Raw genomic sequence first — 144179 nt, 5'->3', positions numbered from 1 at the left:
AGGGTTAGGTGTGGGGGCTCCACGGCCGTAATTAGCTTGCCATCCAGAGGAAAGTTAATATTTCTCAAGTTGAAGTGAAGCTTATTGGTTTCCTGGACAGGCTGTAATGGATAACCCAGCCTGTTTGTGAGGCCAGTATACACAAACACACATTCACACAGCAGCACACAAATGAAAACACACGTCCACTCCCCAGGAGGCCTACTGTCAGACAGACAGTGACACACAAATCTATCCCAGTTCCCCACACGGCAGCGCCGGCCGGCCGGCTGAGCAGCTGCCTGATCAATAGTCATCAGTGACCTCGTCTACGTGGTCATCACTTAAAACCAAAACTGTAAGACACAAACTCAGCAAACAGTCTTTGAATGTGTGTTCAGTACACAATACACATTGTTATGCATTTACATGTTTCAAAATCTGGAGTTGCATGTGTTCTTCGTCAAGTATAAATAGTTTTTACAGGAAAACTAACCGGGTGTCAAAATACAGTAATCAGTGGTTTTCTTGGGTCACTGATCAATTGTCACATATGCCAATCAAAATGTAATTATTCATATTTTACATTTTTGCATGGACAGTCAGGCACACATGTACAGCACCAACTGCTCAGTCAACCAGATATTCCATATGATTTACTTCACATTGAGACTCTTGGATTTTTGGAGGCAATCCTATATGTAAAATTTCTGAATCCAGACTTAAGATAATACTTGTTAGTCTGAAATAAACATTAATCTGATATAATAAATTAATATTATCAATAAATTTGTTATACTGTTATGGATTTATTTATTGTACATATTCCTTAGTTGACCAAATAAAAATTTAAATGAACCAAAATGCTGCTATGTGTATGTTTATGTCAGTATGTATGTTATTCAAATATGTATCAAGCGAACTGTTGAATATCTACATGCGAATATATTTATGGAAAAAATAAGAAATAAATACTCAGAATTTAATTTCCAAACCAAACATGTATTTGATCGAAAGCAACAGGCAGCTGGGACCTAGGGAGTTAGCAGTGCCACCACAACAACAACAAACAAATGTTTGCTAATAAATAAAACATATTCAATCAAAGCATAAATGCTAATGGAACGAGAACCTGCAATCGCGTGAGCCGAGAGTGTGAGCTCTGGCACACACAAAGTGTGAGAGAGAGGTGTTAATTGCTGTGCTAATTAGGTCCTGATTGCATTGCTCTTGTTTTGCACTTGCAGGTGATTAAAATTTCAACAGAGCACATTATTTGGCACCGTTAACAGGTGCCAAGCTCAGCACACAACACAAACACAGAAACACACTGTCACACAAATACACACGTGGTCACACACATATAGCTGCACTGATACAGTCACAAGCATGTGCACACACGCACATAGACACAAATGGAGCTGTGAAGGGTCATTAATAGTTCTGTTCCTTGTTTCTCTAAGCTGCTATCTCCAAACAGCTAAATATAGATTCATTTATTTGTTTTTTTTGTTTAGGATCAGACACACTTATAACAGACACATGGATTTGATGTGGAAAAAAATCTCTTACAAAACACATCAAAGGCAAGTAAGAAAGCACATGCAGGAAATGCTACACATGCTCTCCCTCTGGGCGGAATTACAGTTGTGATAATATTGTTGTTTCCGTGCATTTATAGCATTTTTTATTTGTAGCTGACCATACGTTTCACATTTAATTTGTCACAAATACTAATGGGCCACATTGTCCACTTTTATCCTTTAAGAAAGTTGCTCATATCCTTTATGCATTTCTCCTCTGATTTTTAATGGATTCGACCCTGGATATGATGCTTTTATTACAGATTCCCCATTTTTTTTTAAATCACTAATGTCACAAACCGGACCTCACGGTCATGACAAAAGAGGGAGAGCCACACAGTCAAGCCAATTAACAAATTATTTATTAACTTAAAGGCAACATAAAAGGGAAGCTTAAACTAACAGTGACGTGTGGAGTCAGTACGGTCAACACTGTAGGTGAGTGCATGAGTGGAAAAGTGTGTATTCAATGTTCAATGTTGTATTGACAAAACTTAATGTCAACCAAAAACAAAATAGGTGTCTCATGGAGGAGAAAGAACCAGCCGCTGAGCTCAAAGAAGGTTTTTAAAAGAGTGCAGAGGCACACAGGGCCCATGTGTTGCCAGTGTTTCTGATGAGCTCAGGTGTTTCCACTCTGCTGACGACCCTCTGCAACACCCACCTGCAATACCTGCAAGGAAAGCAGCCACACAAACAAAGATACCTCACAAATATAGCCACATTGTAGAAGTTACCAATCTAGCTGTATTATTTATTGCAGCTATTTTCTACACTATGTCTAATACCTCTACAGTTAAATGTGTCAATAACCTATGGCCATCATAAGAGCCAGGTTGGAAAAGATGGCATTTTTCTTCAACACGCAATTTTCAATGTGCATAGTTATTATAAATTCCAGTTACTGTTGTGCTTAAGTGCATCATATTCCCATGCAAAGTTGCATTTAATCAAATAACTACGATCCAATTTACACATGTGTGAACCCGTGGCCTTTGAGGACCTGAAGAAAAATGCAAAAAGCAAAAACAGTCCAACGTGAATATGTTGCATGTTGGGAACTGGGATGCACCGTTCACTCTCACCACAGTGGGTAGCAGGAGGGAGTCGATCAGCGACTGGCTGGCTGGCAGGCTGGCTGGCTGGCTGGTTGACAAGTATGGGGAGGAACTGCAGTTGGGACTACTGTTAGTGAAATGACAGCGAGCGGAGAGCGTGTGATGTGTTCTGTTCCAGAACAGTTGAGCGGCTGTCCCCATTGAGGCATCAGTGTGCTTGTCCGTGTGTGTGTGTGTGTGTGTGTGTGTGTGTGTGTGTGTGTGTGTGTGTGTGTGTGTGTGTGTGTGTGTGTGTGTGTGTGTGTGTGTGTGTGTGTGTGTGTGTGTGTGTGTGTGTGTGTGTCTATATTGACGCAGGGCCTGGGAAAATCTGCATCTGTTACTTGAATGGGATTGCAGGCAGATCTGAGCTGTCAGAGTGACAGGCTAGTGTCTCCGTAATCCCAATGATGCGTCATCCATCCATCCATCCATCTATCCATCTATCCATCCATCTATCTATCTATCTATCTATCTATCTATCTATCTATCTATCTATCTATCTATCTATCTATCTATCTATCTATCTATCTATCTATCTATCTATCTATCTATCTATCTATCTATCTACACAGACATAAAGGCAGCAGCGTGAGCAGATAGACAGACAGACAATATGACTTAATGAATGACATTTGTTTGTTTTAAAGGACTTGGCCTAAAGCAGCGACCTTCATCACTGGTGACAGAGGCGTTACTCACACATCAAACCTACCAGGAGGCACAAATCCCCAAACTTCAGAGGCATTTTGTTTTAGTCATCATATGTCATTGTATGTAACATCCTCCGTAACTCAACCCTTAAGAGTGAAACCATGTCAAAGAAACTTATGAATATTGATTATGAAATAAGCCAATACATTAGACAAACGTTTAATAGCCACACATTGTGGAGCTGGAGCAAGGACATGAAATGATGGCACTGAGAGCATTACAGTAAATATACCATTTTACTAATCAGTCCTAATTACTTAATGTGCAGCCTTTTATTGGGGAATCAATGAAGAAGACAGCTCTAAGTATATCGATTTCACTCAGTCACGCAACTCTATTATGCAGAGTAATGTTAAGGGATCAATCTCCTTTCCCTTTGTCGCATAACATCTTTGACTGTAAATTATAGTAGATGTTTTGGTCATGTGAATGCATTTTGTATATTACCATAACAGACGAAGAAATATGCTTTTTTTGGTTTGTTTTTTTCATTATGTCATACTAATGCTATGTTATGACTTATGCCTCAAATTGATCATTAGCTTGAGGCTAGCAATACCCTTTGCTTTTAATGAGCAATGCTAGCAGTAGTAACAACACTGAGCTTATTGAGAACCTTTTCCCCTTACAGTAAAGTGTGGTAAAAAACATTAATGGCAAGACTAAATACATGCAAAGCCAATGGAAAGGCACAATTGAACATAATACTCAACATTACATTAAAATGGCAAGTCTAAGCACCATAGTATTGTATCGACACATTTAAAAAAATAAATAATAATAAAGTAGATATATCCTGAATGAATACTGGCTAATTCTCGAGTGCTACTTTACTGGCTACTGGATATTCTGGATACTGGATATTCTGAAATATGTTGACAATGAAAAGGAATGTCTGAAGCATGGGATTACTCAGACTAAATTCGTGGCAGGCGAAGACCGAATAGATCAAGCTACATCCAACTGCTAATCCAAAACCAGCCTCTGTCATTGTTTCATAGTCCCATATTTACCCATCCACATAACTAAGCCATATGCTTATGGCTGGATGGATCACCCATCCCCAGACCTTCCCACCTTCACCGTCACTGCCACCAAGTCATGACATACAACATCTGAGTCTCAGGGTTTAAACTAGTTGTTGTAGAGCGGAAAGCCTCCTATATCTTTTTGTACAATATTTAACCCCCAAGTCTCTCTGTCTCTCCCTCACAAACTCCCCCCCCACACACACACACACACACACACACACACGAACACACACACACACACACACTGCCCGAGGTCCTAACCAGCTGCCTTGTCTTCCAGAGGGGCCATAGTACAGACCGGGACACCTGTCATTCTCCCACGACTGAGAGAGGCAGAGGGAAAGAGTGTGAGAGAGAGATTTGTGTTGCCTTGGCAACAAACACTGTTGTGTTTCATGCCAATAAAGAACGGATCGACCCAAACTGAACTGTGCATAAATGCACACATGCAGTTAAAACAAACAAGTCTTACTTAAGGGATGTGATGTCATGTATGTATGCTGCAGTGATGCTACGTATCGAGGGTTTCCTTTCAGTTTATTCTTAAAGACTGTTAAATGAAACTGAAGAGCCACTTTGAAATGTTGCTTAAACCAAAATCTTATGTTGCAGAAATCAAACCAAGCCAAGTGCACCAGGCCATTTCTATGGCTGTCTGAGGCCCACCAAAAGCTCACAACAGCACAAAAATCCCACCATGAAATGTGGTATAAAGTAGCGGAAGCTGCTTTGGAATAGCATTCCAGAAGTATCAGTATAGGAGTCTAAATTTATTTTGCAAGAACTTGACAGCTAGATTAACAGATAGATATGCAATGTACATATTTTACTATATGAAAAATTTTAATCTGTGAATTACTGAGGTATACAACAAACTCAAGAATGCATTCCATATGCAAGTCAATTTCCTCCATAACATCATTTTCAAAGGCACACACCTAAAAGTGCATCAAACAGTGAACATAACACGACTGTACACAATATCGAGGCAGAATGGGTATGCTTCAGCTACTAACAAAAGCAAATATTATATCTGGTTTTACACAAAGCAACATGTTGGCAGATAAAATAAAGTTTTGCTACCAAATAGAACACTGTGATGCAGATAGTTTCTGTTCCTGATCGTTCATTATATGTCTGTGTATTGCTTGTGTTTTTCCAAGAAATGGAAGAAGCTATGGGAAATAGCTGCCCTGTTTTTGCCCCAGAAACTTTTAACTGCTGATAGAGATCAATGGCACTGGTGATGGTATAAATTCTGAACTGCCAGTTTGTATTGATCTGTCTGTAATGCTTTTGGCTCTCAGGATGGCAGATGGAGCCAACAAAGAACTTCAGCAAAAAAAAAGAAGTAAGTAAATAAATAAATAAAGATTGATATTGTAGGCCTGCATATCTATAGTTTTGATAAATAACTCTCCAAGCTGAATGTACATGGCTTCAGGAAATATGGGCACCAGAGGTGTGTGACCCTTTATAGAGAAAGAAATGATAAGATGGTCTGTTCCAAATATGTTAACATTAGCTGCATTTTTAGGATTTTGGGGTTTGTTCTTGAAAATTGTTCAAACCTAGCGCAGGCAGATGTGCCAGAAACAGGAAAAAGAAAAATGTCAATTTGTTGGGCTACTGCTGATTATATGTGTGTTATTTCAGAGGGAGGGGACACGATGGGAAAACACAACAAACACAGTACTTTTATCCAGGAGACCTCTGTTCGTGTCCCGTGCCAAACTAAAAGTAAGCCTTAACATTTCGTAATGTAACCACTAGTCACTGACTGGATTTTTACTTACTAGTCACTTGATCTATGGCAGTCAAGTTAACTACTGTCTTTTCCTGAACCTAACTAAGTGCTTCTGTTGCTTTAACCTAACTAACTGTGAAGACGGAAGTTTTTTTGGGAAAGAAACTATGCATGTAGCGAGTATAAACTGACCCTGACAGTTCAAAACTGGTGCTACAGGGGTACCTAGATATAGTTGGATAGATAATGGTTTGAAGCTTAGGGCCACTGACCAAGCGTCGGTATTTGAGGAGTTAGAAAGTGTTGTCCTCCTTTCATAAGTCAACCTCCACTAGGCACTAAGCTACTGGAACGGTGTTTTGGGGTCATCATGTTGGACACAGTCAAAATCGGTAGGGAGACATTTAGCTAGAGGGAGTTTTGGGCCCTCAGACTGGACTGCTATCCCCATACTCCAAATTAGCATTGTATAATTTAGGAACATTACCCCCCTCACACAAACTGTTACATCCCACCCATGTGTCAATATTTATAGAGTTGTAGTTTTGAATGGCCAGGTAATGGGAACCTATCACCAGCTAAAATGGTACACAGCATTGTCTAATTATGACTCCTCAGCAGAACACAGGGCTTTTATCTGCCATCGGATAAGTTAATTGGTGGCAATTACCCAACCATTTCCTCACAATGCAGATGTAGAAACTGTAGAACAGAGCCTGCACCTGGATATGCTCAAGAGTTGAGGATGTCAACTTCCCAGCACGCACACACACACACCTGAAAACACACCTGAACAGTCAGCGTTGAGGTAATCATCGCTGTCACAACCCCCTCCCTCCAGCTCTCTCGTCTTCTGTTCGACTTCTAAAACTCATCCAGTCATTATCCAGCATTTGATATTCACTGTCTTCTATTCGACGTAACAGGTTGAGTTTCCCCTAATTGGGGCTGAATAATACCAAGGCGATTTACGAGCGCTTTTTTTCCCCCCTTGTGTCACGGCCGCTGCAGCACAGATTCTGGTTTCATCCCGCCAGTGGTTTTTGAAGGTATCATTTCTCTCGACTGGAAAAGGCCCCTGTTGAGTTGTCAGGCTCATTGCTCAAGGTGCGCCCTGGGTTTCACTAGGGCCCGTGCTGACACATTCATAAATATGACACCTTGTTTTGTCCTTCTGGCGTCTTTTTGGTTGGCGATGGCCTTTGAATTGGAAACAGGTAAGCTAATAGGGCTGCGTCTGATGCATGGGAACCGTGGGCTTTGGGAGAAGGCAGGGTGGCCCTGGGCGACACATGACAGGCAGATAATGACTGTATAGCTGTCAAGTCAAGGATACCTGTCTGCCGGTAAATACAGATTTGCCTTTTTGACATCATTCTTCCACCTCCTGGAAGATCAACTGAATGCAGCTTTCAGACTATTTCAGACTAGACTATCAGAGACGTTCACACACATGCAGACACGCGACACACACACACACACTCGTATGCACATGCATGTTCCTGCACATAAACACAAGCAAACGCACATATATTCGTGCTGACAAACACTCACACTCACAAATGCAAGCAGAAACTGGAACAAAGGCACTTTAAATGTATGCGCTCATAATTGTGATTTTCTGCACCGTCCGACGTTCCAACGTAATGCTGTATGTTTGGGAATGCATGGAGCGAGTTAATATGATTCTATTGTAGTCGGGCATGGAAGATAGAGAGAATGTGTGTGTCTCTGCGTATATATGTAGGTGTGTATGTGTGTGTGTGTCCATGCATGAGTGTGTGTGACTGGCAGGCCGGCTGAGGCCTGTGTTTTGCGCGTCGCCCCGGGGAATGCAGGTGAAAGCAATCTTGGTCCGTGAAAGCCGACGAGATGCGCCTTTCTGCACCCAGAGAGCTGGCGAGCTGATTTCTTTTTGATAGGCTAAAGCCCTGACACCAGCCCCCCCCTCCCCCACCTCAACCCCCCACCCAACCCCTACATCACCATCAAGCAAGGCCACGGCCCTGGTCGTTCACATTTCAGCTATCTATCCGTTAGCTGTAATATATTCTATAGCGCACGTGTAACGCTATTCACTCCCATAAACTGAACGTACTATATGCTGTTTATTTCTGTCTTTCCCATAAACCACACCGGTTTGTGTGAGCGCTTTACTGCACACACACAAGATAATCTCTTTCACTCTCCGTCTCTCTCCACAGCTGCCCAGAAGTCAGAACAGCCAAACCGTTTGGTGCATGGCTGAAATGACGAAACAGAGCCTAAATATACCCTACTTATTTACTATTCACATTCCCTGCATGCAGAATGATTAGGGACAAATCTAGTTTGGTTTTAATCAAGGGGTATTTATGGCTTGATGTGTTTTCTGGGATGGAGTGTACATTGGGCCTAATCCCATAATAGACCAATTGTATTATTCTGCATATGGATCCAGCACTGGCTGTAATACAAAACACACGTCTCTCCAGTGAGCAGTGGGCAGCTCTCCATGATAATGTGAATGGAACTTATCATGTGGGGTTTGGTCTTATGGGATTTATGATTAAGAATTAATGCTGATCTGTATAGTATTTAGTACCGTAAGCAGGGCTTTGGATAAATTATTATTGTTGTAATCCAGTTGGGGATATCATGTCTGAACGTGTGGTCTGTGGGTACTGCACATTCAAACTGCCAATTTGGTAATCCAGTGTGGTCTGAATGTTTTGTGAGCTGTGTGTGTTGTTGTGTACAAACACATGCAAACAGATATGGGCAGTTTTGGTCACACACAAACACAAATACAGAGAAAGGCCCTGAAATGCACACACACACACACACACACACACACACACACACACACACACACACACACACACACACACACACACACACACACACACACACACACACACACACATATATATACTGAGTGCATCCCTAGGGGTGAAGAACACTGACACTCATGACAGTTTATTATACAGTGACACGGCCAGTGAGCTGGGCTAAACAGATTACAATCTGTCTGAATACTGCCAGTATTCACACAGCTGCTAAAGGCCCACTCTTGAATCCAAAGAATCCAAAAGTGAAGGATAAAGGGTTGCCCAACCACTGACAACATGTGTTTTCTAGATTCAACCCCTAATTTATATAAATTTAAAAACCCAAACTTGATATAGTATTTAATGTGTAAATGCATTATGACTTGGGGGTGTTAAAGCTGTAGACCTGCATTTTTGCGATATTAGTTTAAAAAAAATGATTTCTTAGGCAAATAAAAAAATGGAAATGCAAATTTTACTTCAAACAGAGACTTTAATACAGTTTATAAAGAGCGACAACCTTGCCCTCTGCTTTCTTGCAGCCATGGCAGGCAGTCAGTCATTCTGCTGGCCAGCCAGTCATACGATATCAACCTATCTAGCCGGCCCGCTAGCTAAAATGGAAATGCATGTTGGAGCCAGCAGTTGGAGACTGCAGAGGGACTTAGCCCTCACAACGTTGAGATAAAGTAGCAGGCCTGAGCCTCGCCTGGTGAAATGACACATCCCCCCCACCTTCCTTTTCCTGTACAATCGCCATAATATTGTGTTTCTATGCCGGGCCTGTAACCTTTGATTAAATTAGTCCAGTATTGCCTGGGTCCTTTTCTAAACTGTAGGCACTGGAGAGCTACTTAACGGACCCTGTCCCTCGGAGGGAAGAAACTGCTTGAGCTTACAAGTGTACGGCCACAGAAATATCAAACCCCTCTCACTCAAATCTCTCCCTCTCTCTTTCCATCCCTCCCTCTTTCCTTTCTACCCCTTTCTCTCTACATTTACACCCTTTCGCGCTCTCTCCTCGAGTTTCCTGAGGTGTCTTTCCTCTGTGTGTGTGTATATGTTTGTATGAGTGTGCGTCTGTAAGTCAATCCATCAGGCTCTGTCACTCTCCAGGTGAGCCAGGTATTATGGGATGTCAAAGAATGAGCCGCAAAATGACATTTTGCTGTTGTTATTTTTCAAATCTATGAACTATTGGGGCTGCACAGTGAATGACAGCATAAATGAACGGATCAGAATTGCATTTTGTTCAAGGAAGTGGGATTAATGTGGGGAAAAGGCGAAAGAGACATGGCATTGGTCAAACGTCAATCAGTTGTTGGCCTCGGTTAAATGAAATGGCACTTCTGGTCCACATTCAGGGTGTTATTTACTGTACAGAGGCAGCAAACCTTTGCTCGGGGGCCCCATATTTCCACCCCTGATGTGTATGACTTCATAAATTATACAATGTTTTTTCCATCATTCTTTTACAAATCATATCACATAGTTTCGAAGGAATTTTGAAAACTTTTTACTGATTTGTTCTGCCCTCTTTTTGGTTTGTGCCATAACCCTCTCTTTGTGCTGTAAAGCAAATCATGTACAAACCGAAACCATGCAGCACCAGCTTAAATATCTGATGTTTAGACAAAATCAGTGAAAAAAAGTAAGGGGAATTGTAATTTAAATTAAATTTAAAACACTATCTTACTTGATACAGCTAAAGAGGGGACTTTACAGGAAACATTTGCATTGCAAAAGAATCACAAGGAACATCAGTTCACCACTTTGATGCATTATTTAAAATACCGTTGAGGTGTTGTGGTAATCTGTATACAGTATCAGTCAAATGTTACTCATCTAAATGGTTGACAAAGTTGTCAATTGGGCAAATTTCCCATTCATGAGTTGAAAACTAATACAGACACAAAATCAAACATCCTGCATCAACCTGCAATACGGCTCCCAGTTATCCTCTCCTGATTGACTGACTTTGAGCTTTTTCTCTCTTTCCTGACCAGCAATGAAAAGCTCCCTCATATCTGTCATCGTGGTTACCTTCCCACAGTTATCTATCTGCTTATTCCTTTCCGGAGGCCAGTTGATACAGGAAGCAATCACTTGTCAAAAACCCTCCGATCAAATGTGCTTTGTGTGAAAAGGGTGTGTGCGTGCACAGAAAATGTATTTGTGCATCTCTAATTGGTGTTTGTATGTATCTGTGTGATTAAGGGTGGTGTGTGAAATCTAAAACTCAAACAGGATGCTCAAACAAATGACTTGCAGCCAGTGCTGTTGTCTCAAAGTGTAATGAATCACCCTGTCAAACTGTGGTGAGTGGTGAGAGGATTCACTCATTTGAAATGTGAGAATGGAGCGGAAACATACAGAGGTGAATTACAAGTTGATCAGAAACTGCAATGCAGGTTATCTCGGGTTGCCGTATATTCCACAGTAAGGTCTTCTCCATCTGAAAAAATGTGACATCCACTCTTGCAAAATGATTGAATACACCAATGTCTTCAGTTGACACATTCAGAGATAATAATTTTATAGGCTGCATATCCTGTTGAATGATAGACTTCAAGAAATGATCACCTGCAACCTTGTATCTGGATTTTTCAGATAACTCTAATAAACTTGGTAAACTATTGAATGTGTATTCTGATACATCAAACATGCAGAAAAAGTTATTTTTTTCTAAAAGTTTTAAGGATTTCAGTAACGTATCCTCATACAACGCATATATGATATCCTATGAAAAGTTACTGCTCATTTTTTGTGCTTTTCCTACGAAAGGCTTTAACACGTATGAATTTCTGCTCGTTACATGCAAACGGTCTTTTCAAAATAAACTTCTGTTTACACAGGAAATTCAGTTAGTTTTAGGCAACAAAACCACTTGGTTAGGTTTAGGAACAGATCATCATTTGGGTTAAAATAAGCACGAAAGTGCAGTCACTGAAGTACGTAAGTTAAGTGACAAAAACATCAACGTTGCTTTCTGGTTTAACGTGGGGAAAGAACTGCAGTCACCTGGCTGAAAGATCACTGTTTGTTGGACCCATCCACCTCCGCTACCGCCCAGTGTTTGATTTAGGGGTCTTTATACTTCTTCATTAAAGATTACATGGCTAACATACAAAACATATTTATGCCTTTTTTGGGGGGTATTGCTACGACTGCTGAATAAGACCAGCCTGCTTACCTCCAGCTACTGCTTGTCCTACGCAGGTGTGTGCATGTGTGTGTATACACACCAGGGACTGGGTAGAGTGAGATGGAGCACCACCCGCCTTCAGATCCCTAATGGGAGGTCTATGCACCTGGGTCCACACAGACATACACACACACACACACACACACACACACACACACACACACACACACACACACACACACACACACACACACACACACACACACACACACACACACACACACACACACACACACACACACACAATCACACTGCTCCCATGTCATATTTCATGTCAGTGGGCATTTGATTGTAGACATGGGATACCACAACATGACAAGGTGGAGCGGGCTTTTTCTACAAGGTGACATCGCAGCGCATAAGGAGATCTGCTGTGTGAGTGTGTGTCCGTGTGCATCTGCGTCTGTCTCCATGCCCACACTTTTCACACATGTCAACACACAAAAGCCACATGGGAGGCCATTGAGAGCTGCAGCAGCTGTGGAATATGTTATTCAAATGGTGTGTGGCTGTTTGTGTGTGTAGGTGTGTGTGTGTGTGTGTGTGTGTGTGTGTGTGTGTGCATTAATATTAATATGTGTGTGTGCGTGTGTTATCATCTCTGCTTGTAGGAATAAACGGCACTGATGTGTCTCTGCGGGGAGCTTATAGAGAATCACTTACCTCGCTGCTCTTGCTGTAGCGTAGCACTGAGTGACTCAGTTCTTGGCTCTGTATAGTATTAGGACAGGACAGGAAACATTAAATGGAATCACGTAGCTAAAAGAAAAATAATGCCGGTTATGCTTCAGATAGTAAATACAGGGGAGCGATGTGACAAGTAGAGGTGGTGAGGATGGCCAAGACCTTATTTCCAATTTGCCCCTACAGGACACCGTACGTAAATGAAGCCTTCAAGGGATAGTTCGGATTATTTGAAGTTGGGTTTATTATGTAGTTATCCATAGTCAGTGTATTACCGACAGTACATGGCAGAGAGTGAAACTTATCTATGTTCTCATCGAAGCCACAAGACTCTGTTGAGTATGGATATGTTCCAATTTCAGCTTTGTACAGTTCAGAAAATATTTTAAAATAAAGTGTACACTGAAACTGATACAGATTTAATAGTTGAGTCTTTCTTTTGCCCTCGTCCACAGCAGTACATTTCTTTGCTCCCAATGTCGGTACTCCTGCCTGTTTCTCCAAACTGGGGGCGTGCCTACCATCATGTACGATTGGTAATACTGTGACTATGGGTAAGTACCTCATACAACCCCGCTTCAAATAATCTGAATTAGCCCTTTAAATTGCTGTAAACACTGAACCATCATTGACCTTTAACAGATATTGCATAAACACCAGCCCTGAAAAAAGTAAGGTGGCATACTTTTCATTAGTTTTGCCCTTAAAAAGGCTTTAGCTTGCACCGGCCTGGTTTGCTTGCTGCTCAAATGGGATGTGTGTGTGTATGTGTGTGTGTTAATGTCTGTGTGTGCATGGTTGGCTCCCTAGCCTGTGTCTAGCCTTTGCGGCACGGGCCAGGGCTCTGCAGTTGCCCCGGGGCCACCATTGTCCCCGGTCTCCACAGCCCAGTGGCCACAGATGTTCCCCGTTTGATACCGTGCTCCTCGCACATACTCCCCACTCCCCTAGATGTGTGGGTGGCCATGCGGGGCGCCCTGTTGCGTGCCACACTCGCACACCATTGGACGCCTGGTGCCTGCACGTGACACAGAAGGGGGGAAGCCATCGCGTCTACAGTTTTAATCCCGCCACCATGCATAATGGAACAGAAGTAGCCCCAAGTGGAGAAGGAAGCTTTGCATGAGGAGGTGTTCATAAAAGGATCATGGGAAAACGGGGTGCGAGAGGATAGAAGGAGAGCAGAAGCACACTGAGATGTTGTTCAAAGCACCTCGAGGAAATGAAAAAAGACTTTGGAAGACAACTGACATCTCTCCCCAGTTCGTGCGTCCGTATCGTGTGTATGTGTGTGTGTGTGTGTGTGTGTGTGTGTGTGTGTGTGTGTGTGTGTGTGTGTGTGTGTGTGTGCGCATTGCATGTAATGCATGACGAGGGATTGATCTGGTGGCTCAGTGCGACAAACAGGCCGTTCAAATTAACCACAGATGCAACGATGAATGTCAAGAGACCTTGGCATCACAGCTAAAGAAAAAACTGTTACGCCTGCTTTCTAAGCACACACATGCATGTAGACGTATTTTCCACTTCCTCTGTACCAGCATCTAAAGATCAGTGAGCCTCTGTTCTGGGTGTATGCTCAGATGACAACTTTATATTTTTTAATCATCCAGGGAAGATTTACCAAATATATATGTGAATGTTTTGGCAATGCCTTATATTCTACTGTTGGCCACGATCCGTTTTGGTTTAGGGAGGAGTGGGCATTATTTGGTTATTTCCTCCTAGACAGTGTTTCTTGGCAGAGTTACAAATTCTAACATGTTTTCTTGTCACAATCTTATAACCGTGACAAAACTAATAACTTTCAGCACTGCTCAAATAAAAGTAGCACTTTGTTTGAGTTGTGTTGTGCTGCAAAGGAAAACACAGATAAGACATGTAATGTTAATCATACAGTTCCTCCGGAAGCCTGTTGTTTAAGTTTGACCTTATCTCTGCAACAGTCTTTCATCAGCCTGCTTGCTTACAAACTGAACTGTTTGTCTTGGAGTTTCAGTTTTCCAGTTAAACAACTGACACACATTATTTGCTGATGTACCATTTAAGTACAGGCTGGTGTCGAAACATCATATAAAAAGACAAGTGACTTTAGTTCAGGGTTATTGGCACGCAATACACCCATCACTGGTCATTGCTTTGTCTGATTGTGACAGACGTGAAACATGCCACACCAGTTTGGTTCTGCAACAGTGTTCAATTAACCTGTCACTTCAAAATTAAGATGCATACCAGAAAGAACTGACAAATGGAGTGTAAATTGATGAGAGGCCTAATAACGAGTGACACTGCCCATGATTTAAAAGGTTCAAGAACGACCACAAAAATCTGCAGAGATGTCTCTGATGATGCCATTATTATAGTCTATGTCTCTTAGTAACAGCATTGGCAAAAAAATGCTGGGGAACACACAGTAAACGAAAAGGTGACAGGTGAAAGTGAGTGAGGGAGACGAGTGAGATGGCCGTTTTCACAACCAGTTTGCAATCTGCGGGAAATGAGAACTAGTAATGCACAGAGATGAGCGCAGACAGAAACACAAGAAAGAACAGGTTAGATAGAGAGGAAAGAGCCGCCATTTTCTCCTGCTCCAAGACACAGCTCAGTCTTAATCAAAATCCCACACAGGAAGAACACTTGAGTAGCTTAATCAAAGATCAGCCTGCTCGGTATTAATAATAGAGCAGAGTGCTGAAATGGAGTTTTACTTATTCAAGACTGCACTTATTCGCCTCATATACCTTTAGAGTATATTAGGCTCTGGGTGTGGCAGGAGGGGGGGCTGAAGCTAATAGAGCCAGAGGCCTGTACAGTAGGCAGCCTCCCAGCAATACGAACTGTAATGTACAGTTTGGCATGCTGCGTGTATTAATCTTAGCCTAAGTGTTTTTATTGCTTAACCCTAACCACACTCACTGGACTGAATGTTAAAGCTCTGTGCACTTGCAGTGTGAGATGCATGTCGTACTGAAAAAAGCACTTCCTACTGGACCCAAAGTTGCCTGTGAACATATTCCAGGCAGCATGTTTCTCCGCCTACATCAGAAATAAACAAATGAGTTGGTTAAACAAATAAGTAAATTGTCTATGAGACAGAATTTAAAGTCGGGGCCCTTATGTCAAAAACTCTGTCCCGACAGCAAAGCAAACACAAGGCCGAACCATTGCCATTATATAAATACTGTATAGTAGACGGTGATGTAAGCATGTCCAGGTCATTCCTCTTTCATGACATGATAGTATATAGGAGGATTTGGCAGTATAAGGCACCCTGCTCCTATGTGGGTACATCCTCCTGCAGGCAAGCCCAGTATGAAGTATTTCTGGCAATAAAAAACGCAAGCCGCAATTAGCTTTCTTAGTGATTGACAGGTGTGTTTGTCACCTGTTCAGGTACTGTAGCTGGCAAAAAAAGCAGCTGTTTTCACACACTCTCCCTTATTCATAACTCATGCTATCAGGTTATCTGTATATCTCCAGGTTAACCCCCACCTCCACCCCTCTCCTAATACCCTCTCAAATGCTCCTGGAGAAAACAGAGGACACCTTGCAACATCACACCTGCCTTCCCTTAGGGGAACATGGCTTGGGAAAATAACTTAGGTAGGCTTGACTTTCTCTTCTTTGACTCTCTCTTTCTCTCCCTCTCATTTTGCTGCTCTAGAGGTGGTATGTGGTTTTGGAATGCAACTCGTACAGAGGTCAACCCCTGCGTCCTGGAAACTACTGTGTTTTAAAGATCTCACGACTAATTTTCCCATCCAACAGTCTGACGCAAAGTATTGGATGTTGAAAATAACAGACTTGCCCTCCAAATTGACGCTATTTTTAAGAGGGTGACCTACATCTTGTCTGGGTCAAATAGGAACACTTTGTATATATAGCTCGCTGTTTCAAATCAAAACAGGGTTTTACTGGTGCGTTTTTTAAGATAATCTTTCAGACGTGGCTTTAAGATATGCCGCCGTCTTATTTTAAATCACAATTCTGCATTTTCCTTGAAGGTTATTTTCAATGACTTGAAGTTGTGAACATGAGGCTTTACCTCTTAAAGCCTATTATTCCTTCGAGACAAAAGACAAAACTGAGGAATTTGGAAGCAATCAAATATGGTCTATAAAGCCATGTCTGGTCATGTCACTTCAGGACTCAGAACTAGCAAGCTAAAGACAAAACATGCAGGCGTTACATAGGATTATTGAAGAGAACCTGAGCAGACAAAAGCCTGTACAGATACAGTGAGACGGAGATCCTTGCAGTGACAGCAACAATGGACATGTGTGGCGTGGAGATAGGCAGGCGTCAGCTAATTAGCTCAGTGGGAAGCCCCTATTGTCTTGGGTTCGGGGCGACAGCACTTCAATGGCACCTCACTTGTAGATTGGTGCGCTGCAGACCGGGTTCCATGTGGCTGGGCTATTGTTGAGCTAAATGCTATTAACTTTTAAGCCGAGCGACACATAAAAGTGAAGCCGGTGTAAATTACAATTCCCCTGCACATAATCCACTTGCTGATGGTAACATTACAGCGGCCTTGTGTCTTGACAACAGATTACAGCAACGGCTTTACCCTGCACCGCTCGCAAACAGGAGAAGCCACAGGATTTCAGTTTTTTATCCGCCCCATCCCTTCTTCATCGTCTTTCTCTCCCTCCCCTTTCGTAACTCCCTCCTTTTCTGTCCTCCCGTTCTCCCATTGATCTCTCGGTGGTATTCAGTATCTGCCAATGGTGCATGCCTGCAGGGGGGGCACCAAATCCATTATCAGGTAGGACAACAGTTTCCACACTGTTTCACTCACACTGTATACTATATGGAGGGAGGGCAGGAGGGAGAAAAGACAGGGAGGAGATATGGGGGGAGCTGAGGTCTGCAATATCTTTTCAAACCAGATTATAAGCCAATGGAAATATAAATTAAACCACTGTTAAAAAAGACGAGTTTATTTTACACCATTTGTGCTACAGTGTGATTCTGCATAAAGGGCACAAAGCTTAAATACTCACAAATACCAAGAAGGGATTTACATACATCCTCTCTCTTTACCTCAATGTTCTCACCACTTTTTCATGTGGAGGTTAATTACATGTGTGGTGAAGAGTAATATATTAGAAACATGTCTGCACAAAGCGTTGAATAAGGTCAAATTACTTCAAAGGTGCATGATTTATTTTGACACCTGAGAAACTCAAAGGATTACCTGCATGACTACAGACAGATGAAGATCAGATGAAGCATAAGCATAAGGTATGTCAAGTGAGTCACTTTTTTTTTTTTGGTTCCAATAAAAACATGTTATAAGACATATTTCAAGAATCTTTGATGATAAGACAAGGTAAATCATACAAATAATTACTGGCTTAATTACTCTAGTCTACTCCGTCCAGGTGTGTGTGTGTGTGTGTGTGTGTGTGTGTGTGTGTGTGTGTGTGTGTGTGTGTGTGTGTGTGTGTGTGTGTGTGTGTGTGTGTGTGTGTGTGTGTGTGTGTGTGTCTAAGGAAGACAAACCAGACTGCTAATCTCAAGAAATATCTCTTCAACCAGGTGGAAAGCTACATCACGGTTGATGCTGTGGTTTTGGTGCGTCAGTGGGGTTGCGCTTGTTGAGACTGGCCAGATACTGGGGACACTGAAACACCACTGGCAACTGGCAGCATTTACTAGATCTCACACACACACCCACACACGGCTACACTGTGGACTAACTAAGGGGCCATTGCAGCAGTAGTGATGGCCAGTGTGCCAGTTTGAGCGTGAGTGTGTCTAATTCCCGGCTAATGCCGTCTACCCCCCAGGTCCACTGTCCTTGGCTGCCTGCCACTCTCTCAGTACTCACTGTGCTCCTTTAAAAGCCTTTCAAGGAAAAGGACAGGGGCATAAATCAAGTAAAAAAAATAAATGAAAAAACAGATGGAAAGAGAAACTACGAAAGTCCACTTTTTTTAATATATAGATATCAGACAGGTATACTATAGTGATGTTTGAGTCAATGGGCAACATTGCTTTAGGAGGTGCAGAAAGTAGAGAATGTGGCAGTTGGATTTTTATAATATGATATTAAACTTTAAGGAATAAAAATAACATGAAAGTTACTTAGTCATAGCTGTTAGCCAAATTAGAAATGACTTTGCTTGAGGATATTGTCCGCTGACCGGTGAGAGCAGTGAACTAATAATAATCAAGTATTTCAAACTCTATGAGAAGCAGAATTCTCAGCTGATATGCAATATATGTGTGTTGTTGCAGTCTAAGCAGGAAACGTGCTGCACATCTCTGTCATAAAAAAAGAAAGACAGGTTCGCCCCCTTGTATGTAGCCAGTCGGGACATTTCAACTTTCAAGCATGAGGTCTAACCTGAATTTTACCACCTCTAACCCTAACCTTTGACCTCCTTTTCCACTTACCTCCACCCACTCTCTTTCATGACCAACACACCACATCAAATTATTACAGAAATCCTGTCCGCTTCATATTGCAAGTAAAATTTGGCTCCTGAGTGAATACATGCACACATTTGTATGAATGGCCTTCAGGGCCTACGGCTTAGTGACATTGTGCTGGAGGCTGTCCCTTTTGAAACCTGATGCCTGGAGCAGAAGCTTACAGATAGTCGGGTTGAGTCAGCCTGGGGACGTATTGCCGGCTACAGCGGGGTGAACCAACCAGTCAGGCCTGTGTGTCTTGTTGCTGTGTTGTGTTTTGCTGTGTGAGTGCTTGTCTTCTTGACTCCTAACTCTCTTATAGCCACCCATCTGTCCTGAAGGAACATGCACTTAAATGAGCTTGCACACACAAGCATATGCACAGGATATTTCTGTACACATACAATGTACAGATGATGTATTATTTTACTTGCATCTGGCCCGGTGTTAACAAGACCTGTCCAGGAGCACACCTATCAAAGTGTGTCATCTAAGGCACCCAAGGCCTTTCAAATGCCTCGCTCTCCTCCCTCTTTTTCTCTGGTTTTGTTCTCTCGAGGAATCCAGAGTAAATATGCCCTCCACACTATTTGAAACATATTGTCATCACATTCACCCCCCAGATATGCATTAGAAGCAAAGAACCACAGGCATTTTTTTAAGGAGATGCCAAAACATAAATGCTGCGCTTCAGGTAATGGAATAAGAGGGATATATTTAGAGCAGCGAGATCCTCGGTGGAATTTCTACACCTGACTCATTCATTTTTTCTTCTTTTTTCATCTAATTTGAAAGTTTATTATTTACTATTTGTATCTCGGGTCGCCTAAACACAATGGCCACCTACAAAGACTGCAGTACTTTGTTTTGTTCTCAAAGTGACAAGCTAATTAATCCTTATTAATATTGTCAGGAAAAAAGCAGAGAAAAGCAAATGCATTCTTTTTCAGACTTAAGGTCAGATTCACACTCATCATTGTTTGACATTTATTTAAGGAACTTTAAAAAGCAGTGTCAACATTTGAGACACCTCCAACAACCCCTTATAATGTATTGTGTGATTTTGAGCTGGTAATATCATGTTGTATGTCACAGCCTATTGTTACAGTGTGGTAGGAAAAACTAACACACTGTAATAATATTATATTGTTATTGTTTTTATTGTTACTGTCTTTACCATGTAAATTGCTTTTGAATACCTTTTAACGTTCTATACAAATAAAATGTATAATTGTTATTATTAAAACTACAAAATATGTTGCTGATTTTATATTTTTAATACAATTTTCAATGTTTTTTTTTTACTGATTTCTGTAAACTTATTCTGACAGGGGTGTTGACAGATTGAAACTATTATGTTTTAACAAAATTAGCCACACTTACGATGTTGATACTGTCCAAGGGACAGGAGGAATTATGATGAATCTAGAGAAAAATTGAATGATATCAAAATGAATTCACAATCATTATATTAACATCCCTGACCATAAGTCATGTCTTGAAGATAAAATACTAGAGTGGTATATTAAAAGGTTAATGGCCATGGGTGTGCATGTGCATGTGCATGTGCCATGTGCATGTGCATGCACGCCCTTGTGTGTGTATATATGAATTAAGTGAATATGTGCAAATGTCTGCTGACATGCACATATCAGGCAAGACAGATGAGGTTGACAGATGTGAGTGTATTCGTGCATGGTTGTGTGTGGGAGCAGGAGGAGGAGGAGGAGGAGGAGGAGGAGAGGGATTCATGTGTGCATGATGGAAAAATGTCGAATAGACATGGGAGCACAATGACTGCTCTTTGAGTTTCATCCTTCTCCCCATCACTGCCTTCATCCCTCCTTCCCCCCACTTTTCCTAAAGGCACAAACTCTGCCAGTTGTCACCTTAGAGTATTGCAGGCCCTGTTGAAGCACTCCACTCCTCGGGAGGAGAATGTCAGCCCAGGCTCGGGGCAGTTTTGACAAACAGAGTATATATTGATACATGATAAAGTATGCTAGAAATCACCCGACTGCTGAGGGCTACTATAGTTTTAATATCATCATTTGAATTAACAAGCATTCTGTGGAGAAATAATGAGCTTTCATTATTCAGAACATCATCCTTACCCCGGCGGAGACTCGCAGGGCTATTAGTGCTTGAGAACTTAATGAAAAGAAGATAAAGAAGGTTTGAGATAAAAGTTTGAATGGCCACACTCGGTAACCAGAGTTAAAATTTAATGCGGCCACAGTGGATGACGGATGAGCTTCTTATCTGGGGCCTGGGGAACGGGTAGACAGGGGATCTGCATTGGAAGGTGCCATTCTGGGGAAGGTGAAGAATGTTCACCCCTCCCGCTTTTTCTTACAGGCCCAGTGTGGTGTGTCGACCTGGGTAGACCCCCCACCTCTCACTCCCTACCCTAATGCTCAGTGATTCATGATAGATAGTTGTATGTCCCCTACACTGAAAGAGCACTTTTAGATTTAGGACCCAAAACATTGTTCCTTTGCCAAAATAATATCCCATTAAATTAACTTTGGATTTGATTGCAAAATATGTCTGACTATCATTGTGCCCAAAGTTAAGTCTGCTTCACTTCCCTTCTATACGCTACGGCTACAGTATATTACATAATTAATGATTAGTTATCAACAAAAAAAGATAATTGATGCCCACAGGAGTTGGTAGTTTAAGTGAAGACACATCAGCAAAGACTAGAAAAAGTAAAATATTTCAACAAATGAAAAAATCTTCTCATCTGTTCTATTTCATTTTTCACAACTAAATCTCATTAATACATGCAAAACTGCCTTAGGATAAAATCTCTCCATTCAGCCAACCCTGTGGTGACGCCTTTTCTCCAAAACAAGTGGAGAGTGCTTCATTCCTTCAGTGTATTTTGGCTGCAGTATATTACATAACTGCCCCAAAAATATTTTTATTTAATCCAAAGCCAAGTTAATTACAGTAAAAAAATAGCTGTAAAGTGTATTATTACAAATTTGACTACTATCTGGATGATGATGTGTTGATAGAGAAACACACAGGTGCAACAGTACAGTAACCCACTTGTAAACACAAAATACACAATGAAAAATACACACACACACACACACAAGGAAAAAAAAAGACAGCAGCAACCACTCCTGGAGTCCCTCCGCTTGATGCTGTGTTTGTCCCAAGGGCCTTAAGGGAAGTATGTTTGCTTGCTGAACCATTGTGGAGTCTCCAACAGACATGTCTAGCTTGCTGCTGAGCTGGGCTGTGCTGTGCTGCTCACTGCTGGAGGAGATCTCTGTGAATGGGAGGGGAATGCATTGATTTGATGAATGAGTGCATATTTGTGGGAGTACTGGTGGCCAATGTGCAGTCTGGTGCGAGGAGTTGTTTTTGTGGCTAGAACTTGACAACAAAGCCTTTAGCTCTAAACGCAGACTGCAAGAATTACAGTTCAGTGAAATGCTTGCACAGATGTGATTTTCTCACATTGTCTTTATCTTGAGGATAAGAGTCACTTATTGTTGCATTTCTAACATTTTGGCATGCATTAAATATTTAACATATTATGTGTTTTCATGCTTCTGTACTTCCAAATCCTTGAAATAATGATCTAGCTTTTGATTAAACATTATGACATCATCTGCATAAAGATTCACTTTTTACATTTTTGGTTTACCAAGTCTCCGCTCTGAAATGCCGAAGCTTAAAGAGCTGACACAGCCCTTGAACATGGAAGAGAACGTAAAACCAGTGTCTAACTCAGACACAGTTTGGATTTTACAGCATCTTCTCTTAAGCTCAAGTGACTGAACCCGAAGCATTTCAAGCTTTGTTTCCATTTAGCAATGGATTGCACCTTGTGCCATTCCCATACATCAAAACACTTACATATGCTGCCAATGTGCTTTTCAGTTTATAAAACTCTTAACTTGGCCAATATAATCTTTTTAAAATAACCAGTTAATACTTCTACTAGGACAATAAAGTTTGACATAAAACCCAGGTGTTTTAATGGAAAAAAAGTATAATATTATTTGAATGTGTCTTACACCACAACTTTTACAATTCCTAGCCATGATGTGGTTCCCACTTCAAAGAAACTGCTTAATTTTTTAAGTTCCCATAAAGGTTCTTTATCCATAATGGCAACCCCATTTATGGTGGCCATATAACTTTAATTAAACACACCCATGTGTCTGCTGGTACAAGTACTTAACATGGAACAGCAACAATATGACCTGGTAAAAGACATGTGAGGGGAAAAGCAGAAGGCTGAGACTTCTCTAGGGTTTCATGGCTGAGGCTGGGACCTTTCTAGGGTTTCATGGCTGAGGCTGGGACCTTTCTAGGGTTTCATGCTGGTTTCCCAAAAACCATGGAGCAGTTAGAGTAGTTAAAGGTTAATCCCAGTCAAACTTGGAATCCAAGGTTATTGTATGTGTTTTTTTGGCTTCCCTGAACTATAGATAAAACAATATATTGTTCCAAATATCAAAAGTATTACAAATCCATATATTATTCAAATGACTATGGCTGTTTTTAGCATTAAGAGCATAAACAGTGGTGTTCTTTAAGGAAAATAGTGTTCTGATGCCAGATCTTCATTAATACATGTCTAGCCTCCTGCTATAAAAAACAGTTTCCCAAGGGTTAAATGTGACACAAAACATCAGACCTGTATTAAACGTATTTAGGAATCTCAAGGAATTTATAGGGGGCACAATACTGCTAAATTTACAGATTATCTCAGCCTCTTTAATTTAGTTCTATTGCATCATTTTTATGGGACGGGGCAGGGATAGCTGGAGGGTAAGGCTGGGGGATTGAGAGGAGCGTTGTGCAAGTATTCACGTGCCCAGAAAACAGGCAAGCATCATAAAAAATGGCTCGCTAATCATTTCAATACAGCACCAAGGCTTGGCAGGAGGGTGGCTTTATGCACTCAATGCATGACAACAGGTGATTTTCACGCAACCTGAAGGGACACTGGGACATGAAGTAGGATAAAAGAGAGGAGTGAGGTGGACGGAAGCAAACGAGCAAGAAAGAGAATAAGTTTGGACAGTTTGCGTTCTGATCCACCAGGGAGGGAAAGACAAAGGGGAGTCTGAGAGATGGCGTGATGTAACAGCATCAGAGACCATAGAGAAGATGGCAGTGTGTTTTTACAAGGTGAGCGTGCCTGAGACGTCGAGACACCTCATTTAGATAACTGGAGTAGTGAGTCACTGTCATCTCAAGGGGAATCTTGCTCCTAATTTCCCCTGGAATCACAAACAGCTGTTGTTTAAACTAGATCACATCACTGTCACATGGCTGCGGGGGCCTGGAGTAGTAGCTCTGCCGCTACTCCCGACTGTCACCACCCGATAGCCATTTTTAACGCTGATCCCTTTCAGGTACTTTAATGTTCTCGCCGCCTCGTGAGACAGTGGGGGTGGAGAGCGTTTTCTCTATTTCTTTAATAAGCTCTGACCTGATCCCAAAAGGACACGTAAGCCTGCAGTCCGGGTCCTGCTAATAAAGATGGGATCTGTTTTGTCGTCTTTATCCTTTTTCCTTTTTCCTTTTCCTTCCCGACCCAGGATGCATGGGCCCCGTCTCTCTCCTTTCTTTCCCAGGATCCCACGCTCGTGCCATGTGTTGTTGCTGATCGCAAACATATGGTTTAATTTCTGCAGACGGCAAGCAGACATAACAGCAAAACACAGTCAGACAAACCGTGATGGATTTTTTTTTTCTACGTTCCTTTTTTTTAAGAATGTGACCTAAAACAACTATTTTATTACATAAAACATGAAATACGATACTATTGTTTGTACTTGTACACGTAGCTCTGCAGCATTTTAACTCAGCAATAACAACACTGACTCTGGAAAGTCATGACTCAAGATACCAGGCATGTTTTACCCCCACAAAGAATTTTATAGGGATTCCATTTTGCTATCTTTAAACATTGCCTTTGCTGAAGTTGGATGATTATAGTGAACCACTAGGACCATAGTCAGTAACTGCTCTCTGCAGATGTTCACCAAGTAGTCAAACTGGTATTGAGAGTGATATTCAGCCCTGTGCTCTACTTGACCACGACATGGTCTATCTCAGTGCTTTATATTGTACAGATTGTAAACATTTTTATATTGGGCCATATAAATAGAATTTGCATCACTTTACTTTTTCGGCAAACTGTATAGAGAGGTCATGTCTGATGTAATTTAACCACAAATAGCTGATTATAATGATAGTGCTCATACAGATTGAGCATTAGTTTCTAATGGTTACTTTTCTTTTTTTCTTTTTATTATCTCTAAAAGGGCACATTTTGGTTCCAAATCTGTTTTTTTGGTATGATCTGAAGTTGAAAGGCTAATTTCCCAGGACTACCATAGGTTGAAACTTAAAATGTCAATTGAAACAAAAGCAACCAAGTGTCCTTAACTTCCATGCATATCGAAAATGTTGTCCCCGTGGAGATCTGTCTACCTTACCTCAGCCAAGTAACATTAACCGTTCTAAAGACTGTGTCCTCTAAATAATACTCCACATAATTAGGGTGTACTCTAGCTAGCCTAAAGGCTTTACTGGAAGCATGGCTTGTATTTACACATCAGACAGTTGAGAGAGAGCAAGACGGATGCAGAAAGAAAGACAAAATGTAAGTGTGTGTGTGTTAGAGAGAGAGAGAGAGAGAGAGAGGGGGGAATGGCAGCTTGCAGGATAGACCATGCTTCAGAAGACTGACACGAGTGTAAAAAGCAGAAATGTAAATGAGCGCTTCCATCCATCCAAAGCACAAAGCTTTTATAAATGTGAACTTTAAATACCACCCACCCAGCTCTCTCCCATTGCCCGTCTGTCTTAAAAAAGGGCAGCGGACTGAACTCTTTGTTCATTGATTATATGATTAAACTGGTTTAGCGCCTAACTACGTCGTCCTCCAGCGAGTCTCATGAGGAGTTCTTTTTCAGGACTCTGATGGACTGTGCGTGGGTTAGTGCGAGGGGGTGTGTTGTCTCACATGTTTGTATGTTTGACCGGTTTCTGTCAGTTTCACACATGTAGTAACTCATCAGTATTGTGTGTAACGGGATAATCTACTTTTATCCACTTTATACGAAGCTACCATGTTGTGTTTTGTTCTGGCGGCACTCTAGCTGATATCTTAAACCTTATATTATTCAGTGGACAATATCCATCTTGAATTTCACCCCTGAACTGAGAAACATTGCTGTTGTTCGTGTCTCATCGCCTCCCTATTTTGTGGGACTGTGCTGTTCAAAAAGTAAGAGACAAATCACCAGGTGAGTCAGAGGGAGCAGCATTCCTTCATCAACAGTTCCATCGTGAGCCTGAAAGTTACCACACACTTAGACCCACAGATATGAACACACACACACACACACACACACACACACACACACACACACACACACACACACACACACACACACACACACACACACACACACACACACACACACACACACACACACACTCTCTCTCTGCAGGTGTGCCATAAATTAAGTGCATGAGTAACTGTCTAGAGGAGGGAGAGAAAAAAAGTGGACCAGAGACATAAAATGCCAGCACTCACTCATAAACAGATGTCTGAAGGTCTCCCTCACACATACACTCCTACATATGCAGCAGGGATACGTTTTTATGGGCAAAAGTGTGCGTGTTTGTGTTTGTGTGTGTGTGTGTGTGTGTGTGTGTGTGTGTGTGTGTGTGTGTGTGTGTGTGTGTGTGTGTGTGTGTGTGTGTGTGTACTATACAGTAAAATAAGTATGAGCATTATGCAGGTTTATACAAATACATTGTTTTCCCAGCCACTGTTGTTCAGAAAGCAAGTAAGTACAAACTATGGTAAATAAGCGTATTCAGTTCTATTTTAAGATCACCTAGAACTGCATAAAGGTTATGGCCTGTATATATACATATCTAGGCCACTATGTATCATGACACTACACATTTGGGAGTTCAGTATATTGCTAAAAGCATAACAAAAATAGGTTTTTCATTCAGTTTCCCCATCTTAGTTTTATCATTTTGTTTTTTGAACCAGTGGCCTTACTCACCTGTTCTTTTCTCTTTCCCTAAGTCCATTTCTACCCATCTGCATGGAAGGCTATTTGTGCATCTTTATGTAAGAGGGTCCATGCACGCTCCAGCGCGTGGCTTTGTTCTGAGAAAGGCCTGTCTATGCCAGTGACACAGAAATAATACAGAAAATAGCTTCCCGGCTGCAGTCACTGCGGAATGTGGCAGAAGGCAGTGGCAACTTGACAGTCCGGTTCTACATCGGCGTGTGACGAGCTAGACCAAAAGGTCAGAGACTTCAAAGCCTGGAAGCAGCTTCCAAACAGAACTCTGCACCTCTGACAGCTACATAATATTTGTGTAAGAGTATACCTGGGTGTGTGTGTTTGTGAGTCATGAAGGGGGAACTTTAATTTGTGGGTTTTAATGAAAGCCTGCCAAAAAGAACAGTTGCTTTATGTTGATGGGTCAACAGTAAAAATGCTCAAGTGTTACTGTAAGGGTGGTGGTTAGTGAAACAGATTTGAGGACAGGATACTGTGATAAGAATAGTATTCAGTAGTGAGACTTTCCTTCATGTGAGCAATCATTTTGTCAAAGCTGCTGTCCCAATTTTTGCATTTGCATATTTGATTTTGGTTCGAAACTGAGAGGGAGGAAGAATGAGGGCTTTGGTGCACTTGACATTCTGTGACCTACTGCAGGTTTGGCATGCACTTGCTCTTGGGAAACTTGATTGAAAGACTCAAAGGAATGTGAATCTGTGAATGTGTGTGGGTTTGTGTACGTAAATACTCATGGCTGCAGCCAAGGAAGCTATTCTTTGCTGGCGGACGCAATCGATACCCAGACATCAGCACTGACTCGCTTTGTCTCAAAAGTCTGCAAAGTCACATTTAACTTGGGCGCACACTTTATTTTTTGGAGGACTCTGGGAAATTAATTTGTAAGCCCGACACAAATAAACAGCTCATGCATAAATATGCCCATAACTTTAAGACAAAAGGAGAACAGCTCTATCTTCGTTGCAAGGGGGGGATTTCTTTCCTTATCAAAGCAACACAGGGCAAGATTAAAGAGTCAAAATCCTCCCCACGTGTGTGTGTGTGTAGTGTGTGTGTGTGTGTGTGTGTATTCGCTGCTGCATGCCTGCCCCCGGACGTTCTCTCTCCTTCTCCCCCCCTCCCTCTCGTCACTCTCCCTGTAGCATTAGGAGTTAGCTGCCAGGCTCTCCTCTTTAGCATCCATCCATCCCTCCATCCTTCCCCCCTGGAGGAGTCTGCATTAATCAGTCCTTTTTTCGAAGGAGGTCCTGCTACAGTAGCTGTTGTGTTTCCTCCCATTTGTTACAATGCAGATGTGGCCTACAGTGAAGTCACATCAATCCTTATACAGTGGAATTACACGGCCAATCAATAACATTCAATAACAACAGGCCATTTGGCCATCGGGCTGTCCACTCTTTCATCCCACCCACTGACAATGGCCTCTAGTTTCTGTGTGTACTGCATAGGTTACAGATTACACTTACAAAATAACCCTAAATACAAACAAAACAAAGCAACGCACTTTTTCTGTCACTATTTTGCAAAAAGCATAAGAAGCCTTAGATCTATCTATATGGAAGCTGCTGCCCAAATGAAGTGGAGAGATGTCATCTAAAAATGGAAAAAACATGTACAATGCCTTACCTATGATAAGTAATTTAAATGAAATATCAGCAAGGGAAATTATGACATTATAAAAGGGAAATGTTGAAATTTCAATATAGAGAAAATTGATAAATTTTACATGCCACAGCTTTTGAAAAACTTTTCAATCCATTCTGCAATGATAAGAAGACAAACAAAGATCTTATGGATTTTTCAAGTTCTGAGTTGTTTGAAAAGCCAACTTTAGAAGACATGCAGGAGCTTTAAACCGTAAGTTAATCAAAACACTTTTGGGTCATGCTGTTTATGTTGTTTCCCATAGCAACAGGTGCAAGCCAGATGTAGCAACATCATGCTTCAGTGCAGCCGTGATAGTGTTAGGTCTAAAGATCAGATTTTTATTTTAATGGTAGTTTTGTTTTATAGCAGTCAAGGTACTGGAATATGCCTAATGTTGCCTTCAGCACATTAAGCTGAATATGAATGACAAATTATACAAAATCGGGAAATTTAAATAGCAGCCTTAGAATAGACAGCAAACAAAATAGTAAAGACACACATAAAATCAACCTCTTTTATAAAATGATCAAAGTGTTGATTTACCTCAACTGTATTTGAAAAAAACATAAACACAACAGTTTTACATGATTTCATCATACAGCATCTTTTAATATATTATTATTATATTCCTTTATTGATCCCCATGGGGGAAATTCAAGTGTTGCAGCAGCTCAACTACACAGACAATAAATACACATACTATACAACAAAATAAAAAATAGAACAGGAATAAAAATGTACAGTATATCCACATGGGGGGGGGCTGGTCAGCATGTTGACAGACTGTGGTCTCCGCTGTTGTTATACAGTCTATATCACTTTCACTTTGAACTCAACTCTTCAAAATGAACATATAAAATAGTATTAATATTGCACTGATATGTAGATTTACAAGCTTTCTAATACTAGCCTGCTACTCTCTGCTACACTGGGTCCAAATCAAGCTGTCAGCGAGCGCGCCAGCGTGTCCAGAGGGCGTCACCACACATACGGTACTGGGCTACGAACAGACACCGCTTCATGCAGCGGGTTGACGGTGGCTGCCAAAGGCCAGAGAGGAGAGGAGCATGGAGGGTAGGTGGAGGGGAAAATGTGGGACAGAGAGATGCAAAGAGAAGGTGAGGAAAAGAGAAAAATGAAAAGTAAAAGTGGGAATGGGTGTACAGGGTAGAAGGAGTAAGAGAGGGGATGAGAGAGTAGGTGGAAGATGGCAGGAGGGCAGCATGCAGATTGCCCAGGACCTGACTGGCATATTCTTGGACGGCTAACAGACGGAGAAAGAGAGCGGGGAGGGAGGGGTTGGGGAGCCGGGGAAAGTTAGGGCCCTCAGGATGTTCTGTCCCACTGCCAGCCCCAGAAGTGTGGCTGGGAGATAGCAGGCCCACGTGTAGTGGTGCACCATGCACACAAACATACACACACATGCACTGACAGTGAAAATGAGGGGATGGAGCAATGCATGTATCAAGATGGAAAAGAGAAATTCTGCTGAAGAGATAGGATATACTATAAGAAAGAAACAACAGCGGATACTGGAAAATAAATTAAAAAGAGAAAGAAAGTCAGAGAAACAATGTTCATATATATTGGAAGAGTTTTCAAGGCCTGCTGGGTAGCTGATTGACTGCATGAGAACAAAAAAAACACAGTGTAGTCAGGTGAGCAGCTTCATTACTTAGAATTTAGTAAATCCAAACCACATCCTTTCACAGAGACCAATATGTAGCTGCATCTTCAGTCAGGTCAGCTCTCTTTCTCGGCTTTACTTTCTCCATCTGTATCCTCCACTCTCATTGGCAATGTAGAGTGGAGGAGCTCGAGGCCATGTGTGCAGGTTTGGGCCAATTATAGGGATTCTCATCAGTGCCGGGTTGCCTCTTTGCTGCAGGCTCAGAGCACACAGACCAGCCGAGGGTCCACACGGGTCAGCCCTGTACCCCTCACATCTCCACACAATGAGCATACCTGGGAGATGCAGTACTGCTGGTTTTGGCAGATCTGATATAAAAAAGACCAAAAAATGAAGAAAAAATATGATGCTCTTTGGTCTTGGATGTAAAAAAAAAAAAAGAAATGTTACTACTTTGCAACATAGGACAAAATGCTGTTTTAGAATTTAACCATTGACAAAGACTTTGCTAACAGAAGTAGCATTAAATAAATCTAGAAATTAAGCTGATACAAATAAGGAAATGCAGTAACCTTTTGGTATGTCCAGTCATATGATATCACAATCATCACAAGCTTTGTGAAACTGTTACTTAAACAAATCTGAGTAAAATGTATAAATTGTAACAACAGTGGCAGGGATCGCTCAAAAACCAAAATTCAGGAATCATAACCCTAAATTCAACATGCACCTGTAGAAACACGGGAAAAAAGAGGCTGACTGAAACACAGTGGTAGTTTGAAACCTGTGAATCTTAAGCAGAAAACTATGTTAAGGCTGATTACCAGCAACACATTACAGCTCTACCGCAACGTCATCCAACAGAAGCAAAGTTGCCCAAGCTTCAATAGAACGTAATGCTATTCTGAAAAGATTTCTTGAAATGAAGCCTGCAATTTCTACACTCCTCCTTTTAGCTTTGAAGGGGAATAATGGATGCCCAGGTGAGTGAGGCATAACATCTGCAGAAGGAGTGGTCAAAGCTCCGACGCCAGGCCACAGTCAAGTTATGTAAGAACTGCTTGTTGTTGGACTCCTTACCCCACTAATAAGATATACTGACTGTCACTGCTGCAACGGTATTACCCCATCCACAAAAAAGATGCTGTACGTAATCCCAAAAGCACACACTGATTTCCCTCTGCTATCGTGCCCAGATTGAAAACAATGTCTGAAAGGGGGAATGCCACATGAACATACAGCCATATTAAATTTTTAAATGGTTAGATAATGTAGTATACAAACTTTTGTATGTGTTTGGTTGCTTGTACATCATAGTCTTTGCCATACAACAGTGGGGACAAACTAAGACCAGTGACTATGCTAGTGATGATGAACTGTGTTGCATTTGCAAGGTGAGAACAGTTCTCAAAATTTAAAATTAGTGAGTGGGTTACGGCTTCTTTTCTAGCTTTTAAAAATTAGTTGTGACCAGTTGCCAGGTAGAAGGAGTAACGCAAATGTTAATAAATTGCCTCAAAGCTAAACTGATATTAGTTTTCACTATCTGTATGAGTAAATAATGTACAGAACTATAACAATATAATATTGATTTCTTCATGGAACTGACAAACTTAATGTACCTAAAGTACGTTCCCTTAATCCACGTCACTCAGGTTGGGTGATAACTTCCTCAATTAACCTGCGGGTTAACAAGGGGGGTTACTACACGAGATCTATATAACAACAGCAACAACAGCAGCACTTGAAATATACACTTTATTCAGCCATAATTACCAGCTTGGAGGGAAATTTGGCTGAGAAACTGGATTAAGCATGACTGAATCTTCTTAAGTGGTTATAAAATCAAAGCGCACTGAATGTTTGCCCCATACACATTGGCTTCGGGATGAAAGGCTTGGCGGAGGTTGGTGAACTAGCACCGACACCAGGAAGGTTTTTTTTTTGTCAAATTATCTGCTTTATACTACTAGAACTTTGAACAGTGCTGGCCTGTGTGTATGTTGCTGAAACAGAATCTCAAACATGGCCTGGAACTGTGTGTCTTGGAGACGGGAACCAAACTTGTGGCCTGTTTGGCGCGGTTGCAGCAGCGCAGCCCTGAAAGTGGATTGCGCTGGTGCTGTGGATTAGCAGAAGGCAGCAGCAGGCAGCGTGCGTGTGTTTGTATGTATGTGTGTGGAACAAGTATGTGTGCATGTCTGTGTGTTGGCCCTGGAGGCTAGCGTGTGGTGAGGAGGGAGATTTGCACCTCCATGCATGCTGCTGAAAACCTGCTAACCGTTGCATTTACAACTCTCAGTATGGTGAGGTAAACACATTTTTAGTGAACCCCCTCCGCCCCCTCCTCCTAGAGATTTTTAAAGGAAAAGCAGCAAAGACATATCCAAAATAGCAATGCTACAGAGGAGGGATTGTCTTTGCCCCTAAAACAAACATTTTGGATTGCCAAACGAAGCTTGTCATCCAAATGCAAACATTGCCTGATACCATCGCATGGACCTAAGCCTTTTGACAAAATGGAAAGCAAATCCTGTGAGGTCACCGTCCCCACAGAAAACCTGCACTGAAATAAAATTTACCTACTGAGATCATGCTAATCCCTTAAACGCTAATTTAAGTGCTCTCGGTTTTATTAAAACCATAATATAAATACTCATGGGTATTTTCTTTTTCTCCTAAGAGGAGAAAAATTAATATCAGACCCAGATTTCTATCCCACAATGCATTTGGGGTTGTAAGTTAAAGAGGAGGAAAGGCAGACAGAGGAAGCTTTAAATCTGTGTCAAAAAGAAAGACATTAGGCCTCTGCAAGATGTTCATTTAGGAAACCTGGTGTGAAGGTAGGTACGTCGGTGGCCCATTAATTACAATAATCACATCGTAGGTGTTAGAATAATTCATTAACTCAGATTTAGTTAAGGCTTCATTTAATAAGTCCTTGTTGGTCAGGAGAAAAGAGACAGGAGAGAGGAAGGTGGGAGGGAGACAGAGATAGAAAGAAAGAAAGGGGGAGAAGAGAGAGAGAGAGATACAGGGTGCCTATTAAACCACAAGGCCTGGATTGTCAATTTGTGTTTGAGCGTTCCACTGGGGGAACTGTTCCATCCTTTTTAAGAGATATATCATTTTATAAAAGACCAAAGGGAGGGAAAAGGAGACAAAAACTATGGGGGGGGGTTGGAAGGTGGTGGTGGTGGTGGTGGTACAAGGGAGGGTTGGATGGAGGGAGTTACGGAGGAGGGGTGGTTGGTTAGGGAATCAGTTTTGCCTACTATATTTAACTGACCCATAAATCTGTTTTTAAATTCCCCTCCATTTAAAAACGCCGAGGCGAACAGCAGAAAAGACAAGGCGAGTGAAGGGAGGGTTTTTCTTTTTCGCGCCGGCTGTTAAGTACCACAATCCATGCATAGCCGACGCTACATTTATCCTAACAATGTAATTGGTCCAGCTCCCTTGGCTGGTGGCTCAGTTACTGGCCCTCCCTCAGGCCCCCAAATGTGTGTGTGTGTGTGTGGGTGTGCGTGCGTGTGTGTGTATGCGTGCGCAACAAGGCCCTCCCTTTAGCCCTCAAATGAAACAAAATCCCTGGCTTCCATTGAGACAGAGACTCACTGGGGGGCATGGCGGCTAGGCTAACATGGCTAATGCTAACATAAACTAAACACACCTGCTAACAACCTCACTGCAGGGCTATGAGTGTGTGTGTGTGTGTGTGTGTGTGTGTGTGTGTGTGTGTGTGTGTGTGTGGGCAGCCGGTAGGGAGTGGGGTTGGGATTGCACCATAGGCAACAGATGAAAAGCAAAGGAGGCGGACTCACGCACACACAAGTGCACACACAAACACACACACAAACAACCTAGCGCCCCCCAACCACACCAGACCCTCCATCCTCTCTTTTTTGGTCTTTCTCTCTGACACACGTAGATACAGTACACACACACACCAACACACACACACACACACACACACACACACACACACACACACACACACACACACATTCACACATTCACAGACAACCGCACACACTCTCTGCATTGAGCCTCGGTGCAATTACAAGGAAGAGGACAAAAGCTTCACAGACAGAAGCAACATAAGGGTCGGCTTGCTGTTTCACCTGGAGCTAAATATCCAAAGCGGAGGGGAGTCAGAGACGAGAGGGAGGTGTGGGATATGAGGGAGGGCAGGGGTGGGAGGAGAGAAAGAAAGATTGGGGAGGACAGGGTAGGGGGACAAGCGGGGAAGAGCAGAGGAGAAGGCTGAAGAGAGGGGAGAGCAGGTGCTTATTGGCAACTATTGCTGGATAGAACATTTTAACAGTTTTGTCGATCATTGTCTGATCATCATTTTCGATAATTATTAATAATTATTCTTTTATTTGGGTTTTAACTTGAGATTGCTCAAGAGGATTATTTTTAAGAGATCACAGACACGGCTGAATTGGGGAGGTTACATATTATATGAGGGGAGCTAGATAAAAGTAGGAAAGAAAAAAGAAAAATTAGATGATGAGAAAGGAGATTGGAGCAAGGTTCAGCAAGGAGTATAAGGATAGCTGTTGGGGTAGGGGGCTGAGGAAGAAGAGGGAGGTGAGAATGTGGAAGAAGGGAGTGTTGAGGGGGTGGGGCGGGGGTGAGGGTGAGGGAAGAGGAGGAGACAGGAGTCGCATAATGAAGCGCTGGGCTAATTTGGAGAACTCCAGCTGGCTGAAGCCAGAGGGCCTGAGCTTCCAGAACATCTGAAGCACCTTAATGCTGCACACACACACACACACACACACACACACACACACACACACACACACACACACACACACACACACACACACACACACACACACACACACACACACACACACACACACAAATACTACTACTCATACACAAACAGGCACGTAACATCATTGGAGTTGCACAAACATGCACACTTTATACACTGAACATCACACACTCTCTTTGACCTGAACCTATTTTGCAAACTAACCTCAGCCACACAAACACACACACGCACACACACACACTTATACACTACAAACACAACATAACATCAATGCGCTGGTGTGGTGTGGCTCTGTGTATGTGTATGCCTGTGGTGATGTTTGGGTTGGGGATTAATAAGGTTGGAGATTCGGTTGATTCTCTTTTGTGTTAGTTGGCATATCATGGAGTTTTTAGAAGGAAGATGTGGTACCCATGGCTTATTTCCATACAGGATTCTTCACCCCACAGTTGGTTATATGACTTCCAATGCAACTTGTGCATCATGCAGATTTGGGAAGTAGAGAGGTACAATGCAATACCATATTTCACATGCAGATCCCTATTTTTGATTAGCTCCCTGTCAGATTAATTCCACACGCTTTGTCAAACTGTGGTTGTATTTGTGATCTCGCCGAGCTTTGTAGAACCAAAGAAAAAACTTAAATTCCACGTAATTCCATACAAACAGTCGGACACATAAAGAATCATTGTTTTATCTGTATGTGTAAGTAACGTGTCAAGTAAAGGCCAGTGATGTCTAGTAAGACAGCATATTAGATCCACTGGATACATGCTAAATACTTTATGTTTATATCACAGGAAGGTGATGCCTTCTATGTCAATATTGATGCCAATTATGTTTTTATGGGAACACCTTAAAAACAGCGTCCCACTCCACATGCCATTGGTCCCCTGATGAAGAGAGTTGCCAACTGCCACTGTTTGCCTTCATCATATGATCAACCACATTGTGAATCTTTGAGCAGAACATGATTGGCTGAAATGCCGGAGTAAAATTCCTTTTCTCTGAGGCTACATCACGTTAATGGCTTAAAACACAGCTGGATTAGAGCCTCTCCGGTTTACAACCATAAGGTTCCCCATCTGCAAACAATGCCCAACTATGTTTTGTTGCCCTCCTCCATTTGGTTAACCTCAAGCCTTTATGGTTACCTACGGGTGGCTCGGGGTGATGGCATTTGACTTAAGACTAGAGCCAAAGTGAAATGCTGACTAATCTGTAACATCTGGCACATTTTATGAGAGACGAGAGTGAGAAAATGATGCCAGGTTGGCAGGTGGAGGAGTGAGGAGCACTCATAATCCATTTATATAGCCCCACACACACACACATGTACACACAAAACTTTCCATTGCCAGGGTGTGGTGGATACTAATGCCAAGCAGTTGTCTCTGTAGTTCCATGGATTTTTATGACCCAGAAAGTTAACCAACACACAATCAAGCGCTTGCCTCCATTATCACTTTGAAATACACCTCCAAACATACTCATTCTCGGGCACGGTCCTTGTCTATGTCTCATGCACACACGCACACAAATACACACAACAAAAATATGTGAGGCGTTGATTAGTGAGAGCGCGGCCCTGGCCATTATTGAATCATCAGCAAGGCTTTCACTACTCAACGCCCCATGAGTCTCAGACCTGGGAGCTGTAGGCAACTCCTATACTCTAATAAATGCTACTAAGGGTAGGCCTACAGCACAGAGGCCATTAAAAAAAGTACAAACCCACAAATGAATGCACAACAGTAATAACTATTGAATATGCACACAATAACTCATTCACTGTCATACTAGGACCATCTCTCCCGGGCACGAGACTATTTAAAATGTTGTGAAAGACTAAATCACTATTATACAAAGTTGTTTAGCAATGTTAAAGTTGCCTGTGAGTGAAAGTGCTCAGGGATTATTTGGAGATGCTCATATAGCTCAAACAGCAAATTCCAGGTCTGAAAAATGAAGCCAGTGTGAAAGTGTATTAATCTTGCATTCTTTCTAAAGGACAGCAGGGGGTGACTCTGATGGCAAACAAAAATATAAAAGTATAGGAGAAATTGACCCTTCTTCTCACTTGTTTTATTCCCTCAGTAAACATTGTCAAGATGATTTTATGGTCTCAATCGCTAGTTTCAAGTCTTCCTCAATACAGCATGGTGTTCATTCAGTAGATTATGGTCCCATTTAGAATAAAACAGATGGTTAAAGCTGGGTATGCTTCAACCCTTTCACAGTGTGTTTTCAGTTCATGAGAGTTCAATTCCTCATTCAGCGTTCTGTTGCACTTAGCTGCAGCCTCTTGTGTCACTTCTGGTTGCAAAAAGACAAGATGGCAAGGGTCAAAAAAATAAGATGGAAACCAAAATGGCGAACTTTAGGCTCGAAAACGGCAGTCCATGAACCTGTGGGTGGGATGGGGTGGGTGCCATGGTGATATATCCACCTCTTAATTACAGTCAATGGTACAGCCCTTTCTTTTTCAAGATAACATTAACATGCTTTTTCATTTATGTTTTCAATTGGGAGCTGTGAACCACAATTCCAGGATGATCATTCAGCATAAGAAAACAAAATTGGGAATTGATCATGAGACTTGATGAATTGTTTACTGTGGCAATGTAGATTTGCATGTCTTCAATTCTGATATTCCTTTTCTAACATCTTGTTGTCAGAAGAAAATAGTTTTCCTCCTTAGTTGTGCTGTAAAGCATCCATCCTATATGTTGCAAAGTAACAAAGCAGACTTCCTGTGAAATCAGATGACACACAATGAGAATAAGAAAGTGTTACATGATTTAGATGAACAAGTTTGAGTGTGCAGTTGGAGTTTATGCTCTCAGTTTAGGGTTGCATCGAGGTTCCCACACACACATGCAGTCAGGTATATTCTCTTCTTCAGCAGAGACCCTCTACCTCCCCAACACACTGAATTACTCTGATAATCACCAGAAAAATGAAACCGTTATGACACACAATAGAACATAAAAGGGAGAGAAACACATGCAACACACATTAACACAGAGTTTACTCCATGTTCTAAGCTGTGCCATGTAGCAATCACACGTGTGGTGCGCACCGGGGCGAGAGGAACAGCAACAAATTGGATTTCCCAAGGATGATGGTGTGATGAAAGATTGTGTGTTTTTCTCATCTACCGCCAGTGCTGTTAGAGCGCAGCATGATTAAATAAAACCTTGCCCAAGTTTCAATAAACGCATTATAACAATTGCATTTCCTTGACAAAGATTTAGGGACTGGTGTGATGCGATTGGATTACTGGGGAACATTGAGCTTTTTTAATGCTGTTTTTGCCCTGCCTTAAGTTGAACGTACACCTCCACTTGAGCAAGTTTACGGGATTTCTCTCCTCTCAACATGTGGTTAGGGACACTTTGATGAAGATGATGGAGGTGGCTTTTGCTCAACCCTCCCTCTTTCCAGTCTTTATGCAATGGAGAAAATAAATGGCCAAGCATCTGCCTTTCACAGCAGTGGTAGATATTTAAGTTCCTTCATCTATTGTCAGTGGTTGGTGCATGGTTTTTAAGATAATTCCTCTTCGGAACTTTTTCAGCATTGTTGTTCATGATGGTGTACAATTGTATATGTCCCAAATGCAGAGAAACAAGGGTCACTCAGTGCTTTGGATTTTGTTTTTTGAATTCCTATACTGTGTGATACTGGACACAAATGGTTGCAAGCCCATCCTCACATACTATATACTGCCAAAAATGAATTATTCTTCCAAATAGTAAATACAAATCTGAGTCATAGCAAACCTAATGCAGCAGAAGTCTGATACACTGATGACTAACAAGTGAAGTTGACGCATGACTGGAACATGAGAGCAAATAAAATCAAAGGCAGATACTAGTTTGTGTGTGTGTGTGTGTGTGTGTGTGTGTGTGTGTGTGTGTGTGTGTGTGTGTGTGTGTGTGTGTGTGTGTGTGTGTGTGTGTGTGTGTGTGTGTGTGTGGTGTGTGTGTGTGTGTGTGTTTGTGTGTGCATATATGTCATCTGTCACAGTGGGAAGATTGCACAAATGCTCATTTTGATTTAAGTTCAACTGTCAAGTCTTTTAATTGATTTAACCTTCAGTGTCAAGTGACACATATAAGCATACTCAGGTATGGCCCAACACTACCCCTCTGTGATTCTGGCAGGTGGCAACAAGCCGGTTAATAACGCCACACCTTTTTTTTCTCTTTCACCCTGCTTTACTCACACCCTCCACACACACTCCCACCCACACACACACACACGCACAGATTACACACTTATGCAAAGGGTACGTTGGAACACAGTATGAAAAGTGTCATGCTCAGCTGCATATGTGTTACTCCCTGCAGATATTAATTCCTGTATCACTGACTGTGCATGTGTGTATGGAAGAACTCTAGTACTTCTATAAATACTGCATGTTTATTTAACTGTTCACACTGAGTTTACTTACAACAGAGTCATAGAAGAAGAAGAGATTTTTCATTCCTGAAACAAACCCTGGCTTTTTAATGAAAACTGTTAGCTAGCAGTCAAGGGTAATTCAATCAAGCAACAAATTGTTCATGCAAACTTTGGGATTTGACAATGTTCCTTCACAGGCTGGTTAGCTATCTTCATAATGTTACCCAGAGGCAGGCTGTTAAAGAAACCCGGTCATAAAATGATTGAAACAAAAAACACAGAGTTTACAGTAGATGAATGTTAATATGTTGAGCTTCTGTCGTTTAAAGTACCAATAAATCACCCAAAATCACTATCACGCACTCTAACATATTGACTTTATAAGTGCAAATATAATGTTGGGCAAAATGCCCATACTGTTGACTCTCTGCCAAACATAGGTACTGTAAAGTTATCTTAAGTTCATTTGCCTTTTTTGACATGTAAAGTGCAATTAGAATGATTAGATAAATGCAAATAGTACGTTTGAATTATATTTCTTACATCCATAGCCAACTCATCATCTCCCCTCATTGTGATGACTGTGTCTGTGAAACAGACTTGAATTCAGAGTGTCAAACTAACCCCAAGGTTCCATATTAATATCCATCAACTGCCTGGTGCAAGTTGGCACCTCTCCTTGATCACCAAAGCCTTGTCAGCACACTCGCATCTCGCTCTTTACTCATTCAATCAAGGGGAACTGTTGGACGCCAACTGACGGAGTGATGTGGCATTGACAGCCAGGCAGACGGAAAAAAAGAGGGATGATAACACGAAGGATGGAGGGATGAGGCGAAGAAATGGATGGATGACGAGTGGACAGTTTCTTAGCCAAAAACACAGCCAAGTTAATGGTGCAATATACAGACTGATGGGCAGTTGACCAGCCAAATACAGCAGATGCTGAAAGACCAATAAAGGGTTCAACAAAAGACCAGATGACGGTGCTCAAAGAAACACTTCGCTGTTACCCAATCCCCAAGGAATTCTTTGGAAACATGCCCGCCAAGCTGACAGGAGCACAGTTAATAATCTGAATAAAACGGTGTGCTTTTACGTTTGAAACTGACTTGATAAAAAAAAAAAAACAGAGAGATATGCAACTGTTATTATGATTATTTCAACAGGCAAATATATGTCATTATAGAATGTCATAAAAAAGTGACATTGAGTAATGACAAAAACACGCAACAATATGCCACTGTGTTCTATGTCAAATTCATTCCCAACTAAAGTGACATGCAGGTTCCCCGACGCAAAATAAAAATAGAAAGCCGAACAGCATTATAATGAGAAGAAATTGTTTTATTAATGTTTCCCCCTCTTCTCTTCTTTTGAGTTTCCGTTGGAGGCATCCAGCATTCTCCACAGCATAGCTCACAGTTTCTCCCTGCTTGCACTCTCTCCTTGGAGGGAAAGTCAAAAGGTTTTTCATTTATCTCAGACCGAAGACGAAGCACAAAACATGACTCCCCTGAGAGACCCACGAGGAAACTGTGAACACCTTGCCCCAAATATCTGATCTTGGAGGAGTAGAAAATAGCATGCACGTATTTGTTTGCCGGGACGAAGACTTCCCTCGTTCCCCAGACGCTGTGTTGTCATTGAACATGCTGCTGCTGTGTGTTAGGCATATAAAAATACATTTTGATTTATATTGGGGAAATAAAACACCTCCCGAGAACAAAAGATAATTGTATTGATTTGTTGAGCATGTGGAGCAGAATAAAAAGTGTCTGTTGGTAATGTGTTCTGCGCCCAAGATTGTGAATGTGTATTTTTATGTGTGCATGCATGTGCGTGCATTTTCTGGCTTGTGTGTCTGGATTGCGTCAGTTTGTTTTCTTGTTGTATTGACAGAGCTCTCACCAAAGCTGCAAACAAAATGGATCATTGGGCTTTTTAACTTGAGTTTGAGAAGAAGCTTTAAGGTCCAAAAACTAAGATGAAAGATACAGACTTGCAGGCAAAAACTGTTGAACTCACTAAGTAGGTGTGTTTGTTTAACTGTGTAACTGCATAATGGTGCAGATATGAACTGTGTGACATAAAGTGGGAAGGCAAGTGGCTTAAAGTCATAAGATGGCCTCCCTGTTGTTCGGTTCATTTTAAGTCGATCAAGTGTTGATGGAAGTGAGTGAATTTTCAATGCAATCCAATGAACCAGTGCACAGCAGGGGACTTCACCAACAATACATACTGGGGTTGTATTTGGTCTTTTAATACGAAATAAAATGGCATTTCATGGTTGCTTTCACCGTAGCATTTCACGGCTGCGTCTGAACAAAGTCAGTGACAACAGTTAATCAGACTCACTAAGAGGAACCGGTAATGTCAGTTATGGCTGATGGCTGAGGGAAACATTTCCTCATCCATAGGCGAGCTCCTCGCTCACTCTGCTTACTCTAACTCTCTCTGTTGCTTGAAGCTATGCTAAATCAGGTAGATTTGTGCATTGATAAAGGCAGCTACTCAACTGGAACAGTGTGAATGTCCACAGAGGAACCAAAGAGCAAAATACTAATTATGCTGCTACTTTGAGACACAATCAGTGACATTTTCACTTCGTCTGTCACAAACACATGCACACAAACATGTATGCAATAAGAAGAATAATAGAGAGTAAAACAAACAATTTGTTTTACTTGGCATGGCATCTTGCTATTTATCTACATTAACACCTAGTACTGTACCTTGTTTCATTTATTTATATATTTATTACCCGCTTCATTTGTAAGTACATTTGTTAAATATGTCCAGATACATATGTAAGTAATATTACTTTCACATAATTGTATTTACATGATCACATGGAATTGCTGCAGTAATCATTTTTCTATGGACCCAGAGAAGAAGAAGGTGGTGTGCTGTAAAAGCTAATGGAGGAATAGAGGCTAGCATAAACCATAAGCTGCATTTCACTCCTTTGTTTGTCCATCTTTGTGCAAGAAGCATTAAAAGAAGAAATGAGCAAGAAAAGTGAGAAACCGTCTTTGCCTTTTGCCTGGAAGGTGCTTTCTGCAGCAGCAGTGTCAGGCTTTGGTTGTGTCCAGTGAACACAATGGGCAGTCTAGCACAGTCGTCTGTGGCAGTCATGTAGTCAGTCCTCTTAGACACCTAGAGGTGCTTTAGACACAACCTGTCTGAATCGGTTAAAACAAACTCAGATCCGTTTGCCTGGTTAATAGGGTTCGTTTGGGCCTGTGTGAAAGCTGTCAATCTAACCCTGGTGTGGACCAAAAAAACGAACCACGGCCGCTTAAAGGAGTGGATAACCACAGGATGTAATGATAACATGTATGTGGTTTTGGCATGATTTAAAAAGCCAAACTTCTAATAAATCCATCTGATGATCATGAAATCTGTTCAGGATTATTGATCTGTTGAAGGCCATGTCTATAAACTGCCAAGCCTATGCAAATCATTTGCACATCAGCCCGGGGATTTCCCCTGATTAATAGGTCAAAAGCTGTTAAAAAAGCTGTGCTTGTATCTGAAACTGTGTACTTTGTCAGTTATTTAAGTCCATTAAAGAGATTTGTGACATTGATCCCACAGTAATAAGCCCCAAATCCTTACTGTACTAAACATCTCCTTCACATCCTGTCTCTACCTGTTTGTCATTATAGATAAATTGCGGTTAACTTGCAGTCGAATAATCAGAATAATGCCTATAATCCCTTTTTTCTTTATGAGCTCTTTGTGACACCAGAGAACATAAATATACACTTCAGAAGCATTAAAGTACGGCATAAACTTCTGTCATCCATCAAAAATTGATTTACCCACGTGGGTCCTGATGATCACCAAAATTATCCAATCAACAAGTTACCTGTCAGTCAGTATAACATCATGTTAACTCCTCTTGGTTTGTTCATGTAAATAGTCACTGTGAACCAGAACTAAAATGTCCCGATCAAATGAACCGAACTACAGGTGTGAAAACACCCGAAAGATTCTGAAAGCATTCCTGATTCCACCCTCTGCCAACCAGTTACAGTCTTGAAAGAGTGTGAGATGTCTGCAAACATCAATTTGCAGCAGCGAAAACAGTTAGACACAGATGGTAATAGAATAATTGCTACAGAAAAGATGTGTAAAATCATTCCGAAGTGCTTTTGAAGGAGACCCCCAATGTTGGCCAGCCTTAGGGGGCAGACTGCCAACCTCTTTCCAGAAACGGTGACCTGCAGACGGTTAGGGGACCAATAAGACTGGGCCTTCAAACGAAGGTTAGTGGGAGGGATTCAGGGAGCACACACGGCCGTATTAATGCCTAACCCACATGCACATGAAAACAAGCAGAAAACTTGAGCCCAGATACATACATTTGGTTCACAACCATGTTTGGGAAACACACAAGCTATACAGTTCTGATCAAAATGAACAAGTTACGTTTTGTATACCTGAACACAAAACACATGGGAGAGAGATTCTCACTTATATTCTGCACATATAGCAAACAAAACAACTCTCTTTCTCTTTCACCTACGCACACACACACACACACACACACACACACACACACACACACACACACACACCACACACACACACACACACACACACACACACACACACACACACACCCACACACACACACACACACACACACACACACACACACACACACACACACACACACACACACACACACACACACACACACACACACACACACACACACACACACACACACACACAGAGAGACAAAGAAAGTTTCAATCTGGTTATCAGCCATGGTCTCTTGGCTACAGGGCTTGTGGGATACCCCTGCTTCTTGGCAGTCATTTCTAACACAAGCTGGAAAAACAGGCTTCGGGTTTTTGTGTGTGCGTGTCCATGCTTCTGAGTCATTTTTTTGTTTTTATATGAGTGTGAGTGTATTTTTGTGAGGCATGTGCATTTTGATATGGGTTTTTGTTTGTGTGATAACTTGTGTCTGCATGCCTCTGCTTGCATGCACATTTCCTCGTGTGTGCAGAATGAAGCAGGCACAAACAGAGCTATAAATAGATAGAGACATTGAAAACGACAATCAATTGGAGAATAAAAAACATAAAAGACAGATCCAGCTCAGACTTGACATGCATGGTTTCTAAAAAATGTATCCACTCTTTTTGACTTTTTGTACGTGCAACAAAAGGATTACAGAATGTTTTAATGCAGGACTTTTTTGGGGCTGTTACTTCATTTTTAATCAAAGGCAAAGATAAATTTTAGATTTAAATGTGACTGTATAAATGACAGAATGGCAAAGTCTAAAATTTAAACATGTTCTATTCTTTCATTTTATTTGGGCTAAATTGCCTCAGGGGCACAAAAAAATCTTTAACATTTTATATCGTGTTACTCCGACACTGTCATCACACTGTACAGAGACTTTTCATATTTTTTTTTTTCAGCGTTATTGTAATTCAGTCTTTTAAAAATCAGTAGCTTTTTGGCAATTTTGAGAACTTGCATTGTATATCATAGGACTACAGAAAGGCATACTTCAATTTGTGCCATCAGACCATTATAACACAATTTAAATGATTAGGGTCATGATATCATTTCTGAGGCAAAGTTTAAAAAAAGGATATCCGTTTACATCTCACTTACTCGTTTTCCTAAGAAATACCACATGCACTTCTTACTGCTGTTTTTACTGCCTCCTGTCTGGGCTTTCAGGTCACCTCTTACCTTTAATTACCTCCATCTGTCCATCCCTGCATCCCTCCATCCATATATTCATTCTTCATATGCTACCTTTTGGCTCCTAAATTAGAACAATTCAACTAAAGTACAAAAGCACCGGTCTTAACCACTTGGGTGAGATTTTATTTTATCACAATTAGGACAATGTTAGGATGTTGATCACACAAGTGCTGGCATTTCCTAAACCTTCTCACCTGGGAATCCAAATGTGCAAATTATTCTCAGGCACATGCACGGCTTCGTAAACATACATTTGGCATCGGCATAACTTATATAGTAGGAAAAGATTGCTGTGACCGTCGAGTTGTTATCACAGGTTTACGATTCTGATCCAAATGTATAGTTTTTATCTCTGTTGTGCATCTAACCAAAATATTTGCCTCCACCTGTAACTCCTGTTTACTCCCGCTGCCTGTCTCCCTCTCTCTCTTCCATTTCATGTCTCTCTCTCTCTCTCTCCCATAATCCATGCTGTCATCAACAGATTCAGATTTAAGCTTGCATTTCCTCCTAGAGGCCACTGAAGATGAAACGTTGCCGCTAGTTTGGCTCATAAATGTCTCACTAAGTGCTGATGTGCCAGGAGCCCTCCTTAACTGGTTGACTGTTGCCTTAGCAGCCTTCTTTGCAATACCAACACACACACTCTGCCATTTTGGCATGACACATGACTTAATCCTAAAAAAAGCAGATGGGTTGGTTTTAGATTTGATTTCTCAAGAGATAATATCATTGGTATGCATGATGTTAAAGGAGGGGGGGGTAACCTTCCTGCCAGCGCTAAGAATGCTGAAAGGCAAAAAGAGGAGACTTACTAATCCCCACCTGCTTGTCAGGAGATTTTCACGTACCTGCTAAGGGAGCCAGCCACTGGAAGAAATCTTGGAACTGAGTCGATGTGATCATGTGCATATGTGTGTATGTTTGCATGTTGCACAAAGAAGCTAGTTTCTATAGAGTTGTTAGACAGAAACGGCCACACACAAGCTCACAATACAGACATCTGCGTCTGAACACCACCCATGCTGACTCACCTGTAGTTCTGCACTATAAAATAACATCACTTCCTTTTCCTGTTATAAAAAAGAAACATGAACACAACACTGAGCAAGCTCAAATTAAACCATTGAAGACAAGCGCTAGAAAAAAATTAGTAAGTGCAAGATTATTTCGTGAAAGAATCATCAAGGTCCATTAGAAGTTGGACTGGGCATGAAGATCCTATCTTTTTAGACATCTGTATCCTTCTTTCTGCTGTTATAATGTTCACTTGGCCAGCAACAGGGTCGACACAGGCACACAGGTGGAAAAGGAAACAGAGAAGAAGAATAGCTGTTGCGTATATCACTAAATAAAGTAATATTTACATGAGTGTGCCCCTACATTTACCACCTCCATTGAGAAACTCAAAAGCACTCAATCAAGATTTTGGTGTAAAATGTGTTTGCAAAGTTATTGGAAACAGCTCTGTACCGCTGCCCTCCGCCCCTTTAATAAACCAGGTTAGTCTTCTCCTTGACTCAAGTTGTTTAATGACCATAGCTAATGCCGCTGTGCTCTCCCCTCTCTTTGTCTTGTCTGTGTAGCCAGCCTAATCGCTGCTGACAGTCAGCTTTGCTCTTTTATTAGCTCTGCGTCGCTTGCAATCAGTGACAGTGAAGTCAGGCAGCAGGAAGGGCTTGTGTGAACTCAACACCCACTCGGACTCGATGCTTAGATTTGCACACAAACACAGACACACACACACATACAAATGTGTACGTGCACTTTCACAAATAAACCTTCATTCTTCTTAAGCCATGTCACCAAACACCTGACCTGCTCAGTCACGTGTATATATATTTGCTCACATGCATAAATTCCAAAATGCAAACACAGGCATGCATGTAGGCACAAGCACATGTTTCTCGACACATAAAAATAATGGAACAACCACAACTAGGCTGTCACTGGCCTCACTGTATGTGGGTCAGGCCCATGCAAAGCTGTATTGATTTTTTGGGCCGTGTGTGCGACCGTGTGCCGCCACGTAAAAAAAAAAAAAAAAAAAAAAAAAGGCTGACTGCTAATACGACAGCTAGCGAGCATATCTAAAAACACACACACTCATTCACAGACGAGAGGTTCCACAGTTTGCTAGCCTTCTCTTGTCAGTGCCCCACGAATTGGCAGACAATGGACTTGTTTGATAAAGAGGAGGGCTGACATTCGAACGGGCAATTTGTGAGCGACGGGGCAGGAGAGAGGGATGGGGGGGCGGGAAGGGAGGGTCAGGAATTTGCCTCACTCCCTTTAAAGAATGTAGCGTCACCCATATGTCCGTCTGCCCTGGTGCATACTCGGTGGAGTGGAAGGGCAGGGATGCGAGAGTGCTCGCTCCCTTTTGCTTTTCTCTCTCTATTTCCAGTCTACTTTGCAGGGCTGACGAGCCTTTCTCTCCACTCTGGTGCAGAGCTAATGCTGTTTTGTCTATTGCATTAAACCATGCAGTGGCCATTTAGGACACAATGTAGGCCACAGCAGGGAGAGAGATGGCTTTCAAACCTGTGCCGTCCATAGTTGAGGTCAGAGCACAGATAGCACGGTCACAGTGAAATATGTCCCAACAAGCTGAAATGCCGCTCATCCTGAATGGCCAGCACCCATCCTTCCTTCCAGAAAACGTGCCGCACGCTCCATTTAAGTGCTTTTGAACGAGCCCTTATTAATCCCCCTAACTGCAGGTTTGCACCTCATATTTACCACAGCTGACCTTTTGACCTTAGCCACTGGCTAACATCTAATGTTGAAAATTGGCTAATTTGTGAAATGGCAGAATTTGGGGGTAAAGACCACTTAGAGCTAATGGCTGGCTCATCTGAATATAAGCGCCATGCTTAGGGGAGGGCAAGCGCGGGGCAGCAGTGCTACCAGTGTTGGTGAGGTGTATTTGCAAGAATTGCCCATCCGAAAGAAGCCAGATATTTCTCCCCCGAACATCAATCTGAATAGCTAAGACTTTCACTGCCTCCATTATCTCACCATTCGTTATCCTTGTATGCTGTAGGCTTTTTCTCAATTACAGCCATTTATGGTTTCTGGAGTAATTACATCAAACTCGAGCCAGTTACCTGTAAGGTGTGTTCTACTGTAAATTAATTTGGAAGTTTCTGTCTTACTTCCTTTTCATTTGGTAGTAATGGGCTGTACTTGTTCTTATGCAAGACAACCAGAGGGCTGAATGGATTCTGAGGCAGGAAACTGACCTCATGAGGGAGGGAGACAGAATTTCAAGAGTTCAGAGCAATTTCCATTAAAGCCGGGAGACAGAACATGATATGTGACAAACGATGCCAGACAAGCATATTGTGCCAAGCCGGTACATGCATGCAGAAAGTAGATTATTGCGCTCTGTCATGTACAAAATAATTCAACACATCCTTAATATAATAATTTTGCTGTAAACTGTTTGATTGTTTTATCTTATATTTTACATTTTTTATTTAACTTTTTCATCAAAGTATACTAGATTTTTTTGTAACCTATATGTTAAACATACAGTACAAAAAATGGTCAGGAGCCACTTTTTCAGTTTCATGTAACGGATTCTGCAGCCTACAATTTGAATCGTAGTATTATCAACTTAAACTGTTTGGTTGCCAAATAAAGGCGTTTTCATGAAGCATTTACAAAATACATGCAAGGAGTTACTTACATGTAACTTGCCTATTAATGTTTTTGACTTGAGTTAACTTTATTTTTTTAATTTGATCAGGCATTAATGTGTTTTCCTGCCTGATGAAAAATAGTAATCAGCGAATAGGAAATTGTTGAAATGATATTTTAATTGATACAACATATTTTCTCTGAAATTACACAAGAAGTGTGCACGATTCCAGCAATATATGAGAAAACTAATTTATTCCTCTACTCACTGTAATTTGAGTATTGGATGTTACGCTATCTCTGTTACCTTCAGCATATTTAGCCAGCCCTTCATTTGCACTCGTCGTTAAGGCTAACAGCTTATTCAGCCTGTTTATGGATGGCCCCTCAGAGCTAAATTAATAGAAGAGGCTTTGGGGACCAGAGAGGAAAGTCATAAGCAAGACTGTAATGCTCATTTGCAACGTAGAGGCTAATTACCAATTTGCCACTCTCCAATCTTGTTTCATAATACGTTCACGGCTCAACTTCTTTTGTGTTTCGGTGCCTGCGAGCGATGAATGACTTTTATAAAACAGAGGATGCTTTGCTTCTGTCTTTATAACTTCATGTGCTGGAGATATTGAGCTCTTAGACTTGCTCCACGCAGGCCCACATCTAACACTCGCTCATGTGAGAATGCTGCTGTGATTGCCTTCAGCTTTGACTGCGTTCTCTTTGGTTACATTTTTTTTTTGTCTTGCAGAGAAAGAGAGAGATAGAGTGGACATAAACATTGACGGGAGAGTGCGCAAATTGAACACCAGTCATCACTCTAAGATACTCCCCAATGATAAAGCTTCAAAAGGAGCTTAATTGAGATTCAGAAAAGACGGAGGAAAAATAATTTAGTATTTTGTAATTCTTTTAAATCTATAAACTATATTTGTAAACTATACACTATGCAAACCTTGACTATATTGTAAGGCATATTGTACTGCATACTTCAAGAGAGTGCGCAAAAACTGTCATATCATTTTGATCATTGATTACAAAAAGTAGTTCTTATATCTTTAGGAATTATAGGTACTTATTAGTTGAACTGAAAAAAACAGTAAAGTCCTGCAAGTGCTTTGAAACAGTTACATAATAAACCACAAAATCTAATGCAAAGTGCAGGATTTACACTATGTCAACAAATCAGTCGGAGAATCTGATCTTGGAGAGATGTCGAGCTAAAATGTGGAATAAGACGCAGGCTACAAAAGATTCATTCTGACTTCATTCATCCCTTGCATTAACACTAACTCTGCCTTTTATGTACTTTTCATGACTGTTAATGCCGTTCATCTCACAGCAAACAGAGTGTATACTAACAAAGTCTGTGGATTATCTGGCTTTTGAAACAGCATTCTTAAAAATCCAACAAGTATTTTGGGTCTTCAACACTTGCATTCAGTTTTATGTGTACCATAAAAGAATGTGATAAATATTATGTGTGAAAACTAGACAATTATATTGTAGAACATAGGTCCTTTTCACAACTTGTCTGGTCCGGACTTTCTGACTTTTCAGTTTGATCGGACTCTCTCTCTCTTAATCCCTGAAGTGACTTGGAAATTTAGCGAGAATAGAAAAGACTGACTATAGTGCGAAAAGAGATAATCTGATGAACCATATAAGGACAAAACAGTGATTCATTGCTGAACTTGAAAAAAATATTTATTAGTACCTGTTGGTAAGAAAAACAACTACGCCGGTCGCTGACCTCCATGAGGAGTTCACAGGTGTGTGACCTGTTCTGGCTGTGTTCTTTATTCTGAAAGAAAATAAAAGAAGAAAAGTATAAGAAATACTAGAAAAAACAGTGGAAAATACTCCTTCTCTTCAGAATTACTTTATTGTTCTTAAACTAATGTGCTGCAGCAGGTTACAGTGAGTATAGCAGTCCCTCATTAAGTAGCTGAGTTATACTGTTCTGCCCAAAACAAATATAGGCTAGCTAGAAAATGCTAAAGGCAATAATCTATTTGCCTGAAGCGCATTCATGCTGTGAAGATTGCAAAAAAACTACAATACACTTGTTCAACATATTGTGTAACAATGCAAGGACAGTGGATTATTTGTGGATTAGCATTAGGCCAAAACTACCGACAGTACTGTACTGTTTCACTGATGCATTAGATCTTCTGATGACAAATGTTAATTCGTAACTAAGTCAAAATATTAAAATATGAAACATCCAGTGGGTTAAATGAAGCAAACACAGAAATACAGTGTTACCTCAGTTAACTTCCACATCATAATGTGTCCTTCCTTTGCCGGTGCGTTAATATGTCAGTGCACACACAGTAGTAAACTTAGTGTTGAATCATTAACTGTAGGAAATAGATCATTAAAAGTTCAAAGGAGATCTAGGTTAAACTCACAGAGTGAACATTACACCCTTTAAAAAACTTAAAAGGCAAGAGGCAGAGGACACAGTCTATGAATAGTCCAATGAGCTTGCTACTGCCCTAAGGGTCAGCGTTGCATGTCCATTGAAGGCAGGCTGAGTGGAGTTGGTCATTGAAGGCATTTACATTTCAAACATTCTCCTAGATATTAAGACAGATGTGTGGGTTAGCTAGTGACCTGGGAGACCAGGGTTGAATCCAACAGGAATCCGACGTGGACAAACAGGCTTACATTCTCGTCACTCATCACTAAACGAGCACTATAGTTTAATTCCTAATTTTGAACATTTTGAAAGTAAGCACAACATATTGAAAAATGATCGGCTGTTTTACATAAGCTAAAACTCTTAATCATTGTTGGATATGTAGTTGTTACTGATCACACTGATGCTGCAACGCTACTGCAATGAATAACGGTTTTATCAAAAAGTACCAGGAAAAGAGAAACTTACTCTATGTAGCTGCTTCACAATAAATTATGTCAAGGTATATATTTTGCCTTTGGCAGTATCAAATGTTTTGCATTCAGAAAATGAGAGTGCAGAGTGACAGGAAATGTAAGGGCAAGCAGACAACAAGTGTAACCGGCAACACACCAACAATGACTATTGTAATTAACTGCAAACTAATTTCTCATATTCATGGACTACTGTATTGCCTTTATACAAGCCCTTTAAAGAAAGAAGTCCAGTATTTAATGCGTAATTACAAAAAGCAGTTTTATTTTCCTGTAAACAATTTGATTTGGCTGGCAAAATACATACTCAAATTTAGATTCTTAAGACTTTCTATTTTTAAAGCATTTAAATGAATTGGTCTAACATCCTCGGACATGTTAATAGTGTTTTTATAGGTGAACTTGTGACAGACATGGCTGAAGAGCCCTTATGGCGCACGACCAGGCAACGCCACCACGTGAGGAGACAACGCGCAGGCCGTGGTTACGTCATTTTCAGGTGTGAGCACCTCGCCCAGGGAAGCTCTGTCAGGCTTCACCGTTATTCAGAATCAGCAACGTCTGGTATGTAAATGTATCGTGCAGTGTTTTTTTCTGAAGTAGAAGTACAAAGTAAGAATAGTATACAGTTAAGTTGCAAATTTTCATTGCTTTGGTGGGCCTTTTGTTAGTTAAAATTACTTGATTAGATAGTCTGTAGTTCAGGGCCCTTTTTAGTTAGGGGCTCCAGGCAGTTTTCTTGGCCTATTCCAATCAAAACGATTCTGATTATTGTTATTTTTTTTTTAAAAGAACTATATAATTGATGGCATGGCTCAAAACTAACTTTTTCTCACCATCGTCCCAGAGCTGATTTCAACCATTCCAAAGTTAGTTTAAACTGTCAGAAATTCTAAATGTTATCTCTTTACTTTGTCCTAGAGATTGAAGTGGTTATTTGTATAACACACGCCATTCAAATGATTAGGAAATAAATGATTGTATTTTCCGTTAAATACTTGCTATGATAAAAAAAATATATATATATTTTAATTTTTATATTTTATATTATAAGCCACTTAGAGCTAGAACTAGGAAGTTCAACAGATCATAATTCCCTCTATAATATCTAATTAGCTGTATTGCTGTGAAAACATTTCCTTCAATCAACTGTATTTACTCAAGTAGCCAAAAAGTACATCTTACAAGATTAACGTTACATTTGAACGCATCATGATTGCCTGATTATAAGGCTATCATCCTTTGCTGAATAATAATTTTTACTGAGTAGAGCTCGAACACATCGTAATCAAGCCAATGCAACGTCAGTTAATGTGAGCTGTTTGCTCTGTTGTAAGCTGGACTGTGCTATAGAGAGACCCTGTGCTGTTGGCAGACGGACATGTCACTGCGGTCTTGCTCTGAGCACCATGCATGGGAATGAATTACAATATATTAACTGTCTAACTTAGTTTTTACGTTACAGTCCGTGCCGCTGCGTGCCAAGGTACAACTATTTTGTATCAGTAGTGCTGGAGAAAGCTGCAAGCAGAAATACACAACTCTTTCGGGAACCAGCAGCTCCTCTTACTTCACAACTCTGTGGCGATGAATGACAAAGTTTAGTTAGCAGATTAAGTTGTTCACCATCCATCATCAAGTTTATAGGTCACTGGTAAAAAAAAATGACAGAATTTACTCTGTCCTACAAGTAGAAACACAGCAATCTAAAGACTGCCAGGTTTTAGTTACTACAACTGAAACTACTGCGCCTATTACAGAAACAAACTTAAAATGTCATCACACCACCTCTAGGGAATTCAAACTGTTGAGTAGTTAGGGGCGCCTATAATCACCCTGCTTTTCAGCAAATGACAGGCATGAAACATATGCTTCATTGTCAAGTCAAAGAAGACGAACAGAGCTGCAAAGTAATTGAATTAAATTGGCTGGAAAAACACCTCATTGTAAACTTTTATTGGAAGGAGAGAAAAAGCAGATGCAAATTTGATTGTATACAGCCTTATTCTTGATTAAAAAAAATAGTAGGAAATCTCTCACAGCCACTGGACGGACATGTTTGAGGCTTTGGTGCTTCATATTGATCATATTTCAGCAGTTGAATTAAGAAAGCTATTTTATTTTTTATTTTACTATGTCAGTATTGTAAGCATTACTAGAATATTTGAATTGATGAGCTAAACAAAGCATCAGAATGGCCATCAATATCTCCCAGCTTTACATATTATTTTTCATGTATCATGAGTCACCCAAGTGTTGTTCCTGCAATAAATAGAGACCATCTCATCTGTCCGCTCATTTCATTTCATGCCTTTAAGACTGTATTTCATATCACGTCCTTTACATACCGACCCTTTGAGCCACTGTCACACCACCGCCTGTGGCCTCTTGATCTTTAAAATGGATCACAAGACCTTCCTTATGCGATGACATCACCCTGTCTCAGAATGAATGACAAAGAAAGAAAGAAAATGTATTTATAGTGCAAAGTTTCATTCCGACAATTGTCTAATTTCCTCAAGCGCTTTATGGGTGAACTCGCAGTCAGTGTACTCATCAAAGGGGCAGATTCACTGCCTGTCACATGGCGCATAATAAATCCTTGTCATAGAGGAGTCACTTGCATGCGAGATGCCCCTTGTTGGTCAGCAGGATGTTTCTCAAACACTCCCCCCTTACTCTCAATTTCTCTGAGATCATGCCCTAATGATGACCCTAGGCCCACTTTTAATCACTATTTGCATTGCCCTTTTAAAAATTATTCCACTCCTCTGCACAATTTTAACTGTAGAAGCATGAGATGGATTCCTGTGATTGTTAAATGCCTAATAGACACAATCTTTTGGGGCGACATCAGTTTTTTAATCACAAGATATGATGCACTGAAAGGAAATGTAGAAATATTGGATTCTATGACTTTTCCTTATGCTGTATCATGCAAGGGAAGCTGACTTCCACAGCACCTTCTCCCAAGTTTGATTGAAGCAAAGTTGAGGCTTCACATAGAAGCCTTTCTTTTTTTTTTTCTCTTCTTAAATGTCACTCACTCCCACTCTTACAAGGCTGCACGAACTCTGTGGTCAAAGAGAAACCAAAGCAAGTGCGATAGAAATAACTTTAACCAAAAAGTCAAACTAAATGACACAGACTGCTGATTGGAAGACCAGAGTCCAGAAACAACTATTTTTGACAAGTAGATGCGGTAGTTTTTCTGACAGAACTACACTTATGTTTCAGTGAGATACAAGAACACATCTTATGTTGTTATTAGCAATACATTTAATGATGTGTCAATTGTACAATTGTATTCTTGAAAAGAATGGCGGATGTTGTTAGCCGGGTGTGTGTAAATATGCAAATATATATAAATGACTTGATTTGACCTTTGCCCTTTTGAAATTACATTTTTAAGATTTAACATATTCTCCCTCTATGAACTCAGAGATTTCTATGCTCAACATGTTTCTAGTGCTGCAGCACCACATTCATGTTTGAGTAATCTACATGTGAATAATAAAGTAGCCTTCAAGGTTTATGTATTTTCCCCTTCACAGGCGGTGTTATTAATAGCCTCATCTTTCTTGCCACCTAAAATACAGGATGAAATATTTTGACATGTTCATAGCAGAGGGAGGGAGGTCCAGGCCAAATAAACATTTGTTTTAATTAATCATTAGATTGTGAATTAAAGGTAGCTTTACAGCCCACTAGCCTTTTCTCTTTAGCTCTGACATCACCTTGAGTCAGAAGTCTGCCCCCGTTAGTCACATCTGTATCTATTTAGGGAAAATCTTTACAGAGATACATTATTTTTTGAGCATTGAAAGATGAATCTCTTGTGTTTTCTTTGACCTTGTGAGCAAACTACAAAAAGTGGAGCAATCGATCGCTACCCTCTGAAGATGCTGCAATATTATATTTTGGAATGAACAGAGAGAGAGAGAGAAAAAAAAAATAGAAGTCAAGCCAGATGAACAGCTGTATTGAGATAAACCGTCACCCCATATGCTGAGGGAAAACAATCTCTGCACATTATGGAGAGAGGAGATGAAAAAAAAATACACTTAATCAACTAACATTGATATTACTTCTGGCAATTAGGGGCATGCTGGTAATGATATGAGTTTTCAGCTGTAAATAATTATGCTGCCTGCGGGCCATACTTTAATTCTCGGCTGTATCTATAAACAATAATCAAACCAACAGCAGCGGGCTAAAAGTTGGAGATGTGCGGCTTGCAGCGCAGCGGCTGAGGAGCTTATTGGAGCCCTGTGGTGATGCCAGGAGTCAGGGTCACCTTCAGGTGCTCTCTCATCTGCACACCAGCGCGCTAATGCACAACTCTATTGATCAGCATGTATGCAGCAACACACAACAACAACACACACACACACACACACACACACACACACACACACACACACACACACACACACACACACACACACACACACACACACACACACACACACACACACACACACACACATGCAGGTACACACAAAGCACACAGATATGAGCTCACATTCAATAGCATAAACAAAGACACAGGGTTACACGCATGATACTTCATAAGCACTTACACACATGCTGTATACATACACATCAGGGTACTGGGATAGTAGAGATACGCTTTGAGCAATGCATTCATATATAAATGTATTTATTTATTTGTTATTCTCCCTTTTAGCTGATTAGTCGACTAATTTGTTGTTTTGGTCTTAAGATTTGATTAGTTGTTTTTTATGCTTTTTTTTATGCTGAATGACTTTCCAAGTGATGAATTTCCAAGAAAATTCTGACCACATCTCTGGTAAACACAAGATTTAGGGGTGCTTTTTGCATGTTTCTTTGTGGAGGAATTCAGTCCTGCAGATCTGTCAATTAAATCAACTATCGATTTGTTGACACAATCCTATGAGTGTTAATTGAATAACTTCTTAAATTTGAGGATAGTGCTAATAAATATGAATATATATGTGTATAGTATCAGTTGGTTGTTATAATTACATTTTGTGATTTACCAAAAAATAACACAGCTAGAATCGCTAAACTGTCGAGAATATAACTTTAACATTACCTTATATAACTTTAAGGCAATGCAACTTGCCTTTGCCAAACTTCAAACTAAACATGCTTACCATGGCTGTTTACTGTACGGCTGCTGCTAGTATGTGACAGTTAAAAAAAAGAGTAAAGACAGAAAATAAACTTATAATACAAGAGGGAGACTTGACAGCTAACTTTTACTCACTGTCAAACAGGAAGCGACAGCCTGCTGATGTACAAGGACTAAGATGAAGTGCATAATTAAGGAAACGTATGAAAGCCGGCACTGGGCCTGAGATTAATTAGGAGCGTGTCAATAGCCTGATCAATATGCGATTAACTAATGACACATGGCCCAATGAGGGCTATTGATCTGCTCCAAGTCTGCTGTGTTAATAGGTTGAAGCCGACATTCAATGGGGAAAGCTGACAGAAAACTGTGGGGAGAGTTTTGCAGCTTGCAGGACTCATGGCCCTGAACACAGCAACGTCAGAAATGTCCCCTCAGTCATAAGTAGTCAAGTCACATTCGTTTAACGTGTTCTCACGAGAATTCCAGTGATTGCTGTGACCACAACTCAACTTCTTCGGCTTTGCTAGAATTCCCATCCTTTTAGTGATAATTAAAAATGACCCCAAAGGATCCCCCTATCCAAAAAAAAAAAAAAAAAAAAAAAAAAAAAAAAAAGGACTCAATCTAGATTAATGGTGATAGAATGGCCAACATCATAAGTTAGCCCCCTTTATGATAATGATTGTAATGATAATAATGAACACTTGGATGAAGGATGAACAATCCCCTGTCCTGGAGTTGAATCCCTATACAGGTTAATTAGGTAAGATAACATCATTAGCCACTCTCATGCCTGCACGGAGAATTAATTGGATAAAATGGAGATTTAGGTCTATATTTAATCGCACAAACGATCAACGACAGCTTAGCCAGGTAATGGGAGGTCCAAATCGCTGGGCATCTTATTTAGATCACATTTTAGCAGTTTAACGAGCAAAAACAAAGATCCCAGTGGTTTGTAACATAGGTGCGGTAAAGATCCACTTGGCATGCACCGTACTGATTAAAATGTGCATTAATGATGTGTTATTGTGCCTTGTTAACTTCTGATTGTTTTCAGCATTGTGGGATAATCAAGGAGAGCACCAATCATAAACGTGATATAAAACATAACAATAACTTCATCTTTCAAATAGAGGACTGACAAAATGAGGACTATTTATTCCCATTACGCATAAAGCAATCTCTCTTCCTCAGTTGAAAAGGCCACCAATGGCCTGATGGCTTTGCAGTCATAAATAAAGCACAGTCTGGCTTTGTTTGTTCACGGGGATGAATTAGACGTAGTTCGTGATCTGATCTAAGGGGGACATTAGTGTTAATAAGCCTTCTGCCAAACGTGAGCCGGCCAATCCGCCGGGCGTTTTCTACCTATTCTTCACAGCAGCTGCAAAGCTTGCTGGGTCGTCTTTGGCTTGGAAATCCGTTTGTCTGCAGTTCACTCTAAATAATGCATGGGGGGAACTTTTGTGTGAATTGTCATATCCTGCATAGTAGGTGTTTACAAAGCAGGGTGAGTACTTTACCTTCAGTTTGGGGGAGTTCGTTGTTGCAGGCACAGAAAGGTGATAAGGCAGCCTGTTTTACCAGCAATGCATATCTGGCTCTGGTCAAACAATAAGTGAGCATCTCTTTGAAGGAAAGCTATGCCACACTCCCCATTAATAATGAAACAGCATTTAAAACACAAAAGCAGTGATAGCATCTGGGAGATGAGATCGACACAGATGAAACTTTATCTTGGCACAACGCAACGGTTATAGTTTTGGTAATGGCACGCGTTAGACTGTCAGATATCTCTCCTTCCACAAATTTAAATACACACAGTTCTTGCTTTTATCATTCAAGTACCATTTACCTTTTGTTCAACCTAATTTATAACATACGCCATATCTAACAGTTACTCAGGTAGAAACCTGAGATCTAAATGATGTGTTTTATACATTTGTGGGGTGTATAATCTAATTCAGACTGTCTCTTGTGCTCTTTGTTTCAGTGAGTGAAAGTGAACATGAGGCAGTTACCTGAGACTATGTGTACATGCATGTCTGTGTTGTTAGGGACCGCGTCATCATCACCTTGACGACGGAGGTGTAGCTGACCATGAAGAGGAAGAATTCGGGCGTCATAAGGTAAAACACCATTTGATTCTTAACAAAAACAACATGCATGTATACAGTTACTAATATAATGTGCTAGTTATTTGAAATATATTTGGCTTCTAACCCAGTAGGATGAAGTTACATTCTTAAGTGAAAAGGGTACTTAGAGAGGCATAACCTGAGCAATGTACCCCTAATTCCCATAAATAGAATGTAAAAGACTTGCATGAATACAATCAAAAATACTACGTTAGTGCACCTTAAAATGCAAAGAGTACATTTAGAGTGAACATGCATGCAAAACGTCTCCGCTGCCTATTGAAAAAGAAAGTCTGCCCTTTTTTTCTGCCCTTATTGTCAGCTGTGTGAACTCTATGTCTTAAGGGAGACTGGCTGTTGTAAAACATTAAGAAAAGGCCTCTGTCCACAAGCAAATAAAATAGTCTTTGGTGCGCGGCGCCCTGTCCCTCTGTGACTATTGAATTACATCCCTTATCCGTGTTCGCTGAGAAAAAAAAAAATGTCAGGCAAAGATTTCAGGTCGCACTATGCCATAGAAAAGGGGAAGTGGCTTGTCTAGTGCAACACAGACCCCACTGTCGTTCTGGATTAAGGGTCGATTGAGCTTAGCTGACTAGATGACAGAGGAGATGGTCATTCTCAGGGCAGGAGAGGGAGATGGAAAAACATATAGTCGCAGGTCAAATAAAGTGGCATGTCATTTTGGAGGACCAATGTACATACTTGCTTTTTTTTATAACTAGTAGCTCAGTCTTTTGGTTTATACTGTCATTATTTGTAGACTTTGAGGAATATTAAATAACTATCATTCATTATATCCGTTTAAAAAAGGGGATTGGTGGGGTGGGGTTGGGGGGGGGGGGGTCTCACAGAAGGCCACACAGCCATTGATTAAAGGAGGTACACCATGACTTTTGCATAATTTTGAAAACCCTAAAATTCTTGTTTTTGCAGAAATAAGTTCTAGAAAAGAAGTCATGTACAGGCATGTTGCTGAGATAACAATAATCAATTGACAGCAGTTTTGTCTTTCTGCGGATAAACTCTAACCACAGACGCTTATTGCTGGCACGTTGCTGAGATCAAACAAGGAAACAGTGCTGTGGCATTTACGGGTCAGAAACTAATACATTTGAAAGGAAAGCCTGTATTTTGCTGCATGCTGGCTGGTGTTGGCAGTGCATACTTGCACGGGTGTATTGCTTATAAAGTCTGTGAAAGAACTTTACACAGCAGTGAACTTGAACATGACTCTTATTGGATTGGTACTAACTGAAGTCCAGCAAGTCCATCACACTGTGTAGGACTTTAGGGGTTTCTTGCATGTACTGTGAAAAAAATCTGCATTCGACTTTTTGACAGAAAGCCTGAACCCTACGCTGAAAAGTGAGTCAGTCATTTATGTGGTTAACAATGTTGTTGGCCAGCTCATTGGTTAGGGAGCCAGTATTTGGCAGGATGCGTGCAGTTTTAACAACTAATGTACTTATTTTTCTCACAGCATCACATTTTTACAGCCTGTATAAAACATTCACACACACACACACACACACATGCTCACGCATCCCTATTAGTAACTCAGGAAACCAGTGCAGCAAATTAAAAACAGGAATTTAAGGGCTTTCTTTAATTCAATAAAATACACATGTAAAGGAAATGCTGCAAAGTACCTCTTTATCTAAAAGTATTGTCCTTCTTTTGTGTAGCTGGTGATAAGCACCATTGGACACAAATAGACACAGCTGGAAATATAGCTAAGGCGCTTTAGTCTCCACAGTTGTTTACACAATCAAGTTTCTCCGTGGGCCGCGATAAGGTGCATGGATATCCTGTGGTCTTTGCCTAGTTAATGTGTACGGACCGCACACTGGCTCTGCTTTCACTGAGTTATTACGCCGAGTGTAATTTGAAACAATTACAAAAACACTGGCCCACTTGTTACAACACTCATTTTCCCCTCACATATACAAACCACAGATTCAATAGCTTTACATGTTTTTCAATCACACCCAGTGGAGCAGTGTTCAGTGTGAAAAAGTATAGCATTTCATCGCAGCTCGCATGGTATGGGATAATCTTTCACATTTTGCCTGGGGTTTGTTTTGCTATTTCAGCAGAAACTTGTGCAAGCCATGTGAATTACCATAGCAAAAAGACGATAAAAATACAGAATGATATCGTATCAGATGTAAATGAATAAACTATTTGAATAATCAGGGCAAATAATTTGTTATCAGTGATAATAAATGGGGTTTATTGTCCTTTTATTTGTGAAGATGCATTGCAGAGATAACAGGTCTAAACACACAAGCAGAGGTGAGATTGGGTACAGCTACATGGAAGGAAGGATTTTGTGCTGAAAGTAAGCTATTAAAAGAGCTTATTTGCAAATTCTAACTCTAATAACATCAACAAACTTTGAATTATAAGCCAAATTTAAAGTTTGAGTCTCATGTCAATAACATATTCTCCTCACATGCGGTTTAGATTATTGGAAGCCATTCAACATTAGATTAATATAATATGTTTTTTCACACGTTCTGTTTCGCAGGCCTCGTCATTGTTCAGCGATCATGGTCAGCCAGTGATGATCTTCTGCAGTTTGTGGAGATGGAAACCTTTAGCGGTGTGAGTACAGTTTCACTTCTTGCCCCTCATAGCAGGCGTAGCTGAACGCAGAGAGGTCAGGCCTTGTACCTCCAATCTCTCTCACTGAAGGTGCTGGTGCATTCTGACCATTGACATTTAGCATTCCTCTGCGCTGCCTCTGGGTTCTCAATGGGGATTGAGGGGGTGCAGAGGCCACAGCCTGGTTCTCAAGGGTAAAAACAAAAAGGCTCTTGAAAATCCCAAGGAGTTCCCATGATCCCAGGAAAGACCTTGATCCGACCTGTGTTGGATTTCCATTCCAAGGATTAGTGCACACAAAAAAAGTACATATTTGGCTGATTTATTTTATCTTTTGCTCTGGATTTAGGACAATGAATTGCAATGTTTTCCTTGGTTTGCACTGACACGTCTAGCATGGTGATTTTTCCATAATGACAATTTGTCCAAGTTTCACAGTTAAGTTCTGCTTTATTTTTCATAATCATTCAGCATTCATGGTCTGCACTGACATTTCTTAGTCGGTGCAGCAGCTTGTAGTGACATTTTATGGTGGAAAGTTTTCAAAGTCATATTTCAAGGTTCTTTTCCAGTAACATACATAATCTGTTAGCATCAAAGGAGCACACATGCATAAATAATTGACTAATTCACTTAAAGGGGGCCAGCGTAGATTAATTAAGCTTGAATACTAATTATGTTTTCTGTCTACACCAACTGACGCAGTTGTTGTTTAATAAGAAACTGTTTGGTGGGTCACAATTACCGTGCACATATAAGGCTGCTCCATAAATTAAGCGTGTTTCACATTTTCAGGGTAGAATTGGCTTTGTGTGCCTTTGAAACAAAAACGCTGACCTTATCTGTAGTGATTTAAATAAAGATGCTTTGTAGATGTTTTCATTATTCCTATGACATTTTATTGATATGGTCATTTCTATCATGTTGATAGATAAAGCAAGACTTTATAAACATGAAAACTAAATCCACTTTTATGTCTATTGATTTAGCCAAGCATCCAGTCTCATCTTTATTATGTCATTCATCATTTTATTACAACCCATTATAACATTTAGTCACACATATATTTATATTAGGCCAAGATGATTCTATTCTATGCACATTCATTTACATTCAAATTCTGATCAATGCCACTCTACTGGCAGAATAGCCTGAGAACAAACACAAATGTTATACATTTTTTTAAGGGAGAGACAGAACATATGCAGGGATCTACATGTAGAGCTCTTTAAACTTTTGTCATTTCCAGAAACACTCGTGTCCTTGACTCCTTTGCCTTAGCGCACAGGGTGCTTGTCTGGAAATGGTAGCTGCGAGTCGCTCTGTGAAGACGAGGTTTTGCTGTCTACGCTCCCCTGGCAAGCAGCTCGCACAGGGACAGAGGAAGACAGCTCAAAGCTGGGGCCTTGTTTACAGCTGCGTGGGGAAGAAAACAGGCAGACGTAAATGAGGGTTGACGGTTTCATGAAGCACAATTGGTTGACGGCAGATTCAATGTGACTGGGCTGAACTGGGCGATGATCCGTACAGTATGCAAAATTCACTTTCTAGCTGGTCTGTGCCCACCAGCCCCTAGCAGCGAGCGGTCTTCCCCAAGCCCTTCTAGCTATGCCTTTGAATGCAACAAGAACTGAACAAGGCATTGTTGTGCTCAATTCCTTTTGACAACAATCACATTTTAAAAAAAAAAAAAAAAAAAAAAAAAAGGGAGAAAGAAAAAAAAGTCATGATTTTTTTTTTGACACCAGTTATAAGTGATTTTTTTTCTCATGTTGACTGCAAAATAAGCAGTTTGTGTGCCGCACAGTGAAATGAGGAAAGTGTGACGGCTTAAGGGGGCATGCATGGATGCTGTCAGATGGCACGAAAATGAACTCAGGGGCTATAGCATTGTACTACTGTATATTTATGTTGTAATGTACCCAAATTTCTTGGCGCATGATTTTGTCGCAGCACCATGAATTTACCATTAATGTGCAATGTGTTAAAAAATGTTAGCTTGCACTGGGCCTGTTTATACTTCTGCTATAACGGCAGTATTGAAACTGCCATTCTTACCTCTGAAAATCCATTTGATTTCATGAACATCTATGATCCTATTTTTTTTCCCCTCAGGATTGAATTGTTGTTTATCTTCTCAGAAATGCAGCATCTGCATGTTCCATCCGGTTATGGCACATTAAACAACAGTCCGTGTATTACAAGGAGCATGCTGTCAATGTCAGTGGGGTCTAGGGAACAAGATGAGAACCAGGCATTTTTCTTAGCTCTCTAGACAGAGAGGCTCACATGGCTCTGTGTGGATTAGATTTTTAGTGACAATGACCCAAAGCTTTAGGCCTGGGGTGTATGTACTGTACTCCTCTGTGTACTTTCCCTTGTGTGTTTACAAGGGTTTTTTTTCACTGTAACTGAACTTAAGGCAAGAATACATTCATAGTAATCAGAGGACTTATTGGCATTTGCAGGACATGGAGCTAATTTACTTTGCATAGTGAGAAACATGTGAAATGAGACCAAAACAAAAACGTGTGCCTAGAGGAGAACTAGTATGAACATTATGTAAGGGAAAGAATAAAAGGACTATACAAACTTTTAAAGAAAAACATCTTAAGCATTATTCCTGAAAATGTTTATGTGAGATTGCAGGTTGAATTATACATATGTACATATAGGCAGCTAAACAATTACACTTTTAAAGTGGAAGATTTTATTCTAGATTATTATGTGCGGTAATTAGGGTGATAAACAAAATACATTTGAATAGCCTAAGATAAAACTTAATGTGATTTCTCCTTTGATCTCTCCAAAGTGCCTTTAGCCCTAAGGGCAAGAGCAATAATTCACAAAATTAGCAGTGCTATCCTCCTTCATTGTTCTAATTTGATGATTAATTACTTTGGCAAAATAATAAATCAACTCCAATAATACTTTTCACAGTATGTGCTGTTAAATGACAACAGTCTTGCAGCAAACATAAAAGTTATAACATTATTTTAAATGTATTCTTTATGGTTTTCAATAACAGTCCAACTTTAAATAACATTTAATAACGGCAAATGTTATGTAGCTTATTTAAATAACTGCTTCAGTTTACAACACAATATTGTTAGACTGGCCTTCCATTATACAGAGAAAATTGTGATTGTTTGCATTTTTTTTTTATTAGTAAAATTACCTGATTAATTTTCCCATAATTGTTTCAGGGAGTTTTTCAATTTGCATATGCACCCAAACAATATTTGTCTTGCAGAAAGGTGCTTCTTATGAGGTGAAAATAAGAAAGTGAAGGAAAACACAGGGACACAATCACCACTGATGTCGAATTTGCCAGTCTCATACTCCACAGTATGCAAAACTCAGAAAAACTGATTGGTACCCAGTCGAAATGAAAATGGTTTTTAAATAAGTTACAATTAGATAAGCATTAATCTCAGTGGTATAAATGAATGTCTTGCTGTAGGGCTTGTTGAATGTAAAAACAGATTTACAAAAACTCCTCTTACCAGATTGGTCTGGAAGTAGTCCTTCTCCATTTTAATTGCTCTGTCATTTAGAGTTGAAATAAGCCCCCCACCCATTCTGCCCCTTGATTTTGCCTTTGAAATTAAATATTGTATACAAATACATGCTGTTCATGGGCATGAGCACAGTTCATCATTGAAATCTGCATAAAATGATGCTTAAAAAGCTCCATACGCTTTGAGCAACAGAGCTCTTTCATATGGTGCATTCTTATGTAAACATATCCATAACAAAAACAACTACTTATGCCTTTTACCTCAGCTTTCTTATTGTTCGGCTTGTCCCACAGAAATGAGAGAAATGTGGGACTGCAGAGTTTGTTTCCATATACTCTTGATTTTCAAAGGAACCCATACTTGCGTTCATACATTCCTCCTTTTTCTTTCCATTCATGCCAATTTAGACCACCTACAAGTCAAAATAGTGTTGACTTAGCATATATATATATATATATATATATATATATATATATATATATATATATATATATATGTATATATATATATATATATATATATATATATATATATATATATATATATGTGTAAACAGACACACACGCACACACACACACAGATGGACGAATCTGTTGAATTTGTTTGAATCATGCTTTTATATTCAAAATCCTTCAAGCTTTACGGCCTGAAATGGTCTTATTTAAAGACAATTTTTTAGTTTGAGTTCATGTGAATGGAAGTAATGAGAAGTGTGCCTGGATTTCCATACTCATTTGCACACCAAGACTGTGTACACTCATGCAGCCTGTGCAAAAATGCATAATTTTCCAGGAGAGAGTATTGTTGCCCATTCATTTTAGAAACAAGGAGGAAGTATTTTAATGTGACCTTCATTACACATTCATGTCAACTTTTCTTATCTATTTATGATTAAATTCTTTTCCACTCCTGTTGTTCAATTAGTGCTTGACCCCTTTAGCGGCGATGTAAATTAAATGACATTTTAGTGTCGTCCCATATTTAAAATACTGCGTTAGTTGCGGATCATAAATGATGATCTTCATTCTGCAGCTAATTTATTCATTTAACAATTTCCCTCCAGAAGTTACAGCAGAAGGCTCTGCAGCAACCTAAGCAGAAGAAATCCAAGTCGGCTGAATTTCTGATGGGTGAGTCCTGCTTGATGAGTTATTGCTCATAATTTGTGTAAGGATTAATTAACTAATTACAGACAAATGGCTTTGGGCTAAATTTTGCTCTTGCTTGTCAGGGCGCAATTTGTAATTATTTTAATCATTTCTTCTTCTTCTCTTTTTTTTTCTCCTCCTTTGCAGGATTCTGATTTAATTTTAACCTAATTGTGTTTTAGTGTCATTCTAGTAGGATGCGCTTGAACATTTTGGGGCAGAGAAATCACCAATAGAAACATTTAGTTGCCAATAAATGCGCTTTGTTTTTTTTTACGAGTCACTTTGACCTAACCGTTGTATTGCCCCTTCATGTCAGTGTTTGTATTTTTATTTATGTTTCTACTTATTTTGTCAGGGAGAGAGGATAGAGCAGCTCTGGTGGGCATAGAAAACCCAGCCTTCGATGGAGGAGGAAGCACCGAGCTCTCTGTTTCTCCGGTTTGGCTGGGGAGAGAAATTCGAGGTGACAGGCCAGATAGCACCCTTGCAGCTCAACAAAAAAAAATGGAGCTGCAAGCCCCTGCCAAAGAAAGAGGTGAAGCTTCATTCTTCATTAGCCTCAAATTTGTTGACAGTAGATGTGTTCCTGATCTAACCTTTTCTCTCACTCCCTCTTTCTTCTTCTCTTTCTCTCTCTTGTCTTTCTCCATTTGTGGGGCCCTTGGTCCCTGCATTCCAAAGCAAGCGTGTCCTAACAAGCAACCCTCGTATAACTTCTTCCTCCGCTGGAGAACGCTACAGTAGTGGGTGTTCTATCTCTATCTAGAAGTACCCTCGACACAATCAGCCTTGACTCCCACTCTCGGCTACATGCCTTGTGGTGGGCTGGAGTCATAGGAGAGTGCATTTACATACGCTACTACGCTACCAAGCCGATCCGCTGTCTGTGTGGTGTACTCACAACGCCCCCGAAACACGGCTTAAGGCCAATCAGGCATACGAATATGCCCCCTTATAATTCAGTATGTCAGGGAGAACTCTTGAGGAATGGGATGGTAAATTAAGATGCGTTCAAGGTTGCGAGCGTGCCAGTTTTCTCAGGGATGAGTCACATGTAGGATTTCTCTATTTAATGAGGTTTATTTTGCTTTTGCTGTGCATGGCGAGTAATTATTATCAATTATTGTCATGATGTTTTATGCACAAGAGGTAGGATTGTACTTCATCATGGTGCGTGGAACTGGGCGTCATGTGAACAAAAAAATATTATTTTATCAGGTCAAGAAAATCAGGCCATAAACATGTATGATATTGGAGACTAATGCTAAATCTAAACCAGTAATTAAAATGTTTTTTTCATTGGCTAAAGATAATGGCTTTATCAAAGTCAATCCAACATTCCAGAAGTCATCATCTTTGTTTCTGTTTTCTTTAGTCTTTTACTCTTATACCACATTTATTTGGTATATATACTTTTTTATATATATTTATAAAAATAATTTATTTGGTGTTGGTTTTTAACACCAAATGAATGTGGTGTAAGGGTAAAAAACTAAACAAAACAAAAACAAAGATCAGGACTTCTTGAATGTTTTGATGTGGGGTTGTATGAGGTACGTTTCCGTTATGTATTATCTACAGTCAAGCACGCTTCTTATTAATGTTTTTGTTGAAAAACGAAACTGAAAGGGAAACTTGACTGAACTGTTTAAGTCAATCGAGTCTTGTAGCTTTGAAGAGAGCACAGATTCACTTTGACTTTAATTTTCCCGTCAGAGAGGGAGTTCTGACAGCAAGATAAAGTGGTGAAAATATTCTAAATATAGCATACACTTAAACATATATATATTTTTTTCTTTAGATGAGCCCTTCTTTTAGGTGGCTAAGAGGTTTTGCTGCTCAGTTTATTGCTTTGTCTCTGTGTTGTTGTCATTTTAGCCAGACTGGGGTCGGGTCGACCCTTATACTGTAGGTAATACACTGATTGAGGCTAATTACCCCATACAGCCCCACTTAAAAAAAAACTCAAACTATCCGTTTAATGAAGGAGTGCTGTTCATCAAATTAAGAAAACACAACTTAGCCTAATTCTCAAAAGTTTCTTTATTGGGAAAAGAAGATCCATGTCTCTTAGTGCACCCATATACACCCTTTTAAACATGTATTGACATGCTGATGCTGATGAGTGAACTAAATGATTTTCCTCTCTTCTTTTTTGTTCTATTAATTGGAAATGCTAATTAGGCCACTTACCATACCCTTAAAGCATACAAAATGAACTTAACCATATGGTAGTTTAATGACATTAGAACTTAGGAAAATGTGAAATATTTCATATCAACACAGTCCTATATGAATGTGTTTTTTGTTATGAACAGGGCTGTGTCAAGTCCACGTACACCCTCTTATTACATGCATGTCTGAAAGGGCATTTTATAAATATATCACACGCTATATGTTTTACAAGTTTATACCTTAATTTATTTGTGGTAATTACACTGAATGTATGATTTACACAAACAAAATATAAATCTCTAGCACAAAATGAGTAACACTACTTCTTCAGAGTGTAAATATGCAGAGCAGTTCAGTGACTCGTGTGTCTTTATTGGAAGATCACAAAGGCAGATTGTTCCATGTTTGTGACGCTTCTATTTGGCCCTAACCAAAATCTTACATCATCGCTCATTCTACGTTAGCCGTAACTCTGGCTGGCAAGAAGTGCTAGTTACTGATAATGTGCATATGAGAACAGAGAATTGAAATTTTCATTAGAGAGAGGAACTGGAGGACAGCCAGACTATTTAGGTAAATCACAGATATGATTCAAAAAGGCGATCCACGAAGCCACCACCATTATGCAAATTTGTGTTTGAAAAAAGGCTTTCATAACCTCAGAGCTATTTGAGAGAAATTGTTCAAACTCTTTGTTAACGATGTAGAGGGATTTAACATGTGAATTTCACAGTCAATTTATAGCGCCGTCGAGGAGTCACACGGTTCCTCCTCTTTTAATAATTTTTTTCAGTCTGACTCTTTAACTTAGAGTAAGGACAGTGTGTGGAAACCTCCTGCAAGATATTTAATATGAGCACGAAATAATCCCAGTGAGCTTTTTTCGGGTAGTGGCCAGTGGTGCTGCTATGCAAACATACTCACTCACATTTTTATGCATGCGAGCGCCGATACACGCAGACTTCTACAAAGGCGATCCTTGTCTGGAATATATGACATGATTTAATGCACCGTCCATTTTTTTGGGCCCCTCAACCTGAGACATACAAGTAAAGCAATTTAGATTGGAGTGAAATATTAAAGGCCTGTAATGAGAATGATTTGGGGGTTAAGAAAGCTGCTTGGTGGGCTGTACCCTTAATAGAAAGAGCCCTGAAGCCATTGTATTCCAATAAACTCTTCGGAGCAGACTTGATACCCATAGGTCAGCGATTGCTAATAAGAAGTCAATGAGACATGGGCTCAGGTTATTTTCCTTTGGATCTGCTCCTCCAAACTTGCCCGGTCCTCTGGGCCGCTGACCTCAGAGTATTTAGAAGGTATTGTCTTTGAAATTCCAGGTACTTTTGAGCTTGTAGACTTTCTCATTAGTTCCTTTTGAACACGGCAAACATATGGCAGTCGTATTTAAGAGATTGCCTGCCGTGACCTTTTGCGGCATGCTAATTAGGCCCCAGAGCACCGCAGGCCGCGCGGAGTTGCACTGAGAAACCCAGCAGTCTCTTTCCCAGTTCTCTCTTTCTGCCTCTGTACTCCTGTCTCATCTTGGCTCTGCCTTATCTGGTAGCTGCCGCTGCCCCCGCCCTTCGACAGCGTGGGTTTTCAAAATTAACATTTCGCTTCATGTGCTTCTAATAACCACTAACCTGAACCTGTACAACTCCCCCCCCTCTTTCTCGCCTCTCGCACTTTCCACAGGAAATAAACGTGCCCAAGATTACTTTGACCCGTCGTCGGCTGAGCAGACAGACCCAAGGCATTGCGGGATGGCTGGGGTCAGCGCTGAAGATGAGCTGGAATTAAGTATGTCATTCTCTGTCATAATAGTTCTCCTCGGTTCATTAAAGTGAGGTGAGAGAGATCACTGGTAGCAGGGCCGCCATTTGTGACGGCAGGACAGTCTATGTAAATACACCAAGTGATGGCATCGCAAGATTGGCTACCCGGCTCGCTGTCATTGACGAAGGTCACGAATCATTGGTCAGTTTTCATTTCCCCGTGGTTTTTTTTTCTTTCCCCTGTCAAATGACACAAGCAGAGCCACATCAATAGTTTGCAGCCCCCTCCTAAAGTAGGCCTATTAAAAGCGAGCTCTTGGGAGCCAAGTAATATGCATGTTATAATGAAACATGGCTATTAATGGAGAAGCCATTTCACCTGTATCTTTTGGATATCACTGCCGTGTAATATCAGAGGATTCGCCAAACCAAATCTCATCAGATGATGACAGGCGGGCTAACAGGCATGTTAACGCTTCTATTTCATTACACCTCTGCATGCACTTGATTTCCACCCCTCTCCAGCCACGGCTAATATCTCTGGTTTGCATGTTAAGATGTGGTTGAGATTGACTGGTCTGATAAGTATAAAGTAATTTTGAAGCACACAAATGAATGTAATTTTTCCAGCACCTTTGAGGGTGTACTCATTTTATAATTGTTTTGACTTGTAGCAATAGTGCATGCTGATGAAAACAGACTGTATCAAAGAATGGCTGCATTGCTGGATGAGGAAGACACCTTCATAAATATACCTGGTATGTATCTCCATATTACTGTACTCCTGTATCTTGGTTATTAGGAAACAGCTGATTGGTTGCCCCTAATCAAAATAGCAAAATTATCATTTCTAACAATTTTAACTCGGAACAATTACTTTACCTTTACATTGCATTACTTTAATTTAGAACAATTGCTTTACTTTTGCATTACCTAAATTAAGAATCATTATATTGTTTTTCTTGGACATATAATGCTCATTTAAACCCTTGTGAGCACTGTTTACTTGACACGTCCTGATTTAGAAAAATGTATCTGATTTCAAGTAACATTTTTCCATATTTGGTCACATGTGTAATTGCTGTTTAATGCTGTTGAGATTTAGTGTATTACTTCAATTTCCACACTTTAGGACAATGTGTGTATTTTAATTTGCATGGTGATATATTGATAAAACTTCACGTTTTAACATCATGAGCATAGCAACAACTGACCATAGCGTTAACGTTGGAGCCACTGAGTACAGGAGTCTGTAAGTCCCAGTGAAACATAGGTTAGAGCGTCTTCATCTCCTGTACTGTGATATAATTCACAGTGAAACACAATATTTTAGCGATGTACATTTACAATAGGTATTTATTTATATATATTCTATTTGTAATGTGCATGCTTAGAGTTTAGTGCATTACAGAGCTACAGAGGGCTGTTGGCGCCACACACACACACACACACACACACACACACACACACACACACACACACACACACACACACACACACACACACACACACACACTTCCCTCACCTGTTGTTAGATGCAGGAAGAAGAAAAGGGGGAGATGAAAGGGAAACTTTGCAAAAGGTGAAGTTTGGTTTTATATGATTATTGTGGCTAACCAGTCACCCAAAGTCTCATTTGAGGAGATGAAAGGGAAACTTTGCAGATTCCCATAGCTACTTCAATTCACACACGGTGAAGTTTGGTTTTATATGATTATTGTGGCTAACCAGTCACCCAAAGTCTCATTTGATTGGATTCTTTTTTTAAACGCCCCTGAGTTCAGGATGAGTCATCAAACATTTGACACCATAACAGAAACCAAAGACGCCCTAACTTCCGTTTAAGTGTGACTTTAAGGTGTACAGTATCTTTAAGTGAAACTCAAGACAGTGAAATCAAAAACAACCCAGACAAAAATAAGATGCTACTAACACTGAAAGCAGCACTAACGTAGAACAAAGAATAAGACTAGAAATGGACCCTCACTTGTACTCAGCTTTCCAAGCACAGCCATTGTCTCACAGTAGGCGTGCCTTTCCTCATTAGCTCAGTTTTATTTAAATATGTAGCCAACCAGGCAACATTGAGGTGGTTTAAGCTCAGCATTGTTCTGGGTGAAGACAGTCGCACCAGATCGTGTTGACATGACGCACATCTTCCTTGTAATTCCAGCGCACAAGTGATGGGTTTAGGCCCGCTTCAACACGGTAGAATTTAGCCGGCTTGTATTATTTGCCATTGTCTTGGATTTAGCTGTACCACCGAGATTAGCAGCCCCAATCCATTGTCTTGGAATGTTCATGAAATCCCACTGAAAAAGTAAAGAGGATCTTGGATTAACAGTTCCTCCATGCAATAGGCTGAGAGACTGGGAAGAGAAGAGAGGGAGGAAGAGAGAGAGAGAGAGAGAGCTTCTACTTGTGTACTGTTGGAGTCAAACTGCGGTGAATGCCAGTAAGCACTTCACCAAGCTACAATAGGCTTCATGACAATCACCTTATGCTGTTGTATGGATGCCTCCCACCGGTGTAGGCCCCATGTCTTCTTTGCAGCCGCACAGCCAGCGCAGTGTATGTCAGTACTGATCCTGACATTTTGTGACTGCTTCTCAGGCTTTTGTCTTAGCTTCTACAGCCTGACACAAAGCACCATGCACATTTCACAAGAAAGAGTATGAATAGGACAAAGTATTAATGAAATGGACAGTGGCCAGTGCTGTAGACATTTTCTCAGAAAAAAAAAAAGAAATTCCTAGAGAAATCCCTTCTGTCTGTCTAAGATCTTCAGTTCTTCCTTCTTATCTTGATACATTTTATTGCTTTGGCTTGGAGATGAAAGAACACAGAATTGTATTCTATTCATTCTAGTTCTCAGTAAGACGCTAGGCATTGATATCAGCTTCTATGTGAAAAGCATTTGTCAGAGATAACAGCTTTGGCTGTTGTGCATATTGGACTGCACACGTTGAATACAGGGATGCTCAAAAGAATACCGCTTGCTTTCTACCGAGGCGGTGCAGCAAACCTGAAAAGACACAAAGCAAGCAGGTTAGCTACTGTAAATTATACTTTCTTGCTTTCAGAAATTAATTCTAGGTAACTAACTAAAAACTAGTTCACATATGATGCAGAAGAAAACATTTCTTTCAATGTTGTTCACAATTTAACTGCAACAATTAACTATGCAATAGAAACGCTTCATCTTCCTTTTGATTCCTTGCATAGTAACACATACGATATCTGTTCTCTGTTCTGCAGCCTCAGTTCATCCTTGTGTATCCCATTCTAAATCTGCTATTACGATTAAATTCAAGTCATGCGTTTTGTCAAACTTTTGAATGATTTCAAATAAATGTTATGAGATCTTTTTATTTAAAAACCACAGACTTTGCTTGAACAAACAACTGCTATCATATAAGCAAAAAGAACAGCCAAGCAGGCGAAAGTGGTTCTTGTGTAAGGCCCTTTTACAGGATTTAAGGCGTAAATGCTTTAAGAGTGGGCTTGAAAGTGATACTTTGGTTTTGTGAATGTTCATATCGTATTTATGTGAGTTGCTATTTCAGAGTTCATCACTGTCCACCTTCATAAATGTCTGTTTATACATACTCATCTCTGTGAGTGTGTGTCTGTTTCTGGATGCTATAAGTATGCACATCCATCAGTATGTGTATGCATGTGTGTCTGTGTGGTTTTGTGTGTGTGTCTGTGTGTGTGTGTGTGTGTGTGTGTGTGTGTGTGTGTGTGTGTGTGTGTGTGTGTGTGTGTGTGTGTGTGTGTGTGTGTGTGTGTGTGTGTGTGTGTGTGTGTGTGTGCATGCCCACTGATGCGTATCTCTCCAGGTACGCTGCCAGCCTCCAGGGATGAGGAGGTGTTGGAGGTGAAGGCGGGTGATCCGGTGCTTCAGCGGCGACTGCTGCTCCACGGTGGTGGTGATGCCTCGGGCTCCAGGCCCTCCCAGGCCCATACCATTGCCAAAACCCAGGCTGGGGCTAGTGCTGGGCTGGGAGGAGAGGCTGGACTCAAAGCAGGGAGGATGGTAATGGGCAGAGAAAGCACTGTAAAAAGTACGGCTATGCATTTATTTATGTTTTTATACATTATTTATTATATGATAACTATTAAGTTTAGCATGATAGTAACATGTATTTCCTTTGCACAAACATGCATGCATTCATAAAGCTAGCAAGGAATCATTTCAGGAAGTTGTACATTTTTGTGCAATTCTTTGTCTCTGGACAATATTTTATTCCCTCAGATTTTATCAGTGGACATGATTAGACACATGACATTATATTCAAAGACTTATGCATAATGCTGCAGTAGCATGATATATTTGATATATATTTTAAGGTTTGTGATGCCACTGTATTATTTCTTGCAGTGAGCACAGCTGAGGAAGTGATCCCCCACTACGCCCAGCAGCTGAGGGAGCGTGTGCGGCCTGACATGATCACGCTTGGCAGCCTTTCACTGCAGCAGGTCAGGGCTACAAAGAGGAATATCTGTGTCATCATCCCATATTCACCAGCACATCAGCCATGTCCATTATGCTGTGTATCAGTGGCTTTGGCTAATGGACATTGTGTGTGTGTGTGCATGTGTGCGTGTACATTTATCCGTTTTGTCTGTTCACATGCCTATGTGTATATGTGTATGTATGCGCTTTACGTACTCAGCTTACTATTTTTCTTTCTTTTTCTTTCCATATTTGGTCCTTTTTTGTCCCCAACCTTTTTTTTTTCCGCCATCGCTACCTTTATAAAAGTTCTGCATTTCATTTTCTGTGCAGATGGTCTGAAACTCAGCTGAATGCACTAATTTGAAATTGCCTTTTGTAGAACATGCATTCATTCAAGGTTAGATAACTCATTCATCGTCAGCTCAGAATGTGCGCATGGATTTAAACTGTATAATCTATGCTATTCTCACACAATTAACTTATTTGTGGAGACAGTTTTGTTCTGTCTTTGAACTTTGTTGTGCATTATTATGCATATTTGTCTCTGACAGTAGCTGATTTCCTTCTTTCTTTACCCATCTTATGGTCTTTTCAGGAAAAATAGAGCGTGACTACTACCAACTGCAGAGTGGGGATATTGCGAGCTAGTGTTAAGATCTGAAGCGCCTTTCAAAACAAGTGTTTGTATTCTATCAGTCAGAAAAGAAATGGGAGAGGACACAAGAACATGGGATTTCCCATTGTGTTGGCAAATCTAGATTGCAAAGAAACCCAAACATTAACGCATATGTTGAAAGAATGCAGAAGTTCTATCCACAGTATTTTTAGTTATAATCTCACTTGAAAAGAGAGTAGGAGTATCCAATTATATGAATAGAAAGTGAACATAATTGGGGAAAAAATGGTTAAACAATGTCTCACAATCACATGGAAGACACAGCAACAGTTGACTCATCCTCCCTGACTGGATAATAGTAGCATCTACTGTGTACTGTATCAGTATTGGGATCAGTGTTATCTTATTCTGCCATAATATGTATGCGCTCTCCTACTGTTTCCACACCCACCTCCCATTGAAAGCACATTATCCACCAGAGATTTCACATCTATTTTAAAAATAATAGTGTTTTTCTTCTTTCTCTATTCTGTCGTACAAAGCCTCTACAGGGCGAGACGCTGTCACTTAGCAGTGTCAATGCGTCTGAATGGGGAGTGTGAATGTGCTGACTGAATGTAAAACCGGCAGAAATACTCATCAAACGCTACATGTCTTTAGGGCCTGGCTCGGTATCGATTGCCTGCAGATTGCATTACAGTTGCTCCTTGTGCTTAATTCTGCCATAATGGTGCGCTGCACTGTTTCGTAAAGCGGCATCCAAAGAAAGTGTGCATGTGTGTTTACACGGATTTTCAGCAAGCGGCTCAGAAGGGACCGCTGAAGAGGAGGGAGTGGGCAAAGAGAAAGAAGAGACTAATGGCCTTCTTCGCTGGGAATGTTAAGGTATAGGCCCGTGCACTGTATATATACTGTATGAAGGATTTGTTGCTTTTGTAGTTAAAGGTATAATAGCCCAAAGGACATTAACTTGGGGACTGTGTGCTGTAAAGAGATCAAGCTCAAAATATGAATCCAGTCCTTTTCTTTTTTGTAACATTTCTCCATAACATAAACCCGCTAAATTCTTCTTCCTGAGCACTCATCTATTAAAAATATTACAATTAGTCACAAAAATTAATTATATCTTACATTGTAATTTAGAGTGACGTGGTTTACATGACATTGTCAATTAGCTGATAATGTTAATGATGGTTAAATCATTGACAGTGTTTGCTAACATATCCACTTTAATATTTAAAGGCGCCTCATTCACAAAGAGACTGTGACGAGGCAGTGAGAGAAGCACCACAGCCCCGGATGAACACGCTGCTTCAGTGGTGGGTCGGGCCCATTTTAATATTTCTCTCCATATGTACGATTGATGTCACATGACTGTGATCATTAATTGTGTGAAAAGCATTTGTAATTCCACCGGCGTTCAAGAAGAAATGTAATTCACATGTCCTCTGCATGGCTTCTCCTGTTGATGGGGGGCTTTGCATTGTGGGTAGCATGGCTCGAGGTGACAGAAATCTGTCCATGTCATTGGGCTTGGAGGCGCATCAATTCCTGGTCCCTCCACTTTAGACGGAGATCACACATCAAATCTCGAAGCGAGAGCGCCGCGGGCGATCAGCTTAGCATGTTTAAGTTTTTAGCAATTACGGACTAGCATGCTGGCTGACATGATAAAATCAAGGAACTACTGTACACATCAGTATCTTCTTTTGTGTTTGGTTGTTTTATGGGTGGGTGGTAGTCGGACACCAGCCCTGTCAGATGAATGTGGTTCGGAGTTTAGCGAGATGACCTCCTCTCGACAGCCTTGAACCCTGTAAATTCCTTCTGATATCAATGGTGGGTGGCTATTAGACATGGGAGACTTTCTATGCATCACCTAGGGCTACATCTGCCTGAAATTTAATGAGAAATGATTTCACTTTTTCTCTCCCTACGCCTATGAAAGGGAAAAAAAAATAAAGAGGAGAGACGGGGAGCTGACTTGTGGTTTTTGTAACAAATGTGTAATTCATTTGTTTCCACTGTTTCTGATTTAATGGAGGTCGAGTAATTGCATTAGGAAGCACATTGTGCCTTGTTGTGAACTGATGAAAGCACATGTAATACTTTTGATAGGCGAACAGTAAAGGAGGGAGACACGGAGAGAAAGGAAAAGAAAGACCCAGTGCCAGCCTTTGATGCCGAGCATTTATTTGCTGAATTATCCTTCCTTTTACAAGCATCTTATCCCCAGTCACAGGCAGGCCAGGGCCCCTGTGATATTGCTTTATTTTGAGGAATTAAGAGAGGTGGCGAGGAGACAGAGCGAAGCAACCGCTTATTACATTACCACTGATAAGATTGAAAGGCCGAGAAAGGCAGAGAGAGAGAGAGAGAGAGAGAGAGAGAGAGGGAGAGAGAGAGAGAGGGGGACCCAGTGGAAAGTGTTGTGTTGTTATTAGATTGAGCTGCTGTTGGCTACAGAGTGGAACAACAGAGAGTCCAAAATGCAGGTGGCTGTTAACAGGTTTAGCTTGTTGTATTCGTGTGTGTGTGTTGTATACCTATGTTTGTGAGTGTGTGTTTGTGCATGTAGCAGCAGAACCACTGAAAACCCGTCACTCACAGCGCTGGGGGAAGGCCAAGAGGAAGCGATGGCCAAATACGACCAGATGACAGAGCTCCCAGAATTCTCTGCTTCAGCATCACGGCCCCCGTGGCGGGTAAGATCTGTTAGCCGCTCAGACTGTGGACTGAGTAGCACACATGAAGAGAGAAAGCACACAAACAGGAAGTGACATGTTTTTAAATCACTAAGCGGCTTGTTTCACAGGAGGAGACACACGAAGAACATATTGATCCCAAAGTGTTTACAAATCTTAAAATACATGCTATGCAAAAACAATCCAATGATGTAATTATGTGAAATCATGTGATGAAGGGGGAAATAATATCCCATATTTTGTACTTTTTCATACATTCCTATCTTCCCTCTATTCATCACACTAATGGGTAGTGTATTTGCACATACCCACACAAAGACACATTCACATGCAGGCACCATACAGATGCTAACTATTCAGGCACATTATTTTTATACAGTATGCAAAGATTTTCTTTCCTGCCTGCTTTGTGTGGATGTCGTCTTTGGTTTTAGGAATCTAAGTAGGAGGAAATATGAGTCCTTGGAGATGAAAAAGGGGAACAGAGGCAGAGGAGAGAACAGAGAACCAAGTGGGAAAGAGAGACGGAAGCTGCAGCTTTAGCGGTAGCATCACCAGCTGTGGGAGGAGTGTGCTGTTGTGTTGCATCTGGGGATGAGGCTGCCATGCCACCGTGCTGGCTTAAAGATGTAATGAATCTTCAGTCGGGGGCTTTCCTTCCAGGGTGACAACTGGCTTTGAGGAAGGTTGTAAATGTAGGGGAGATTGTGGTATAATTCCTCAGACTGGCGTTTGTGCCCCCCAGTCACCATTCGATTATCTCCCAAATTGCTGTGTTTCACTGAGATAAAGATTTTTTATGGCTTGCTGACTTGAAACAACCGGCACAGGCAGAATAGGGGGCAAAGAGGGAGAGGGAAAGGGAGAGAGAGAGAGAGAGAGAGAGAGAGAGAGAGAGAGAGAGAGAGAGAGAGAGAGAGCAATGGCCAAACCTGCCACGCATAGTAATTTCCTTTGGTAAATGACAAAATCTTTGTTTATATGACATTTCCCTAAAATCACTGCAGCGAGATGAATCTGAAATATAAAATGTCACATTTGGCATGCAAAACTATGAAAATATATTTCTGTGCAAAATTCATGGAGGCATTTAATTTAGAACGTGTTTAATAACTAAGGCAGCCTGCATCAGTAATCCTGCCCGGAGGTCCCAAAAAGATTGTCATATTTATTCTCTCCTTTCTTCACCCCCCTCCTTCATTCCGAAGCCAAAAAATTTTAAGGGTAAATGTTCATTGTTAATTAAGATTTACTAATTAAAATGAAAATAATTAACGAGAAAGCTTAATCTCTGAATATTAGCCCATACTTAGAAAGAAAGGAAGTTTTTGTATGTGGCATTTCCTGTCTCTATTAAGAGTGCATTTTGTGTGATCAGTCAATGTGTGGAAAGCCCTGAAAAGATATTTCAGCGAAAGGACGGCTGCTTGCCAGCAAAACCACGGAGGATCCCTTGCTAGAGCCTTTGATCTCATCTGTAGGAGTGCTGTAATGTTATGGCACTTTAGGCACAACTCAGGCTTGGGGCAAACAAACCACCTCTGATATGGAAAATTGGCTCACTTCACCTTTTACCTTCGCCTTGCTGTCTTGACTGTCTCTTACGTCGCCTGTGCAAGCATGTTGGCCAGATTAATAACAAAACCTCATAAAAACATACACAGGGAAAATTTGACACCGGTGTTGTTATTGTGTTTTGTTTTTTTCTTTGCTTTTTCCTTTCTCATCTTCCTCCTCTTCCTTTTCCAGTCCTCATGCATACATCTCTTTCCAGTGTGGGGGCTTGGAGGCCTCCATCACCTCCTCCCGTATGTGAGATGTGTGGGCTAAACCGCTTTGCCACCAATTATACTAATTTCACTTCTGCCTAAATTGTTTTTGTTGTTTTGGTATGCAAAGATGCGCACAGTGGGGAGATTGAGGGGCATTACTGCAGGGCTCAGCACACACCTACCCCCCTTCACACACTAGCAAAGCAATGGGCACCGCCAGCCGGTGTTAGGTGAATATGTGAAGTGTGCGAAAAAGGAAAGGGATAGTCCCAGTTTTTTTGGTCACAACACCGCACACAGTATACTGTAAAACAGCATAAATATGTGTGTGTGTGTGTGTGTGTGTGTGTGTGTGTGTGTGTGTGTGTGTGTGTGTGTGTGTGTGTGTGTGTGTGTGTGTGTGTGTGCGTGCACATGTAGCCCTGAGTGCTACTATGTCATTGATTGGAATTGAGGGCTTTAATTGCCAGACACTCAAAACTAGCCCTAGGGAGTTGGTCAACACAGTGTAAATTTGAGTACATAAAAGGAATGCGCATTAAGTTGAAAATAAATGGGTATTAAGAGAAGAAATGTAAATGATTAGAGAAAAAGAAATGCCAAAATGTAAGAAAAGGAAGGGTTAGGGTGAGATATCATAGGATGGAGGAGAGTAGGATGGGATATAGACAGGATAGGAAAAGATGGGATAGAATTGGTTTGGAAAGGAAAGGATAGGAAGGGATGGGATGGGGTAGGGTGGTATAAGATGTGATAGGGTGGGATGGGATGGGATTGGATGATAAAGGATGGGAAAAGAAAGGAGAGGATAAGATGGGATGGATAGGATAGTGTGGGCTAGGATGGTGTAGGATGGGGCAGTATAGAATAGGTTGGGATTGGATACAATAGGATAAACTAGGAAAGATTTGGGATAGGATAAGAAAAGGAAGGATCGGAAAGATTTGGTCAGGATAGCAATCCGATGATATGATTTTGGTATTTGCTGTACATAAGTGGAAATTTGGGGTTTGATGAAAGCGGTGGAATTAAGGTGAATCATTCATCAAAAGGAATCAACTTCTGGCCAATATTAATGTCTATATACAATAGCAAAGAAATCTACTTGGTAGTCTTTGGTGAACAAACGGATGGACAAAATGTCCAACCTGCCAAGAAACGGACAAACCAACATTGCTTTTGAGGTTTAAAAACATACACATGGTGATGAGGATCAAGTTGCTCTGTTTAAGCCAGATTGACTTTTCATGCAGTGCTGTTCAACAGATGCCATAGGGGACAAAAGACTGAATATGTATTTCTTTTGTTCTCCGATTATGTTTCATAAAAAAAAAAATAATAATAATAAAAAAAAAACTAAACTGTCTCACCAGCTTACCCTACTACTCATTATAAGCCCTAAAAAAGAGGCACATGTCACCAAAACAAAAAAGCAAATAAACAACAAGTGGGCTGATGTAGCCTGAAGGTTAGTGGGATGAGCGCAGGCTACCAGAAGGTTGGCGTTTTCAAACCTTCATCTGAATGGGCAGTGTGGCCAGGGGAAGTAAATACCACTCTCTACTTTCGATAACAAGGAATGCTGATGTGCCCTTGAAGCAAGGCACTTAGCCCCTAAATGGTTGAATGGAGATCACCAGATGGAAGCCTGCAGCTCTACTGGCCATGTCTTACATATATGACTGCTTGACTGCAATTGGACACTTGTTCAGCATACATTCCTGAAGTAAAAAAATAAAAAAAGATGACTCCCACCAAAAAATGGGGAATTACATCATCATAGACATATACCATTCAGATGTTGTGCTATGATAAGAGCCAAGTTAGTGACAGGTTGTTTCCTTAATCTACAAGCTCAATGATATGTGACAGTATTTCTGTTTTAAATAACAGCCCAATAGGAATGAGGAGGTGTTGTGAAAAACAAGGGAGGTGATAAGTATCTAAGTAAACTTTATTTGCATAGCACTCAAAACAGTAGTTACACATGTAAATTAGATAAGATAACATATCTGTTGACAGCACTTACAACGGTGGTCAATATGGTAGCCTCACACTGCCAACAAAATGTTTGTTTTAGAGGCAGGTTGACTATTTAGTTTTTACAAGTGTTGGACATGCTAATTCCAACAACACAACAGAAAAAAACGGTGTTTTTTTTAGCTTGATACAGTTGATTATCAATTTAACCATGGTAACCAACAAACACTGACTCTCTGGTGTTACTGGGTATAATTGTGGAATTATGTAGATGGTGTACGAGACAATACAACATCTCTATTTTGATCTGTGAGATATGAAAGTTGTACTCCTGCACTTCCAAAATATAAAAGTTAATAAATATAAAAAAGGGTGATATTGGTTTGTTTTATTAAAGCTTAGCATTTACAGTACATATACAATTCCACTATTAATCATCTGTACATATGTGTCTGTGATTCAGCTAACTCCAGTGAGATGACAGTAATAAAGTCAGTTGATGCTAGAAATAATATGTACTTGTTAAGATAGTTTAGTAAAATCTTTTATTCTGCACTTTGTGTATTATAGGTGACCCAGAGAACATCTCCCCAGCCTGTGGAGGTGTGTGTGTGCTGCCTAAGAGCCACCAGAGACAAGCTACCAAGGGGCCTCTACATTGTCAGTGTGGCCCTTCACAGCCGTCTAGGGGGCCCGGCGCTGGCCTGGTGCAGTAAGAAGGAGCAGCAACAGTGGGCGTGGTCCACCGAGCCCATCGAGCATCGGGGGCGCTTCTGGGAGACTGACCTCCACCTTAACCAGAGCCTATACATGGTGAGGAGATGCTGGACATAAGCAAAACATGAATGGAGATGATACTGAAAAAAACCCCCAAAAAAAACAGAAAAGCATTTTCAAAAATACAGTCCACAGTACATCATAAATAGTCATAATTAAATTGAGATGGATTTTATTGAACCTTTAAGATAAATGAATCATGGGTCATAACTTCAGTTAGTGTTTAGCTTTGTTTAAATGTTGGAGTGTGGCAAAACATAAACAGGATAATTCTAAAAAAACAAACATTTAGTATAAACTCCAAATGTTTGGTTTGCAGTCAGCATTGGCATACACACTTAAGGTTGCAGAATTGAAAGAGAACACTCTGGCTATTGCAAAAGTCCCTCTATTGACACTAATGTGTTTTTATTCAACAAGGAAAGGACAGAATCAGGCTGTGATTTGTGACTATGCAATTTAATATAATAAGAATCCCTTCATTCATGTGATGCGTGGGGAAGCTGCTTTGAATTTTTCTTTTATTTCCAGTGAAATATTAGAATAAATATAAAACATCTCTTATCTCAAAGCAATTTTGACATTAAGGGGAACCTGAATTAAATCACGCTCAATTCCAATGACATGGACGAAGCCTTTGATGTGAAATTCAATGGAACATTTTTTGTAAAATGCAATCTTAAAAACCAACAGTCCCCTCAGATAAAAGCAAAGAAAAGAACATGCTTAGCTAATATGACAGAGCTCGCCACACTTCGTTTTAAGTTTTTATATTTACCACAGTAATTCCAAATTCCTCTTTCTGTTTCGCTTGGTTTCATCAGTTGCAGTGAAGATTGAAGGGGTTATGAGAAGTTATATTGCTGTAAAAGACGGCATATGAAAATATGCCACACACAGCCTCTGGGTTTTTCTCCAGGGATCTCCATATGAATAAAACAACAACTTTTCAAACATGACATTTAATCCATGCATGTAAATCAAACCCAGGATCAATTATTCATTTATATAAGGGAGTAATGTTTTATTGGAATGAAAATGTACAAATGCAGTGAAAAATTTAGTTTCCTTTCTGCATGTATTAGAGCGTCTGTGACATAGTTGAGCTGCATAACAGAAAAAATGGAAAAGTTAGGCAGTATTGACTAAAATTAGAATTAAAAATCTCAACCTCAATTTTCAATGTACAGTCAAAGACTAAACATGTCTTCACAGCTGGTTCTTTTGATGAAACCACACAGCAGATTACATTAGATGAAATCCATGCACATTTCACAACCACTTTCTTAAACCTCCTGATATGAGGAAAAACATCCTTTATAGAGGCAGTACTAATCTTAAAAAACCTACATTCTCCTTTTGGATGGTCGATATTGACCGGTGGATTAGAGATCCCTGTTTATGTTTATTCATTGATGAGCTGTGCACAGTACCTAAGACTCACAAGAGAAACCTTAAAACAGAAGCCACTAAATCCAGTGTCCATAGAGTTTTGTACAGGCTCAGAAAGGGCTCCTTCACTATTCTGATGGCAACTCTAAAGGCCTTAGCTGGAGCATTTAGCACATGTGGACACTGCCAACGTGCTGGTGGGCGTATTCACTGAGCGAGAGCATCCTGATAATATTGTCTGCAGCGCCTTATCAAACATAAAGGACGGGGTAAAAGCTGGCATAAACTGAATGCGGTCCTGGGATCTGATTCAGAGGTAAAAAAGGTTTAAGTACGGCATGGTTAAATGGCTCGTGTCACTCTTCCTTACCTCCTCTCCTCCCCAAAACCCTCGGCTGGGCTTTATAGACAAACCTGTTCTTGTTGTCCCCATTGATAGTCTCAGAAAAATCTGATCAGCGTTTCCACCACTATCAGGATTGGCTTGGATGTTTTCTCTCTCTCTCTCTCTCTCTCTCTCTGTCTCTCTCTCTCCTCTTGCCCACACTGTAGCGTGCGATTTTAGGAGTGCTTGCAGTGCCTTCTAAGAGGAAATGAGGAATTAGTGATGGTTAGAGGAAGCCAGGAGCTTATTTTCCTTTCCTTTCCTCCTTCTCTCTCTCTCTCCTTATTTTTTTTTTTCAATCACCATTTGCTTTGTGCGTCTGGGTTTTGGATTTAGACAGAAACAGTGCAGTTCAGTTGGAGACGTCTTGGATATGCTGGCAAGTGGGAGCGCACAAGAGGAGTCGGGCCCACGGTGTTTGTGCACAGAATGGGAATATGCGGAAGATTCCACATTTTAATATTAAAGGGGGAAGAAGAATGACTGAAAGAAAAGAGAAAAAAAATATGGAAGTTCAGAGGAAGTGTTTATGGAGATCTATGAATTCTGTCTTTATTTTTATTTATTTTTACAAAAATCTTATTGTCCTATGTTGTGGCCATTGAACAAGCAGGTTTAGTCATTTGACAAAAAAACGATGTTATCTTGCACAATAATAATATTGCCTACCTTCTTTTGTGGACACATGTACTCTCTTTTTAAAAATGAAAAAAAAAAATCAGTCTGTTTTGAATTAAACCGGATACGTCTAATGGTTTAAGCAGCTCCACAAGCTTACACAGGAAGTGAGAAAACCTCTGAAGCGCATCATCCAGTCTCACCCACCTCACAGCAACACTTCCCACATACACACAAGTGCATGTCTGCTTCACACATATGCACACAAATTACTATTTATGCAGGTCATATTTCTTACAGCAAATGAATAATATGAAATATCCTCAATATCCATAATCCGTGATATTATGCCATAAATTTGTGTCCTGAGTCAGACACTACTACCCATCATTTCACAGGTGCATACCAAAAGCAGATTATCATGGGGGTGGGGGGGATACACATGATTTATGTGTTAAAACAAGTCCCCTGCGTTTCCCATTACAACTAATAAAGGGATAAAATATTTCCACCCAGTGATGGATGAAGTGGCACACACCTCACTGTCAGTTCATTTTTTAAGCAAACCCACCGTTCTCTGGGTAAATAAGAATGTTTGCCATCGACTGCTAACCGCTAACACTTTTTGCCTCATGCGAGATACCCTTAATGTCGTCAGTTTGATTGATGGTGGCTGTCAGCTCATAGACTACAACGGCAATCTCAAACCTTTCCTCCACCCTGTGTTTGATGCCAAGTCTTTATCATGCCAACATCTTCTTTTACGCAATTGGCTGAGTTGGACGGGTAAGAATGGCAGTTAAGAAGCCTCCAAAAAGAAAACGGAAAAAAAAGTTAAAAGGGGATTCAGGTCTAGGATGCAGATTAAGTACTTCCCTGAGGGGTCCTGTCCTGTTTGTTACCCTCCGTGTGTCTGTTTGTCATTGGCCTCCTGGTTGTGAGCAAGTCCCTGCATTCTTAGTCCTGTAGTACTGTGTATGCCGTGTCGATGTGTTTGCATATGTGTGCATAAGTTAGTGTGTGCGCCTGCAGGCTCTATGTGTTTCCGCTGAGTGGAATTGTGAGCGACTTTGTGCTTCTTCTTCCTGCGCCTGCAGATCCTACCTGCAGCCTGTGAGGTCGTCCCCTCCATGGTGCTGGTCTTTCAACTGATCGCACTACCGGGAGACAGCAGCCACGAAAGCTCTGTGCTGGCTTGGGGGGCATTTCCTGTTTGTGGACCGAGCAACGGCCTTGTCCAGGGCAGGTGTGTCAATGGGAGATCAAAGTTAGCTGTTGGACCTCAAGGAGTGTGTGTTTTGAAGAATAAAAAAAATATACAATATAAGTGTTTTAGGTCACCAAACTACTATGCCTCTCAGCGAAACATCACATGGAGTGACATGAAATTATAGTTCATTTTCAGTCTTTAATTGTGATAAAACCTAGCCCATCATACATCTGGTTGTACAGTGACCATTACCGGTTATGTGTCATTCACCCAGGTTCAAAACCCCTCTGCTCAGGGGGGAGCCCAACACACAACTGGACCAGTTTAAAAAGATTGAAGCCGTCATCTCCTCTGATCTAGACCACTGGCTGTGCAACCTGTACTTTCAGGTGTGTGTGTGTGTGTGTGTGTGTGTGTGTGCAATGAGGAAACGTGTGAATGCGTGTATCTGTGGTTTTTGTTCATGTTATATTCATAATTGTGTGCAGGTATGAGCGATGGTATATGATATGCTTGCGTTTGTTTTCCCAAACTCTGACCGTCCCGTATTATTTGGGAGGCAGGTTGGTGGATCTGGGTAGATGGGGGTTGGATTTGGGGGTTTTCTATGATAAAAGCAATTGGAAATTGGCCCCAGAGAGCAAACAAGAACCACATCTTTACCCAGCAATTCCGGATGCATTTGAGCTGATGCATTGATTAGATTAGTAAACATCTTAATTGAATTAAAAGCCAGAACAAAGCTCTCTGGCTTGGGTTGGTCTCTTTATTTGTCCCTTTCCACTATGACATGTTGTTTGTATTACTGCATTATCATCACTGATTTAATTTCCTAGGGATGAAAATAGAGGAATATTTGTACATCTTTGCAATAGGAAGTGCAATATTTGTACTCTGCACATTTATGGTCTTAATTATATAGTTTTATACCATTATGGCCCACTATGACAAACACTAATTGCAAGCTACATCTGCAGTTTGATCACGAACACCTGTAGTGTAATTACACACACATGCTGTTTTGCCCAAAACGATGGTGATGCAATGGAATGATATGAACAAGACTGCAGATGACATTAACGAAGAAGAGGTTATATTAATGTTCACTGATCACTGAGACCTAATACCCCCCCTTCTGGTTTGTGGTGTTTCAGGTAAAGAGGCTCCCTTCTGGAATGTCTGGAGGACCAGAGCGCTGCATCACCCTATCAATACCCCCATCTAACCCCCCTGTCATGTCCCAACCTGAGGTCCATCGTGACGAACAGCAAGTCCAACTGCCACTCCAGCCCCATCCCCCATCACAGGCCCACCTCCACCTTCAGCCCATTCATCCACACTCCCAGCTCAACCCTCAACAGCACCTGCGTGCGGGCCCCAGCAGCAGAGCAGGAGAGCCCGCTGTGGTACCTTCTCACCGGGGGTCTCCTCTCCACCTGTCAGCTGATTCTGCTTGCTCTTCCTCATCTCTGCCAGGTAGGGGTCCAATGTTAAAACCCCCGACTATGCCACAGTGGGGAGAAAATGTCACACTAATGTCACAAGCACTGGGAAGAGAAGAATGGCAGGCCTCACTTACAGCACTTCTCCACTGAGGTGAAAATGCTCGAGGGTAGGGTTGGGTATCGAGACAGTGGGCCAAGTTTGATAGCCAGAAGACAACTCAAACAAAGGTTGTTTTCTTAGTTAGATTACATGCAAAAATCCAACAGATACACTGTAACATTAGTGCGAGTTATAATTTCCGATAATATAACCACCAATTTAAATAAGTAAACAAACCCTCCTTGGCAGGATGACATGGAAAGCATTAAACAAATACAATGACAGCATCAAAAAAAAGTTTTGTAAATGAGCGATGATACTTCTACTGCTTTTAAACTTTTCTTGGCAGTTAGATGTTAGAACAGTACATTATATAAATATTAGCAGACCATGAGTCTTGCATTTAAACAGTACAGTGTTATTTTCATGTATTTTTTGTCTAACTAAGCAAAATTAAACATAGCATTTTGACCTCGCAGACACGTTGTATTACATTACCATTACATATACGTATATGTTCTGGCTTTAACCGCCTACGTTTTGAATATGATAATGCATAAATAAATTATTCTAAACCGAAATTCTATTATCCGTCATGCAATTATTTTAGATAGCAGATGAAATATTGCAGCTACTACTTCTTGGTTCGGTGGTTAATGTTGCTTCTCAGCAAGAGGAGTCTCTCTGTGAGAAGCTTGCGTGTTCCGTCCGCATTTGTTCTATTTTCCTCCGGGTGCTGTGGTTTCTTCCTGCAGTCCGAAGATATGCAGGTCAGGTTTATTTGAGACTTACATTCCCAGGTGTGAATCTGATTATGCTTCATTGTTTTATGTCTGTGATGGACAGGCGCTACTTTTCTTTTTCTTTCCATATGCCTGATATGATCCTAAATGTGTATAAGTGTGTCCATCATATGAACTGATGACCTGTTCTGATGTGGTTGCCCTGCTTATCTGGTGTTCCAGGCAAGGTCAAGCCACAATTGTAACCACATCTAGAGGTGACTAATGACCTCTGTTAATAGTAATGAGAGTCCACTTCCTCATTTTTCAAAAACAAACTATTCTTGTTTCCCACCTAAGTAATCCAACATCCTGGCCTTTGCCTGGAATCAAACCCAGGCTCATTTGGTATTGATCTACTACAAAGGCAACTGGCTAGCTTCTTTGTTATTAATACATCCCCCCTTTTTTTCCCTTTTCTTTTTTTTTGCACGCACAGCTCATCTTTATTTAACAGTCCTCAAAAGTTTCTGGGGTGCTCTGCTTTAAACATCACACAGGCTTTTTAATTACAAATGAGTTGTGACAGGTCTGCTGGGTAGCACCCTGGCCCATTTTAAACGTGATGCCGGCTGACAGCTTGGCAGTGTTCTCCCAGCACTGAAACATGTGGAAGAAATTGGTCTTTTACATTTCACAGCTTGTCGCTTCCTCCGCCGACTGACCTGTGACCCCCCACAGAGATCCTAACGCCCACAAGGGAAGTGTCCCCAACGAACTGACTGCCTTTCCAGAAAGGGAGAGAGAGAGAGAGAGAGAGAGGGAGAGGGAGAGGGAGAGGGAGAGGGAGAGGGAGTCACTCACTATGGGAGATTTATGTTCTGCAATACAAGGCAAAAGGTACCGGATCTCTTCAACAAACACGGCTGCGTACTTTGGCTCACACACAGACACAGACTTCAGCACACGCACGTTCTCGCTGAGAAGGTTGCTTGGCAAGTGAACCCGATCCGTAAGTGAAATAACGGATCAAAAGGTGTCCTGCACAACACCTCATCCACGCCGTTCCCTAAGTCGACCTGACGTTTGCGCCTCATTTGCATACAGATCTGTTCATTTTGCATTACCTCTGGAGCGAATTATGGCCTTCAGATGGGGGAGATTACGTCAAAGTTGAAGGGAGCGATCGGACGGACAACTTTAACCTAGCCCAAAAAATGGAAATCCAATTCAGCGAAGAGAAGAAGAACAAATTATCCCCTTCCTCAGTCCTCTTGTCAAGTCCTGGGCTTTCAGACATTTCCTTTCCATTTCATGCCTCTCTGTTTCTGATGTGTGCCGTGTGGAGATCGCTTTCTCTGCGCGTGTGACACCTGGATTTTCCTCATTACCCGTTTGTCTCCAAATCGGGACAAGTATTTGGAGACCTCTTGTCACTGCGATAACGTACACACAGCAGAGCTTGACAGTGAGACTAGAAGTTTATATTCCTGAGGCCTTAATTTAATTAATCCCCGTAGAAAAATCAGTGTGTGGTGAGGTGTCTATTACAGAACAAAACCTGACATCCCAATCCAAGATAAAAACTGACAAGTTTTGATCCAAAAATCAGAAGGCTACTCTACTGCTTTAGTGCAGTTGTGTTTGAATCAACATTTTTTTTTTCTGAATAATGTGCCATTGGATGACAATTATCCTGATTCACCTCAGTAGACTTGAAGCATAATGGAGTGTATTTGGTGTTTTAACGCAGAGATAAGCTAGAGGCACGCTGGGTTAAGTGACCTTTCACATTAACTGAATGATCCAGTTACATTGGGTTGGTCTGAATCCGAATGACTAATTAGATTAGCTTCTTGTTTCATGATCACTTCTAGTGGATCACCATGAGCACGCCGATGATTCTGCCTTAACTGCGTCGCTGCTTTGTCTCCCTGCCTTTTTTTTCCAGGATTCATCATCTAATGGCCTCTTTGGAGCGCTTCCCTGCACTCTCAGGATGTGCTCCCCTCCAGGGCCGGTCCCAGTCATCAGAGTTACAAACCACAACGTTACATCATACCGTCTCAATCAGTCGCACTCTGCATCCCGCCGATTAATTCAACAATGTCTGGATTCCAAATGGATGGATTCAACCTTTGAAGCCTGCTTGCAGAGATACTCATGTAAACCCCCTCACAGTGGGTTTGGTAAACAAGCCTAAAGGATTGCATGTGGGGAGCAAATACAGAGCATGTGGGACGAACGCACCCAAAGGTGACAGTGTCTTGCCTCCAAAACACACTGAAAATTCCCAGCTCCCAGAAAAAGACGAAGCCTATGTGAATATGGCCAAGACGGATTTGACTTTCAAGAGCAACAAACTTCCCTAGTGAGACTGAAAGAGTCTTAAAAACTGCATATTTGTACATAACAATATAAACTGAGCGTCTGTTATTGCCATTACAATGCTGTGGATTACAAGAAAATGAACTTGTGTGAAGCGACACCGAGTCCTCGCCGTATCATAGCAACCTCAACACGAGATCCAGACACGGACTCAGGGGTAATCCGTGAGTCAATGACCTCCGATCCCTCTGTAACTCTGGACCAGTCATCAGGCAATTAGGGGCCTAGGTGAGCAAGAACTGCCATCCTAGCCTGGTTGCATCTCACCGGTAACACAGCGGCGGGGTCTCGAAAGTGTTACGGCCCTCAGGCTTTTTTTTTTTTTTCTTTCCTCGGCCTGTTTTTGTGTGCAAGCAAGAGAGAGAGAGAGAGAGAAGAGGTGTGTTGAGTTATGCAGTTGTGAGGTGCACTCATTTGTATTTCTACCCTGGAAAATGTTTGTGCATGTATGCAAGTGTCTACATATTAATATCTTTGTTTGTATGCCTTACTGTGTGTGGGTGCGTCAATGCAGCGCACTGGGTGAGTGTGTGTGTGTGTGTATGTGTGTGTATGCTGGTCTTAACACAGCTCAGAGCACGGGGGGATAACAAGGAGTTTGTTGTTGGCCTTGAGTGCCCGGAGAGGCTGAAGTTGTGGCAGCTCCAGCGCTCTGAGTTCACAGAGGTAGCCCTTAGCTGTCGAAGCTGTCGAAGCTGTCGATGCTGCCTCCGCGCTCATTCTGGTTCCACGGCGTCTGCGCATTAGCAAGTGGGGCCTTGTGTAATGAGTGTGTGTGTGTGTGTGTGTGTGTGTGGTTGTACAGTCAAAGAAAAGCATCCTTATTCACTGTAGACCAACTCTGTGAGTCCATGGTTGCTGTTGTTGTTGCTAATAGAGATTGTGATGTGTGTGTGTGTGTGTGTGTGTGTGTGTGTGTGTGTGTGTGTGTGTGTGTGTGTGTGTGTGTGTGTGTGTGTGTGTGTGTGTGTGTGTGTGCGTAAAAGCAGCTGGCTTTTGTTCTGTCTCATACTGTTTAAACAGCAACACACACTCAATGCTCAAATGCACATATTAACAATGCACTACAACTTAAATAAACGATAGCTGATTTGGATGTTTTAAAAGAAAGAAATGCTGAATGTACTGTATTTTCTTTCTGCTTTAAAACATGGGTGATAAATGCAAAATTGACAAAGTTCCTACATTTTATATATATTTGACACAAAGGGTCTCTGACTTTCCCATCTTTGACATTTCTTCATTGCATTTTACAATGCACTTTCAAAGTGTGTAAAAATATCTTAAGATATGATTACACCGTGTTAAACAAAATATTTGACTGATGTGAAATTATTGGAATTTTGACAAAAGTGGGTTTACAGTTATGTAATGTCATGGAAGTGTAGAATTATAACTTATTTTATCCCTAAACTAGAACAAATATAGCCTTATTACCTTCTAACTGTAGGCTCTCCACATGTTTACCAGCAAAGCGGTGGTAATTAAAAGCTACAGCTGTGTTAGAATTTTCAGACTCGCTTAAAAATAGCAGTGAGCAGACTCTTCCTGCCATTTAAGTACATTTTAGCTGTCAGAAGGATTTTTCATGTGTTGCCTATATTTAAGTTATTATCACTGATATATTTAATCCCGCAGCTAGAAAAAAAAAATGATATCATTGCAGAGGTTTCCATATGTATCATATAGATGTGACGGGTTCCACGGGGGAAAAAAAGTTTCACATAGAGAGATTTTTACATGTATCAAGCTAAGGTTTACTTAATTACAACCTCCAGGCAATGCAGGAACCCTTTTTTAAATTCTGTGAATGTTAATATGCTAAATAATGCAGATCTCCAACTCTTCAAGCATGAGACACACATCTGGCGGCTTACCATTTAAATTACAGCAAAAAAAAAAAGAGTGAGACAGATAGAGAGAGAAGGGAAAAAAGAGGGTAAGGGTGAAAAAATACTTTAAAAGTAATTTTCTAAAGAAGAGAAGAATGGGAAAATGTATAACAACCAAACTTAATTTCTTTTTCGATTTTTCATCATTTCTAATTGCATACATTAGAGCGTTGAGGCTGTGAAGGTTCAGCTCTGAGACTGTGTGAGACAGAGATGATGTGCAGTGGGAGCTCTTTAAGTCAACCCTCCTACTTTTCTCTTTAAAGAGTCAAATCAGAGTCACCAAAATACACTTCCAGTGTGTTCAGAAATGCAAAGAGTATTTTATTTCTTGCTACTGCAAAGAACATATTCTTCTTATTATTTTCATTTCTTTTGGTAATGGTTCTATTTGTATTTTGGTGTATTAAATTAGTGGTAATATTTAGATTTTTTTAATGTCAATTTCCATTATTATATATATATTTTTTATATTTCATCAGCAGTTCAAGTGTGTACTCTTAATCATTTGGATTTCGTTATATAAATACCACTCAACCACCCGTGATCCTCACTATGATTACCAGATGTGGTTTGAAAAAGAAAACAAACATGAACCTTTCTTTCTTTTTCACACTCACTGAACATTATTTCTTTCTTTTTTTGGGGGGGGATGCAGGGAAGAATTCCTCCTCAGGAGCCATTTCTGGAAACACGGCAGAGAAGAGTGATCCATGCAGGGAGAAAGCAGAGGGTGGGAATCACTACAAGGTAACATTCAGATTCAAGGCAAAAAGAGTTTCCTTTCCTTGCAATGAGCACCCTCTCCGCTTTTCCCTCTCTGCACCCCTACACACACCTCCCCGGCTTATTATCTGAGATTTGTCAAAATACGTTTCACACTAACAGGTATTTTTCAGCCTTCAGAGCCAGTTTTGATCTGCTTGACAAGCCAAAGCAGCTCAAATTCTGTGAAATCAGCAACGCCAGCCAGGCCTCTCTTTTTTTTTTTCAATCCAAGCGCTCTAAACACACCTCTTCCTGTGCTTCAGAGGACTTAAGCTAAATTAATCAAAGCCTGCATGTTACCTGCCATACTTTGAAGTGGTAATTGCAAAATGACTCTGTGCTGATCCGGCATTGCTGCCTCCCGGTCCGCCCCTACCATTGTGCCTCAGCTGCGGCCTTTTGTTGTTGTGATGTTATTGTAGTGAGAAGCCTATGAATGACATCAAGCCTCCGTCTGTCACACACACATATATACACATCCTCCCCTCCCGCCTGAGCCTCGATCCCTCCAAGTCTTTATTCTTACTAACTTCCCACCACTGATGTACAAGAGGCTCTCCAGACCACCATTAATCAGTGATGACCTGTTAAATAAATGAGTTTGTTGATATGAGGTTTTATTTCTCCGCAGCCTCTGTAGACCGTGTTTTCTTTTTTCCTCTCCTCTTGGCCTTTAAAACCTTGCTAACTCTGTCAAATGTCGTGGTGTGGAACCCAGTTGTCTAATGATTAAGTGGAGTGATCTCCAACCTGCACCAGCCTGGGAGCGCAGGGGATCAGATTTCAACCCTTCAACCTGCAGTGCAGGCCTAATTAAAATGAATTTTCTCCAGGCGACCACTTTGCCCACAGGGCAGGAATCCAGCTATATACGGAATCTGCTCTTAAGGTATTGCATTAAATTTATTGAGGGGAGACACTGGAGAACATTGTGGTTTATATATCTCCTGCATTTTTTTTTCTCTGTGCTTTCTTTCCCACTCCTTTCCACCTTTTTATTGTGATCATCACTCTGGAATCCAAGCTTGCTTTGGCAAAGATTGCCCTATGAAAACGAATGGAGCTTTTATGGGGCCCTGCCCATTTACTATTTCCTGGGCCCAGTTCATCTCAGAAGGGAGAGAGAGAGAGAAAGCGAGAGAGGGAGATGGAGGAGAGGAAAAGATGAAAAAAAAGGGGGAGAGGCAGAGTGAGACAGGGGCGGAAGAAAGAGAGAGGTTGCTTATTCCAACTGTGGATCTCATTAACATACATCAGTGAGTATTTCACAACTTCAAGCAGAAAGGCACTAAGCCCACCCAAGGGCAACACAGGCAGGGCTGACAGGGCCAGGGAAAGCAAGCCGTTAACATGTTGGCGGCTTAACAAATAATATCTGCTCCCGAGAACCTTGGTGAAATATTTAAAACCTCACTTCCTAACTCCATTTGACTGTGTTTATGACGGTGAAGGTAAACGACTTGTGTGGAAAAAAACAGTGCCAGCTGCTCAAATATCACATATTTAACACCAACGTCACTTCACGCACGTTTCCCAAATGAACTCCACTTGAATGATGGCGTGCCGTATGCGATTTCGCCGTCATTCCCGTCTCATGTCAATTGAGGCGCGGTTGAGATATAGGAGAGGCTCCAAAGTGCCCGCGCACACTGTCACTGTCACCGAGCGCATCCCCCAAGATAAATTCAGAGGCCTGTTTCCTGCTTTGATTACAAATGACATCCGCATGTGTTCTCCCCGATCTCTGCTCCTCACAGAAGAAGCCAATCAAGAAGACAAATAGCTGCGGCCCCAGCATGAGCGGCGGCGGCAGCGCACCGCCTCGGCAGGCAGACAAACAGAAGATGCAGCCTTCAACGGAGAACCTCTCCACAGAGGAGATGGAGGAGTATACGTTCTCCCTACAGTAAGTCTCACCACTCATTATCCTGCCTTAGTCCAAAGTGAACAAAGAAAAAAAAAAAAAAAAGGAGAAGAAAAATGTGGACGACAACTGGTTCCTGTGCCTCACAGACACGGTAATGTGCACGGCATCAACCAGACAGACGCTGACGGCAGAATGATCCTACAACACCTCCTGTATAGATGTAGTGACAGTAGCCAAGTGCCATCCTTTAAATTGAGTTTGCATCTGCTATTGCTTTAATCTTGCATAGCTCAATTTTTATTTGTTAACATAAATAAGACACAGGTAGTGATTTGTGAGTCATTTTGTGAGAACTTTGTAAGAAAGCAGAGAAATTCTACCTTCAGTAAGATCTTACATTGATGATCAAATCTCCACTTTTCTTTTTTTCCAAAAATATCATATTATGTGATAATATTTCATTTTGTAATTTACAGTTTTGAGACCAAAAAAGTCAGTCTTATTCACACTAACATGGTTTGTAACAATATTACATATAGCCAAACCAAACTTCTTACGTCACTATGTTGTTTATTTGTTTCCTCCGCACAACAAAGGAAGTTTGGGAGAATTTGTTTTCCTCTTTGCCGTGGCTTACAGCATTTGATTTTAATGAGAAAAACGGGGATGTATTCAATATAAACAAAGCAGGAAGAACCGCATTTCAAAAAATACCTCGGCCAAACGTGTTAAACGCAACAAGGTGCAGCACCGCGTATGCCCACGCAGCATCAAAATAGGCTGAAAGGGAAATTGCTTATTTCAACAAAAAAAAAGTCACAGGTATTTGTTTTTATTTGAACGTCAACTAAATTAAGGGGAGGGGATTGCCACACACACTACTACACTAGAGGGGAGAGAGAGAGAGAGAGAGAGAGAGAGAGGCAGAGAGAGAGAGCCTCTGTGTGTGTGAGGGAGACAGAAAGAGAGCACTCCCTGGAGATTTAAAAGTACCCATGTTTCCTCATTTCTGGGAGTTGGTAATTTATAGCTGCTGGTCACATATTAAACAAGATCAGAGACTACTCCCTGACATCTTCTGAACATACTGGGGGAATTCAAATGATTACCAGCGTATCCTGCCAACAAATGACGACACAGGGACTATCTTGAGGGAGAGCGAATACAAAACGAACACAGAAAAACCAGGCAGGCTGCACACAAAGGGACACAATTAAATGGTTTTCACGATTATTCATAGTGCCGCTTTTTACCTCTGAGCAGTCGCTGGGCTCCGTGAGATGAGACATTTCAGTTCTAGGTACGGATTGTATTGAGTTGGAGCCCTGGCGGTTCCCCGATGCCCTGTGAAGGTGCTGCTGCTATTGATTTTATCTTTACAAGCACACACATTACAGTATCTCTGAGCTGAGGGCTGCTTTTTTTTTTTTTTTTTTGCCCTCGCCTAATCAGAACATTAGAAAGATACGGTGCCAGGGTTGGCTTTCACAGTGAAGTTAAAGACACTGCAGTCTCAAAGTCATACCCTCACCCGTCTCCCCCACTGTGCTGTTTGACTTATTCTGGGATTCTCTACATTACCTGAGGACTGACAGAGACGCAGACGAAAGGAATTGTTTACTGATTTTTTTTTTTCTTTCATTTTTTATTTAATTTGCCGTAATGATGTCATCTCCATCTCCTCTGGCACTGCTCTGTTTGTATCTTTGTGTGTGTTTAGATGCATTTGTGCACGTGTGTGGGAGTGTGAATGTGTACATCATATCTCCACTGTGTCTGTGTACAGTATGTGAGCGCAGGAATGTCTGCGTATACATGTATTTCACGTGGGATCAGGATTCATAGGGCAGTGATTGAGGGATATTACTGCCATCTATTGAGCCACAAGAGATTGAGCTCATTGAAATTTTCACAGGGTGTCACAGTACAAATCGGATGCTCATGCATTATTAAGCAAACCCTTGGAAACAGTAAGATTCAGTTTCTGAGAATAGTAGTCTGAGAATCACACAAAAATATTTTACACAATGCATCTAGAAAATGTCACAGTCAGGAGCACTTTATTCACAAAGTAGTATAAATGTTAAGAAATGTATTGGAATGAAGCAGGCCGACGTCTTACAGAGCTCTACAGCATGTATGTAGCTGCAGGTGTGACCTCAGAGTCTAAATGTATGCTAAAAACACAACTGAACCTTCTGAAAATTAAAAACAATATTGTTAGGTATTTGCATTAAATACCATCACAATACCAATCACATTAAAGTTGGCACAATTTATAATAATGTTAATGTTTCACTAATGCCTTTTTCTAAATTCAGAACAAATAAGAAGTACATCTTTTTGGGGGGCTGTTTAGGTTTCAGCATTATAAATATTCAAACTTGTATTTAGTTTAAAGTCTTTATTTCAGTGGGGCCGGATCAGCTTCTCTCTGACTTTTTTGGAGTTAGAATGTTGATTATGTTCCTTTTAAATTTATTTTAATAAAAGCTCCTGTTTGAACCTCAAAAGCACATCTATCCCATTAAAAAAACAAAAAACTGCATGATAAATGGAATCATAACCGTAAACCATAAATTACAGTTTCAAAGACAACACATCGCACTTTTTACTGCAGGTATTGACAATGTGAGTCAATTCAAGGCAAATGAAAAAGACTATGAAAACAAGCCAGAAATGATTCTTCTCCTTTGTTTTTTTGAGTTCCTGTGCTGCCGCTGTCTGTTTGAACATGCATAAAAGGCTCCCGCCGACCTTCCATCTTATTTGATACAAATGTAATCTTAACCACCTTTTTTTTTTCTCACAGAATAGCACTCAAAATCAAAGCACCTGATTCAATACAGCTGTTGTAATTTGATAGGGCCAATTTAATTCTTTTGGATGGTGCGGCAACAACTTCTCGAAAAGGTAAACATACTCTGACTAAATTAATTTCACTAGAGGTATTAGAAGGTACTTAGAGGGTACTTTAGCAGTACTTTAAAATAAGTGCACTCAGCACAGTTATAGGTTACTGTTGCTAGCTTGCATTAATGCTTAATGAACATTTTACATTTTTTTTAATAATTACTTACAACCTAACAATCACTTATCAGTTGTTGTTTTCGGAAAACATGTTGTTCCTATTGGTTGTTACTTATACAAAGTTTGATTTTCATACATCCATGATTATTGCCAATTAGTTTTGTGTCTCACCAATGTAACCCAACATTTTTTTTTCTTTCTCTGGTTTTGAGGAGAGAAACCTGTTTTAATCAAAGTCATTCTCACATAGCAATTAGATCTAATTAGTCCAATTATCAAGATTCTAATTACATTGAAATATACCCCCTAAATCTCATATCAATTATATGTGTGTCCTGATCAGGAGACATGAATAGAAAAAGTGACAGCGTAAAGACAAGGCTGGATGGGAGGTAGAATAAAAAAGAGCATCCACATCCTCCAGAGGCCAAATGACTGCAGAACTGAATCCATCTGTCCCCAAAGCTTTTATTCCAAAAGACTTTAGGGCCATTTGGGGATAAATGTCACTTAACCTTTATTCTTTTTTTTTTTTTCATTTTCAGAACTATTTTGATACTGCCAATGATGTTATGATTAGTTACATCCTAGTGATGAGTCAAAATAAATACAGTTTTAGCTTTGGAGCTACATATCAAACACTATTGTTAAATCCGGATTAAAGCTGTAGAAAGGAGGTGGAAATAATTATCCCCTGCATTCAATTCTGGTCCGACCTGTGGAAGCACAAGCACTTAAATGCCGTCGTGTGTCAGGCAGCAGTACACAATGACACACACACACACACAAACGCATGCAGACCTGCACAGTATGTTACCATAGCAGTGCAGTATGGCGCTGTAGGTGCACCGGCAAAACACGCAGGAACACACACACAGACACACACACACACACACACACACACACACACATGCACAGCCTGTTCTTGTTGTGGAGTCAGAGGGAACACACTGACCTAATTTCCCCCAGTTAGCTCGCCTCGTTGGGGACCAACAATCCTCTCCGCCCGTTTCCCCCAACCGAGCCTATCAGAGCACTCACTCACTGAGTGTCTCTGTCGCTATCTTCCTGTGCCCTCCATCTGTTTGAGTCTGCGTACTGTACACACTGAAGTGTAAGGTTAGCAGTAAAGTCTGCAGTTATATTGTTCACGGCTGCTTGGCTACACGGTATCATGTGCAGAAGACATTGATAACATGCACCCTGCAGTGTCACTCCTTTTTTCTAAAGAAGAGCCATTTACTATCATGCAGGGAGACAGAGATCGGCCTCCAGTAACTGACAGAGAAAGAGAGAAAAACCACCTGAAATAACAGCTAGTTCCAGGCTGTCAATCCCCTGCATACTGCAGCTCCGAATCACAACTCAGTCCAAGGGTCAATCAATTCTGATGTAATGCTGGTAGGAGAGGTGGGTGGAGATGGCAGCGCAGTTCACCCCTGGGTCTCCAGTGCTTTCCTATGCTAAAGGAGCCAGGAATGTGTCTGCGTGTGTGTGTGTGTGCGTGCACAAGTGCGTGCGTGCATGTGTGAAAGAGAGGGCCCCCTGGCTACCGTGGCCCGAGTGCACATGTTAGGGTTTTCTGCAGCCAGACGCGCCCTGGGTCACTTCGGATCTCACAGACACACACACACACACACACACACACACACATACACAATCTACGTGCTGCTTCCTTTATGGAAATCAGACCTGTCAGCTCTATGACAGGCTCATGTTGCAATATGATTGGCTAATCTGCAGTGATGTGGCTGTCAGTCAGAGCTGACTGCAGTCCCATTGGTGGTCTGGGTCAAATGTATGCCTTTCCCACAGACACGTAAGAGAAAGTAGGTGGGGGGGGGCTATATATGAGAGCATATGTATGATTCCGTGTGATTTGTGCAGGATTGTGTGCGTGTGTGCGTGTGTGTGTGTGTGAGAGAGAGAGAAAGAGGTAGGCCAAAGGTGACACTTCCCTCACGCTCTTCTTTTTTCATCTGTAATCACTGGTACCCCGGTCCAACGTAGACATCTAAGAAAGATTTCAAAAGTCAACAAACAAGTCCCTAAGAATTTAAAAGTGGATTTGTGCATGCAGATACATGTTAGCTAATGCACTGTAGCACAAACATGCACTAATGCACTCTGCCCTGTGCAAATAAATATGAACTTTTGGGAAAACATCGTTGACTGGCAGCTCTAATAATATAACTGACAAGCCCTGGATGTCGATGTAATCAGAATTTGATTCTAACATTTGTGTGTGTCTATGAGCATGATGTCATCACCACCTAATTTAGCCATTGCCAGTTTAGGAGCAGAGCATGCTTGACTGGAAATTGCACTGACACCACAGCTAACAATTTGCCTTTGTCTTGCAACTTTTTTGGCACTTTTTAGGCACACAAATATGAAATAAGAGTGACTCTGTTAAAAACACACTGCCCAACACAAACATGTGGCCGTTTTACGATGTTTTCCCAGCCTCATCAGACGTCAACAGGTTTAAGAGCCCATTTAATCCTGCATTAACACAACTGCCTAATCTGCTCTGTGGCGCTTGGTGGCCTTTCAAGTCACGTCTTTGCACAGGCCAACTCTCTTCTTTGTCCATCACCCACTTAATTGCTCTCTACATACACACATATAACACATAGTTAGTCTCTCTGGCTCGTAATTATTTCCTCTCTCCCGATAGTTCTTTCCTTACCTCGCTTTCTCTGCCTCTAATTTACTCCGTCTTTCCCTTGCCATCCTCTCCTCATTCTCTCTCTATCGCTATCTCTCTGGTGACAATGTCCTGCAGTTATGAGGCAAGGTCAGACAAGTGAAAGCCATTTAAATACTGATGCAACTCTCTGGAGGCCCATACTCAGCCTCCGCAGCACTCTCTGTACGCCTCACCCAAGTTGATGAATGGATGGATCTCCTTAGAACATGTATTATTTGTCCTGCATTGATTATTCGTTGTATCTACTGGCACCATGTTTTTAGTATTTTCTCACTGCCGCAAAAAAAGGGTTAAAGAGAGAAAAACAACCTGTTATTCATTGTTGAGGACTGTGTTGGTAGCTGAAGTAGCTGTGTGTATAAATGATGCCTGGGAAGTCCCTGTATGTTTGTTGATCCCAGGTGCAATTGCATCTGAAATGTTTCCACCCTAGTTTATGGCGCACCAAGGGACCTGCCATTTCCATGTTTTAATCCCCTCTCGTGCTAAGTCAGGCGCTCCATAAAAACGCCACATGTTGCATGGCAATGAAACGGCTACCCCATGTATACTTCCAAACTATTCCAAGGTGTGTGAGGAGGCCAGGAACACATTCTTGCTAGAGGGATTTGTTTGGCTGGTGCAGTAGTTGCATAACTGGATGGTCGCTGATCAAATTTGTGTTCTTGAATGGTGCTTTGGCTAGCTGCTTGAGGCCCTGTATAATCATATACAGTTAAAAAACTTTTCCTCTACATTTTAAAATATAATTTTGTCCACACTACATTTGTTTTATAAAATATCACAATCCACACTAAAACAAAAAACAACTCCAAAGGCTTGCGAATAAGTGGCAATAAGAGCTACCTCAAATACCAGAGAAGAAGATTATGAGCATGCTCAGTGAGCTGTTTTAAAAAATAGTAAACAATAGTAAAGCAATAGCTAATTATTTCCTTATTTATTTATATATTGTGATATTTGGTGCATTGTACAAACTGAATTTGATTCATTTCTCTTCTCAAAATCTACACCTACAAAATGTGCTTTAAAAAATATTTGTTTTTTGTGACCTAAAACTGTTTGCGATTGGATGAGAGGCCAAAACGTAGAGGAAAACATCCATTTAATAAAAGAGCGTATACATGTGTAGACAGGGCCTAAGAGATTTGCCATTTAACAATGCATATCAGTGTATTGGACTGGAGACAGCTAGCTTGGCTCTGTCCAAGGGTAACAAAATCCTCCTACCCTCACCTTTAAGCTATTGTATGAACACATTTGTTGAATCCATTCAAAAAAAGTATAAATGGGGGGGTGTGCCTATTTCTTGATTCAGTACTTCCTGTCTTGTCTTTATCGTAAGGTTTCCAAGCAACAAGACTCCAGGAGGTTACTGCTGAGCGAATGGTTGAAACAATTGCATGCAAAATTATTGATCGTAAGCAAAGAGTAGTAATTAGTATTTTTATCTGAGTCGTACATATAGATCAACTGTTCATTTTGATGGTCACTACCTTAAAATATCAACCTGAATGTACGACCCCAAGTTTTGGTTTCCCACATAAAATGCCCTACATCCTACCCTTAATTACCACTATGGTACTGATGTGTATGTTTCTTTCTAGTCCACTTGGGTTCACATTAAATGTGATATAATCATCAATGCATCAAAACATTTTTATGAGCTTGCAATTCTGTGCCAGCATTGCATCTCATCCACTGCTGGTGGATCAACAGCACAGAGCACTTGTGGCCTTTGTCCTCATATGCTTGCTCGCATGTGAGAACCTCCCTCGCATTGTAAAAATGAGCAGCCAACTATTAGTCAAACATGGATTCCTAATCAAGTGGAACATTTCTTTTTTCACAGCTTCTGAAATGCTCTCCTCCACTCACTGTCAGCTGCAAATAATTCCCATAATTTGCTGGTGTATGGTTGTACTTTTTTTAATTACATGATGGCCGACTCCATTTCTGCAGCTGAGTCACTATTCCATAATTCTCTTTTGACTACACCCCAAATACCTGCCACTGTGCTCCCATTTTGTCAATGAAACTCATTTATATGTTCTTTGCTTTGCCAGGGTCTCTGTAAAAAGCTGTGCTTATAAAGCTCCCAAATGGTAAGGTAATTGTCCCTGGAACAAATAAAAATTAAAAGAGAGAGACAGAGCATGCACAAAGTTAAATCTGAATCATTTTTGTGTCTTTTGGTGAAGTATAAATAAAACTTCTCAAAAGATGATATAAAAATGACTCAATTATGTAAAAGCCTTGCAGGCATATACTGCTGCTCTGTTCAACTTGTTTTTATGCACACACACACACACACACACACACACACACATTCAAGGTGCTTTGGAAAACGATACCAGCTTAGTAACCAATGATTATCATTTAATACATCTTGTGGGAGCGGGTTTCTTTGTGATTTCCACTTTGTGAGGTTTCATAGCTTCCTGTATTATATTTGCCCCACCTGTGCAAAACCCCGCTAACATGCCAATCATTACGTAAGCTTGTGTGCTTCTGCGTAAATGCAATAAATAGGCAGTTAAAGTTTCTACTGTTGGAATTACTGTAGCATCTGTACATGATTTATAAACTTGGATTGGCAAACATAGTATGTGCATTTGTTCATGTTTATGCAACACAGAGTTAAACAGTTCTCTGCCAGGTGTGTCTCACACTTCCACTGCTGTAATGTTTGATTGGACCCGTCATGGGCTGTCACTGCAAATATTTTCTATTGATTAATCCATCAGCTATTTTACAGATTAATCCAAGCGATTTAAGTTTTATTGAAGTTTTTCTTATTTTGACAAACTGTATGTCATTGTTTAATGCAGCACAAGACAAAATTGAAACAAAGGTTTATATATTAAAGTGCAAAACTGTAGGTTGATATGTGCTGTTGAGATGTGGTACCGTACATACAAAAGATATGCTCCCCATATTCTTACAGTTTGGAGTGTTTGGAAGCCTAATATAAAATGATTCTGTCATGGGAGCAGTATTTGATACAAGATATTGGTCTATTGAAATACGCTACCCCTGAAATTGTATATGAAATATATTATGATGGATTATCAAAACATGGTTTTGTGAGTATTTAGCAGCTACAAGGACAAAAGATTAAAGAAAACAAGCATTGGTTCAGAATATTGATAGCGATGCATTTTCAGCATCTATGTCATTGATTATGCCGACTAATAGCGGCGGTATAGTTTGATTAAATTAGTACAACTCACAATTGGCCAACCCCCGGCCTAGACTGCACAACTCACACAACAGATATGTTCTAATTTCAATCAATTCAGATGTCTACACTATCACCTGTTCGAAAATATGCGTGTCAACTTGAGTTTTCTTTCCCTATAGAAAGCCACGGCTGAGCGGCAATGATGCACACTGCATTGTGTGTAGTTTGTTTAGCTGTTAGCTGATTGCAAAACACACAGTCCAAAACAATACAACTGCACAAACCCTCCTTTATCTCACCTGCAGCCCCTACCAGCCAGGGGAGGCAGTTCAGAATAGTGAGTGAGGAGTCAGCAGTCAATTAATGTCACTATCAAACAGGCAATAAAATGCATTTTGATAAAGTTTGAGTCACTGCAACCACTAGGGGTACTTGGGAATACAGCCAAAAACGACGACACAAAATATTATGCAGTTTGGTGCAGCAGTATGCGAAATTAGCCGTGGACAGACGCAGAGAAGCACACTCCTGCACACATGCACTTGCACGACCGATCTCATTATCTCCTTGTTGGGATTATAATATAGTGCTTCACTGACTAACCTGTCACTGGCCGTTAAATGATCCTACAGGTTATTAATGCAAATATTAAACTTGTATTGTATGTGTTTCCCATGCTATTTTAGCACTGATATGGCATTTTTATTTCATATCATTAGAAACCTCCATTGTCTTATATGGTAAAACTAAGCTCCTATGAGTAAATCTCAGCTGAAATTAAAACTCAAACAGGTAGATACAAGTAGAAACAACTCTTTAATTATATTAAGTGTACTGTGCTTACACCCTAAAAAAATGCAGATAAACACGTATAACTACGGAATCAGCAAAGGCCGTCTGTGTTCTGTTAGTTTGTTGTTTGTGTAATTGTTTACAAGTTACAATTAGGTTTGACCTGATTTATCTTATTTTTAACAACAAAAGTCCTAGTTGTGTAACCCACAGAGGACAGATGACTGATACTGTCAAAATCCAAAACAAATGCACGATCAGTATTCTTCATAACTGAAATGTAAACAAAGACGCAGTATCTTCAGTTCTATCTCTTGACACCTAAGATAATTTACTCTTCCGTAATCACCAAAACACTGCATCTGGGCCACTGAGAAAACAATCGCTTTATCTGTCAATCTTTTAAGTCTATTTTCACACTATTTCTCTCTTTCTATTTACCCAACAGCAAACCATTCTTAGACTATGTGGGAAAAGATTTGTGGTTTTAGTGCATTTATAAACAATGCCGGTGGCCCAAATAAGAAAGTGACAGAAAATAATTTAATCCTCAAAATAAAGGGATAAGTCCGATGCTTTAAGTGGCCTTAGACTGGAGGGTTTAAGCCATCAGTGCAATGCAAAGGGGTTCTGAGGGTTACCTTCGCTCTCCTCGGCCCTGGAGCCTCTTCAGCATAAATCTTCTATTTAAAATGTAACACCCCACTGTACTCTCCTACTCCCCCGCCCCTCCATCTCTCATTACCCATAGCGGCTTCGAGGTCTAATACTTGTCTATACTTGCTATTCACTTTGCGCTATTTTTAAAAGCACAGCTCCCATTTGTTGTCATGCCATACAACATTACGGGACACAGCCTGGGAAAACCAGTCCAGGAGATAATTCTTGCTCCAATGGTTGACAGATATACGATAGTGAAAACTGATTTACAGGCTTTGGCACGCTGTGGTTAGGTTTAAGGAGAACGGTGTCTCCTTTTGCGCTGTGCTTTGATGACATGGGAATGAACAATAAACATATCAAAACTGAGATAATGAGGGACATCTTCTGGCCCAGATTTACCCCGAAATCATATACTACAATTAAAATATAGTACTATGTGCCAATGCATGCCTGTTGAAATGGTTAGTCTCATCTCTGGGCCGCTACGCCACATGCTATCAGTCGTTCAGGGGACAAGCTGTGAAACGTCCTTCGTTCCTGCAAGATAAAGAGCCCACACCTCCGCCCACTTCCTTGCCTTTCCCTCTTTTTCTGCATTGTACTTTTGTAATTGGAGGTGCCATAATGAAATCAATTCAGTGGTGATAACAGATTTCACATCATGTTACCAGTTTCCTTTGGAAGAGGCCGCCACATGAAGACGGCTAAAAATATTCCTCTTTCATGCATCATCAATATCTTCATTATATGAAAGATGGGCGTCAGGTTGTGTTTGCTGTTTTCGTTTAATGTCACTTGACAGGGTAGCATCCTGCCTGTGTCTGTGACACACTGCTTTTTTGTCTACTCTGTAATTCCACTGTCGCAGACACGCAGAAAAGCAGTTTTATACCGCCACACAGTGAAGCAAGTCGTGAGGAAGCTTGGAACAGAATGGAAGTGTTTTGTCAAAATCATAATAGAGAGGCAGGACATGCATTTGCTCTAAACATTATCATCTTTCGGTTTGCATCACACTTCAAAATCTTGTATAAACACACACATGACGCCCGAATACAGTCACAGAAAAACTTATTTTTGTTGCAGTGACCCCAAAACCGACATATTAATGTTTGCAATATGTTCTGTAATGCAAAAGTGTCATGTATGGCTAATTTATTCAAAATTTTCAGGGTAGTGAATTTAAGGTTATCTTCACTTGCCACTGTCATTCATCAATATGGAGGATGTGCCCACTATTATAAAGAGCTGACACTTTGTTCCTTTACCACATACTGCTGCTCTCTTCTAACATTAATAGTAGACAAAAAAAAGACAACAGTAAACAATGCCTTCAGCTGAATTAATTTATATGTTATGAAAAAGCAATAGATGCCACACATTCTTCCTACATCCCTTCTGCATATATTATCTTGAATGAATAGCATCTCACTGACCTCACACATGAAATCTACAGTGTACATGCAGTGGGACACCTGAGACACATACTGTATTTTTTTTAAATCTCAACCGGTAACTGACTTTTATGCCAGATGTTTATCCGCTCTGCTCGAGTTTATTTCAGCCCAGCTATGAATATTTAGCAGCCCAAACTGTTGACTGAGCGTTTTCTGAATGAATCCCGAGCTCTCCCACGTGTACCGTACGCTTCACCAGCGCTCTCGTGTGCATCCACTGAGGAACTTGATAACTTCAAATAATTTAACACTTCAGAGAGTGTACCCACCTCACAGGAACAGGAAAGATGATCTATTTTGTTTTAAATGCAGCTGTGTGACCGTTCTTTATTTCAGCAGCAACACAAGCAAAAGACAGCACAGCGCTGCATTTTGATGTAAGTCTAGCCTAATTATTTGGTAAGGGGAGGGGGGGTGGTGGTAATACAATTGATTCTGTTTTTTTCTCGTTTTTTCGTCTTTAGGCTGTGTAACATTTTCCCTAGATACACACTACAAAGTGAATTCCAACTGCGCTCTGGGACACGGTGGTGAGACACAGGGATGTCCAGAGGCAAAGGCCTAAAGTCACACTCTGTGATGCTAACCATAGCTCTACTGTACACACCTACTTTAGCCTCCGTCTAATTACTGCCAGCCAGACAATTGGGGTCATCAATGTCTGCTTGTGTTAACATTTTCAAACGATAATAAATAGATTTCTATGCACTTTGTAACAATACACACTCATTTACTATAAACACAGACACACGCTGCATGGTGTTGCAAATGCTTTGTATGTAGTGTTTTTATGCTAGGCTGTTACCAGCCCGTTGTAACATATTTTGAATATTTCTCTCCTCTCCTCTCCACGGTTCCATCTGTGCCCTCTATTTGAAAGGGAATAGTTGAGCAGGCCTGACAAAGGGCGGCACAGAGGAGGCAGAGGTGCTGAGGGAAGCTGAGCACTGCTGGAAGGGAATCTGTTTGTGTGTGCATGTGTGAATGCGTGTCAATTTGAATACTACATTTCCCCACCTATTATTTAGTGCATGCATCTGATGATCGCAAACAAATGCTTTTGAATAACGAAGCGTAATGCAGAGAATATTAAGTATTTGTACGTTGAATTGCAACATACATAGTAAACATGACATTTAATGTTGAAACCAACCTTTATATTTGTTACTGCTGAGGTCTTCAGGGTGCATGTTGCTGAAAATGTAATGCAAAAGATCAAGAATGAAAGGAGAGAAAAAAATTGAAAGAAGTATTAGTGAAAAGACTTTGTAAAGTTAGAGGATAACCCTCATACATAATTGCATTAAAGAACTATTTAAATAAATATTATTATTTTTGTCAGAAGAAAAATAAATATAAAGATGAAACTTTATCATGTCTTATTCTCCTCTGTTTAAAAACAGATCAGCACCGACTGGATCGGGCTGCTTCCCCTCACGTCTGTCCGAACGAGCACGTCTGGCCCTCCGCATGCTGCCGTCCGAGCTGGGCCTGCCGTTGCCGCGGCAACGACAGTCGCATTGTAGCTGGCGATACTCCGCTCGGCAGCTCGGCCTCATTATGCTGCTGCTGGCTTTGATGTGGTTTGTGAGGCTCTACCTGCATTACTGCAGCCAGTGGCTCTACCTTCAGGCAATAGCAGTTCCTGTCAACAAGTGAGTTTGCTTGCTTTGATATCACACACACACACACACACACACACACACACACACACACACACACACACACACACACACACACACACACACACACACACACACACATTTGAGCATTGGGGGGGTTTGGATATACTCACATAGAGCAGGACTACATGAGCTCACGCATTGCTGCTGACATAAATCCTTTAACATGGAGGCAAGATACATACATAGATAACTGAAGCAAATTGCAGATGCACACACATACATACTCGCCCAAAACACATGCATGCAAGCTCAGAAGCACACACATGCAAAGCACGTTGGTGAAATGGGATGAGGAGGGGTTAAGGAGCAGTGGAGAGAAGGAAGATGTTCAGTGTGTGTGTGCGTGAGTTGGCAAACATGCACACACACTGAATACGCCCAAATCATCTGTTTGGAATCCCCCCATTAACATTTTAACAAGACTCTCTCAATATTAACAAACCATTTGCTGGGGGAGTTTGTTGGTTTCACCACACGGGCTTAAGTCCCAAAAGGCTACATTATTTGGAAGGAATTTATTGTTATTATTTGGTACACAGCATTGATAATAAACAGCAATAAGAGACCACAGAACTGTTAAATCACATCTCAATGACATATGGTGCTGATTTAATTCATCACAATAAAACAAGCTGGCCGCAAACATGCATACAACCCGGTTTTTATTACAATAACATGGGGGTGCAAACATCACGCGCTAAATCACGGAAAGTGATAGAGGGAGGCTGAGGGAGGAAAAAAAACTAAAACGTGGCGGAATATAAACAGAGGATGGACTGAGGGGTTGGATAGGAGGTGAAAAAACAAAAATGTGAAAACAGAGGGGGTCAACGTCTGATGACAACTTCCACATGTCCAAATCTGCTGCTCTCCCTCCGAGCATTTCTCTCTCCATGCAATGGCCAGAGCTGGTGGTGCCTAGTGAGAAAGAGGGAGAAAGAGGGAGAGAGAGAGAGAGAGAGAGAGGCCAAGTGACAGTCGGAGTGGCTAGTGTGATGACAGGCCTCCCTCCCTTCTTGTTTCTATCTCACTCAGTTTTTCACTCCTCTCTGACTCGGTCTCTCTGTCTTTCTTTGCCTCATTCTTCCCCCCCCTCGGACATCAGTGGAGAGCAAAGTGTGCCCAGGGGCCCCAATGTTGGTTCAGTCACCTATGAGCTCTTCTTTCCTTCTTTCTTTTTTGTATTTTTACACACTGACAGATGTAATACAACAATCTATAATCACTCTAGTACAAGTCCTGTGTTTCAAAGTTGGCCTAAATGCAAATGACTCATTATACAAAGTAGCATATGCCCCATGTCAGTGATGTATATTATTACAAACTATATTATTGGCCTATTATTACTTATGCATCAATATGTAAACAGCATTTTTGTGGCTGGGTCACATAGGGCCAACATTCCTTTTTTGTCCCATTGGGTAGTTATGTGTTTCTTTATTACAATGTAAAATACAATGTAGTTTCTGTTTATTGTAGGTCAAATAATGTTATTTAGCAGATAAGACTAATCTTATCTGCTAAATAACTAGTAACTGTAGCTTTTATAATGATTAGGGTGCTGTAAATAGTACAATATTTCTCTCCAAAATGTTGATGAGTGGAAGTAGCATAAAATCAAAATACTCGCATATAGAACTAGTAACCAGTTGTCCTTGAGTAACAGTACTTAGTTAGTTTCCACCGCCGATCAAGATCCACATTGCCTGACAATAGCACTGCACATGCTCAGACGATTACATAAGTTATTGTATATGCAGTTTTGAAATTTCAAATATTACATTTGAAGAGACACCAAATTTGATTTGATATGGAATGATGCTGCCAATGTCAAAACGCTGTTAGAATTTATTGGACTGGAAAGTCCAATTTCATTGTATTACATCAAGATTCCCTATAAATGAAATATTCCCCTGTCATTCTTGGAATGAGATTTATCAGTGCAATTTATCTAGAAAATATAATTCTACAGTGTTAAAAATAACATTAAACTCTCCTGTCTGTACCGGTCGTGAGGTAATCTCTGTGCTCAAAAGAATGACTTTAGGAGGATGGAATCTCTGTGTTAGGAGTTTTGCCTCAGTTAAAACACCAAATGGACCTCCACTGTCAGATTAATGGACAGAATCTGAGAAAAGCTTGACTCTTGGAGCAAATCAGATGGAAATTAATGAGCAAAAACTGGACCTTTCCCCTCCAACCACTGGCTCTACCTCCTCCTGACTGCTGGGAAGATTAAGAAACTCATGAGGCTTGCGGTAAATGTGGAGTCCAACTTACAATAGGGGGCTGAGAAAAGCTCTCTGAAGTAACAGTACAGGTGTTAATACTGTTACTTATAGTTTATAGTCAGTTTTTGATACATTTCATTTAAATGTTTAATTTACAAAAATAAACATATATATAATATGATCTTATATTACTTACGGTAGTTCTTTACATATTATAAGTGACCAGTAAGGCAGCACATACTAGTAAAAAAGCCAATTCCAATGTTAATTGACATCAAACTAATTAACTATGATTGAATTAAGCACAAACAAAATAACGTAGTGTATGAATTGCTGGAACCAGTTGCCCTTCAGCTGCAAGGCATCACAAACACAAATATACCAGACGCATATTGACGCATACGCATACTTCACACTCACACACCCGCATCACAGCACATCACCCCAACTCCGTTTCCTCTCCCGCCAGATTCCAGTTCCACGCACACACGGTGGACCTCGTTTACCAGAGTTCTTTGCTCCACACCCGGGAGGAGCTGGCGATGGTGGTGGTGGGTCCCCTGACCTTGAACGCAGTAACGTTCCTGCTGGTTCTGATCAGATGGGGCTGTCAACAAATATTTGGCTCACTCCCTTCCTTCACGTCAAAGTTTATCATGGCTCAGGGAGTGTGGACAGTCCTCGACCCCCTGGCAGTCTTTGCAGTGGACGCCGTCCTCGGGGTAAGTCACTTAAAAATAACTTGGACACTTGTGCACTTTAAATAGGAGTTCACTTTATCTTGGCAAAGTGACTTTAGATTACAAAAAAAAGGGGGAGGGAGAGAGGGTGAGAAAGAAAATGTGCAAGGTTAGATGGGTGCCTTTTTTGTTAGTGGCTTGGATTGTGTCAGTGAAGAGGACTGAATGATTTGACCAGAGGGGATGTCTAAATAAAATCATAGTTAAATGGCATTTTTACGGTGTCTGACCAAATAGCTCTTCATATGCTGCGCTAATTACTAACAAATTAATCCAAACCGTGGTTAAATTTCTGATTTTAAAAAGTCAGCAATGTAAGAGAAACCATGTAAAACTTAGTCATTGAGCCATCATGTGATCTTCTTTTGATCAGTCTCTGTCCTAGGCAAGAGCTTCCCAGTATTGTAACTGTCCAGCCTGTTGTTTTTTTTCTTCCAACCTGTGTCTCCTCAGCGTCTCGCCTACAGCCCAGACACACCGGTGGGGGATGCGGCCAAGCTTTACTGGCACTTCTATCGGGTTGACCAATCAGGTGCAGCAGGAGTGATCATCACTCTCTTCCTCTACGCAGTCCTGTTCCTCCTCTCCATAACCATCCTCTCCATTAACGTGCTCAGGTGAGACACACAGGAAGATGATGACCCGTTTGGCAAACTTTGAATATATTTGCTTTTTGTTTCCAACACACTGACTGCTATGAATGAGCAACTTGCACAGGTCAGGCATAACCTTTGAGAAACATTTTCAATCAGGGAAATTATAAGCAAATCAAGAATCCAATAACAAAATGTAAATTAAAATATGGATATTCAAGCATTAGAAGAGAAATAGAAGAGCATTATTTTGAGACCCAAAAGGGGTTAGGTCCATGTCACTGTATTTGACAGCAAAGCTACCTGCTATGAGTCAGTCTTCTGGAAGAAATTGAATGCATCCAATTCAGCTCTGGCTGTAAGAGCAACCAACATAATGCCAATGCATGTCAGTATTAAGAAGTATCGTTGTTTACATTAAGGAAAACACAGCGGTGAGCATGTTCATAACTACAATCCATTCTGGTTCCATTGTATCCAGTTCCTTCTTTTAACTATATTGCTCATTCACTCCTGACATTAAGCTCTGTGTCTAACCTCCCTGATGTCCAAGAAGCAGCTCTAGCTTGGAATTATCATTCGGGTATTTTTTAAATGATGCATCCTGTCGGGGCAGTCTGCCAATTAAAGGGGAAGACCCTTGCTGAAACAACTCCAGCCCCTCAACCAGCCTACTATTCCCAAGCACCAGTTAAGAAATGACTCTAAACCTCCCAGCCCCGTAGCATTGTGCCATGTTCCACCCAATCCACCAATTATTCCCCTCCTCTGTCCACAGAAAAGCACATAAAAAAACCCAACAGAAAATGAAAACAAGTGTTGATCTAATCCATTTTGATTTTATAGTCGCATGGAATTACTTATGCAGCTATGCATCAACCTCACACATCTGTACACACACACACACACACACACACACACACACACACACACACACACACACACACACACACACACACACACACACACACACACACACACAGAGTTACAAGACACAAAAGCAGAAACACACGCACCACACAGTTGCCTTTTTTGAGCACACCATACTCTGCAATTGGTTGGAAAACGTTTCTAATTCAAAAGTTAGATGTGTTTTGATATAGCGTGAATATATAACCCCCTTACATTATCCGATTAGGCTGAATGTTTTGCATGGTTGGTATCATTGCAGGTTTCATACATATTGAAATGGACTGCATCTACATGGTGGTGCACACATGTCTTGCAGATTGAGGTCACACATTTTGGTTTGTATTATGTTTTAGCACCTCGGACTGTTTTAACACATTATTTCTTCTAAAGCCTCATGTCGTCCATAGAGCTGTAAGAAGGTTCCTGAGAACTCTCAACTGTTGAGTCAAATATTGCCTTTTTTTCCCAGGAGATTGGCACTGCATTGCAATGGGAGTTAAATATGCACAGCAGAACCACTGATTCTAAATTTCCAGCTTTAAGGATGACTATTGCACTTTTTAAATAATAGAAGGACATCATTTTTTCCAGGATGGAAGTTAAAAAAGCAGAAGGGCGGGTGGTAAATTACTGAATAATGTAACTCAGTGTTCATCCAAGGTGTGTTCTCCCACCCTCATATGAGACCAAATTCCATTAACGGCTCAAAATGTAAGAAAACCCTTATTGAATTAATCAGTTTGAGATTGGCGGCCGAGGAGAGGGTGCCATCTAATTTCAGTAAGCGGGACTCTTATCGGGCTCCAGCTAAATGGACAATATTAAAACAGCAGCCGGGAATAATGACTTCTGCCACTCAACCGCCACACGGGTTTGTATTGAATGTAGGCCACGAGGCTGAAGCAAGGCTGATAATTTTATGGGTTACAGTTTCCTATTGGCTGCAAGGAAGGGGCTCTGACATAGAGCGTGACCTATTTCTAAAAAAAATCCCTCAGGCTATATGTATAGATAGAATGGACTGTTATCCTTTTTTAATTACATTTTAGGCAGCCTTTATTCACTGGCTGCAAATATACACATCAGTGACGTGTTTTGCATCTCTATCCTCTTTGAAACTTCATAAACGAGTGACACACTGATATACATTGATATTGGTGTAGTTACAAGGTTCAAAACCCCCAAAATATATAGTTGATTCGCATTTTCTTACATCATTTCTGTGTTTCTTGAGTTTGCATGTTTATAAATGTATATACAGTATACAGTTTTTGCATGGACTTAGAGGTAAAGGGGCAGTAAGACCCCATAGCTATACAGTAGCCAAATCACCCATTGATCATCATAAAAAAATTCACTTATTGGCAATTATATAATTTAAAATTCATGTGTATAGGCATGCAATTGGGAGGTTGGACACTCTTTTACTTTTTGCAATAAAAGAGTATTAATATATAGCAAATTCAGTGATTTGATTTAGTTAAAGACAGAAAACATAATTCTAGAAATAAATTTGTTTAATGTACGTACCATTCCCATGCATAACGACCCCTCTGTTTTTATCCACCATGGACATGTGATGATGAATATTCTGTTATAATATATTCCATGAGTTAACTTAGTCCTTAAGGTGACCCCTATACCGAAGAAGAGCTGATGGAGAGCCTTATCATCCAGGTTGAATCTCAGATAGAGGTAACACATACTTACATTCAGGTCACTTTCAACACCAAGGAAATGAGCCTGTTTTGAAGCACAATGATGCAAAGATGGTGAATTCCTCCAAGAGAGAGACCGCATAAATGAATGAGAAGCAAGATTCAAGTGTAGGTTGAAAATTAATGCATGCTATTCCTGTGTCTGAGGTCAAGATTCTACAAACAGCTCTCTCCCAAGAGCGATGGGGGATGATGCTGAGTTCAAAGCTCCGTACCAGCTCCTTGTATAAATCCCCGTCTCCTTGATGTTGGTTTTATTTGAGAGTTGATTACCCTCTGACAGACTAGAATCTCTATGGAAGGGCACAAGGTCTGCTGGTTTTGATGGTCGGCCAAGGCATTTGTTTACAGACATGGTGATTCTTTTTAGGTCTTGGCTGCATGCACCCTTCTGTGGCAAAAGAAAACTAACACTTTGGTGATGTGAGCTCATCTGGAGGTATGAATCAATATGCCTTCTGCTGTGCCGAACGTTTTCTTGTGACTCAGGCCGGTCTCCCCGGACACATCTGCAACCAGCACGTCCGTTGCATCTGCCATCTTTGAAGCTCGGCATTAACACAGAAGAATATCCCAGGATCTGACTCCCACACAGTAACAGATGCGCAACCACACAGACCCACAGCCAAACACAGACATCGCTGCAGCTTGTGTTAACAAAGTGCTTCCCACTCACAGGCCAATTTGTTTGATTCCTTTTGCTCTTTCATTGTGTTTGTATTGATGTATTAGACTTTTGTAGAGCGTCACGCTGCAACTATGCTTTGTGAAATCAATAGAAGATTCATACTTGGTACCAGCTAGTTGGGACTATAGTGATTTGACCTGTTACATAAAAGCCAGCCATTGTGAAACAAGAGGACATGTTTAGCATGGAGGTAGCCGCAGAGCTAGTTATCCACAAATTTCTGCTTTGACACAAGTCAAAGATGCATGTTTTTCCTTGCATTGACATTTGACACCATGTGACCTTTACAGAGCAAAGGCAGTGATTCAGGATGCCGTCACCCCTGCTACCACTTCCCCACCCTCCTCACTTCTTCTCTCACATCATACCTTTCAGATTCCACAACAATGGTCGCATGCTGGACGTCTTTCAGCGGCTCACAGCCAGGGAGGGGACCTACTTCCTGCCTCAAGACCTGGAGCTGTCCAATCAGGAGCTGAGTTATATTGTCAAGAAGGCAGAGCAGTGGAGAGGCTTTAATGGGGAGAGGCGCAAGGTAAGCATCTCACTACACTGCAGCCTCTCGTGTCTCTCTAGAAAATTATCTTCTCCTCAAACCCTCGGCGGTTAATTGGGCTAATGGATGTTTTCCCAATGAGAGAATGGGTCAAAAGGTCACTGATACTTGTCCGTTTGATTGGACTGTGTATAGCGAAAGGGAAAGACTGGCTGGGGCAAAATGAGTGTGATACTAAAAGGAACATTTAACGGCAGCCATGATGGCATCACACGGTTCATCAACGCCACGTCCGGTCACTTAAACAAAGATATAACGTCTGAGAGGATGTATAGGATAGGCTCATTTTATATCATTACATTTTCTTTAGTTACATTTCAGAAAGCTGAGAATTCATCTCAGAGGTCTTTAGCTTCATTCTAATTAGTACAAGATAATTACCAAAACAGAAACTCGGCTAGCAGGCTGCCTGATTAGTCGGTGGAAACCAATTTCCGAAGATATTTCATTAAAGAAAGACTGCTCAATCAACACACACATGCTAGGGTGCATGGGCACATGCTACGCTGGGCATTCTCTTTAATGTGGACAACTTGGTGTCATGGGGGAATGCAGGCCTCTAGTTCGCATAAATCCATGTCCCCATGAAATTACTATTGCTTGCGAGAGGCTGTCGCTTGTTTGACAGCCAAGCGCAGGTCGATGGTGATGACACAGGGAAGGGCAGTGTATTAACACCGAGTCTACACCCGATGTGAAATCTTTGCATAGTGATTGAAAATGTGACTTCTTGAGATAAGGGAAATGGAACACAGCGATCAAACCGCAGCCCCCTTTAATTTATTCCGCAGGATTTGTTAGTGGCACACATCGCTCGGTGTTCTCCGTGTTCATTAACACCCTTGCTCTTTGCTTGCACAAGTTCATGTGGCAGTAAAGTGGTGAAATGGAACCAGAAACTACAGTCGATTCACGGTTCCTTGTGAAAGATTGACTGGCTGTTAAGAACATATCAATCACGTTATCTTACTGGGGGAGTAAAAAACTGTCCTGACTAATCCCAAACATGTTTTGTGAGAGTTAAGGTAGTTAATATTTGTATGATTGGAAAAATCTAATCACCAGAATATCAACTTCCTCTGTGAAACACTGCATTGACAAAGTAGCCCACACTTTGAAGGTCTACTCCCAACAGTGTATACGGCACAGTCTGCATCCCAACAAACACAATTAGAAGCAGACACTTAATTGAAAATTACTTTAGTAGTGATTGACAATTTTCAATACCTGATTACCGTTAATAAATAGTATATCTTTTGAAATTTGTCACACACACGATTGCAGTTCATCAGTCGGTGTCGATACAACAAGTTATTTTTGAACAGTGTTGATCTGCTGCTTTATTGAGCACTGATGATTGAAAATGCTACAATTGCAACCATCATTTTGCCGAGACATAGTATCAGTAGTTGACCTCATGAAAAAGACAGAAGATGATGAATATTATTGCTGCTAGAAAAGGGCAAATCCATCTTACTGTCTAACAATTAAATATTACACTCACAATATAAGATTTGTGTTATCTGTAACTTACATACATAAAGTGTCCAACTGCTATTTGTCCTATCTTCTTTTTTCTTTCTTTAAACACCTGTCTTTTAAGTCTTTAACAAATGCAACCCTGGCTGAGAGGTGACTACACTGCTGCTAATGGGATGGTGATGGACCTGTTTATTGGGAGAAAATTGAACCTCCCAATGTTTGGAGACTTTGAAAGAAATTACACCCCCAAAGTTTGTGATTAAGAAAATGCTTCATTTAGCCGCTGATGGCCTCTCGCTGTGGTGGCACTGCTAGATCATCCTCGCATTACTGCAAATCTCCCTCCAAAGCAACAATTACAGCATACTTCATATTGTCCCTAATTTGCCGTTATTAAACTGATAAAATGCAACACGTTAACACGTTCTCCAGCATGATGAAAATTTAGGGTTATTGCATTTTATGATTTTTACATTACTCAAGCTGGCCATTTTTCATCAAAATAAGATGGGCCATGCCATTATTTCATAATTATTGTACCACTTTCTCCTGTGAAAAGGGTCACTTTCCTAACTATGCAAAGACATATCCCTATTAGACTAATTTGCCTACATGCAAATTTTTGTCATTTTTCTCTCATTAACTATTTATCATAGACAGGAAAAAAATATATTCATGAAGGCGAGCAAAGGAGCAGCCCGACAGAGCTGAAGCTAATATTTTGCAACTCTAATGATTTTTTGCATCCTTAATTAGATAGAATAAGGTTGATATGATTAGGTCAGGATGTAGTGTTTTTCATTAAAAATACATTTCAGAAACTGTATTCCAAATGTGCCCTTGCAATTAAATAATGAATCTGACGCATTCCTTATTACGGACCCAATTAATATCAGAGGCAAGGGCGTAATTTTAATAACAGTAGGCCACGAGGCCTTCATTAGCTGAGTGAGAGAAAGGAGGGATGAGGAGAAGGAAAACAAGGTACTCGCAGGAACAGCAGCAGGCTGATATTGAGCCAATTTTAGAAAGTTATTGAACAGCACGCTCTTGAAAGGAAAAATAATGACATTTTCAACAAATCAGATCTGGGGCAGGCAGGAACTGCAAATGCTTCTTGTTTGTTTTAGACTAATTTGATACCGTTTGTATGTCAGGTGCCAGACAGGGCAACTGCAAATGGAAAATGATTTAGAGAATCACAAGTGAAAAGTATTTTAAGGTTAATCTAGTAGTTTAGGTAGGTTATAACATGCTGCAGTCATTTTAGAACCGCTTCCCTTGCACCCTGTAGAGGCGATGGAAAATGATTTAGAGAATCACAAGTGAAAAGTATTTTAAGGTTAATCTAGTAGTTTAGGTAGGTTATAACATGCTGCAGTCATTTTAGAACCGCAGTAGTAGGAGTTGTGTTTTTATTCAGCCATCACCCACAAAACAATAAATATAGCCTATATACAATCTTGTATACAATATGACTGAAAAGGCATAGGCAGAAGCGTAATGCTTATATATGTCTATCCTACATTCTTATCAATTAATCTACCCTCAAGAAAATACATTATATAAAAAAGAAAAGAAAAATAAATATATATATATATTTAATTCATGTCAATTGTAATTTCATGACTCAAAAACTGTTTGTAGTAGTCCGGAACACACAATAGCGTAAAGTTGAAGCAAGTAAAACAAAATGAAAGGTGATTATAATCAATTAAGTGAAAACTAGTTTTCTGGATGTTCTTTGCTGCAACTCAGAAGTCAGCAAAAGTATCTCCCTCCAGCACTGAAACAATAAAAAAAGAATCCACATTCAATAACCAACCTGCAAATGGCCTATTATTAGCAAACTTGTAATTTTCAGAAGGCAGTAATAAAACATAATCTCATTTTACTTTCTCACCAATTAACTTTATATTATAGATTCATCCATGCCATATGATCATTCGAGTCGCTTCAAGGTTTAAATATGACTCTCGGGTTAACATGTCAGCAGTGGAACTTACCAGCTAAGCAATAAGGGTGAGTGAGTCAAGGATCCATCTACCTGTGTGCTCTTTAATTTGATCCCAGGAAGGAAGGATAAAGAACGAGTTTCCGTCAAAGGTCATTAGCCTCAAGTGTTGTGGATAACAGCTGAGAGAGGAGGCATTAGCTCACACACCAATTATGGTATTTTTCATAATTGAAATTCTTTAAGACTTGCATCACACTTTTGCTTTCCCCACTGCTATTAACGTATGTAGCAGAAGTCACACCTTTTACATAGTTAATGTGCTGTTGTTCCATCGTTACTTTAATTTGTTTAGGGTTAAACCAAAATAATCTTGACATTTGAATTCCGACACCTTTTTTTTAAATTTACATGTCTATTCATTCTTTTTAAATTCGGTATTTCTGCACAGTTGCATATGAAGGACAAGTTTTCTACATAATACTATTGGTAGGATATTCTATTTGTAGACATAGATTCCAGTAGTGATGCGGGTTGGGCAGATCCATTTAGGCTTACAATATCATATCATCATATTTCGGGCTGGCAGGTAAGAAAGCATGGCTCTGAGTTCGTTGTAGTGACTTAAAGAAACTTTGCATACAACACTTTACAAATGATCTGCCCCTCTCTCTGTCACTCCCTCTCTCTCAAACACACACACACGAACACACAAAGGGAACACTGCAGCGCTCAGTCTGCACCTACCTATATTTACGTGACGCAACTGACAAGTCTTATTCATCAAAGGAAGTTGATTTAATAAAAAAACACTAATTCCTTTAATCCGATAAATCACTTTATCAAATTGAGCACTTTATCCAAGTTTTTTCTTTTTTTAGGCTGAAAATATGATGACACACATTTAAAGCCTTTCATTCCAATCCCTCAATCAAAGCTTAGAATGTAAAGAAAGTGTTAGATATGTATAATATACGTTCTTACATCCTTCTTTATAGTAAAGTGTGGTTGATTGAGTTGTCACTTCGCAGCTGTTCTATAAAACAATCAACGGAAATAAACGTCTTTCCATTCTCTTCAGCTAATGTGTTGGTAGCATTTATTTTCTGCTGCTAGTGGAGGCCAACAAAACCTTTGGAAAAAGTCAATAATAAGTTTTCATATTTTGTTAAGGAAAATGCAGTTGACACTGCAGATTTGTCAACCAGAGGGACATTCGTAGAAAAAGAAAGAAACAAACAGAAGCCTTCACTTTCCTACTGCTTTTGGTGCTATCAGGCTCTGAGCTAGTGAGTGAGCTAGCATGCGCCACATCATACTAGTGGTTCAGTAATGAGCCCCATTAATTATGTAAAGGCAGTGATGCAGATGGACCTAATTAATTGTCTCCCGTCACCCCGTTGATTACTGTACCTGGAAGGGAGGTGTTAATTTCTGTAATACTTAAGCAGGTACGCAAACTGTTTTGTCAGAGCCTCAGCGATGACAATGACAGAGTGGAGCGCCGGCTTACCCGCTGCAAAGCTCTTTTCCTGTTAATTCACCAAAGGGAAAGTTTCCCGGTGTTGGTGGTGACATTGTGATAATTGAAGGAGAGAGGGAGAGATTAAAAGAAGTGGGGAAGGAGGGAGAGAGCAGAGAGGGGGGGTTGAGCAGTGGCCCTGGAGATGTTTTCGCAACCTGATTGCATCAACATTTGCGTACCTTCGCGCCGTTTGTCTCCGTATGTCTAGGTAATGGGTTACCAGCGGGCGAGTTTGGGAACACCCAAGGTGCTTTGCAACAGCAGCGTGGTTGGTGGGGAGTAAACCTGTTGAGAGTCAAACAGCACAGATTGGAGTGGTAATGATAACCTGAGTCTGGGAGGCTGGCTGTTAATCATGTCAGATGTGTTCTCCATTTTAATGTATACAGCAGCGTCATGATGGTACCATCTAACCAGAGAGATAGGGTCATCCTTTTTCCTTGCAATTACCATCTGACAAAAAATGAACATTTGTAGCTTTAATCTAATTGCAAAAGTTAATTCAGAAGTATTTTATATTGCTTTGCCTTTGAAATTATTATGATTTATAGCTGTATATAAACTTGCAAAACACTAAATAGACCTTATTTACCATAATTTCATAGGTATCAGAAAATCTGCATTGCCTCTTAACTCTCTGCAGTTATTCAATTGAAACTCTTTTTAAAAGACAACAATGCCATGTAGCACTTCACCTGGTTTATCCATCAGTCCTGCTGTGCCAATAGTACAGTGAGGGGCCGATGAGGTCACCCGAGATGCAAATCTAAACTCGAGTAAAGGAAGAAGAGGTTTGGGGAGGAAGGTGGACAGAGGGAGCGGTAGGCCGTGACATGATACGCAGGAACCGCTGTCACAAAACAATAGAACCCTAAGCTCCTTAACAGGAACCCATAACAGCAACACAGGAAAACCAGGAGAGGAGAGGAAGAGCTGAGTGCTTCAGTAGCACAGGAGGGGTCGTCTAGAGTCAGAGGGCAACTATTGGTCTATGGTGTGTGTGTGTGTGTGTGTGTGTGTGTGTGTGTGTGTGTGTGTGTGTGTGTGTGTGTGTGTGTGTGTGTGTGTGTGTGCGCGTGCATGCATGGGATCACTTGAGTCCTCCCAACCCCCCAATAACCTCTACCGAAGAGCAATGTGGTCTGTGTGTGTGTGTGTGTGTGTGTGTGTGTGTGTGTGTGTGTGTGTGTGTGTGTGTGTGTGTGTGTGTGTGTGTGTGTGTGTGTGTGTGAGAGAGTCCGTGTGCTCAGCTGCATGTGCATGACTTAAAGCCTGTGTGCATTTATACAGTACGTCTGTGCATGAAGTGTGAGTACATGCATGCAAACCTTTCTGCAAGCCCGCATGTGCATGTCACATTAGAGTGGCTTCTTCAATTACAGCGGATGGGTATATTTTTTTTCTTTTTTTTTCTCTTAGTGGACAGCACTGAGGGCCCCGATGCCCCGAGGCGATAGCAAAGCAGGCAGGCAAGGACAGGAGCGACGTAGCAGCAAGCACAGCATCCACAGTCAGAGCATTAGGGAGCTCAATATGAGATATGACTGCAAAGGCTACATGCCTGTGTTCATGAAAAGGTCACAGACTTTGCTGGGCAGTAATGTGTGAAGGCGGTACATAGCGGTTAAAAAAAAGAAGGTGAATAAAGACAGATAAAGATCAAACGCATGTACCCTCTCACCTCCGTTCCAATTCACACATATATATATATATATATATTTTATGGTAGCAAATTACTTAAAGAACAACTTTTCACACAACAGTTCTTTAAAGGGCTCTTTGTGCACATTTAACATGAACCCACCTCTGCCTCTAATGAGCTATGGGTGCTGCGCTTTTCTCCATTAGTCTGTCCTTGTGCACTTTGGGCAATGTCTGCACATTCATTTTCCATACGGTTTGGCTTTCTTTATCTAGCATCAGATTTATTAAATATGAGTATTTATTAAATGTGAGTCATTTCTATTGCCAGCCGTACAGTGTGTGTACTTTGCCAGGTGTTTATTTGTCTGTCTGTATGTCTGTAGACAGATTTTGTCTCCACCAAAGCGTCTTAATCATGCATGATGCTGTCATGAAACTTTTCAGGTGTATATTTGAGATAAAAGTAAAGGCTGATTTAAGAGATGGGTGTGGTCTCAGCAAGGGCAATGGAAGTAGGGAGGTAGGAAGTGGGGAAGGAGTTATTGGCTCTCCCACTTTACAGCCCTGGCCCCAATTTGGCATCACGGCTGGTGTACAGCTTGAGGTGTTTCTTAAAAAGCAATTTGTTGTTTGTGGTTTGTAAATACAGATGAATCTGTGAACACAGGCAAAAGACCACACATTTCACAAGTTGATGCACTCACTTTCCTCACAAACACACCACCATAATGTCTCCTCCCATTTCTAAACAGGCCAACAGTTCCAGCGGCACAGAGAGAGAAAGAAAGTGTTCCAGTATGAACTCGTCGGTGTGAACAGTTTAATTACAGGGAGTGTCAGCCCCATTGCTTAATGTGTCCCTCACAATTAATCCAGGGAGAGGATGTCATTATCTACCAAAGCCTGGGCCTGGGCAGGCTTTTCTGTCAGAGGGAGAGGAGGGAGGGAATGAGGGAGTGAAAAAGAAAGAGGAAGTGCATTTGGTTAGCTGCCTATATGGTCAACCCCTGTTTCACACAAAGGGATCAAGCTAAGATTCTTGAAAACATTGTGTTCTTTGAATGTTTCGGACGCTCCTGTGACACAGTGAGGAGGTGAGGAAGAGATTTTTTTTCTTCTCTGTCTTCATTATATGAAGCTTCGCCCGTCAGCTGTCAAAACATTTCCAGCTGGAGGAGGTTAAATTGACGGCAGGTTTTCACCACTTTGAGATGCTTCTCCGTCTTTCCTTCCTTCCTCTCATCCTCTAACTCCCCTACTTCCTCCTCCGTCTGACAGAGTCCTGGCCTGTCCCTTTGCCATCCCATAATGTGAACCAGAAGGCAACAAACTGGACTGTTGAAGAGTAAGAAAAGATGTAAACTAGCTTTACACCCATGGAACAAACATTAATAGGACTTGTGAATAAACCACCTGTGTGTGGATACAAAATGTGGTTTAACCAAAAAGCTTTATTGATTAGTGATACATATAGACCAAGAGGGTGTAAGCTGGAGAAATGTTACAAGGGATTTACCACATGAAATCACACTTTGCGTACACACGGCGGCAATTTTGCACTTAACTCTCACTCAAACACACGTGAAGATGCATAAACAGCCTCTGACTCCACAGAGGCTTTACAGCTTGAACTTGACAGATCTGATTCTTTGTGACTGTCTGTCGTTAGTCACTTCTTTCCCCCTTTCTCCCTTCCCCTCCTTTAAAGAGTTTGACCTTGGCCGCTTCCTGCGGCCCAGAGGGGATGAAGAAGGTCTGGTGAATGTGACAGGTGTCGCGTCTTTACAGCCCCACATGACATCCCGAGGAGAGATAGACATTTGGAGATTTTTTTTTTCATAAGGGTTTCACTCATAACCTTAAAGAGACAGTGTGTGTGTGTGTGTGTGTGTGTGTGTGTGTGTGTGTGTGTGTGTGTGTGTGTGTGTGTGTGCGGCGTACCACTGATTCTCCAGCTCTCATTCCGGTTATTGGCTTGGATACTTATCACCTCTAGCCTCCGAGGCCTGATTAGGTTGAAGCTACTCCAAAGTCAAATTTTGGATATCAAAGGCAATGCTCAACTTTGACATCTGTCTGCAGCATCTTAATATGAAGCCTGGGCTCCTGAAATGCAGAGAATTGAGCTCAATGTCTAAAAATACGTGGTCCAGTGAGAAAAACGTGTTTTTATGGATTTACCAGAAGGGGGCCTGTCTACAAACACTGTATTAGTTTGGTTTAAGGTACCAAAAAATATTAGAAAGTAGATTTGTATGGCTTGTGTGATTGGTTTCCAGTTGCAGGCTACTATTGAGCTGCAGTATTTGCCAATATTAGTTTCAATTGAGGCATTTGCTTTAATGTGCATGGCTGCATATGCTTTATTTATTCTTTAATTAATCCTTTAATTAAGCTTCTCGCTAATATTTGTACTTGCACAAAAGTGCATCTGTCTTATGTGGTTTGAGGTAACATATTTGCAGGTGGTGTCATTCATTTAATCAGGTTTTGATTATACTTGTATATTATCCCTGAGCACACATCCTCCTTTGTTAAATAAAGTTGCAGGTAAACTTCAACGTGCTCCAGAACAAACCTGGAAAAGTGATCTCCTAAGGGCCCAGGCTGAGTCAGACATGGTGTGGAAGTAGAGTGGGTGACTATCGGAGTTGTTTACTGTAGGCTGTGAGTAGGCTTTATTTTCTGCAAAGGAGATTAGTAACAGTGAATTATGCATATCTTATTTTCTGGATTATCTCAGGCACTCAGAGATATTATCTCACCGGATAATCTCTTTTAAAGTTGTTCAGTTCTGACTGTAAATATAGTCATTGTGGCATGTTTATCTTTTCTCGAAGTCCAATTTGCTCTGTGCTACTTTTGGATGGAGTGTGTGTTGTTGCACACAACCATGATTACTCAAGTTGAAATATTTATAGCCAGTGATCTTTTGCTTTATACGCACAGTAATGAGAGGAGGGTGGATGAAAGCTATTGTAGCGTACTAGCCATTTTGTCACTCCGTGTGTGTGTACATATGTGTGTGTACATCTGTTTGTGTCCCTGCATGCAAATGTGAATGGGTGGCCTGTCTTGTCCAGTGGTGCGTTTAACCAGACGCAGACCTTTGCTTCAGCCAAATCAGGCCCAACGCAGACAGTGTGCATCCATGCCATTTTCAAGCTGCTCCAATTATATCTGCCGACCGTCCACATATTGGCCAAATTTACAATAATAGCATATCTATTTCCATTCTAATGGCTGACATTGCTTGGCTTATCCATGCATGTATGTCGGTGGTCTTTTATGCTTCGTGGTTTGGTCTGTTCCCAGCCATGTGCAATGTGCTGTCGCCTGTCTTGACCTTCTATGTGTTGCATGAAGCCAGTGTGTATGCGTCTGTGTGTGTGTGTGTGTTTATGTGCATACATTAATAAATCTGTGAATGAGCATGTGCAATGCGCACTGTGACCCCTGATGTACAAAGCCTGTGCATCCGTACCACAGTATATGTGCCTATTATTTCAAATTGGTTTGTGAACCCAGTGCATTTGTGCGTGTGTCCATGAGCTCTTGTTGGCACTTGTGACACGTGTGTGTGTGTGTGTGTGTGTGTGTGTGTGTGTGTGTGTGTGTGTGTGTGTGTGTGTGTGTGTGTGTGTGTGTGTGTGTGTGTGTGTGTGTGTGTGTGTGTGTGTGTTTGTGTGTGTGTGTGCCTGCATGCAGTCTGTGTCTGGGGTGTGAACCCAGTGCTCAGAAAACAGGCCTTGAGTCCGGGCCAGCTCTGACAGACAGGGTGGTGGTGGTGCTGGGGGTGGAGTGGAGGGATTGTACCTCTATAGCTTAGAGAGCCTCTGCACAGTACACACTCCTCACCCCCGTTTCCCCTTCCTCCCTCCCCCCACTCCCTGCTGCCTAGCCCCGAGCGCCCGCAGGCACTGGAGATGCACGCATGCGTTGCCTCGCTGTATGTGAGGCTTTGTCTGTTTGTGAGCGTGGATGTGTGTGTGTGTGTGTGTGTGTGTGTGTGTGTGCGTGTGTGTTAACATGTAGATGAGCGCTCGTGTGTGTGTGTGTGTGTGTGTGTGTGTGTGTGTGTGTGTGTGTGTGTGTGTGTGTGTGTGTGTGTGTGTGTGTGTGTGTGTGTGAGTGTGTGCATGTGGATGAGGATCTGTGGACAAAAGAAGCAACCATGTCTACCTCTTCACTCACTTGGCAATAACCATTGATGCTCCTCTCTCCTCTATCTGTTCTAGTGTGCCCACTTTATGTTCATGTCATGACTGTCTTTTGTTTTGGATTGTACGGAAAAATCTGTTGCAAATGGAAACACCTAAATATGTTGAGGTGACAATATAAATACCACAGAAATCAAGGGTCCGGTTTAAGATACAGTAGCTTCTATGCAGTGGTTGATGGAGTTGTTATGAGCATATACACCATTTCTATCAGGCAAACATCTCAGAATGCAGATCTGTTATCACAAAAGCATATCTGGTTTAACAATCCAGCATCCCTAAGCAGTTTCCATTGTCCTGAGATTATATTTAATTGACTTGATACAGAACAATGTTCCTTTCCCTCTTAATCTTTAGCCTGCCATTATTAATGAAAAGCATCATGGACACCATTAGGCCTCATTCATTGCCAGGTTTGTGGCCTTTCTTAATATGCTGCAGTGATCCAGATGGGCCCCCCAACAACAACCAGAACTGCTCAAATACATATCACAAACAGTCCAAAGGTTTGCTGTTGGAGAACGCAGACAACTTTGTGACTCCGATTTGGTTCATCTTTGGCAACAATGTAAAAATCTTATAACAGAAGATTGGCTATCAAGCAGATGACTCGGCACCTTATAAAACACTCAAAGGATCTGTGTGCTCAAAATGATTCTTTCCACATAGGAAGCTCTACTTAAGATCTAGAGTCATGATAATAAGATGGTACCAGCCTATAAAGCCAAGTCCCAAAAAAATTCAAAAACTCAAGCACCATCCAAATACTCATGCCCATAATCAGCCTCCCTTCACTTCCTTGCTTCTTAATCTAGCCTCCTCCAGGTATTAGTACTTCTCAGACTTCAGCCCTCTCCTCACTACAGCGATGAATCCGTCCTCAGCCACAGAACAAGCACATCCAGCTCCATTGCCAATACTGCCGGAACCAGCCACAGCCCCATCCCAAGCACCAGGTGCAGAACCAACACCATCCTGTTTTCTCCCAAATCTAAACCTACATCCCTCACTCAACAGAGCTCCAACCTCTTCGCTAGTCTCAGTCCCAACCGTAGTCCCAGCCACAACCGGGGCTTCCATGTGCGACTGACACATAAATAACCAAGCCTGTCCGCCACCCAGGCAAATTCAAATGCACCTGTCAAAGTGATGAAGCACCCGCCCGCAGGGAAGCATTGTTTACATTTTCACTCCAGTCTTTGCAAAAGTGAGATTCTAATTATTTTCCCACTGTAAATTAAAGCCAAGTGGGACAGAACTACAAACCAAAATGATCATGGAAGTTGCAGGAGTGTGTGAAGCAGCTGTGAAGGGTGGGAAACTGAAAGAAAGTGTGTGGATGGTGGACAGAGGGAAGGTCAGCAGCTTTTTCCTTTAAGAGGGGAGATAGATAGGGAGACAGAGAGGGGAGAAAAGGGAGATATGGCGTTCACACAGGCTGTGCAGCAAGTCTACTTCTGTTGTGCTCATTACAGACAAGGTCTAGAGAACTTCAACCAACTGGAATACATTATGCCCTCACATTCATACATAATAATGTGCCAAAAATGTGCTGCATTATTTTTCATACCAGTGGACGCGGAGAGAGAGAGAGAGACAGAGAGAGAGCGGGGAAAGATTTAATTAGTCCATGGGAACATGCAAATGGAAGGTAAAATTAGACAGAGGAAGGGAGACCTGGGGAAGAGAGAGTGCACGAATGGTAATGATGGCTATCTAGTTTGGATCAATCATTAAAGGATCGGGGGACTGACAGGCCTGTTCGTGCCCACGCCTTAGGCTCCTGTCCTGGACAGTCGCCAGCCCGGCTCAGTCTGCCTGGCCACGGAGACTTCTCATTCCCCCCCCTCAGTTCAGTCACACACACACAAGCACACGCACGTGTACATACAGTGTGTACTCATACATCACACACAAATGCATTCAAACACACATGTATACCGACACTCCCAATAAAAAGCCTAATATTTAATGCCTATGGATAGCCCACTCTGGGGCCTTGTTAGTTTGTGTTTATTAATCAGTGATGCGTCCCCCCTTCTGGTAGTGTTTTCAAAATGGTGGATTAAAGCGCGCATGGGTCAACTACTGGTGAATTTACTCTCCAGGCATGTGATTGGTTCATATTTTGACACTGTGTTTTGATTACCGTTTGAAAATAGCAAAGTTTTCCACATGGGGTCAAGTTTTGGATTTGTTCTGGTACTCAGAAGGGACATGCCGGACGGCAGAAATGTCCTCCTTTAATAATAGTCAACTCTAGACACCATGTTTATGTCCGACATGTAACAAAATGGAGGGAACTGTCAGACAGTGATATTTGTGACATTCAAGGACGTGTGAAACAAGTATATAAAATACGCTGTACCTACCCCAGGCATAGCTATTACTAGACCAGTCTGTCACCCAGTGAAAAATAACTATTTCATTCCCAGAAACTGTCTGCCCTCTTTTTAGCTGTTAGTTGCAAGCTAAAATCCTAATTTAGGTATGAATATGGGTCACTTTTTTATATATAGCACAAAAGAATATCCTGTTATCTCTGAGCTGTTGACAAATGTATGGCCTCAAACTAACAAAAGGAATTCCAAATTCATCTCATGACAGACTTCATATGTGCACACACTTGAATAAAAATGATTGACAGGTCAGTCAAATGTTATTACAAGTCACAGTGCATTTTTAAAAATAAAAGCTATCCACAGGCAGCTTTATTTACGTATTGATTGCTTTTATTTTGCATTCATACGTGGTATGGTTTGATTTGGTTGGTGTGAAATCGCATCTTCTTCCAGAAAGACAGACAGACTATATTTGTGAACCATGGAGCCATGTCTGCAGCTGTGCCATCTCCACTTCCTGTGCCCCTGTCCCTCCCTCCCTCCCTCCCATTCTCCATGTGCATTTGCGGTAATGTCTACAAATCCTGAAATTTATGTCCCTGCTGGAAAACATGGTTTGCCGTTTATAGTCCGCCGCTAAAAGAAATAAGGCCCGTCTCTCCTGATGCAAGTCAAGGGGACTGATGCAGACTCTATCAGATTTATAAATACAGACCCCAACAATAAATCCTGGCTTGATTGGGTTTGAATTGGGTTAGCTCACTTGAATGCTATCTGCTTAACCCACAGCTGGCCTGTCTGCTCCATGCAGGCATTGAACCTAAATCAGTCACTTAGTGCTATCAAATGGAACAATGGTGGAGTGGAGAGAGCACTCAAGCTAGGGCTAGAAGCCAGGCTAGCACCATAACGCAACACAACAGACCAGAACAGAGTAGTGTAGAGCAGACAGGCCCTCTAATGCTCTTTCCTTTTTTTGTGTCTCAGCAATGATGCGTCCTGAGAGCCATGGTGCATTGCATGAAATGGCATCACCCAAACCGAACACACAAACACCTTTTCAAGCTTTTGTCTAGTCTTGTCAACTGGATTTCACGTGCTAATTAGCGTAGGATGGTGGCATGGCTAACATTGAAGAAAAAAATCTATTTTCATGCAAGCCAAAATACATATACATGCACTCCACAATGGGGAATTTAAGCAGGTGTGTTTAACCGAAGTGACTTGGAGTACAGAGGCTGAATCCATGGTGTTTCTATCACCACTGTACAGCTTGGTTTATGAAATCCAGGACTGGGGCCTTAACCGGGTCATAGGCCCACTTCCTTTGAACAGCACAGCGGGAAAGAATGTTTTCTTACTCAGTTCTCTCCACATTTGTGACTTTAAATGTTTATGATTTATTACTGCATCATAAACAAGCTCAGAACCAGTATATAGGAAGAGATCTAGGATTTTTCTACACACTCCTATTTGTGTTTCCTCAAAAAGAAGAAAAAAAAACAGCAAATCAACGTACACACTATCCAAACAGAGTGATTGCTGCCTAGCAGAGGTGCTGATTACTTAAGGAATTCAGGTAATCAGTTTCCCCCAGTGTGAGCCGAGGCCAAGCTAGAGGCAAGGCGCAGTTGAGGCTATTTCACTAATGAGCGTCTTAATTAGCGTTGAAGAGATGCATCCCCGCGTTTCCCCCCCCTTACACACATGCACACACACCTTCTTTAAATGTTCTCAGCTAGTCTTCTCTCTCTCTCTCTCTCTCTTTTCTCTCTGTACTCGTGACTCTTTGACATTTTGACAATGAGGTCCTTTCTACTCATGGGGCTGTCTGGTTTGCAGTTTATGCAACGTCTCTAATTACGAGTGGGGTAATGGCTCCCACTGTTTTCTCGGTGAAGTGCCTAGAGTTGTGTTTGGCTAACCGTTTTGTAAGTGTGGGGTGACAGCGATACACCGCCAAATTAAGCCTCTCCTTCAGCTTGACCCTGCTACTCACGGCCCCCTGAATGAGTTTGCCTTTTTTACTTTTTCTGTATTTTTAGACGAATCATAATTACGCAGCCAATTAGAGGGTCACCTTGAGTTTTAGAAACTACTTGAAAAACTTCCTCCTCTTTAATACTCCAAACTTTCAGTGTGTGCGTGCTTGCGTGTGGCTTAGTGTGTCTGCATGAGGTTTTCACTGTTCTGAGTATGGAGTGTAGAGGTTAAAGTTTGCATTGGGGCCCATATGGCTGCCTATAGCATATGCATGTACACATACAAACACACACTCATAAGAAGTCTCTCACATGAACTCAAGTCAAACCATGCTCTCACTACATTGAAATCACTGTATATGAGGCCTTAAAACAGGGAACTACCTCTGCTTGGCAATCCGGAGCATGAATTGGGATTTACGTCTGGGACAGAGCAGTTTTGTATATATTTTCATTATATTTACTCTTGCATGTATCAGCACACATTAAAGCCTTCACCAGCAGACACTATCAGAGAGGGAGAGAGCTTCCATGATCTTTACACATGGATGACTTCGAGTTACATGACCTATATAACATGTTACACGCTCCGCTTGCTCCCCGTGTCTCACCCTAATACAGAGGGGCAGCGCATTACAGGTGTGTACGCTCCCAACACACACACACACACACACACACACACACAAAGAGTCATAAACAAGCCTGCCAGCAGGATTATACATATGTATGCATGATCACAAACACAACCTGTCTCTTTACCTGCCACAGATCAGGCCCCATAGGACTCATGCACTACTAGGAATTAGCGAGCTGATGTACTGTACGCCAGTGGTGCTTATCTGGTGGCTGCAGTTGTATGTAATTAAAATGAACATCTCAGCGGTTACAAGGTAGGGTTCAGGCTGATTTTAATATGATGTAAATGGGTTTTTGATATTGGGTTTTTCTCAATGAAATTAATATACTGACACTTATTTTTGTATATGATTTTGACCGAATTTGCCTACTGTACATTTGTCACACCCTAACATACACTGTAGTGGAGGCGGACGTATTTTCACATTGAATATGTCAGGGGTTCTAAAACGACCCTATTACTTACATTATCCCCTCAATTTTAATGCATTTCTCTTGTGTCCGTCCTCTCAGACTTTCCAACAACAGAGCTTGTCAATATAATACTAATTAGCCAAACCTTGGAGCCTTAATTATGATAGCTTTCCACAAACTTTTGGACAAAACAAAGAGTTTACAGTGCCTGCTTTCAATATATCATTATCTCCCTTTATGTTTTTGCATAATTAGGTGGCTGTCTATGACTATATCTGGACAGTGGAAGACCCATTGGCAGGCTCTGCAGCCCCTACAGACATCCAAAGGGAGGGTGGAGCTCTACCAGAGGGCGAGACCAGCACCCACGTTGCAGTCTACACCCTCTACCTAAGTGGGCAGAAACAAAAATACCGGCACTTCCTCCGACAACCGGATGGGGCAATCATTGAGGTGGGACATGAACATCTTTTTAAGTAATTACCTGCTTGGTGGAACACACAAGTTTTGTGTGATATTATTCAGCTTCGTTTTTACCTTTCAAATTTTTTATAATTTTGACGCTTGGATAAATTGCATTATGAAAGGTTACTTTTAGAAGTACACTGTATGAATTATAAGGCCAAAAATAACATGAGATAGAGCACATATCAACTTCAAGGCTGCATAATCCTCTAAACCAGCTGTTTTCATAAAAGAAAATAACTTTTATTTCTATCTGCAACTGGATTTGCATCAAACTGAGTTTTGTACAAGGTTCCTTCTCTAACTGAAGTTTGTATCTTAAGATGAAGAGAAATAAAGAGCGGAAGACAAGGCAAGAGAGTGGAAAAGGGTGGAGATATGAGTTGGAGGTTCAGAAAACCCTCCCTCCTTTCCTCACTTGTCCGTTCTCCTTTCTAAGGAGGGGAGGGCCGTAGTGGATGCATAAAGTAGTTCCTTATTCTGCTTTCAGAACAATAAAAAAGACAACAGTACAGCTCTGTGGTCTGAAAGGGTGAACAACCATGACAGGTTAGATTTATTTTTATTAAAACCAGATTTTAGCAGATTTCTTCTTTCAAACCGAATATGTCAGGATATGCCCTGAGAAACAAATCAAGACTTAGATCATCATTTGAATACAACTGTTACTTACTACAACTAAGTCAACAAAATGCACCTTTTTCTCTGTCTCTTCTGCCAGTAAAAACCATTTACAATCTCTATTATATATTAAAAATCCCAGCGGCTCATCCTGTGTAACACTGTGTTATGACTTATGATGAAATGTCATTTTTGACAGTGAAGAAAGCACACAATGTTGCCTCACTCCACCGTGCATTATAATAATGGCCACATATACTTTAGCTCCTCGTCCTTCAAGCACCTGCAAGACAGGCAGGTCAGAAACACACAGATTCACTGATTGTTGCCAAATTAAAAGAAGCTCCTGTGACTCCTGCTGCAGTGGAAAGAAGTCATCCCTTTCCTCAATCATTCTGTCAGTCGCCCAAGAGCAACCTGGATCATCCTAACAAAATTAATATTTTGATGTTTGAATGTCAGAGGAGTGAGGAAGGAGGGGGGTTATAGGCGCTAACAATTAGCTCTGAGGCTCTTTTGCGTTCTAATGATTCTCCGTCATAATTTGAGTGATGGTGAGCTTATGTGAGTAAACACACAGCATGGTATATTTATAACTGGTGTCGCACTGTCTCGGTGTGTATGTGTGCACATGTAGCCTCTAGACCTGTGCATAGCAGATGAGACATCTGGGTGGATAGTTCATAGCCAAACAGCACACACTCATTGACACAGACAAACGCACACGGAGATTCACTTCTTTTGGAAAAAAAACCCTAAACCTGTTATGAAAATAACATACAAAAACCCCCCCCCACAAATACAGATTCCTACGCAAATTTACTAAACCCATAAACCCGAGTAAAATAATTCATTCCTGCCATTTCTGCTATGCAAACTCATTTCTACTGTGCTCTCCATTCTTTAAACTGTGAAGGGAGTTACATAGAGGCCACCTTAAGTGAAAGATAGGTGTTACTGTCACACACACACACACACACGCACACACACGCACACACACACATACTCTATCTCTCTGTTGCTCTCTTTTCTCACACACACTGTGTCCCTTGGGTGTTGCTGTCTGTTCCTTGCAACTTAACGGGCAGGGACCTCCAGTAGCAAGAGATGCCGATGGCGTCCTCTTTCACCCGCTGGTAGTGGGGAGCGATAACACCGATACGCAGCATCGCCGAGAGAGCACTGTGCCATTCCCCTACGCCTCGCAGCGCGGACCCCCTCTTTACATATTCAAAACTAATCCTCCCCTGAATATATAGACTGGTTTTATGTATAGAGCAAGATCCAGGATTCACCATAGGGCATCCCCAGCACTCGGTAGAACACTTGAGCTGATTTTATTAGTGCTTTATATAATTCTGGCAGCGGTACACACACTGCGACAGGGTGCTGTGTACAAACTGGCCTTCAGATGTAAGGTGACAGCTCCTCAGAGAGAAATAACAGCCGTGCAGGCACTTCTACCAAAATTAAGTAGATAAAAAAATATAGAATGAATTAGAAAAATGCTCTACTACTCTATGAGATGCAGTGACCATAGTAATGTAGAGAAGTTCCTCTCTGTTTTTATTTATGACATTTTAAAGCAATTTTATGGGTTTCCCTGTATAGGCTTATTGCTATATTCACTTATCCAAATAATAGCATGTTTCATGGTGATGTATTTACTCTGCAATGTTACGAGACTAAGTATTATATCGCATGAATCCAATTTATTTGGGCAATAAAAAAATAATGTAATTTCTTTTACTTTAAGCCGAATATGTTGAGGTATATTTGACATATCCACTACAGCTTTATATACATATATATATATATATATATATATATATATATATATATATATATATATATATATATAGTATCAGTATATACTTTTTATCAACATGTTTACATATATACATATATCAGTATTAATACTTTTTTATCAACATGTTTATATATATATCAATATTAATACTTTTTATCAAAATGTCAATTTAGAACTTGTATACCGCTATTCATGAAAAAAATTCTTCTTATCATTATGAGAAGTAGTATCTATAATATGTTCATTGTTTTTGAAATTGTATTGTGAATCTTGATCCTGTGCGTAGATAGTGACAAAAAACATCATTCTACTGTGTGTTAACGTTACTTCTGTGTCCCAGTTAGTTAAAAGACTAATCCTACTTAAGAAGTCTGTTTCCATTTACTGAGGAAATATTGACGGATGGCTCATTTCCTTTAAAGAGCTCTGTTTTCTCTGGCAGTGTCCTGGACACTAATGCCCCGGAGGACTTGCTCCTCCCTTAGACTAACATGACCATAGCTCAAGGGGCCAGCTGCTCTGCAAAATACACACAAATTTACATCCAAAATGTGTCTAAACGAACACATTAAAAGCAAGTCCTGGAAGAAGAGCCCTGAGCGATAGACACTGTTAGATACTGTTTGAAAGTAACAGAACATCGAGGTGTGCCCTGTTTGATTTGCTGGAAAGTGAGAAACTGAGCAAGAGTCATGAGAAACTTAATATTTCTGTTGTTTATTCAGCCATTATTGAACCAGCAATGTTGACTGAAAGTTTTTTTTCTTTCGGTGTTGCATCGTTAGCGAGAAGTAGGAGCGGAGTGGAAGGAGTTGTGGCTGTGCAGTAAAATATATAACAATAATGAAGTCTTTATTGACTTGCATATTGAATTCTGTTTAAAGAAAGTAAATATTAATGATCCATCATATGCTCCCATTCAGCGTGTTGCCCAGGGCAGGTGTTTGTAATATTGACCATGTTGAAGGAATCTTCTCGCTGAATCACAACAATACAAAAAGTTAAAGCTACGTTCCCATCAGTGTGCTCCAATAAAAGACATTAAAGGTAAAGTGAGGTGTAGCTTTTCAAACACTCATTACCTATAAACAGATGTTCTCCAGCTGCCAACTCGCAAAACGCACTGCTGACAACAACTGTTAGGGCCGAAATTATGCAGGGAAATGCATCTATATAACCTAGGACCTTCAGAGAAGGCCTCATAACCACTCTGTCTGAGGAAACAAGATGGCTGATGTAGAAATTAATGCAGGCAAAGTCATTATCTTCCCTCCTAAAACCACAGTGGGTTTATGTCCCCCTGTGTCGTTTTTTCTCCGGGGCTAGCATTTAAGTGTCGATGGACTTATAAAAAGATAGGACAAGCCAACTGTGCCCCTTTTGTCTCCTTTCCTCCATATGGGAGACAGCAGCATATGCAAGAACTGGCTCAGCTTCTGTAAAACTTCCATTAAAGATGCACAACTAAGGCTCTGCCAGCTTGAATATTACCTCTCTCCGCAAATTATTTATGGCTCGGAAAAAGCGCTGATGATGAGCATCTCTAGCGACTTGTATAAATAAAAACACTTTTCTCGGCAATTTCAGCTGTGCTTTTCTTTTTTTTTTTCTCCCTTTTTAGGGGGGAGGGATGTGCTTAACCATTTGTAGAAACAAAAGGTATGCAGTTTATTCACATAGAAAGGTTTTAAGTGTATGGCATTTCATTATCTTAACCTCAGCAGGGAGGACTGTGTTGTATTATGCATGTTTTGTCTAATTAAGGAGAGGATATCCCCTTATAGTTTGTAGATTTTTATAATAACAGTGACAAAGCTGATAATTACGGTGATAATAATGACGGGTGGTGACGATCCAAGCTTATGAGAAATGGAAGGCCAAGCACAGAGGGTTGTGCTTTGACGAGGGACACCTCATCATCCTGATTTGCCATCAAATCTCTCATTAACGAGGAGCCTTTGTGTTGTCTTTGCATGACTCAGCCCACCGTCCGTCTGCAAACGGCCACGACTCTTCGCCAGACCAATATTGACCTAATTTATCATGCGAAGAATGAGAAAGGAGTTAACCTTTGAAAAAAAAACAAGAAAAAAAAAAACACCTTGCAGCACCATTAATTGACAAACCGCATCAATTCTCCCTCCTACCCCTCTTTTGTAATTACTCTGCCGCACATTTGATTGCCGCTGCGGAGCTGAGGACCCACGCTTCATTTGCCGTGAGGTCATCGGCAGCCCTCAGAAATATGAATATGATTTATACGGGGAAGTGAGTGTGCTCTGTATGGGTTGTGTGTGATGTCTTTTCTGCATGTGAGTGTGTGTGTGTGGTTACGGAGACACAGAGAGGGAGAGAAAGAGGGGGGAATGTCCTTGGCTTCATACTGTATGTTGCATGCGGAGATTAATGCCTCCCTGGCAGCCATATCTGCTTAGCAGGAGGACTTCTCCAAAATACACTGCATGTAATTATCTGACAAGTTTATACTAGTTTTAGATAAAGAAGCACTCTGTGGCACATTTTTCAAGTTGGCTCAATTGCTGCTCTATCTATGTAATTTGCAACTTTAGAAAAGTGCCAGCCTACCTTTTCACTACTTGATGCTGTTGTCAAATAAAGAGCTGAATTTGTGCGGAAAGAATGCAGACGTAGTTTTGCCTTAAACCCTTATTGTTTTACATTTCTGTTCCTTTAGTTATTTTAATGTATTTCTTCATATATTTATAGTAAAAATACAAAACATTTGTACAATCTTTTTATTTTATCATGGCTGATACCACTGAGATTTAAGTTGTATTTCATATCACTGTACATAAGTAGGCCAACCCAGAATTGTGAGAGCTGTTTCCCCTCTGGGACTGGAGGTAGTGTGTCATATAAAGTCTCCATTTCTGCTTCTCCTCCAAGTTCACTCTTAGCACCAAGACAGAGGTAAAGACTATGCATGACAACACTACTCGCAGGCCTCGAGGAAAATAGCAGTTCTCCTGCCAATCTCTGTCACTGTCATCCAAGTTTAACCTGTACTTTGAGATGCTTGATGCACATGGACCCTGGGGTGTCCAGAAACAGTCAATGTACTGTTCATTTGTTGTTCAGCTTCCGTTCTTGTTGCCTTGCTGACCTATGCGTTTTTTTCTGAAGGTGATTGGTGACATGGAAGGGCTGGACGGTGCAACCGGGATGGTGCCCTGTCTGGGTGAGAGAGATCAGAGAGAGGACAAGGAAGGTCCACACACACAGCCACGGAAACGGAAGAAAGTATTTGGGCGTGAGTGTTAAATATGAGAGCACACAAAGTACACATTCAGTAGTCCTTGTCACCTCATCGCTCACTTTGTTTACTTGTGGAAACCTTTTTTTTTTCTTCTACGTACTATTTGTTCAGCAGAATTTACACAGTATCATCAGATGTTTCGTTCCCTCAGGGTCAAATCGCGTTGAGCCAGTTGGAGGAAGTGGGTGTGGCTCCAGTTTCGCACTGCAAGACCTTAACCAATGAAACCAAAGCAAAGAAAGAGGTAGTTGGACCCTAAACTAATGTAAGTCATTCTATCAACCGTCTGTTTTGACTTGAAGCATCTGCAATATACTGCTGTAGTTGTTATATTTCTTGACTAATTTGTGCTTTTTGTATAGTTGTGGGATTAAAATATGCTCTTTTGCTACCATCAGCTAGAAAACTTTTTCACTTACCTTTTTTTCTCAGTACTAATGAAATGAATGTTTGTACTGTATAATTTTGTAGCAATTCCTGGGTATTATGCCTCTTAATGATATGCTTAGTACAGTATAGTTGAAAGTTAACTCATCAGAGCAACCAAAAACAGTGTTGTAAATTATTTTCATATTTCAATAACCACAAATAGTTTTTGTGAACTAGTTGTAATCTAATAAACAATGTCCAGCAACACTTCCAAGTGAATGCAGGATGTTAGGTGTTCAGCGCCGTCTCAACACATTGAAAAATGAAGATTCTAAAATTCACTCATCAGAACACGAGTGATAAAATATCAATATTGGCCTCACATTAAGCAGGATAATATTCAGGCCAGCTTGATTTGTATTGAATATGTGTCTGCTAGCCGGTGCTCAGTGTAATGAAGTGGCTCACAAATCAGGCCATAATGGCTGCCTACTTACACATATTGCTTAATTAAAGGTTGTGAGCTTATTAGCATGTGTCTCTGGCACAGGGCGCGGGGAGATGGGAATCGGGACTGATGTCGTTGAGGGCCAGGCTTTAAAGGTTTTATAGATGTCTAACCTATCATACTAAAGCCATAGCCTCCACCATAAGATCGGATCTTAATAACCTGTCATTTTCATTGACGATGATTCGCCTTTATGGGCAGCCATTACAGATCAAGTTCTGGGTCTTGTTGGATGGCAATAGTGCCCATTTCGTGCCCGTCATTATCAGAAAAACACACCTTACTTTGGCCTTGAAGTTGCTCTTCACCTCCATGATTAAACCATCTCAGCCATGGCCCGGGGGGGCGTGGTGCATAGTGCATATGGACACACATACTCTCTCTCTCACACACCTAACAACTCTGTTTCTGATCATCAGCGGCTCTGATAGAGACACGGGCAACCCCAGTCTAAAACATTTATAGAAACTAGACGCCATGGCTCTAGATTTATCAGTCCGTGTGCAATATTAAATGAAGCAAGCACAACATTGAGCATAATTATACAGGGATTTTACTGATTGTTTGTGTCCACTGTGTGCAAACGCTCAACAGATAATGACATTTTGTTTAATTTGGAGTATTTTCAGCATTGGCAGGATGTGTTAGACTGTGGTGTTGCATCCTGTCTGCCTTTGACACTAGCCAGAACCTATAGAGCTAATGCGCTCCAATTAGAGATCACTCCATTAATAGTGACAGTGCTACACCCCCCAATTCAATCAGCCCCCTAATGAACATTAAGCAGAGACACTGCCTCTCAGAGATGACAGGGAGCTCATCTCTCTCTCTCTCTCTCCATTTGTCCTACTTTACTACCTCTCTCTCTATCCGTATTTTTCTTATCCTATAACCCAACTCTCCTGTTATTTTTATTTCCCCTATGTATGTCTGTTTTCAGTAGTACAGTATATGTTCAACACAATTTTGGTCTCAAAAGCAAAACGCATATGAATAGCTCTGGTCTGTTTTGATATGTTAATAATTTCATAAAAATCTATAGTATTTGATGATTTTTTTTTTTTTATTCCTGCTTTTTCTGTTGTTTGATGTTTGCTGAGAATATCACCAACTTTTCAGTTCATCATCAAAACAATGCCCTCTGCAATATTTTCCAACTTGGGGCAGACGGTGCAGATACAGTGGGGGGGCAGAGGTATTTCAATGGTTCAAATATTTGATTGTTAATGACAAACACCATTTCACCACAATTTAAATTTCAAATTGATCCCTAGGAGCAATTATTTCTGGGGGGAGAGAAACGCGCCGCTAGGTCTTTGCTCCACACATTTGCTGATTTAAGTTAAAAGAAAAGCTTTTTGCAGAGCTATCATAAGGGAGCCGCAACTTTTTGAAGTTAGTGCCTGCATCTGCTTAGAGCCAACCCAACCTGGGGATGTTGCTGGAGAGTGAGAAAATAGGGGGGAAAATAAAACATAAAAAGAAAAAAATAACACTTTGTCTAATTCTATATTTATGTAGCCCTCAGCTTGAGGTGTTCACATAAAACAGTTTGTATTCAGAAGTGCTGCGGTGATCGTTATGCTGCACGTTGAGATCGGCGACTCTTCTGGCACGGTTGGCGGGTACAGCTCAGCCTGATTCATTTGAATTAAAGTTACCAACTAAATAAAAGGGATTTAAATTCCCACTTTTGCTGCTTTGTTTTTTTTTTTTTCCTTTCCGGACCTTTTCTGATTGTTTAAGGCAACCACTAATGCATTTCTTTTGATGAAGAACTTTGTACATTTACCGTGTTTGCATATACTTCCATTTACCCAACTTCATTTATTGAATCTTTTTGTTTGATGTTGAAATGTAATTATGTCTTGTACGGAGCTTGTTGGTCTGATGTTTTTTGATCAGAGAAAACAGAATAATATCCATTGTCAAGTCTGACTACTAAATGTGTGTACCTTTAATGTATGTCCACTAGAATTCTCATCTATAAATAATGTTTGTATTTTTTCTGAAAAATCTAAGTATAAATCTTTCATTCAACTGCTGTTTTAACACATTATTAAAAAAAAAAAATAGACTCTAAATAAATGTAATACAAATATGTTTTAAGGCTCTCTTCATTATAACATTTTTATTTTAATAATAATTTATACAAATGTTAAATGAGAGAGCTGGTCTAATCAGCTAAGCAACACATGACATGAATTTTACTTGGCCCCAACTATGCGTAACCTGCACCACCGGTATTACGGTGGCATTTATGTCACTGTGGTATAACAATAATATGCAAAACAGATTTACATTCCAGACCTCAGGTTTTCCTGCCCAAACTGTATTCTTCTCCACTGACCCCGGACATGATTTCCTGGTGCTTAAACCGTGGAAAACACACACGGTCGGGGTGTGCAGTGATGTCAACATCGTGCCATATTCCTGTGGCATCTGGATAGATCATGTGCCTCTCTGCACACATATTTATTTATTTTTCCTCTTCCAGAGCAGTGTCAGGGAGGCAGATGTCCTGCTCACAGGAAAAAAATAATTTGCGGTGGAAAATAAAGGGGTTGGGGAGGTGGAGGGAAAAATATATGAATATGCAAATCTTGTCACAGTGTGGAACCTTGTAATGAGTGGGAAATGTTGTCGCCATCTTTCATTATGCAGAGGTCATTGCTTAATGCCAGGCAGCTGGGCCCAGCTTCTTCTCTCTGCACTCCCCCAACCCCCCAACCTCTCCTGTCATCTCAGCAACTTGAACCAAACTACAGCCTGGCACAAACCAACACAGAGGTCACAGACACACGTGCAGACACACACACACACACATATCCATACACAAAACACCTGCCAAAAAAACCTCAGTTTTGTTGATTCTTGTCACTTTGCTTAAAGGATTGAGAAAATTGAAGAAAAGATGAATAAATAAAACATTGTCATAGTTCTGATGTAAATATATACTCCACACATGACTAGTCACAGAATGGATGTTCAGTAGCACTCTGCGTACAAAAGCTCACCGGCTCTGAGAAAATGACAAGTGAGAAGATAAAAAAAAATTGACTCACACCAATCCTACCGGTAGAACTTGTGTGGATCGTTGTGTGAGATATTTTTTTGGGGTTGAAAGCTCAAAAGTAGGCACAGCCGTCATTTTGCAGTTGTTTTTGTGGTTCCTTTTCCTTTTGATCAACCCTTTCCGTGTTTTGTAGATCGCTGAGACAGCTCACTGCTGTTCTGTCTCCTCTCGCAACAGCTTTCCTGAAATTTCCGCTGGCGTCTGCCCGACAGTGAGCTATGGGGCTAATCACTAGGTAAACCCGTCTCCCTCTCTCTCATGCACTCTTCAAATAATCCCGGGTTTGAATGCTAAAAATGTAATGAACTTCACGGTTCATTGTGTTTGACATTGCTTAATTAATGGGTGCATTTAAAGTACATAGGGCCCCAGTAATTGATTTATATGCATGATTTGCACATACAGCTGTTGGTTCCTGTAGGAGACTCATCACTCAAAAAGTGGCCGTGCAGATGATAGGCTGGCTAGGTGATATCAGGATGTTCTGTTGGCCTATCCAGTCTTGAGAAAAGAAGACTCGTTTATATGTTAACAATAACCACTAACACTAACTGTATTTTTTGAACTTTTAACAGACTCAGCCTGGCAGCATTTTTTGATACAGAGACCCATTGCCTCCTGTAGCATAATTTAATAAAATGACAAAATATAGTTTGGAGCCTATTTACATTCGGCTATGCCTGATGATGAGGGTTGGACACACTTAGTTTCCTGCCACACAGAGCAACTAAACCTTCTCACGCCAGCACAGGGTTTGGGCTTGGCTGTCTCTCTCTCTATCTGTCTATCTGCCTGCTCGCTCTCCACACAGACAGCTTGTGTTACTGCACCTGCCAGGAATTGAGCTGGACACGGGCATCACCAACAAGAATGCCAAGGCTGTGTTTGCTATGGATCTAAACACATTATGCATTGGATTTCAATCTGGCTTGAAAAACACACATTCCTCCTCTTGAACAAGTGTTCTTTATCTGGTTTATTCATAGTAGAAGTACTGTGTGCAGCTCTGTTGCTCATGCATTGTGCAAGTTGCTGGAGAGCCAAACGAGTGGCTACTGCAGCCATGCATACGTACGAGCATCCAAGCTTGCTGAATATTCATTATGTAACCAGACGCTGGTTACAGGCAGTATGAAATGGACATGATGCAGGTTGTTTTGGCTCATTTTATCCT

General features: G+C 40.9%; 1 protein-coding gene across 1 annotated transcript; it reads left to right on the top strand.

The window, feature by feature from the left end:
* Positions 1 to 59334: 59334 nt before the first annotated feature.
* Positions 59335 to 139277, top strand: ofcc1 (orofacial cleft 1 candidate 1). Its single transcript, XM_054623414.1, has 24 exons — positions 59335 to 59375; positions 61918 to 61994; positions 66579 to 66649; positions 67026 to 67201; positions 70540 to 70644; positions 71294 to 71377; positions 74462 to 74686; positions 75004 to 75101; positions 76496 to 76582; positions 76940 to 77013; positions 78282 to 78402; positions 82725 to 82967; positions 86424 to 86572; positions 86811 to 86925; positions 87691 to 88012; positions 93742 to 93833; positions 95609 to 95757; positions 108961 to 109212; positions 111943 to 112195; positions 112667 to 112830; positions 116500 to 116659; positions 133135 to 133332; positions 138920 to 138974; positions 139204 to 139277. The coding sequence occupies exons 2-24, from the start codon at positions 61977 to 61979 to the stop codon at positions 139275 to 139277; spliced, it is 3285 nt and encodes a 1094-aa protein (XP_054479389.1). The 5' UTR covers positions 59335 to 59375; positions 61918 to 61976.
* The last annotated feature ends 4902 nt before the right edge of the window (positions 139278 to 144179 follow it).

This window comes from Anoplopoma fimbria, chromosome 21 (assembly GCF_027596085.1).
Source record: "Anoplopoma fimbria isolate UVic2021 breed Golden Eagle Sablefish chromosome 21, Afim_UVic_2022, whole genome shotgun sequence".
Classification (NCBI taxonomy): Eukaryota; Metazoa; Chordata; class Actinopteri; order Perciformes; family Anoplopomatidae; genus Anoplopoma; species Anoplopoma fimbria.
The sequence above is the reverse complement of the archived record's forward strand: the minus strand, read 5'-3'. Positions and strand labels throughout refer to the sequence as shown.

Coding starts and splice junctions, on each gene's coding strand:
- ofcc1 (XM_054623414.1), top strand. Junction 75,102..76,495: donor GCAGCCTTTCACTGCAGCAG/GTCAGGGCTACA, acceptor ACGGATTTTCAG/CAAGCGGCTCAGAAGGGACC. Junction 133,333..138,919: donor CGGATGGGGCAATCATTGAG/GTGGGACATGAA, acceptor TTTTTTCTGAAG/GTGATTGGTGACATGGAAGG.